This window comes from Microcaecilia unicolor, chromosome 8, assembly GCF_901765095.1.
Source record: "Microcaecilia unicolor chromosome 8, aMicUni1.1, whole genome shotgun sequence".
In the NCBI taxonomy this organism is placed as follows: domain Eukaryota; kingdom Metazoa; phylum Chordata; class Amphibia; order Gymnophiona; family Siphonopidae; genus Microcaecilia; species Microcaecilia unicolor.
The window spans coordinates 83,879,479-84,023,657 of NC_044038.1; the positions used below are offsets into that span (position 1 = coordinate 83,879,479).

At 44.3% G+C, this 144,179-nt stretch overlaps 2 protein-coding genes across 8 annotated transcripts in view; both read right to left on the reverse strand.

Annotated features, from left to right (window-relative positions):
* Positions 1 to 36,859: 36,859 nt before the first annotated feature.
* VSIG10L (V-set and immunoglobulin domain containing 10 like) lies at positions 36,860 to 109,504 on the reverse strand. 6 transcript variants are annotated; one of them, XM_030213224.1, is made up of 11 exons: positions 109,332 to 109,504; positions 68,407 to 68,730; positions 56,260 to 56,514; positions 54,571 to 54,849; positions 54,245 to 54,475; positions 53,607 to 53,879; positions 44,723 to 45,010; positions 43,011 to 43,130; positions 41,778 to 41,836; positions 39,180 to 39,305; positions 36,860 to 37,482 (listed from the first exon to the last, which is right to left on the reverse strand). In XM_030213224.1, the coding sequence occupies exons 1-11, from the start codon at positions 109,393 to 109,395 to the stop codon at positions 37,393 to 37,395; spliced, it is 2,109 nt and encodes a 702-aa protein (XP_030069084.1). In that variant the 5' UTR covers positions 109,396 to 109,504; the 3' UTR covers positions 36,860 to 37,392. The 6 variants fall into 6 exon arrangements, with proteins under 6 accessions (XP_030069084.1, XP_030069083.1, XP_030069088.1 ...); XM_030213223.1 differs by having other exon boundaries at positions 68,407 to 68,733; XM_030213228.1 differs by lacking the exon at positions 68,407 to 68,730.
* A 34,257-nt stretch (positions 109,505 to 143,761) lies between these two features.
* Positions 143,762 to 144,179, reverse strand: part of ETFB (electron transfer flavoprotein subunit beta) — an 83,986-nt gene continuing 83,568 nt past the window's right edge. For both annotated transcript variants that reach the window (XM_030212749.1, XM_030212750.1), the window contains exon 7: positions 143,762 to 144,013. The gene's annotated coding sequence lies outside the window, so the exon portion shown is untranslated. The remainder of the gene's footprint in view (positions 144,014 to 144,179) is intronic.

The following is a 144,179-nucleotide window of genomic DNA, read 5'->3' on the forward strand; positions in this document are numbered from 1 at the left end:
TGGGGTAGTAAGGGGAGGGTATCCCTGATTCCCTCCAGTGGTCATCTGGTCATTTAGGGCATGTTTTGTGGCTTATTCATTAATAAAATAGGTCTAGACCAAAATATCCAACTTATAGCCCTGGATATTTTTGTTTTGTTTCATATGGCAGAAAAACATCCAAGTGTTAGGAATGTCAAGATCCCGCCCTTAACACTCCCATAACATGCCCCCCTTGTGATTTGAACACACTTCTGATGGACTTCATGGAAAAAACATCTAAAAGTTGTTTTTGAAAATACCAATTTGGACATTTTTGTAAGAAAAATGTCCAAGTGCAGATTTATGACACATTTTGGACATTCTTCTTTTTTTTTTTAATGAGCCCTTGAGTATATTACACACTGGCTGAAACAATTATCTATAAACTTTAACCAAAAATAGGGGAAAAAGGATCCTCAGGGCCCCTTTTACTGAGCTGCGGCAAAAGGGGGCCTGCACTAGTGTCAGCTGTGAGCACTTTCCATGCCGCTTGGCTGTACTTTGTCCACTCCAGGCCAGGGCACAACTCCATGCCAGGTTCTCTAGGCAATACTTGATTACTTGGCAATTTAACAGCAGCAAACCAGTCAGATAAGTTCCTGTATTTTATTTCAAGCAGTCTCCTCCCTGGGCTATATGCCTCCCTGGGCTTGGTACCTAGCCCCAGCACGCTTACAGTTTCCACTTTACAACAGAAAAGAAACACAAAACAAACTCTTTCCACTGGGCCCAAACGTAGCTCTCAGCCCCACAGTCCAAGTCCTTTACCACCGGGCAAAAAGTTCCAACACTATGCCCGGCCAAACAAGAAAAAGTTCCCAAAGTTCATTCAGCAAAAAATACCGAGTTCTTTCACCAAAACGTTCCCTCAAAGTTCATGCACAAAAATATTCCGCTTCGTGCTACCCACTTAAACCAAGCAAACCCTCCCCTCAGAGCAACCTGAGGAAAGGGGACCCCCTCCCATTCATACCAGCCAATAACTCCTGGTATCCTACCCAAGGGTCACGCTTGAGTTCAAGGCCAGGGGGAAGCTACCTCTCCAGGGAACCCACTCAAATACTCCTCTGGGCCTTCCTCTCAATGTATTGCATTAAGTGGTGCATCAGGGTTGCTAGCAGGCCCCTAGACTGTCCCTTTTTTACATGGGCTAAAGCAGAAACGTCCAAGGGCTCTACCCCTTCCCTTCACCCACCTCTTGGGCCTCTGCAATCACCTCACCTGGCAACCACTCCATAGGTTCCACCCCACCCCTCTCCAGCTGCTCCCAATCTTTATCAGGAGCTCGCTCAAAGGCTTCCTGTCCCTCTCCCCTGGGAACCTGGGAGTTGTAGTCCAGTTCACCTTCTCTAAGGGAGTCTAGTGGCCTCCACTGAGAGTCTGGGGCATTGCAGCGCTAGTTAACCCTTCTAAAGGATTCAGGTGATCCTTCCCAAGGATATTGGGATTGGTAGTCCCTCCATTGTTCCCACCCACACCTGCATTTCCAGCACCCCGGTCTGGAGTTCTTGCTCCTGGATCTACCTGACTTCTCACATGTGTCACACAGTGCATGTTTTTGACGCACATGAGATCCTCTTTTACCGCAGCGGGTAATAGGTCTTTCTTGTCTTCAGGGAATGGCTGCATGGCAAGTGAAGTACTTGCCCCACAGCCATTTCGGGAGGAGCCCTTGCCACCGTGTTGGGCTTACTGCCACTTTGTAAAAGGGCCCCTCAGAGTTGAAATCCCCACACTTCTCAAGATGGCGACTAAGCAGGATGTGTGAGACGGACGCTCTATACATACTTTCTAAAGTTACCTTTTTCCTTATAAGAACATGCCGAAAAGGAAGGGTAAGCCAAAGGGACCACCCCTCCCGAACCAAGTACCCTCCTTACCTGGGCAACCATCAATATCCACATTTTTGGTATCGGCCCCGATTCCGGGCATTTCTGCTAACGGGGCAAGGAAGAGCTCTGTTCAGGAGGGCGAATTATCACTTAGCCTGTTAGGACCCGCAACCCCTCCACCTCCGCAACCAGATGGAATTGCTGTACCTAATCTTGGAGTTGAAACAGATTCGAAGGGGTGGTGGTCCCTGTCAGTGGAAGCGACACCCGAAAATATATCTGGGACGGTGGCGGGAGAACAACGACTACCAGAAATGGGAACTGGGGACACCATGGTGGATATGCCTCGAAATGCTGGCTTGCAAGAAGAAATTTCCTTTTGTGCAATGGCGATTCAGCCATTGGTTAGGCCCCAAGAGGTGTCGTTGGAATCAATCTGGACTGCCTTGGAGTCTTTGCATAAGGTCTGTACTTCTTTTATATCAGTATCTTTAAATAATGCTACTCAAATAAGAACTTTAAAAGAAAAAGTGGAGGGTGTTTTGACGAAGCAGACTAATTTGGAAACAGAAATGGCTAAAATATTAGATCAACAATCTCAAGTCTCTGGGGATCGTTTATTACTCCATCGGAAAATAGAAAACTTAGAGAACTTATCAAGAAACTTGAATTTACGCATATTAAATTTTCCAAAATCTCAATTTATTACTCCAAGAGACATGTTTGTTCAATTTCTAAGCGAGATTTATAAATACTCAGAGCAATCTTTTCCAACTTTAAAGAAAATATATTACTTGATTATGAAGCCAAATCAACAACAAAATGTTCCAATACCACTTGATAATTTAACCGAAACATTTGATATAACGGACGTTTTGGAACAATCGAAGGAGAATATTGAAACTAGAGCAACTTTAATTGTGTCATTTGTATGTCTTCAAGATAAAGAAGCTTTGTTAAGACTTTGCTTTAAAAATATTCATCCACAGTTTAAAGGCAGTAAAGTTTCAATATTCCCAGATATTTCCAGTTGGACACAATAGAGAAGAAATAAATTCCTGGATATGAAGCAAGACTCATTGGACATTAAGGCTTGTTTTCAATTATGATTTCCTTGCAAGTGTTTATTAACTTTGAAAGATAAGAGATATATATTCTTTGAACCGGAACAACTACGTACAATTCTTAATATGCAAAGTAACAAGGATCATGCTCAGATATGAAGCGGTCTTTTATTTAATAGGGGTAACCTCCTGTTTATTTTCTTTAGGAAATATTCTCATTGTTCAACCAACTTCCTTTGGTATATTGATTAAATCTTGAATCTCTCCCATAATAGTGGACTATTCAACTAATATAATTTTGATTGTGATAGAAAGAAAATGTGTTTTTCTTTTCTTCTGAATAATTGCTATATATTGGTGTATCTTTTCAAAGAGTGTCTTTTTGTATAATAATGACAATTAATACATATAAATTAAAAAAAAAAAAGAAATCCCCACACTTCAAAGGGAAAACAATTGAACCCTTATAACAATTCATACAAAATGGTGTAAAACTCAGGCAACTGGCACTAAAACAGTTTAAACAACGTCCAAAAGTTTAAACAGTAGTGTCCATTCTAATGTCCCGTAATATTCTTTAAATGCAAATTCCAGTCCCCCAAAAAAACATTTTCAATGAAAAAATCTGAATAGTCACATCTTAGAGCAAAGAAAAGAACTTACCCTTCGATGAAACAAGGATTCCTTGTAAGGATTTTCCTGTTCTGATAAGTGACTAATCTTCAGATTTTTTTCATTGAAAATGTTTTTTTCTTTTATTTGAGGCGAGGATTGTTTTCCCTTTGAAGTGGAGGGATTTGAACAATGAGGCTCTTTTCTCCACTTTTTTTAAGTTAAAGTTTATAGTTGATTGATGTGGCCAATATGTAATTTATGTAGCCAGCTGTGTGCTTTAAGACAGTAGTTACGAAACCTTTTTTGTTCAGGGTGCCCTTAGTGTCCAAGTAATTTTTCATGGCACCCCCCCCCCCTGATATTTCCTCTCACAACCAACCCCTCCCCCCAGCCACACATTTCCTCACAGTCCCCCCCCCCCCCCTTCCCGAAGCAGCATGCAATCCTACCTTGTCTGGGGACAGAGCATTATGTCCAACATTTCTCCCTCTCTCCCCCATGCACCATCTTTCCCTCCCCTCCACCCCTATGTCCAACTTTTCTACCTCTCTCAGTCCTCTCTGCTCTCCATACAGCATTTCTCCCTCCCCTCCACTCTCATATACAGGATATTTCCCTTTCTTGTTTCTTTCTTCCCCTTCACCCCAACAATTTTGACCCTTTCCCACCATGCAGCATCTCTCCTTCACTTCCCCAGCCCACCCACAACTCTCGCTCTCCTTGAACAGGTCCCTGGCAGCAGCAGTGATACTCACATGCTACCTGACACTAACCTGGAAGCCTCCCCTCTGCTACATCCTGCCCCCAGGTTAGCGGCAGGCAGCATGTGGCAATCGCTGCTGCTGCCAGGACCCCTTCTATCGCTGCTCCTCATCCTCCAGCGGCAATGGGGCCAGGGTTTGCTGCTCTTTCAGCCTTCTGCCGCTGCTCACCCTCTGGTGATGACAGGGCCTGGGATTCACTTCTGCTGCTTCTTCCAGGGCCGGATGCATGATGGCAGCATGCGTGTAGCACCAGCATCTCACATCTCCTTCCACAGCACTCCTGTGAGTTTGCACAGGACACCTCAGCACATAGTTTGGGAAATGCTTCTTGGGGGCTTTTTACTAAACTGCATTAGGTGCTAATGCGCACCTAACAGAGCAGAATGCATGTAACTGTGCAATCTGCATGTGCTAACTACATGCTAAAGATATTTCTTATTTTTTGAGAGGGAATGTCAAAGTTAGAGAATGGGAATATCTGTTCTAACCGGTTAGCACACGGATAACACAGGAGTCCTTACTACCTACAAAATAGGTGGAGGTAACTGTGCTACAGTAATTTTGAACAATGGCAACTTAGGGTTTCTATGGCTGTGGTAAGAATGGCCTTAGTATTCAGGGAAAATCTGCATAAGGATACACTAAGGCCTATTATTACTGCATCTTAGTAAGGACCCCTTTGTTTTTAGTATGGTTTTGAAACAGTGGCATAGCTAGGTGGGGCCACAGGGGCCTGGGCCCCCCAAATTTCATCTAGGCCCCTGGTTTTGCTGGCAGGGGTCCCAACCCCCGCCAACTGAAGCCTTCTTTCTTCCTCTTCACGTCCTGCATGCTCAGTTTCACTTAAAGGAGCATGCAGGATGTGAAGGGGAAGAAAGAGCAGGGCAGGGAATGCGGCAGCGCTGGAGACCGGCGCTGAAGAAGGCTTCAACTGGTGGGGGTTGGGGACTCCTGCCTGCAAAGGTATTTGCCGCTGTAGGGTGCAGAAGGGCAGCGGGGGGAGCGGCGAGGCAGCGGGGTAGCAGACTAAAATGTGCCATCCCACTTTGGGCTCTGGCCTCCTCCCACCACGTGGTCTGGCTATGCCGCTGTTTTGAAATAGTTCTGCCTGCTTTTTACTTTTTGATTGGCATCAATATTTGGTAGATTTTGATTTCAGTTACTCAAATATTGACTGGATAAATGTAACATAAGGGCAAGCTGGAGGGGGTGATAAAGTTCCTAGATGAGCTCGACTTCTTTATGGAGCTGCTGGTTCAGGAACAACAAGAGGGGGAGCAATTCTAGATACAGTCCTTAGTGGTCCACATGGTCTACAGAAAGAGGTAACAGTACTGGGGCTATTCACACCAATGATCATAACATTATCAAATTTAATTTAATAGCTGGATTAAGTACACATAGGAAATCCAATATGTTACTATTTAAATTTCAAAAAATAGGCTATGATAAAATGAGGAAAATGGTCAACAAACTTAGAGGAGCAGCCACAAAGGTCAAAAATTTTACATCAGGCATGGATGTTGCTTTAAATATACCATCCTGGAAGCCCAGACCAGATATATTACACATATTAAAAAGGCGGAAGAAAGGCCAAATGGCAGCTGACATAGTTGAAAAGTGAGGTGAAGGAGGCTATTATTAGAGCTAAAAGAACATCCTTCAAAAAATGGAAGAAAGATCCAACTGAAGATAATAGGAAACAGAATAAGGAATGGCAAGTCAAATGCAAAGGAATGATAAGGAATGCATAGAGAGACTTTGAAAAGAAACTTGCCTTGGAGACGAAAACATAATAAAAACCTTTTTAGGTATATTTGAAGCAAGAAGCTGGTAAAAAAACAATCGGTTGGACCACTAGATGACTGAAGGGTAAAAGAGGCACTCATGCAGGACAAGGCCATAGCAGAGAGACTTTAATTCTTTGCTACAATCTTCATGGAGGAAGATGTACCTATGCCAGAAATGGTATTTAAGGGTGACAATAAAGAAGGACTGAAAGAAATCTTGGTGAACCTTGAAGATATAATAGGGCAATTTGACAAACTAAAGAGCAGCAAATCACCTGGACCAGATGGTATACATCACAGAATATTGATAGAATTAGATAATGAAATTGAAGATCTTAGTAATCTGTAACTAATCTATATAATCAAGCATGGTACCTGAAGATTGGAGGGTGGCCAGTATAATGTCAATTTTAAAAAGGGTTCCAGAAGTGACCTGGGAAATTATAGAACAATTAATGGTGCCAGCAAAATGGTAGAGACTATTACAAAGAACAAAATTACTAAACATATATATATATAGGCATGGATTAATGGGGGAAAAGCCAACATGGATTTAGCCATGGGAAATCTTGTCTCATCAATCTGCTACATGCCTTTGAAGGAGTAAATAAACATGTGGATAAAAGTGAGCCAGTTGATATTGTGCATCTGGATTTCAGAAGGCATTTGACAAAGTACATTATGAACAGCTCCTGCAGAAATTAAAAAGTCATGGGACAGGAGGTAGTGCCCTATTGTGGATTAAGAAGTGGTAAAAGATGAAAACAGACTAGGGTTAAATCATCAGTATTCTTAATGCAGAAGGGTAAATAGTGGAATTCCCCAGGGATCTGTGCTTGGACTGATATTTTTAACATATTCCTGGAAACAAAAAAAAAAAGAGTGAGGTGATCAAATTTGAAGATGACAAAGAGGGGCATTTTCGAAAGGTCATCCAAGTATGAATTAGGATGCCCTCGCAAAGTTGGCCAAAATCAGGAGGTATAATCGAAAAATAGTATGGACGTCCTTAGACATTCCATTATCGCAGTTCAAAACGCCCAAATCAGGGACGCCCAAATTATAGTAAAAAGGACACCCATCTTCCAGAAATGCAAAAAGACGTCCCTAAAACATTCACTATACTGTCATATCAACGTCCTTCGGCGGTTCAACGAGAAAGACATCCTTATTACTATACTTTGGACTTCTCTGATGTACCTGGTTGTTCCGTAAGTACAGTGCATGTAGTTGCGGACATCCAGGTACGAGAAATATAAGAAACATTCATAAGTGTAAAATACAGTAACAAGGACGTGTTTCTCACAGAACTGCCGAAGGACATCCATCTTACAAGGCCCACCGAAGGACAGTGGGCCTGTAAGAGGGATGTCCTTCGGCAGTTCTATATAAAGAAGGTTCCGCACATATGAACACGTACCCATCCAAATAAGGCCCCGCAGGCGTGACGACGGTCCATGGACATCATGGACATCCATGTGTCATGGTCGTCCATGTGCCTGTGCCGACCCATCGTATATGGGGCAGGACGTCCACGTGCTGACTCATGGTCATCCATATATGGAACTGTGCATGTAAGAACGTCCATCACGCATGGGCGTCCATATAAGGCGATGCACGTTTTCCAACGGTTATTCACTGAGAAACATGGCATTCAGACGGGAGCCAAACTTTAGTGAGCAGGAAACTTTGTGCCTAATGCACCTGTGTTTGGAGCACAGGCGCATTCTTTTTCGCCACCACTACCACCACCTGCCCCCCAGGACTGTCTCCATTGAAGCCTGGTGTGAATAAGGAACAGGTTGGAAAGGTAAGTGTTTGCTCCCCGCCCCCCCCCCCCTCCCCGGGCTATCAGGGCCCCCTCCTGTAGCTACACATATAAGAGCTCCCTCAGCAGTGTAAGCACAAACTGTAGTCTGCATTCAAGGGTAATCAGTGATATGTTTTTTTTTTTTTGTTACATTTGTACCCTGCGCTTTCCCACTCATGGCAGGCTCAATGCGGCTTACATGGGGCAATGGAGGGTTAAGTGACTTGCCCAGAGTCACAAGGAGCTGCCTGTGCCTGAAGTGGGAATTGAACTCAGGTCCTCAGTTCCCCAGGACCAAAGTCCACCACCCTAACCACTAGGCCACTCCTCCACATTCATTAATAAAATCTATGTACTAGAAAGGAAAAACATTCCCACATCCTTACAATACTGCACACAAATGGTACTCTCAGTCCTCATGTCCACCTCAATGATATCACCTGTACCAATGTAATGTCCCCCCCCCCCCCCCCCCAATCAGTGTTGTGTGTCTGTACAATTTGGCTGCCAAATGTATTTGTGTTGTGAAAGCAAGAAGGGCCATCCCCTGATTCCTGGTGTACAAACTTGTATCTTGCAGACGTTTTGGAATTCAGAGGGACCTGGAGTTCCTGAGACGCCGGGACAGCCACAATCTCATTAGGAGCATGCGACAGCGCCTCAGGGCTTGACGTAAGTATTGTAAACTGGGCACCTGTACTGATTTGTAAATGTATTTATTTAATAATGCAAATGTTGTGTACAATATCAGTTTCCATGTGGCTAATAGGCAACTAGTAAGTCATAACACCTGTGTCCCAGATCAAGGCCTGAGGTTGCAGCTACCCTCCCATGAGTGTGGCTGCAACTTCCAACTAACCTCCTCTGAGATGAATGAGATGACATGCCTCACTTCTGTATCCCCCTTTCTGGGGTGGATACTGTTTCATGGTATTCTTGCCTGATGTTCTGCTCTTAGTGGATGTCATAGCATGATTTGAAAGTAATGTAAAGAAATAGTGCTTCCCCCCCTCCTCTTCCCCCCCCCCCCCCCAAATGGTCATCCTACCGTAATCACAACTCAAAATGCTAACATGCTGCCGAGGAATGAGTGTTCCCTGCCAACACATCTTATAGTGTACTCCTTTTTCACACCAGCTTCCAGGGTTCCCTGTCATGTCATCTCATGCATCTCACACCCCATGTGTCTAGCCCAGGGCTCACCACTGACCCCACCTTTCCCTATTCTTGTCTCATGCCAGCCAGCCAGCTCCTGCACTATGCAAGCCATGTTGAATGTGCTGATCTCAAGGACAATCCTTTTACATACACAGGGCGCCAGCAGCAGGAGGAGGAGCAGAAGGAGGAGGCAGGGCTGCCTGCTCCGGTGGTGGAGGAGGAGCAGGAGGCAGGACTGCCTGCAGCGGTGGTGAAGCAGGAGGAGGAGGAGGAGGACCCCTGGCATCAGGGCCGCTGAGAGGGGGGGCAGGGGAGACAAAATTCCCTGGGCCCGGGCCTCCGGGGGGGGGGGGGGCCCGGCGCCACCGCCGCAGTCCGGCCCGCCCACTCTCCGTCACTCCCTGGCATTGAACTTAAGCGCCTCACCTTCGAAAGCGCAGCAAGCAGCGGCAGACCACTCCCTTCCTTCCGTGTCCTGCCCTCGCCTGATGTAACTTCCACGAGGGCGGGACACGGAAGGGAGAAGTGGTCTGCCACTGCTTGTTGCTGCGCTTTCAAAGGTGAGGCGCTTAAGGTCAGTGCAGAGGGCCCGGGGGTGTAGGGGGGGCCTGGTGGTGGGTGGAGGGGGGCCCAGCGACTTCGGGTGGGGGGCCCTGGAGGCGGCCTTCTCCCGGGCCTTGCCCAGTCTCTCGGCGGCCCTGCCTGGCATGACATGCCTCCCCTCGAGGAGGAGGGCCCAACACCTCCAGCCCTCTCCACACCATCACCAGCCCCAGCACTGCGCCTCCTGCAGCAAACTGGTGAATAGCCAAAACCAGTTGCTGCAGGAGCTGTCAGCAATGAGGCTAGAGGTGTCGGCAATGCAGTAGGCTAACGAGCAGCACTTCAGGGCGCAGAGGTTGCTCCTGGTGCTGCTCGTTAGCCTGCTGCACAACGCCTTGCAGGGACAAGGACGTGGCCTCCCATGAAGGACTTGGGGGGGGGGGGAATTGTACATAGTTCTAATTTTGTTAAATACACGTTGGATATTTTTTCAAATAACAGGGTGTGTGTCTCTTCTTTGTGCACTACATATTATCAAATGCTGGCGTTGATGTGAGAGGAGTCAGCAAGTTGGGTTGCATGACAGATGAAGTGTGACAGAGAAACTTTGGTACATATGTGTCATAAGTATACAGAAGGCCACCTGTTCTTTTCAAACTGCATGGCTGAATGGTAAGGGGGGGAGGCTGGGTGGGCATTTCTGTTGAAGAACAGAAATGCCCATCCAGCCTCTCCCTCCTTACCATAGAGCCCCACAGCACAGAGTTGTGTAAATAATAGATATGTTGTCTAGCACTAGTGATCTGCCAAGTAGAAACTTGCAGATAACCATAGGTAGCGCATAAACGATGTTTGCTCTCTGATCACCAGACACCCTTACCCACATCCAAACCACATCGGTGAGGGCAAGGAAGAAGCTAAAAACAGCTGGGTCATCTTTTCACATTGAATGTATCAGCAATGGTATATAGTGCTGAGGAGAAAAGGGAAAACAATGGTAAAAGCATTAGATAGATGTTTACTTCATCACAATTGCAATATAATACATCAGGTACAGAAGGGCACAGGCTAGGCGAATTATATAGGCACCGGACTGTAGCTACCTGCAGGTAATTTAGAATAGGAACTGTAAACAGAACCCCTCTCCCTCACCATGACTTAAGGGCTCAAGGCCGTGGTAGGCACGCACCTTTGGCCACCTTGAAAATGGTTTGCAGGATAGAATTTAGAAATGTTGTTGTTGTTCCATAACTATGGAGGATTGTAGGACTGTCTGTGTTGAATAATGTGTAAAAGACATTCAGTGCATATATGCTTCCCCCCTCCCTCCCCACCCTCAGCAACTTTGAGAATGGGTGGGCACTTCATAAAAGGGGACTGGGGTTCACCACATAAAGAAGGATGGAACCTACCGGGGAGCGGTATAGGCCCAACAGGAAGTGGTACAGCAGCTCCAACGACTGGAGCATAGCATCGAGGGTCTACGGCATGACCTGCAAGCACACAGTACAGCCCTGATGCAGCAACAACTGGCGTCTCCTTCCACCACTGCACAGCAACCACTTGCAAACCTGGTGAAAATAGAGGTAAGATTTGAATGCAGAGAACATAGAGAATGGGGAGCCCTTGACCATGAGGGATGCACAAATCCATTCTCAGGGCCTCTTCCCCTCCCCCACCCCCACAGGCAGGCACAACTGAGTGTTGTTGGAATAATGTATTGTGTTTTACATGCATTGTCTGTCAGCAATGTTTTTTTTTCTTTCTCTGTGATTACTCTGTGACCTCTGATGTGAATTGCCTAGAGAGGTCACACCCATGCAACTTCCTGTGGGGGTTAGAAACAGCACAGCACATGGAGCTCTAATGGTCTCTCTCTAAGCTGAGGATCTATGGTGTGAGCATCCATTACCATCTAAGCACATGGAAAGAGCTGATAAACCAAATGTATTATATTATGTATATATAAGCCTGCTAAATATCAATCTGACTAAAACTGTGAGTAAACAGATGTTTTGTTACTTCAACTTTAAAGTGACTCAGCAGTGAATTATTCTGGGGTGTATGTGAGAGAGATGAAGAAAAGAAATTAACATTTCTAAAGCTGAAGCTGTGTGTATAAAATCTGCTAATTATTTACTACAAATAATCCAACAAAAGGGTTATGGGCCCAGGGCCAGGAATTGAAAAAGGAAGAAGAGAAATATTTTCTCTTAAGTTTTAAAAGAAAGATTCAGTCTGTCTCTCTCTCCCCCCACACACCAAACAGAAGGCTAAGAAAATGGCTGAGGGAGGAAATTCACCATTTTTCTACTCTCTCAAGGTGCCTAAATTAACTGAATTTAATTATCAGCAGTGGGAACTAAGATTCATATGTCTCCTTCAAGCAAAGAAATTAAATATATGTTTAGACCAAAACAGAACAGCTGAAAATATGGCTGAATGGGACAATGCAAACTATTATGTGAAGTGCATGTTTTTTGAAGCTCTCTCAGAGAAACAAGCCATATTGGTGGAGGCAAAAGATACAGCAAAGGAAATTTTAGATAAACTGAGAACTATGTATGCAACTACATATGCAAAACAGCAACCAATTTGGTTGGCAGAGTTGAATAAAACCAAATTAAGGGATAAAAGTAAGTGTAATGATCACATTATGCATCTTATGTCTTCATTTCAAAAGTTAGAACTTTCTGGAATTCCCATGTGTGATGCATTGAAAAGAGCATTTCTTTTTACCTCACTATCAAAGAAGTTTGATGTTTTTAGGTCTGTGAATGAAGCCATTGAAGGGCAATCTTTTGAACAGGCAGCATCAAAACTGAGGCAGGAATGCATAATTAATGATTCTGAGGAGATGTGTTCTCAAAGACAGTCAGAGAGAAATGAAACAAATTTCTTGGCAAAGAATAGAGGAAGGCGGAGCTATGGGAAAACTCCACCCAAGGGCAAGCTGATTTGCTACTCATGTGGAAAGGAGGGACATGTATCTAAATGGTGTAAAGAAACACAAAACACCCCCTCTAGCTCACCTAAGCCAATGGAACAAAAGAATTTTCCAAGCAGGACATGTACAAAGGACAATGATAAACATAAGAGCTTTCTAATGGCAGAAAAATCTTTGACTATGGTAAATAATAATTCAAATGAAAGTACTTGGATTTTGGATTCGGGGAGCACATGCCATTTAACCAATTGTAAGGATTTCTTTCAGGAAATGTGTCCAGAAGAAGGTATTCTTAATACTGCAAACGCAGGGACTGCTAAGATCCAAGCAAAAGGCATTGGATTCTTAAAATGCAAAGTGTCTAATGAAGTTAAAGAAATTCCTGTAAGTGATGTCTTGTATATTCCCCAAGCAGTTTGCAATATGCTTAGTGTATCTACATTAGATAAGAAGGGATTTGTGATTCATTTTGAAAACAGTAAGTGCACAATCTCTAAAAATGATGAAGTGTATGCTGAAGCTTTTATGCATAATGATATTTATAAACTGAGCATTTCAGGTGAAGCCTCACATATGGCGCAAGTAAGGAAGAATGATGGTAAATGTAGTCTGGAAATCTGGCACCGCCGCCTGGGACATCGTGATTTTAAGGTGATCCAGGATCTTCACAGTGGGCAACTAGCCACTGGCATTCAGATAAGTGCAGATACTGGTAAAATGGAGAAATGCATAGACTGTGTTACTCAAAAAGGTGTGAGACCCTCATTTCCTGCATACACAGGAAATAGGAGTAATAAAGTACTGGACTTAATACACAGTGACTTATGTGGACCGTTTAATATCCCATCATTGGGAAATAACAGATTTGTGCTAATATTCTTGGATGATTTCTCTAGATATTGTGTGGCCTATTTGCTGAAAGAAAAAAGTCAAGTCACAGACATGCTGAAGAAATACGTAGCCATGGTGAGCAATAAATTTGAAAGAAAACCAAAGGTTCTTCAGACCGACAATGGTGGTGAGTTCACTTCACAAAGCATGCGCACATTTCTAGAACAAGAAGGCATTCAGCATATCACAACAGTAGCTTATACACCAGAGCAAAATTCTGTTGCAGAGAGAAAATTTAGGTCACTTGTGGAAATGACCAGATGTATGCTGTCAGATAGCAATCTCCCTAAAAGACTATGGGGGGAAGCCATTCTCACAGCAGTGTACCTACAAAACAGAATGCCAACTAAAGGCGCTGAGCGCACACCACATGAGACATGGCATGGTAGGAAGCCAAACCTGTCACACATAAGAACATTTGGAAGTACAGCATATGCTCATATACCAAGCAAAGAAGGCATAAGCTGGATTCCACAACAGAAAGGGGCATTTTAGTTGGCTATGCTCCAGGACACAAAGGATATAGAATTTTGAATCTGAAAACTGGCATTGTTGGCATAAGACATGTTACATATTTTGATGAAAACAAAAGGGTTGATAAAGGCTGGATTATCCCAGATGAGCCTTATCATCCAGAATATGAAACTAGAACCATAATAGACATGCCAGTGTATATAAATGCCATACCAAGGCAGATGTCTGAAAGCAACTCATCTGTATCTAACGAGGAACAGGCAGAGGAAGCAGACACAGAAAGGATCATCGCAGGAGACAGTACAGTTGGAGAAGGGGAATCAATTGGAGAAGGACTCTCAGATTTAGAGGATGCAGAAAGGTCGGACCAACCTGTTGTCAGACGCTCATCCAGGGAAAACAAAGGTGTTCCACCCCCAAGACTGTCTTACCTAACAAAGTCAGCAGAAGCTCAAGAGCCCTTAACATGGGATGAGATTGAGAAAATGCCAGCAGAAGAAGCTGATGAATGGCGTAAAGCTGCACAAGAAGAAATTGATGCATTGCATAAAAATAAAACTTGGATTCTTACAAAATTACCTCCTGGCAAGAAAGCTATAGGATGCAAATGGGTATTCAAGTTAAAAGGGAATGCACAAGGAAAAGTGGAAAGGTATAAAGCCAGATTAGTCGCAAAGGGATATCTTCAAAAATATGGAGAAGATTTTGATGAAGTGTTTGCACCTGTAGTGAAACACACGACAATTAGAACACTTCTGAGCATTGCAGTCTCAAAAGGCATGCAAGTCAACCACATTGATGTGAAAACAGCATTTCTTCATGGAGATATAACTGAAGACTTGTACATGGAACAGCCAACAGGTTTCATAAATACAAAACAAAGACAGCTAGTGTGTAAATTAAACAAAGGTCTTTATGGATTAAAGCAAAGTGCAAAATGTTGGAATGACAAATTGCATGAAATATTAACAAATTTAGGATTTAAGCAAGGTGAAGCAGATAAATGCTTGTACACTAGGTGCAGAAATGGACAATATGCATACATTTTAGCTTTTGTTGATGATCTGCTCATTGCAAGCGAAAGTGAGCAAGAGTACAAGGACATTGTAAAATATTTAAACCTGAATGTTGAGATAAAAGAACTTGGTAATGTGTCATACTATCTTGGTATAGAAATTGAGAAACAAAATGATGGTTCTTATCTTCTAAGCCAGAAGCAGAAAATAAATGAGCTTATTGAAAGTTTAGGTATGCAAGATGCCCAAGTTGTAAGCACTCCCATGATCACTGATTTTCTGAAGGATGAAACAGTAAGAGAACCTTTACCAGATAACATCCAATATAGATCAGCCATAGGTAAGCTTTTATATCTAACTACCACATACAGGGCTGATATAGCAAATGCAGTAGGAATTTTGAGCAGAAGGGTCAGCTCACCTACCAAATCAGATTGGACTGCAGTTAAAAGGATGGTAAGGTATTTAAAAGGTACCATTGATTGTAAATTAAAGATTTCAGCCAATAGTAATCCAAAACTAATATGTTACTGTGATTCAGATTGGGCAGGGGATCATTCTGATTATAAATCCACAAGTGGATATGTGTTTATGTATGGAAATGTACAAATTTCTTGGGCCAGTCATAAACAAAGTATTGTGAGTCTGTCTTCTACAGAAGCTGAATATGTGGCTGTATCAGAAGCATGCAGAGAACTGATGTGGATTGAAAAACTTTTGCTGGATTTTGGAATAGCTGAACAGAGACCAATCCAGATAATGGAAGATAATCAGAGCTGCATCAGACTGTCACAGAATGACAAGGTTCAGTCACGCACCAAGCACATCGCAACGAAATACCACAACGTGCAAGAGCTGGCGAAAGAAGGGGTCATCAGTCTAGACTATTGTCACACCAGTGAGATGACAGCTGACATCATGACCAAACCGTTACCCAGAGAACGTTTTGAGAATCTGCGAATAAAGCTTGGACTTTGTATGAATTAATAATTGCATGACAGTTATGCATGAGAAGGGGTTTGTTGGAATAATGTATTGTGTTTTACATGCATTGTCTGTCAGCAATGTTTTTTTTCTTTCTCTGTGATTACTCTGTGACCTCTGATGTGAATTGCCTAGAGAGGTCACACCCATGCAACTTCCTGTGGGGGTTAGAAACAGCACAGCACATGGAGCTCTAATGGTCTCTCTCTAAGCTGAGGATCTATGGTGTGAGCATCCATTACCATCTAAGCACATGGAAAGAGCTGATAAACCAAATGTATTATATTATGTATATATAAGCCTGCTGAATATCAATCTGACTAAAACTGTGAGTAAACAGATGTTTTGTTACTTCAACTTTAAAGTGACTCAGCAGTGAATTATTCTGGGGTGTATGTGAGAGAGATGAAGAAAAGAAATTAACATTTCTAAAGCTGAAGCTGTGTGTATAAAATCTGCTAATTATTTACTACAAATAATCCAACAAGTGTGTCCAATAGAGAACAAGACATCTCTACAATGAACTAGGTAGACACAATCATCAGTGTATTAGAGTCCACTGCTGTCCCTTGCAATCCTGTTGACCAGCTGCAATGCAAGATGTGTTTGTTTAGCACCTACAAAGCAGAAGGAGAAGAGGTGGCTGAAAGGTATGAGCTTACCTTGAACTTGTGGTTCCAGAAATTGCCAAAAGGAACACCAATCTGTTTGCTCCAAGGGGCCAGAGGGTGGCTGCTTCAACTAAGGAGAGAGAATGGGGGTCAGTGAGGGACCGCATCAAACTAGCAAGCAGCTCCTGGAGGGTAGAGGATAGAGAGTTGGTCAGATGCAGAAAATGCAGAGTATACACTAAGCTGTCAGCTAACACCCAGTCAGAAACATTTTGAAAGGAAAGGTACACAGCCCACACACCAGTTATCTTTTAAGAATTGGCCAAAAGGTATCCCCACACCCAAAAACCAAAAAAAAAAAATTAGACCGAAAAAACCAAACAGGTCTACAAAAGCATATAGTGGCAAAAACAAGGTTTACTATAACTGAAGGTAAAACGCTTAAAAATACCACCCCATGATCTAAAGAAAAACCTCTAAAGTGCAAGCACAGAGAAAGCCGTTTTAAAGAGGCGCCAATAAAGGGAATGCAAACTTCCAAACTGGAAGAGCAGCTGGGGACGTTTATCATTTTCACCCATAATCGAAATTAGGGTGTCCAAAACCCAGAGCAGCTGGGGACGTCCATAGTTCCCCAACCATAATCGAAATGGGGACGCCCAAATCGCAGAGAACAGCTGGGGATGTTTAGGGATTTTGTCAATAATTGAAATTAGGACACCCATCTCAGGGACGCCTATCACGTTCTTACATGGGCATCCCTGGGATAGTATTTAAGCGCCTTTCTCAATATTTTCAATTCTATTTATTTATTTATTTATTTATAAGTTTTAATATTACATTCATATAACATAAATGCATTAGAAATATCCGCAACAACAAAAATAGGAAATAATTTTTAACCCTTGAATTAGGGTAAAAAGGAAATTACTCTCAAACTTAGTCCCACTTATAGTGGGACAAGATACAAGGAAAAAGTAAAAAGAAAGGAACTTATAAATCAAATCAAATTAGAGCAGTGGAGTGCCGACACTCACAGCCAATTAACCAGCATATAATTAACATGTGGGAGCATTCAGGGAAGCATCTCTTACACCTTCCTTGGATATTACAAATTCCTGCAATTTCTTTGGGTCTAAAAACACATTAGTCAGATTAAGGGACACCAAGCATCTGCAAGCAAATTTTAGTACAAATGTTCCACCTAAAGTGAGTACTCTTGGTTTTAAACCCAGGAATTTGCGCTTTCTTTTTTGCATGTCTCTAGCTAGATCAGGGAAAAGCTGAACCTTACACCCAAAGAAAGATGCATCCATATGCCTAAAGTATAAACAAAACATATTGTTTCTGTCTGGTTCTAAGGCAAAAGTTACTAGAAGAGTTGTTTGTTCAGTAACGACTTCTAGAGAGCTCTCCAAGAATTCAGCAGATTTAGTTCAGGTTGAGGGTTCAGGGTTGGAGTTCTGAATCAACTTACATATTGGGCTCTGACTATGGGTGGAAAACCCTCAGCCGGAATTCCCAATATTTCTCCAAAATACCTTTCAACATTTCTAAAACAGGAATTAATGGTGATTTAGGAAAATTTAAACATCTAAAATTATTCCTCCTCCCATGATTATCTAAATATTCAAGCTTCCGAGCTAGAATATCTCTCTCCCTGATGACTGTCATTGCAAAGCTGTGCAATTTTTTAAGTTCACCTTCTATATTTCAGTTTTAGCTTCTTGAAGATCTATTTTCCCAGACATATTTTATGTAATTGTTTTAAATCAGAAACTAGTCACCACAGCCAGTTTTCTACTTCCCCCAATACCGATGAAGGCAGCTCCCAGGTCGAAGGAAAAGGAAGGCTTAACTGCCCTTATATCCTTACTTGTTGAGTCTCCTGGGGTTGAGGCAGTGGTGGGTCCTCCTCTAGCAGCTTGGGAGAACAACTTCTCTCCGGACTTCTCGCAACTCTGTTCCTCAGCCGACGCCAAACTGCTTCCGGGATGTGGGGAAGCTGCATTGGAGGGAGGGCTAAGCAAGACTCCCTCTATGCTGTGATCCGCCGATGACATTGCAGATCCAACTGAAGTGGGTGCCGGCATTTCCAACATCTGGACGCCAAACCTCTCCAGAGTCGTCTGTCACAAAGTAGGGTTATCTCCAGGGTTGGAGGAGGGCTGACCCCTGGTTTTTCCTTTTCTTTTCCCCATGAATAATACGGGGAAAAGCTCCAGTACGTCAGGCAGAGTCATGGGGGGTCAGGAGCTCAGAAACGCGTGACTGCTCAAAACGCCATCTTGTCCACCAGTAGTATTTTCGATTCTTTGCATCGCATTGGCACAATGGCACCAAAACAGTCACCCACTTGCAAAGGTAATTTCACTGTGACCTCTACACTCCTTACACAGTTCTATGTCTACCCCACCTGCCTGTGTGGCTCTCTTGCACATCAATCTCTAAAGTGCACTCTACTCCTCCTCTCCATCTGTGATTACCTGCTAATGCCATTCTTCATCATCTGTTTCCTGGGTCTTCACATGTGGAGCTATGTATATGAATGCTGCAAAACAAAACTGGGTTATTTTAAGCAACACACTTCTGCCCCTTTTGATGTGCAGGTGATGACACCAGTCAGACACAGAAGCTGGTCTTAGTGGCCACCAGCCCCAGCATACTGAAGGGCAGATAGAGCAGCAAACCAGGGACACAGACAAAGGTAACAATAAAGACTTCTCATAAATTTTTTTAAAAAAAAAGGTAACAGGGCATCGAACAACTCTCAACTTTCTCTCCCAACAACGATCTCGCCACTCTCCAACTCCACAAAATCGCTAATAGGTCTAAAGACGACTTCCCCCTTAGCCTGGTCGCTTTTATTTCAGGTCTAACTAAGGACGCCCATGTTCCCGCCTATGCGAACCCATTTCGCTAGCCGTTATACGGTGGAGGCGCCCATCTCGTAACGTCACCCATAACACGCTCCCCGTGGGGATGACCATAAATGGGCGTCCTCGTGCTGAGGACGTCCTTACGGTCCTGTTTTGATTATTGGATTTGGGTGACCTTCTTTCATGGGGAGGCCCATGTACCTTTTGTGTTGCTTTTTGGACGCCGTTCTCTTTTGAAAATGAGCCTGATAGTTATTCAAAGTTGTTAAATCACAAAAGGATTGTGAAAAATTGCAAGAGGACCATATGAAACTGGGAGACGTGGAGGGGCATAATCAAAAGGGGCGCCCAAGTTTTCCTGAGGATGTCCTCGCAGGATGTCCCGGTGAAGGGGCGGGGAAACCCATATTATCGAAACAAGATGGGTGTCCATCTTTTGTTTTGATAATACGGTCGGGGACGCCCAAATCGCAAAATTTAGGTCGACCTTAGAGATGGTCGTCCTTAGAGATGGTTGTCCCTGATTTTCGGCGATAATGGAAACTGAGGATGCCCATCTCAGAAACGACCAAATGCAAGCCATTTAGTCATGGAAGGAGCCAGCATTCGTAGTGCACTGGTCCCCCTGACATGCCAAGACACCAACCGGGCACCCTAGGGGGCACTGCAGTGGACTTCATAAATTGCTCCCAGGTGCATAGCTCCCTTACCTTTGGTGCTGAGCCCCCCAACCCTCCCCCCCAAAAACCCACTACCCACAACTGTACAGCACTACCATAGCCCTAAGGGGTGAAGGAGGGCACCTACATGTGGGTACAGTGGGTTTCTGGTGGGTTTTGAAGGGCTCACATTTACCACCACAAGTGTAACAGGTAGGGGGGATGGGCCTGGGTCCGCCTGCCTGAAGTGTACTGGACCCACTAAAACTGCTCCAGGGAGCTGGGTATGACATTTGAGGCTGGCAAAAAATATTTTTAAAGTCTTTTTTATGGTGGGAGGGGGGACCACTGGGGGAGTAAGGGGAGGCCAATCCTGATTCTCTCTGGTGGTCATCTGGTCAGTTCAGGCACCTTTTTGAGGCTTGGTCATAAGAAAAAAATGGACCAAGTAAAGTCGCCCAAGGGCTCGTCAGGGACGCCCTTTTTTTTCCATTATCGGTCGAGGACGCCCATGTGTTAGGCACACCCCAGTCCCGCCTTCACTATGCTTCTGACACACCCCCATGAACTTTGGTCATCCCTGCAACGGAAAGCAGTTGAGGACGCCCAAAATCGGCTTTCGATTATGCCGATTTGGGCGACCCTGGGAGAAGGACGCCCATCTCCCGATTTGTGTCAAAAGATGGACGCCCTTCCCTTTCGAAAATAATCCTGCAAGTGCAAAGTGATGCATGTAGGGAACAGGAACCCAAACTACAGCTACCTGATGCAAGGTTTCACATTAGGAGTCACTACACAGAAAAACAATCTAGGTGCCATTGTTGATGATACCCTCTGCTCAGTGTGCAGCAGCGGCTAAGAAAGCAAATAGAATGTTAGGTATTATTAGGAAATAAATGAAGAACAAAACTGAGAATATTATAATGCCTTTATAACTGATCGAACCTTGAATATTATGTGCAATTCTGGATGCTGCATCTCAACAAAATATAGTGGAAGTAGAAAAAGTACAGAGAAGGGCAACAAAAGTGATAAAGGGGATGGGATGACTTCCCTATGAGGAAAGTAAGCTAGGGCTCTTCAGCTTGGATGAGAGATGGCTGAGGGGAGATATAATAGAGGTGAAATGAGAAGATATGAATCGCTTGTTTACTCTTTTCAAAAACACAAGGATTAGGGGACACGCAATAAAGTTACTAAGTAGTACATTTAAATCAAATCAGAGAAAATATTTTTTCACTCAATATGTAATTAAGCTTTGGAATTTGTTGGCAGAGAATGTAGTAAAAGCAGTTAGCTTAGCGGAGTTAAAAAAAAAGGTTTGGACAAGTTCCTAAATGAAAAGTCCATAATCTATTATTAAGGTGGACTTGGAAAATCCATTGCTTATTCCTGGGATATGAAGCATAAAATCTATTTTACTCTTTTGGGATCTTGGCAGGTACTTGTGACCTGGATAGGCCACTGTTGGGAAACAAGATACTGGGATTAATGGACCTTCAGTTTGCCCTAGTATGGTGATGTTTATGTTCTTATGTACTTATAAGCGCCCTGTCTCTGAGATGTGCAGACACACCACTGCAGGCTCTGATACTGGGAATGGTGTGTTAATGAGAGAGAAGTTCCCCACCTCCAAGGTGTGCAGATATCTTTCAGTAGGCTTTCACACGTGTAGTGTTTTTTTTTTTTTAGTGGCTCTGGCTTAAATGTACTTAATTATGTTACCTCCATAAAAGAATAATCATTTTGTTTTCAGTCACCCTCCTGTACTCTTTTCACATTCTTTTTTGCAAAGATAGTGTTAATCTTAAGGCAGGTGCTATTAATTGTGCTCAGTTACACCCCTGGCACTAGACCGTCAGTTGCCTTGGAGACAGCACGGCTTCTGGTCTCTACAGCTGGTAGTGTAGTGTAACTGGGCACGAAGTTCATCCTTTCACTCACGGATTCTGCTTAGTCCAGATCACACTTTCCAGATTCCTGGCATCAGTAATGGGAAGAGCTTACTGGAAGCAGTCACTGGCTGTGCTCTCTGACAGCTAAGACAGCAGGAAGGCACTAGAAGCATTTTGTGACAGCTAAGATAATGGGAAATCTCTGTGTCAGTTGAGCTAAGGAAGGAAGAATCACAGCCCTTCCTCTCCCGTAGCAGTTGTTTCAAGATTCTGTGGCAAAATTTGGAAAATTCTGCAGCAAATATGTAGCAAATTTGTAGAAATTTGCCTTTGATTTTTTTTTTTTGTCTTGTTAAAAAAAAAAAGTTATTTTGTCTTTTAGTGTGTGTGTGTGTGTCTGTCTGTTTGCTTTATTTGACCCTGTTTGTTTTTTTTCTTTTTTAAAGGAAAGGGATCTTACTTATCTTACTGATCAATGCTGGGAAAGGAGAAGGGATCCAGGGATATTGAGAATCTCAGAAAGGGGAGATTGCATCTCAGAGGAGGGACATGGGAATCACAGACAAAAGGAGTAGATCTTAGTAACATTCATGCAAATAGTGATACATGCAGCACCACAGTTTAATAGCACACCATGAGTGAAGATGCCATTAAATCACAAAACCAGCACCTCCCCCAAACAATATTAAATCCAGTGATGGGTTTCAGTCCATCTTATTCATAAACATTTTATAAGGTGCTGAGTCCACAGAACTAGCAGAAAGGAGATTATCTGAAAGTGTTCAAACAGTGCCTATCTGACTACTAAAAAAAAATGTACTATAGCTCAGAAGAAAAGCTGATGGCACTGGGGAGAAAGCAGGATCCTTTTTGGTGGATGGGGGAGGGTGATCATTTTTTTAAAAAGAAGTCAGATTAGTAGTGGAATATTACCAGATGTTCTCATCGATGACTTACTATAGGGACATTTATGGATGGGTCAATCTGAGGCCACCAAGGTGTAGCCCCAACCCTCCCCCCACCACCCCTTTCTGAGGATGGATGCAGGGCAGGCATGGCCTCGACAGCAAGTGGCTATGTTTTTTTGCCCATGGCCCTGCTTTTCAGCCCCTATTGACTTAACTATTGACTTATGAAAATGCGGCCCTATAATAAGTCTCTGCACATGCCCCACATCCCCCAGGGGCTGTCCCTGGTGGAGGGGTACAGGAAGGGGAAGAAATGGAGAATCAGGGTGGTATATCAAGAAACCAAATAAAGAATAAGGAAGAAAAAAGGATATGGGGGAAACAAAATGGAAAGGAACTGGGGATTGGAGGAGCAAGTGGGGGGGGGGGGGGAATTCAAGATCATGATAGGTGTGAGTCACAGCACATATTATACTGGTGCTGTGTGGGGTTTGGGCTTTCGCTCCTGCAAGGGAACTGTACCTCAGCCAGATCATGGTGGGGTTTATGTATCTTTTATTCTGATTGGCTCAGCAGGGGTCACCCAAGTGGGGGGGGGGGGGGCTGGGCGTTATTTTCTTCTACCTTTGCATTTGCTCTCTGCAGAGTCATTATATAATGTCTTGCCTGCCCAGTTTCTGTGGTTGCTCATGTGTTCAGTTTTGGCGCCTTGTTACCATTCGAGGAGGGTTTCCCAGTAAAAGAAAACCTCTCCAAGGGTTTCCATTTTCCATAGCTGTCTACATTGCATCTAGGGTTGTCTTGACAATGTGGATAATCTGCTCACAGCCTTCCTCTTTTCACTGATCCCTTTTCTCGCTCACAATCCACATCCCAGACAATCCCCCACTTTCTCCCTACACAACTCCTCCAATCTCTTCATTCTATCTCCTCTTTCTCCTCATCCCCTCACTTTCTCTTCTTTGTTCCCTATCCCCTCATTCTTTCCATTGCAGGCCTCCCTCCCCATCTCACTGTAGCTTGTTATCCCATCCCCTGAAAAGTTATTTATTCTACCCTTTGCCCTCTACCCACCTCCAGCACAAACTCACCCTCTTGGCCACAGAACCATATGTGAAGTGCCAGATTTTGTGGCCCTTCTCTTGTCAATGGAATTGCAAGAGGCTGAAGGGCCTGGGTCTCATAAAAGAGATCTGTGATAACTGAGACATAAAGGAGTCTGGTGGGGGAGTTCTAAGGCAGCCTGGATAGTAAGATACAGTATATAGCGAAAGAGGTCTGTGACAATTAATCAATCAGGGATTCTACTGGAAGAATTCTATGACAAATAGAGGGGCATTTTCGAAAGAAACGTCTAAGTTGGAATTTGGATGTCTTTTTAAAATGTCCACGTTCGGAGGCGGGGAGAAGGTCATTTTCGAAAAAATATGGACATCCATCTTTGTGTTCGAAAATACCATGGACATCCTTGGATTTGGAAATCTTTGATTTTCGGCCATTTTCAAAACCCAAACCGTCCAAGTCTAAAATGTCCAAATTCAAGCTATTTGGACGTGGGAGGAGTCAGTATTTTTAGTACATTGGTCCCCCTGACATGCCAGGACAGCAATCGGGCACCCTAGTGGGCACTGTAGTGGACTTCATAAAATGCTCCCAGGTACACAGCTCCCTTACCATGTGTGTTGAGCCCCTCAACCCCCCCCCAAAAAAAACCTCACTACCCCCAACTGTACACCACTATCATAGCCCTTAGGGGTGAAGGGGGCACCTATATGTGGGTACAGAGGGTTTCTGGTGGGTTTTGGAGGGCTCGCTGATTCCTCCACAAATGTAACAGGTAGGAGGGGTATGGGCCTGAGTCCACCTGTCTGAAGTGCACTGCACATACCACTAAACTACTCCAGGGACCTGCATATGCTGTCATGGACCTGAGTATGACATCTGAGGCTGGCATAGAGACTGGCAAGTAATATTTTAAATCATATTTTTTGAGGGTGGTAAGGGATTATTGACCACTAGGGGAGTAATGGGAGGTCATCCCCGATTCCCCCCAGTGGTCATCTGGTCATTTCAGGCACCTTTTTGTGCCTTATTCGTAATAAAAACAGGTCCGGGTGAAAACGTCCAAGTTTTAGTCCTGGACATCTTTGCTTTGTTATAGCTCAAAGATGTCAAAGTCTTAGGAACGCCCAAGTCTACTACTACTACTATTTAGCATTTCTATAGCGCTACAAGGCGTACACAGCGCTGCACAAACATAGAAGAAAGACAGTCCCTGCTCAAAGAGCTTACAATCTAATAGACAAAAAATAAAGTAAGCAAATCAAATCAATTAATGTGTACAGGAAGGAGGAGAGGGGGGTAGGTGGAGGCGAGTGGTTACAAGTGGTTACGAGTCAAAAGCAATGTTAAAGAGGTGGGCTTTCAGTCTAGATTTAAAGGTGGCCAAGGATGGGGCAAGACGTAGGGGCTCAGGAAGTTTATTCCAGGCGTAGGGTGTAGCGAGACAGAAGGCATGAAGTCTGGAGTTGGCAATAGTGGAGAAGGGAACAGATAAGAAGGATTTATCCATGGAGCGGAGTGCACGGGAAGGGGTGTAGGGAAGGACGAGTGTGGAGAGATACTGGGGAGCAGCAGAGTGAGTAGATTTATAGGTTAGTAGAAGAAGTTTGAACAGGATGCGAAAACGGATAGGGAGCCAGTGAAGCGACTTGAGAAGAGGGGTAGTATGAGTAAAGCGACCCTGGCGGAAGATGAGACGGGCAGCAGAGTTTTGAACAGATTGAAGAGGGGAGAGGTGACTAAGTGGGAGGCCAGCAAGAAGCAGATTGCAGTAGTCTAAACGAGAGGTGACAAGGGTGTGGATGAGGGTTTTGGTAGAGTGCTCGGAAAGAAAGGGGCGGATTTTACGGATGTTGTAAAGAAAGAAACGACAGGTCTTGGCGATCTGCTGGATATGAGCAGAGAAGGAGAGAGAAGAGTCAAAGATGACCCCAAGGTTTCGAGCTGAGGAGACAGGGAGAATGAGAGAGCCATCAACAGAAATAGAAAACGGGGGGAGTGGGGAGGTGGGTTTGGGGGGGAAAATGAGAAGCTCGGTTTTGGTCATATTTAATTTCAGGTGGCGTTGAGACATCCAGACAGCAATGTCAGACAAGCACGCTGAAACTTTGGTTTGGATGCAAGGTGAGATATCAGGGGTAGAAAGGTAGATTTGGGAGTCATCAGCATAGAGATGGTAGGAAAAGCCATGGGATGGGATTAATGAACCAAGGGAAGAAGTGTAGATAAAAAAGAGGAGAGGACCAAGAACAGAACCCTGAGGTACGCCGACAGGCAGAGGGATAGAAGTAGAAGAGGATCCACCAGAGTGAACACTAAGGGTGCGGAGGGAGAGGTAGGAAGAGAACCAGGAAAGGACAGAGCCCTGGAATCCAAGTGAGGACAGGGTATCGAGAAGTATGCTGTGATCGACAGTGTCAAAAGCAGCGGAAAGATCAAGAAGAATGAGGATGGAATATTGACCTCTGGATTTAGCCAGTAATTGGTCATTGGAGACTTTAGTAAGCGCAGTTTCGGTTGAGTGGAGAGGGCGAAAACCAGATTGTAGTGGGTCAAGAATAGCATATGAGGAGAGAAAATCAAAGCAGCGGTGGTGAACAGCACGCTCAAGTAATTTGGAGAGAAAAGGGAGGAGGGAGATGGGTCGGTAATTAGAGGGACAAGTAGGGTCGAGTGAAAGCTTCTTAAGGAGAGGTGTGACCACAGCATGTTTAAAGACAGTAGGGACAGTTGCAGTGGAAAGTGAGAGGTTGAGAATGTGACAGATAAAAGGAATAAGAGCAGGTGAGATGGCATTAAGAAGGTGGGTGGGAATGGGATCAGAGGAGCAGGTGGTACATTTTGAGGAAGAAAGGAGAAGTGTAGTTTCCTCTATAGTAACTTCAGGAAAAGAGGAAAAGGAATGAGGGGAAGGAGAGAGAGGGGAACGGACTAGTGGAGGGAGAGGTGGCGAGGTAGAGAATTCAAGGTTTATCTTTTAACCTTGTCATGAAAGAATTCAGAAAGGGTCTGAGGAGATAATGAAGGGGGAGTTGGGGGAGGGGGCACCTTGAGGAGAGAGTTCAATGTGGTAAAGAGAAGTCGAGGGTTAGAGCCAAGAGAGTTGGTCAGTTGGATATAATAATCCTGTTTGGCGCGTAAAAGAGCAGATTGGAATGAGGTCAGCATGAACTTAAAGTGTAAGAAATCAGCAAGGGCCCGAGATTTCCACCAGAGGCATTCGGCGGAGCGGGTACAGGAACGTAGGTAGCGGATATTAGAAGTCAGCCAAGGTTGGGGTTTTGTACGTCTTATAGGGCAGGTCATCAAAGGTGCAAGTGTGTCTAAGGCAGAGGATAGAGTATTGTTGTAAGAAGAAACAGCCTCGTTGACAGACGTGGATGGTGCCACAGTAGAGAGGAGGTTTAAAACATGGGAGCATAGAGATGAAGGGTCAATATCGTGAAGATTCCTAGATAAATTAGATAAGATAGGATGGAACTGGGAGGGAGGAGATTTAAGTGTGAAAGTTATAAGATGGTGATCAGAGAGGGGAAGATCAGAGGCAAGGAAACTAGAGGGTGAACAGTTGGAGGAGAAGATGAGATCAAGACAGTGACCATTTTGATGAGTGGGGGAGGTGGAGCATAGTTGGAGATTAAAGGAGGATGTTAAAGCGAGTAACTTGGAAATATAAGAGTTGGAAGGATCATTAGCAGGAATATTAAAGTCACCAAGTATGAGAGAGGGGGGAGGATGGATCATGGAAGAAGGCAAGCCAGGCATCAAAGTCACTGAGAAAGGATGAAAGGGACTTATCAGGGGGACGATAAATGACCGCTATTCGAAGAGGCAGAGGAGAGAAAAGGCAGATAGAGTGGACTTCAAAGGAGGAAAAACAGTGAGATTGAGGTGGAAGAAGGGGTTGAAATCTGGAGGAGGGAGAGAGAAGTAGTCCAACACCGCCCCCGCAACCAGCAGGGCGAGGAGTATGTGAAAAAAGATAACCGCCATGGCAGAGGGCTGCAACTGAAGCAGAGTCATCAGGGCAGAGCCAGGTTTTTGTTATGGCGAGCAGATGGAGGTGACGCGAGATAAAGAGGTCCTGGATATAGGCGAGTTTGTTACAGATAGAGCGGGCATTCCATAGGGCACAAGAGAAGGGCAGAGAAGAGGAGGGGAGTAGAGGAATAGAGATGAGGTTAAAGAGGTCGCAGTGAGATCTGTAGAGTTGGGATAATAGTTGATGAGGAGGGCCAGGATTGGGATTGATGTCACCGGCTGAGAGTAATAGACGGAGTAAAAGAGAGAGGAGGAGAGTAGGAGAGGTGTGGCCACGAAGGCGTCGAAGGTGAGAGGTATTTAGGTGGAATGGGGAAGGCAAAATGGAGGGAAGAAAGAGACGGAGATTAAAAGCCAAGAGGGAGGAAGAGGGTAGGAGAGAAGGTGAGGTGATGAAGTCGATGGATGGGCAGTGAGTTCCTGTAGCGGAGAGAGGTAGGGGGTGAGGGAAAAGATTAGGAAGGGACAGGGACTAGGAAGAGAATGTGAATAGGGGCCATAAACGACTGAGGTACTTTAGCAACTGGGAAGATTAGATGTAAAGAGAAAAATGCCCCGGCGCGCAGCACCTAGAGCAGAGGCCCTGAGTGGATCAGAGTGGACCTGGGTGTCACCCCGGAGAAGGCTGTAAGGATATGCAGATGAGCTGCAAGTCCTCCACAGCACCTGAAAGGCAGCCGGTGGTAGAGCTGGGCACCTCTCAGCTGAGGAAAGGCTTACCAGGGTTTAGGTGAAGCCAGCATTCCTCCCCCTGAGGGTCGCCTGATCCTAGCCAAAAAGCACCTGGAAACTCTGTGTACTTGGAGCGAGGGCCCTGGGAAGATCGGGTGGACCTGGAGTCACCCCGGATACAGCTGTGAGGAAATGCAGAAGGGCTGCAAGTCCTCCACAGCACCTGGTGGGTGCGCTGGGCACCTAGAGCGGAGGCCCTGAGTGGATCGGAGTGGACCTGGGTGTCACCCCGGAGAAGGCTGTAAGGATATGCAGATGAGCTGCAAGTCCTCCACAGCACCTGAAAGGCAGCCGGTGGTAGAGCTGGGCACCTTTCAGCTGAGGAAAGGCTTACCAGGGGTTAGGCCGAAGCCAGCATTCCTCCCCCTGAGGGTCGCCTTGACCACACCTCCTATACGCCCTCGAGATTTGGACGTCCTTGTGACGGACTTCTGAGAAAGACGTCCAAAATCGGGTTTCGATTATACCGATTTGGACGTCTCTGCGAGAAGGACGTCCACGTGCCGATTTATGTCACTTTTTGGGCATCCATCTCTTTCGAAAATGAGCCTGATAGTGAACTAATGAGATCTCCTGAAATAGCTCTTTTAGAAGACTTTTCACCCCTTTATCACTCTAGTTTCAGCCACTGGATCATGCCCAAGGATAACCAAAACACTTGCCCAATTTGATACTTTACTGTGCTGGTCTTCCTCCAAACCCCATCCCAACTACAGCTGCTCCTCTCCTTCCCACCCCAAGTTGACAGTAGGAGAAATATTTAATTGGATATTATCTCATGCTGCCATGGGATCAGGCTTGCAATAAGAGCCATAGCTCCTTTGTAGGGACTTGCAGCGGTCTCACGTGTTCTATTTGCCATGTACTGGATGCACTTGTGCTCTAGGGCCTGTTGTAACATTTATGGTGCTCTCTTTTCATACGTATGTTTATGTTTATTGCACTACAAGGCAATGTACAAAACAAATCCAATCTAAGAGCAATACATGAACAAGGAAATCAGGAACAAGGGGAAAGCTACTGCTAGCATGCTTGATCGCAAATCAGGAAATTAAGCAATTTGAGTCCTGGGAGTTAGGGCTGTTGCAGTCTGGCACTGGAAGGAGAGTGTATTGATGTTCCTGAGGTGACACCACAATCTGAATTATTTTTTGTTTTTGTATGGTGAGTTGTAAAGAGAAACTTACCAGCTGGGGAATGTGGCGTATGTCTTACAGAACTGGAGGTGTTACATTTATACTGAGGTTCTATTTAAAAGCCAGGCATCACTCCCATATGGAAAACTTTGTTGAGTGTTGCTAACAATGTTCATGGTAATATTATATTGGGTGGCTGAAACAAGATGAGGGGTTTTTCTTTATAAACAGAAGATTTTCTAATGTTTCTTAGAGCTAATTTAAAGGTGGGCTCAATGTGGTATTTAGCATTTTAATAAAAACAGTCACTCCTTTGCCATACTGGGGCTTTGCCATCTATTTGTACCACTATTATAGCACCTGATTTCACCTGACCAGGTTACTTTTTAAAAAAATCTCCTACTGAGTGAAAAAAGACAGGACACCACACCTAGTTCCATGGGGATTTCCACAGGTGTCCAGGCCTTGCAGTGAAGAACACTGCAGTAAGGGGTCTGTTGGGAGAGTTTGATGACAATTGAGCTGGTAAGGAGTTGATGATTTTTAACACTATTAGTTCTTGACTTGCACAGGGCACAGTAGCTGCAGCAGACCCTGTCTATTGACAAAGCTATTAGTAACTTTTAAGTTTATTTTGTAAAAGCAAAAATAAAATAAAATGCTGTTCTTCAAAAATGTATACGATTTGTACAGTTCTATTTCAGCATTGATTTAGTTCTCAGGGAATTCCAGAACAAACTACAGATGGACACAGTGACCAGGGTCCTGGGACATAACCATCTAAGGCAGTGCTTCTCAACCCCTCTGCTGGAGGCACACCCACCCAGTTGAGTTTTCAGGATTGCCTCAATGAATATGCATGAGATAAAACTGCAGATTTAGTTGACTGATACATGCAGATCTATCTCATGAATATTCCTTGTGGTGATCCTGAAAGCCCGACTGTCTAGGCCTGCAGAAGAGGGTAGAGAAAAGCCCTGATCTAAGGTAACGGGAGATGGGGTGACTTGCTCCAGGTTGCTGGTTCTGTGTACATGTAGGATTTCAACACAGAACTCCTGGCCCCCAGCCTATTGTGCTAACAACTAGGTCACCCACTCTCATAGATATAAAAGACATTTGCTAGTGCTTCCATCTCTCCAGTAAAACAAGAAGAGATTTAGAGGTAGTCTGCGTTTTATCCAATAACTGAGAACATGCCTTACCAACGAGCTGCCTTTCTTTACAAATAAAATTAGAACTTCAGGTGTGTAGATGTAATGGTCATATTTTGAAAAGTCATCTGTTCCACAATGACTTTCACCTACCACACAGGGAGAGTGCCCTGTGAACCCTGCTAGAAACTAAAAAAAACACTGATTTCTGAATGGAGGACCTGGGTTCAGTTTCCAGGTCACATCTTCTGGTTTCCCAGGTCATCTGGAGCTGGCAATGCCACAGAGGCTGTACTCACAGCTGCTTGGGGGGAAGTTGGCTATCGCTCACCCACAACACACAGTGAGTCAGACTTAGGGTCAACATTAACCAGGTTCTGGAGAGAGCACAGGCCATGTCATCTGGCTCAGACCCCCATTGATAGACTATATAGAGAGCTAAAAACAGGAGAGACACGCAGGATAGCTGGCTCCAACTAACCTGGAAGCTCAAAGGATTCAAAGGAAACTTTCAACCCATAAACTGTGAGTGGGGTTCACTATGCACCCACTCCAGACATAAAGGTGCAGGTATTAGGCACCTTTGGGCCAGACATACCAACAGTAGGTATAACTTGGAGTGTTCAACCCAAATGTACATATAAGATGTATAGGCAGCTAATATTTGTGCCTACATGACTAGGGTAAGTGCATATGTATGTGTAGAGTAGATGCTTATTTTCAGCAGTGCACGTTATGGAGGTGATTCTATAAGTCAGCACCTTCATTTAGGCAACAATGCGTGGTGAGAGCCTAGTCTATAACAGCATCTGGGCATACAGAATCTGTTACCAAATGCTAGCATAACCCAGTAAAGGTATGTCTTACACAAAGTTGCTAATTCCACGATTTTACCACGGAATTCGGCAAGTTGTTAGCAAGAACCACTGTGATAAAAACACAGACATGGGTCGTGATTTTTGGGCTGCTCCACCATTGTTGTGTGACCCACAGCCCCGCCCCTGACAGTGTTGATTGGTTCATTGGAGGAGGCAGCCTGAGCCTGCACTGAGTGATGTCACTGGCCAAGTTGCCTCACTATTGAAGGGCTCACATGATGAGCCCTCCAATAGTGAGGCAACTTGGCCAGTGACATCACTCAGTGCAGGTAGGCACAAAGAGGAGGGAGGGGGGGGGGGTGCAGAAGAACAAAAGCCGGCCAGCTGAGCAGCACACATGGAGAACTGAGGACTCAGCAAATAGATGAGCAGGCTGGGGGGGGGGCGGGGGGAGATAGATGGGTGGGCAGCTTCTTCTCCCCCCCCCCCCCCCCCCCCCAACCTTGGGTTGATATTTTTGTCGCTGGTTTTGGTATTGGTTTGGCTGGAAATTTTTATGCCACCTGGCAACCCTGGCCTTACATTTACATGCCTGCAGTTACACCAGCCATAGACCTGGCAGAAATGTGGTCAAGTAAATGCAGCAGGGATATGCAAAACTTACAGTATTCTGTGAGTTACACCCATTAATTGGCAGCCCTGCCCATGCATATGCCCCCTTGCATTTATGCACTCTGCCACCTATGCATACCCTTTCAGAATGGCGCTTAAGCAGAGCTGCCAAAGGGTCCCGATTTTTGAGAGGCAGATTATAGTACATGCCCCAGCCCCGCACACTCTGCCTTGGCTCCACTCGCTCTACCTCATACCATCTTTTTCTTTTGATGTAAGCATAGGAAAAAAAAAAGATTTTAAATGCTCACAGGTTTCAACCTAATACGTGTTTAATATGGGATATAAATGACATAAGTAAATAAATAGATAGAAACTCTGAATGTTGAGCACCTGATTCTCATAACATGATGTCTGTTTTAGTGGCTCTTTACAAGGAGAAAGAAATCTCTCCACAAATATAACCCATTCTAGGGTGTCCCTACAACCAGCCCCTCCAATGACACTACTCTACCTATGAAAAGTTGTTCCATTATTATACTTCCTCTGTGTACATCCGTATGCTGCACAAGCTGGCATGTTTGAAAATATAATTGAGATTAAATAAAAATGCTACCAACAATAAAAGGAAATGGGACTTGATATACTGCCTTTCTGAGGTTTTTGCAACTACATTCAAAGTGGTTTACATAAATTCAGGTACTTATTTTGTACCAGGGGCAATGGATGGTTAAGTGACTTGCCAAGAGTCACAAGGAGCTACAATGGGAATTGAACTCAATTCTCCAAGATCAAAGTCCACTGCACTAACCACTAGGCTACTCCTCCACTACAACGTGGATGCAGCATCTCATAGGTTTGCTTGCTTTGTTTTGAATGGGAAGGGGAAACAGAGAACAACCTATTGGCTTCAACTTTTTGACTTTATCCCGCCTCCTGTTTTCATCCAACCTCCTTGGTAGTAGCTGCTACAAAAAAAAAAAAAAAAGCAAGCACGGGGCCGCAGCAGCCTTCAGGCATGCGCTGTCAGCTCTGCTGGTCCTCTGCCCCCACTGGCGTCAATTTCCAGTTCTGGGAGCAGAGGACCGGCAGAACTGACAGCATATGCCTGAAGGATGCTGCAGCTCTATGCTTGCTTTTTGTTGTTGTTTTGCCACCGCTGCTGCTCATTGGGAAAAGCAGCATAGGTGTGGTAGAGTGAGAAAAAAAACGATTCCCTGTCTCAGCAATAGACTTTTCCGCTTTGTGGGAGACTTGGCAGGTCTGCTTATGCTGGTAGGTGTACACTTACAGTGATAAGCAAGGGGGTTGGCCTCAGAAAACTGAACCAGACAGCAAGGACCTTTTCTTTCCCAGGGCAGGCACAGAACCCACAGGAAAGGGAAAACCTGGCACGGCCTCTGGAGGGGACTCAAGGAGGAGCAGGAGTCCTCTAGCTCCTTCCCGGAAGTATAGGAGTCAGTTCTTGGGGAGGTGGAGGGAGGGAGCTGGAAAAAAGATTGGGAAAGTAGGTGGGAGGGGGTTGTAAAATAAAGTGGGTGGATGGATGGATGGGGGGGGGGGGCTGGAAAAGAGATAAGTAGGAGGGTGCTGTAAAAAAGGTGGATGGAGTGTGGGTGCAGGGAGGGAAGTTGGAAAAAGAGTGGTTGTTCTGTCCTCCGACAGCCTCGCACTAGTTTATAACGTGATCCTAAAATGTGTATAATGCCTTTACTGTTATTCTCATTTCTAAGGACTTTCGCTGCTGCAGTCTCTCATTGCAAAGATACATGAGCAAGGCACTGTGGGTAATGTAGTTCACAGGCAGTGCAACCACACTTGCTTGGTTGTGCAAGAATTGTTACCATTGGTTGTGAGGCTGCCCAGACCTCCTTTCTCTCTCTGCCGAGCTTGGCTCTTTTGTCTTCCTGCTATCACTTCCTGTTCAGTCTTACTATCTCTGTCCTGAGAGGTCAGCCAGGTATGACCTTTCCCTCCTATCTCTAGGACCACCCCTTGCTACCTGATGGCCGGCTCTGTTCCCATTGGCCTCTATCTGCTCCTCCCTGAGCCTGAGTAAAGCCCCAACACCTCTTTGTCCTTTCAGCTACGAGGCTTTCTAATACCATCTAGCCAGAGACATGGAGCATGCATCATCCTATGCCAGATAGCTCTGTCCGGCTGAAACTCCCTGTAATTAACCTGGATTTTTTACCCTGTAAATATCTCCTTCCAAATGAGATATTGCACATTGCAGTCACCCAGCTTTGGACTATTTCTACCTGTTCAATTATCTTCCCCCTCCCTGCAATACAACTACCTCTCCTCAGATCTCCACCTCCCACAGCCTTCAGATTAAGAAGTCTCTGCATCCTGAAGCAGCATCTCTGAACATCTATCTGTGAGTAAATTATCTGTGATTTATTCAATAAAAGAGACTTCATAAAAATAAGAGACTTCAGGTGATTAGTGTGCCAGGGTTATACTCCATGATATTGGGGCTTCTAGTTACCAAGCTCCAAGAGTCATGACAGTGGTAAGGGGGATGTGTATGGAGGGAGAAAGGGGGGGGGGGGGAAGAGCACATGGGATAGAAGGGGATGGGAGGGAAAGGAAAGGGGGATATACTGTTCATGGATGTCTGCTTTTTTGAAAATGTACATCTTTTTAAATATTGTATTTAGCAGAGTATAGAAAATACATTTATGTTACTTTTATCAGTATTTTCACCGCTTACAGAATCTGGATTTCTTTGAGGAGGGGGTCAAGTGACTGTGCGGCAGGGTGCGATGCAGTGCAGTGGGGCTGGGTGGGCCCAGGAATGAAGGAGATTACTTGTGGTGGGGACGGGTTACATTTCTGTCCCCGTGCAACTCTCTAGTTTAAACCCTTCCTGGTTTTCTTTTTGATGAACTTTTAATACTAAACTTTAGTTTCAGAAAGCTCTGCTGTGTTATAAGTGAGCAGTTATGAACTTTTTCCCATAAACTTCGGAGTTTTGCCCTGAGCCTGGTGACAGCGACCTTGTTTTCTTTTAAAGACTGCTCATTAGCCCTGACCAGCTGGGGAGAAAGGGGAATGTTGTAACCTAACAAGGCTGCAAAGTGTGTACCCTGGAATGTGACTACTGAACTGTATTTTGCTCTTGAGGAGTAAGAGCCTGTTATATTTTGAACTTTACTGAGGGGTTGCTGTGTTTGGAACAGGGGCGTAGCCAGACACCCAATTTTGGGTGGGCCTGGGCCCAAGATGGGTGGGCAGAAGAACCTTGCCCCGTCCCACAGGTGATTTGGTCTCTCCTGTCACCTGCATGCCATATGGTCTCTCAAACATCCCCCCTCTCCCGTATACCTTTTAAATAGCAGATTTTCACCAGCAGCAAACAGCAACTAATACACACTGCTCATGTTGGCCCCACACCCTTCCCTCTGATGCAGCTTCCTGTGTCCGCCTAGGCAGAAATACATCAGAGGGAAGGCTGTGGGGCCAGTGCGAGCAGTATGTATGTCACTGCTCACTGCAGGCGAAGATCTGCTACTTACAAGGTATGCAGGAGGGACACTTGTTGGGAGTTTTCAGCTGGTGGGGCTTGGGGATCCCTGCCAGCCACATCATAGGTATGCTGCTACTGGGTGGGCCTGAACCCAAAGTGGGTGGGCCTGGGCCCACCCAAGCCCACCCTTGGCTACGCCACTGGTTTGGAACTTTAATACTTTGGGTTGGAAAACGGGAAACACCGGACTGGATTCAGATCCAGGTTTTTTATCTTTGTTTATTTTTGATTTCCAAAAGGGAGTTAAGAAGTATGCAGACCAGGTGTCCCGGGTGGTGCAACAGCCTAGCAGGATGTTACAATATGTAGGTAACAATATTCCATACATGTACGTGCTCAAGTGGTACATAAAAGTGGGTGCCCTTTATCCCCTGACTTCTATAAAATTTGATAAAAATTGCATACACAAACAAGCAATTATTGGCACTAATTAGATTTAATTGGAATATATGTATGTAAATCTAGGCGCAGAATCCACTCCTACATTTTACACGAGTTCAAAAAGGAGTTGCAGAAATGGGAGGGTCATCGGCAGAACGGGAGCATTTCTAAAATTAGTATGCATAGTTATACAGTAAGGGGGAAACGCGCCTCATTTTGTTGTGAAGATTTGCACCACATTTCAGTTGGTGCAAATAATTCCCGGGCATAAGAGCTATTCTATAAACCGCGCCTAACTTTAAGACTGGTATACAGAAGAGTACTTTTTTGGGAACTGATTTTTTTCGGCACCATATATAGAATTCACCTCTATATGTGCAGTGCTGTTGAAAATGTGCCTAATCCAGTGATTCCCAAGCCTGTCCCGAGGCCTCTTCAGCCAGTCTGGTCTTCAGGATATCCACAATGAATATTCAAGAGAAAGATTTGCATGCAGTGGAGGCAGTGCATGTAAATTTCTCTCATGAATATTCATTGTGGATGTCCTGAAAACCTGACTGGATGAAGAGCCTCCAGGACAGGCTTGGGAACCACTGGCCTAATCTACGCATGAATTAATAGTCACTGGACACCCTGTTTGAAAACTGACCAAACAATAATTTACAAACATTTTTTTGAAATAGTCTGAAATTTAGTTTACCAAAGCTTAGCTGAAAACCTTTGGCATATCATTATGTAAAAATTCTATACTGATGCATAAATGACAGTGGGCTCTCAATCCTCCTTCATTGATGTCTTCCTTTCAAAAGCAGACTTTTCCAGCCTGAAAGGTCATTTTCACAGCTGTTTTGGATTCTTATTCCATTTTTTTAAAGACCATAAATACCACGGTTCCTCTTCTGCTTGTAAAATCACCATTTAAAATGTGGTGGCAGAATGCACGGTTCTCTTGAAACCTGGGGTTATTCAGAGCACCCGGAAGATGAATCCTTCAATCAGGTTATCCTCCTTTCATGACACCTGTTTGTAAAGATAACATGTCCTTTGGTTGCGCTTGACTTTGTCACACATGTGTGACACTTCTGTATTTAGTGGGATGGTAGGGCTCATTGAAAGTCCAGTGGTTGTCATTTCCAGTGCTGCCATTGGATGGCTAAAAAGAGAATGTGGAGAATGGCAGAGTAAGATGCACTCCCATTGGTTCTGTTTTCATATATAATATAGGCATGAACATGTAAATGTTGATTTTACAGTGTTGCTATGTACATACATATGTAATGCTGCAGGATGCACTGACTCAAAGGGATGCATGGTTTGGGTGATCCATAAAATCATGCCAATAACTAGGTAAAAGAGGCTCCTGACTGGTTAAATGGCACTTAGCACTGATATTCAGTGGCACTTATCTTGACAGTGCTGCTAAATATTGGTTCTGACCACTGCAGCACTGTCTGGTTAGTACTGGGGTGGTCTGTGATCCGAGCCAATACTTTCTGGTTAGCAGCGATATTCAGTCCACTAACTGGTTAAGAAAGTAAGTTAGGACAGCAAAAAGGCCGTCCTAACTTTATTCACCGAGCTAACTGTGCACCAGACTGAATATCAACCATTAAGCAGTTAACTTCTGGGTGACTGCTGTGACTTGGATATTCAATGCCTGTGCCGGAACACAGGCCAGCACTGAGTATCTGAGCCCATGGCGGCCAGCGGCTTCAGGACCTCTGACCACCATGAGCTGAATATCACTCCCCATACGTATATTCCTGATTTTGGATCTGAATGCATGTATATTTTTTAAAATTTACCTGTTGGCTTTTTTTTTTTAATCTCCTCTGAGTTTCAAACATGGCTTTAGAGGAGTGACTGAGCAGACAATTTAGCTTAAGCTTCTGGTATTAAAAAGTGTAAAAATGTGACTCGTCAGGAGCTTAGCTACTGTTCTATATGTGTCGTTTTCTGAAACACAGTACTTAAATGTGCAAATTCCATTACTTACAGCTGTAGGTTGCAAAAGTCTGAACCTACACATGTGAACACCAGGGTTTGCACATAGAATCTACAGTGATACTGCTCTGTTTTTTTTAAGTGTACTTTTCCACAATACTTGCTCCCACTGCAAATTTACAGAAATATATGTTTCTTTCCCACATTTTACAAAAGGCTCCACATTCAGCCATCCTTTGTAAAATAGCTGTGGAATTGTGAACATCACTACTTGCAAAACAGGACTTCCTTGAGTAAGCAACAATTTTGTTGATGACTCATCACCATGATCATTACTGCCATCACTACCAAAATCATCATTCATGTCACAACCATTAATGCTGTTATTTGTTGGCCCCATCACCACCATGACTGGGATGCCACCATATCTTCTTCCTCACAATTGCCTCTACCACAGTCACCACTGCTAAGGTAATCACCACTTCCACCACCAATTTCCTCTTCAGAACCAACATCTTTTCTATCCCTATCATCACCACATGACTAGGACAGCCCATCTTCTATATCATGCTCACCATTTCCACCACCACCACCACTACCAAGGTTACCACAGTCACCACTACTAAGGTTATCATCACCAATTTCCTCTGCAGAACAAACACCTTTCCCATCACTATCATCACCATATGACTGGGACTACCATCTTCCATGTCATTCTCACTACTGCCACCACATCCTCTTCTTCCTCACCACTGCCGGCATCATTGCCACCACCTTCATTACAATCACCACTACCAAAGTTAACACAACTCCCACCACCAAGGTACTCTCTAGTACCAACATCTTTCTCATTATTGCCATCACCATAAAAGATCAGCTGGGTATTCAGTTGCCAGAGGTACTTACCAGACTAACAGAGCCCAGAGACATGGAAGACTTTCTGTAAGTATAGTAGCCGGAGCCAAACTCAGGTCCATCTGGGAAGTCAGAACCACCCATGGGACTCCTCTGTGCCTGTCTGCTATTTGGGTTCTGGACAACAAATACAAGATACCATGATAATATATAAATGTTGATAAGCTACAAATGATAAGGTGATGTCAGTCAGGTGACTGGAAAATTAGTTCTGACCTGCTACTTATCCCATTTTGAATGACCTCTTCCCTGACCTCTCATAGCTCACTGGTATGTGAGACAGCTCTGATCCTCACTGATTTTCAAATTTTTCAATTTAGGGGCCTTTTACTAAAGTGCAATAGGCACTTAACACGTGGTTAACATACATAAAAAGGCTTCCACACAAACGCATTAAAGCATTTTGAGGTATTTTCCCTGTGTAAGGGCCAAGCTGCGGCAAAAGGAGGCCTGCACTTTCATCGGCATGTGTTTTGACGCGTGCCGAGGCCCCGTTTTACCACAGCAGGTAATAGGTAAGTCTTTCTTTTCGGCAGGAAATGGTCATGCGGCTAGTGAAGCACTTGCCGCGCAGCCATTTCTGGGAGGAGCCCTTACCACCACCCATTGAGGTGGTGGTAAGGGCTCCCACAATAACCCAGCGGTAACCGGGCAGCATGCAGTACTGCCTGATTACTGATGGGTACACATCGGCACTACAAAAATAAATATATTTTTGTAGCGTCAGAGTAACAGTGTGCGTCCCCAACTGCTTTCTGTCACGGGGTTGACCAAAGTTTGTGGAGGAAACAGCGAGCCCTCCTAAACCCACCACAAACCCACTGTACCCACATCTAGGTGCCCCCATTCACCCATAAGGGCTATGGTAGTGGTGTACAGTTGTGGGGAGTGGGTTTTGGGGTCTCAGCACACAAGGTAAGGGAGCTATTTACCTGGGAGGTTTTTCTGAAGTACACTGCAGTGCCCCCTAGGGTGCCCAGTTGGTGTCCTGGCATGTCAGGGGACCAGTGCACTACGAATGTTGGCTCCTCCCACGACCAAAGGGCTTGCATTTGGTCATTTTTGAGATGGGCATTCTTAGTTTCCATTATCGCTGAAAATCAGAAACGACCAAGTCTAAGGACGACCATCTCTAAGGACGGCCTAAATGTTAAGATTTGGGCGTCCCCGACCGTATTATCAAAATGAAAGATGGACGCCCATCTTGTTTCGATAATACGGGTTTCCCCGCCCCTTCGCCGGGATGTCCTGCGAGGACGTCCTCAGGAAAACCTGGGCGCCCCTTTCGATTATGCCCCTCTATATGTGCTAAAACCCATGTTATTGAATTTTTAAGAATTCTGTATCTGGGGGCATGGCATGGGTAGAGAGTGCACATGGAAGCATTAGCTTTCTAGTACGTTATACTTATCAGACACTACCTGGCTAATTGCAGGGTTAACATTCAGCAGGTAACGCACACTGATGTGAACATTACTGCTGACCTGCAAAAAACAAAAAAAAGTGGAAAAGCCCTCAAAAGCTGTGGAAAATTTGCAGTTATTGTTCAGTAAATCTCACCTTAAAATGCATTAACTGCAAATGTTAGTGCACTTTAATAAAAGGGCCCCTTAATTTGTAATATTTTCTTCTAGTTTTGGATACAGCAGTTGTCTCTGAGATTCTGGTACCATGACAATTCATTTGCAAGAACCTAGGGATGATTTCCTCAGTTTTATATTCTTCATGCCCCCAATGTACCTACTCTGGATCGAGGGCAATGCACCAGGGTTCCTTCTGAATCCAGCCACCAGATGCCACCCTTGAGCAATGACTACAGCATCCTCTCCCTGAGGACTGTTGTTTGCAATGACATGGGAAATGTCATATCCCATGTTGCATGTCATTCGCAAATGAAAACAAGTACAAAAAACGTGTTTTGTGTTTTTTTCTTTCACCAATAATAGTGCACACTATCGTAAAGAGGGCACACTCTTAATGACATTGCCCTCAAACAAAAAAGAAGGTTAACCAAAACAAAATGAATAACATTGCAAACCACATGGGAAATAAAACACAACAAAAATTTGGAGGCTGGCCATCCCTAGTGAACACTTCCTGGGGAGCAGAAGGCCCACTTGAAGATCAGATCAAGGATCTTACACACGGCAGTGCTGAGCCACTGGGCCAACCTATTTGTAAACTTTCTTAAATATATATCCTCTCTCTATTTGTTTGATCTTTTTTGTTTTTAATCTACATACTTGGCATTATTTACTGGCTTCAAATATTTCCAAGTGTGTTCCCTCCTTATTGTACTTTAATTTCAACCCCCTACCCCAGATGGAATTTCTGGGTATTTCAAGAGCCCTCACTGGTCCCACTGGTTTCCGGAAAACTGCTTATGAAACAGGGGCAGCAGCCTTCTCTCTTCCCTCACTGAAATCAAGTCTTTTGCCCCAAACCCTGAATCTTCTATGGTCCCCACCCCCTATCCAATATTGACCTGATTTGACAAGCTCACCCCAGATCCATACAGAACCAGACTCATCCCACTGACCCAATAATCATACATCTCTCCAAATTAGGTGCTTTTCTGGAAACACTCACCAGTTCAGACTGTGTGTGTCTTACAGCCTGAGGGTTAGGCGGGACTTTTTTGCTTTCATCTACAAAAAAACAACAAAAAAACAAAACAAGCAAACATCATGACTTTATTCATTTTTGCATATAGGACAGTCATGAAGTTTCAGCTTCTCAGGGACAGGTTGAGCCAGTCTTGGGTTTAACGCACTGCAGTTGAGGAAAGCGGAGATAGACAGCTAGTGCACACAAGAGATTGGTTTCCAATTTCGGTTTTGAAAATTTATGCACATAAAGAACATGCACTGAACTGACTTTACAGGTCTGAAACCTCCAAATTAATGCCCTCAACAATCATGAACCTGTGTTTAAAAAAATAGGGGCATTAATTACATTTTACATGCATTTATTTCTAAAACAAATTGAAATGTTTGGGGGGAAAAGCTTAATAAATCAGGCCCAGGATGACTTGCCAAAGGTCACCATGGGTTAATGGGGAAATCAAAATTCTTAGGCAGATATTGCATCAGCCTTGAAAGACATACCAAGAGGGTAATTCCATAACAGGGCAGTGATGCTATATGATGAGAGCTTGTTTTATAATGATGTCCAGACACCCAGATTCTATTAAAGAATGCTAGGTTAATTAGGTACCAGAGCACTTAAAATTTAGGTGCCCCCAGTTACACCAGCCATAGACCTAGCTAATGGCACCTAAACATGTAACTGGCAGCCCTGCCTATGCTCCACCCATGTGAACCCGCCCCCTGCATTTGCACACTATGCCACTTATGTGAGCCCTTATAGAGTAGCACTTCGTGTGCTGCCACAGATATACGTAAGTGTACATTTACCTGCAAAAGTGATGGTATTCTGTATATTTAGGGGTGTGAGAAGCACATAAATGCGGGCATCCAGGTATAGAATTGCCCTTCATATGAGTGCTTATTTTGCAGGCACTAACACGTACAGTATACCAGCCAGAGACCTGGTATAAATGCTCATGCCTAGATATCTACATGTGCAAATGCATGTCCTGCTCACACTCCACCCAAATTCTGCCCACCTGCAAAGTACACACCATCACATTTTGGCATGCACTTACAGAATACCGTGTAGCTGCAAAATGCTCATTTATGGGCCTATGTGTCTACATACATGTGTAAATGACTAGAATATTGGGATTTAGGCACATTCTTGCTGCCTATAACTAGAGGGTGCCTTACAGGATGACCCCCTAAGTGTCAGTGCCAAACTTACTTTTTTGTTTCCAAATGCAGCAGATGAGAAGGATTAGAATAAAAATCAGCAGAAGAGACCCAGCGATGGAGCCGACTACGATCCCAGCGATGGCACCAGCACTGAGGCCCTGGGAAGAAACTGCCACAGAGGAGAGAGTTCAACATGACCTTGCGAAACGTGTCTAAGGAATAGGCTATAATGAACAAGAAATGCAAGCACAAGGAGAGTACTCACTCGTTCAGTAATTCCTAAGAGCTCTGTGAGACCACATATGTAAGACAGGAGGGGCAACATATGTAAGCAAGATCCTCCATTAATCTTTCATGGGTAGTGGCAGTGCAACTTTTCCCAAATGGCACTCAGTCAATGTGCCTCAGCCCTATGCAGATAATCACACACCTAATTCTGTGCTCTAGCCACTGAACCTCCCCTCTTTCCTTAATTGTGACGGTGGCCTTTGAGGACACCAATTCGCTTCTGGGTTGTTCAAAACTTGAATGAATTCTCACCAGCGAAAGGTTCATTTCTGCTCTGGTAGGCACTAGGCTGTTTATTTGTTAGCATGCCTTAAAAGAGTAGTGCATGCAAAATCAATTTAACACACATTAACATGCAAATTAATGTGTGTAAAATCGATTTGTGTTTGCTAAAAAGTTCTAACATCCATTAAGAAGCTTTTCTTAACACAATAGTTTGAAACAAATTTTAAAATACTTGAAAATCAGGAAAAATTCCAAAACAGTGGCCCAAAAACAAATTTAATTTTTTTTCTCTTCATATCCCTAGCAGGTACAAACCGAACCCATTTGGTGACAGTAACCCTGAGAAAGTAAAGTGAAAGGATCTGGACCCCGGAGCATGTAGTTTGTATATTTTGATGTGAATATGCAGGGGACTAGTGCCCAGGCAAAGGATTATTATCAGAGTCTTGTGGCTTTCAGCTCTATATCCCATAGAGGCCAGTACTAGGGATGCTGTGGGTACTTCAGCAGTCCCAGTACTGAAAGGTAATGACTGTTCTCCCCCTCCCACACTCATCTCCCTTGGATCTCCAATTTTCCCTTTCAGCTCTACTGCCACCACTGTCACTTGAAGGGAAACAGCAGTGGTGGGTCAGGCTGCATATTTCACCTTTGCTGCCTGGAAGCAGAGTGTTACATTTTAAATCACACAGCACTCTTAGTGTTCCTTGTGGTTCAAAGTACCATGACAACTCCTGCAACAGAGGAGGAAGAAGTAGTGTGAGGCCCTGCTGATTTCCCCTTTCTACTTTCAACTCTGAGTGGGGGAGGAGGGAAGAAGGAATAGAGGATGAAAGAGGCATTGTTAACTAAGAGTGGCTGGAGTGGTAAGAAGAGTTATTGCTGAGGGCTGTGATACAGGGGCTGAAGCAGCCTAGGAGGGTCTGAAAGGGGATTGATTTGGGAGTGAGAGATGGTGTCAGCTAGACAGAATGTAAGAGAAGGGCTGGAGGGGTTAATTTCTGGTAGAAGGGGTCAGAGAGGAGGGTCATGTGGGAGACAGTGAGTGAAAGAATCTGCACAGGAGTAGGAGGGTTATGATGGAAGACATGCAAGTGTTTTTTGGTTAGGAGATCATTTGTATTATTAGTAGGCCATTTTGAAAAAGAGTTCTATGTGATGTAGAAATACATCAAAAATGGTCTTCTGCACTATGTTTTTTTCGACCGTTCTACCTTCAGGGGCTAGAATTCAAAGCCATCCACTCACCTGGAGTCAGAGTCTGCAATTCTGAGGGTAACCCAGAGGTTCTGCCCATCTTTGGCACCACCCTGAAGGTGTACATTCTTGTGGGCTGAAGACCAGACACCGTGTAAGAGTGGTCAGCACTGCTCACATTTTGCAGAAGCTGCCAGTCATCTGCAGCCCGGCTCAGCAGCGGGCCCTGCATCTGGACCTGAAATCTAGTGATGACAGCGCCCTCTGGCACGGTCCAGTAGAGGTTAGCTGACATTGAGTCCGTGCTACGGGTCACACTAAGGCTGGAGACCGAGGGAGCTGGGAAAAGAAAAGGTTGTAAAAAATCAGTGTGCTTTGTGGAACTCTGCACTCGTTGTATCTTGTGTGGTTGGAGTGAAAACCAGATGTGACATTCTCTGAGAAAAGCAGTTTCCTATTAATAACATTTATGTCCAGGGCAGGAATAAAGCATTAACAAACTAGGCATGTACCTAGGATCTTAATGTTTAGCAGGTTAGAGGGCCTCTTTCAGATGTGCTAGTTCTGAAAGAAGAGTTTTGCTCTGGTAAGTCTGCGCCTGGTAGAAAGATGAGGGGGGGGGGGGGGGGTAGGGGAGGGGAAGGGAGGACCAGAATCATCACTGACATGGAAGTCTGTCTGTTGGTTCTCCAGTACATTGTCATCCAATCAACAGGGAGTGAGTACAGCTTCTTATCTGCTGCTTCTTCCTCTAATGGTTTTAATCTGCACATTATTTTCAATGCAGAGTAAAACCATAAGAGGAAGTTTTGGACACAGCAGTTGAGAGAGAGGAATAGGTGTGGGGAGGGGGAGGGGAACAGAAAGAGAGAGATGCCTCTGGGCAGAGGAGAATAGCAGCAGTGAATAAGAAATCTGGGGGAGAAGCCCTCTAAACACCCCCCCTCCTTATGCCCATGGGGGCACCTAGGAACATGGGCATAAGGAGGGGGGGGTATAAGAGGGCTTCTCCCCTAGATTTCTTATTCACTGCTGCTATTCTCCTCTGCCCAGAGGCATCTCTCTCTTTCTGTTCTCCTCCCCCTCCCCACACCTATTCCTCTCTCTCAATCCTCCATCTACTTTAAAATTTGCCTTTCTGGCCTTTAGATGTCTCTGGCTGTGACAGCATTTCACTTTTGGTACAAACCTACCAAGTCTCCCGCTTTGGCAGGTCATCTCCCACATTCGTGCTGAGCCACTGCCATCTCCAAATCTGCCACTGCTGCTTCTCCCAACGAGCAGCAGGGGTGGAAAAACAATAACAGTTGACATCAGAGGGAGCGGGGAGCTAACAGAGCATGACTGAAGACTGCGGGGGGGGGGGGGGGGGGGGGCATGCATCACCTGGTGCAGTAGGATGTACTCCTGTAGCCAGGACCTGCCCACCAGAGGATGTCTCCAAGTGCTGCCCGGGAGGGAAGGGTTAGGACAGCTGTTGTAGTTGGTGGTTCGATCATTAGGCATATGGATAGCTGGGTTGCTGGTGGACCTGAGGATTGCCTGGTGACTTGCCTGCCTGGTGCGAAGGTGGCAGACCTCACACGTCACCTAAATAGGATTTTAGATAGTGCTCTGGAGGAGCTGGCTGTCTAGGTACATGTGGGTACCAATGACATAGGAAAATGTGGGAGAGAGGTTCTGGAAGCCAAATTTAGGCTCTTAGGTAGAAAGCTCAAATCCAGATCCTCTAGGGTAGCATTTTCTGAAATACTACCTGTTCCACGTGTGGGGCCCAAGAGACAGGCAGAGCTCCGGAGTCTCAACGCGTGGATGAGACAATGGTGTAGGAGGAGGGTTTTAGATTTGTTAGGAACTGGGCAACATTCTGGGGAAGGGGGAGCCTATTCTGAAAGGATGGGCTCCACCTTAACCAGGGTGGGACCCGGCTGCCGGAATCGGCATTTAAAAAGGAGATAGAGCAGCTTTTAAACTAGAAACGGGGGGAAGGCTGACAGTCGCTCAAAAGCGCATGGTTTGGGATAAGGTATCTTTCAAAGATATCACCAAAACAGGGAAGATAGGGTATCCTGATAGTGAGGTTGCAAAAGAGACTGTAGTAGATCAGGTGTCCTTAAATAAAAATAAAAATCAGACAAAAGATTGCACATTAATACTGTCAAGTACTAAGCATGATGTAAATAGGAACAACAAACATAGTTTGAAATATCTATATGTGAATGCCAGGATCCTAAAAAATAAGATGGGAGAGTTAGAATATATTGCACTAGATGAAAAATTAGATATAATAGGCATCTCTGAGATCTGGTGGAAGGAGGATAACCAGTGGGACACTGTCATACCGGGGTACAAATTATATCGTAGTGATAGGGTGGATCGAATTGGTGGAGGGGTAGCATTGTATTAACAAGAGCATTGAATCAAATAGATTGAAAATTCTGCAGGAAACAAAACACTTCTTGGAATCACTGTGGATTGAAATTCCATGTGTAAAGGGGAAAAGGATAGTGATAGGAGTATACTACTGTCCGCCTGGCCAGGATGAACAGACGGATGCAGAAATGTTAAAGGAAATTAGGGACACAAACAAACTGGGTAACACAATAATAATGGGTGATTTCATTTACCCCGATATTCACTGGTTAAATGTAACATCGGGGCACGCTAGGGAGGTAAAATTCCTTGATGAAATCAAGGACAGCTTTATGGAGCAGCTGGTACAGGAGCCGACGAGAGAAGGAAAAATTCTAGACCTAGTCCTTAGTGGAGCGCATGATCTGGTGCGGGAAGGTAATGGTACTGGGGCGCTTGATAACAGTAATCATAATATGATCGCATTTGATATTAGCTTTGGAGTAAGTATACATAGGAAATCAAATACGTTAGCGTTTAACTTTAAAAAGGAGACTATGATAAAATGAGAATAATGGTGAAAAGAAAACTTAGAGGAGCGGCTGCGAGGGTCAAAAATGTACATCAGGCGTGGATGCTGTTCAAAAGCACCATCCTGGAAACCCAGGCCAAATATATTCCGCGTATTAAAAAAGAAGGATGGAAGACCAAACGACAGCTGGCCTGGTTAAAAAGTGAGGTGAAGGAAACTATTATAGCTAAAAGAAAATCCTTCAGAAAATAGAAGAAGGAACCGACTGAAAATAATAAGAAACAGCATTAGGAATGTCAAGTCAAATGCAAAGCGCTGATAAGGAAGACTAAGAGGGACTTCGAAAAAAAGATTGCAATGGAGGCAAAAACACATAGTAAAATTATTTTTAGGTATACAGTGGCATTCCTAGGGGGGCGGACACCTGGGGCGACGCCCTGCCCCCCGGGTGCAGCACCCCCCCTCCCGATGCAGCGCGGACCCCCCCCCCGCGAAAGAGCCCCCCCCCCGGGTGCATGCCGCTGGGGGGGGGGGGGTGCCGCAGCGCGCGCCTGCTTCGAGTTTACTAACTTTGCTCGTTCGCTGCAGCTCCCTCTGACCCGGAACAGGAAGTAACCTGTTCCGGGGCAGAGGGAGCTGCAGCGAACGAGAGAAGTTAGCGAACTCTCGCAGCAGGCGCGCGCCGCGGCACCCCCCAGTGGCGTGCACCCGGGGCGGACCGCTCCCACCGCCCCCCCTTGGTACGCCTCTGTAGGTATATTAAAAGCAGGAAGCCGGCAAAAGATTTGGTTGGACCGCTAGATGACCGAGGAGTAAAAGGGGCGATCAAGGAAGACAAAACCGTAGCAAAGAGATTAAATGAATTCTTTGCTTCGGTCTTCACTGAGGAAGATTTGGGTGGGATACCAGTGCCGGAAATGGTATTCGAAGCTGACAAATCGGAGAAACTTAATGAATTCTCTGTAAACCTGGAGGATGTAATGGGGTAGTTCTACAAACTGAAGAGTAGCAAATCTGGACTGGATGGTATTCCCAGAGTACTGATAGAACTGAAAAATGAGCTTGCAGAGCTATTGTTAGTAATATGTAATTTATCCTTAAAATCGAGCGTGGTACCGGAAGATTGGAGGATGGTCAGTGTAGCGCCAGTTTTTTTAAATGGTTCCAGAGGAGATCCGGGAAATTATAGACCGGTGAGTCTGACGTCGGTGCCGGGCAAAATGGTAGAGACTATTATTACAGAGCATATGCAAAAGCATGGATTAATGAGACAAAGTCAACATGGATTTAGTGAAGGGAAATCTTGCCTCACCAATCTACTACATTTCTTTGAAGGGGTGAACAAACATGTGGATAAAGGTGAGCCGGTTGATATTGCGTATCTGGATTTTCAGAAGACGTTTGACAAAGTACCTCATGAAAGACTCCAGAGGAAATTGGAGAGTCATGGGATAGGAGGTAGTGTTCTATTTTATTTATTTATTTTATTTTTGCTACATTTGTACCCCGCGCTTTCCCACTCATGGCAGGCTCAATGCGGCTTACATATACAGGTACTTATTTGTACCTGAGGCAATGGAGGGTTAAAAACTGGTTAAAAGATAGAAAACAGAGAGTAGGGTTAAATGGTCAGTATTCTCAATGGAGAAAGGTAGATAGTGGGGTTCCCCAGGGGTCTGTGCTGGGACCGCTGCTTTTTAACATTGTAAGAATCAGAGAAGCCACAGAGCCCAGAATGCAGGGGGGAAGAGAGAAAAGCCAGAGTGGAAAAACTACAGATCCCAGAATGCATTGCGGAAGGGGCAGAGGCAGGAGCGTAGAGAACACAGATTTCAGACTGCCTGGAAGAATAGGAGAGAGGAGGACAAACGAGTACCTGAGCCACATGAGAGGAAAGGCGATGGGGCTGATTGGGAGATGGAATCAGCTGAGGAGAGGGTGGAACACCTGAGGGAGGGGGTGGAGAATGGGGGGATGGAATGGGAGGAGTTGGAGCAGGTAGGAGGAGAAGGTGTGGAAGAGGAAATGGAGGTGGGAGAGGAGGTGGCTGGAGAAGAAGAGTGACTTCTAGAGGAGCCCAAAAGTATCAGAAAAGAGTAATAGTCAGGAGAGATCCGGCGGGTGGTTGTCAAGAGGTAAAGTGTTGACAAGTGAGGGTGGTGGATCTTTAAAAGCCTGGCTAAGCTGTGCTGGGGAAAAAAGCCTAGCTAAGCTGAACGATTTTGAGGCCTTGCTGAAGAGGGCGTTGTTGGGAAGCCTGGCTAGCAGAACTGTGTTTAAAGCCTGACTAGCTGAACTTTGTGGGAAGTCTGGCTAGCCGAGCTGTGTTTGAAGCCTGGCTAGCAGAACGGTGTTTAAAGTCTAACTAGCTGAACTTTGTTTAAAAGACCGGCCAGCTGAACTGTGTTGCATCTCCATGCTAGCGGAACAGTGTGGCAGTGAGAGCGAACTGCACGGACGAGTGTGGAGTCAGAAGCAGACAGCACGGATAAGTGAGAGAGACAATTACGTGGCCGGGAGGAGCGGCTGACAACATATTTATGAATGACCTAGAGATGGGAGTAACTAGTGAGGTAATTAAATTTGCTGATGACACAAAGTAAATCAAAGTTGTTAAATCGCAAGAGGATTGTTTAATGTGAGCAAGTGCAAAGTGATGCATGTGGGAAAGAGGAACCTGAATTATTGCTACGTCATGCAAGGTTCCATGTTAGGAGTCACAGACCAAGAAAGGGATCTAGGTGACGTCGTTGATGATACGTTGAAACCTTCTGCTCAGTGTGCTGCTGCGGCTAAGAAAGCAAATACAATGTTAGGTATTATTAGGAAAGGAATGGAAAACAAAAAGGAGGATGTTATAATGCCTTTGTATCGCTCCATGGTGCGACCACACCTCGAATATCGTGTTCAATTCTGGTTGCCGCATCTCAAAAAAGATATAGTGGGATTAGAAAAGGTGCAAAGAAGGGCGACGAAAATGATAAAGGGGATGGGGACGACTTCCCTATGAGGAAAGGCTAATTCGGCTAGGGCTCTTCAGCTTGGAGAAAATGCGGCTGAGGGGAGATATGATAGAGATCTATAAAATAATGAGTGGAGTTGAATGGGTAGATGTGAATCATCTGTTTACGCTTTCCAAAAATACTAGTACTAGGGGGCATGCAATGAAATTACAATGTAGTAAATTTAAAACGAACCGGAGAAAATTTTTCTTCACTCAACGTGTAATTAAACTCTGGAATTCATTGCCAGAGAATGTGGTAAAGGCGGTTAGCTTAGCGGAGTTTTAAAAAGGTTTGGACAGCTTCCTAAAGGAAAAGTCCATAGACCATTATTAAATTGGCTTGGGGAAAATCCACTATTTATGGGATAAGCAGTATAAAATGTTTTGTACTTTTTGGGGATCTTGCCAGGTATTTGTGACCTGGCCACTGTTGGAAACAGGATGCTGGGCTTGATGGACCTTTGGTCTTTCCCATTATGGCAATACATATATACTTATGCACTTAAGATGAAGGAAAGATGAAAGGCTGTAGGTAGACAAAGTGAAAAGAGGGAAATTAAAAAATGAATTAAATCTGAACAGATTGGCAGAAAAATAAATTGAAGGAAACTACAAGAAAAAGGAGAAGAAAAAATGACAAATGCATAGGAAACCCTGGCATGAGAGTTAATTGAAGACGAAAGTAAGCAGAAACCTGCAACTGGGACCAACACAATTAGAAAAAGAAAATCACCGCCATCAGTAGAAAAAATAATTTTATTTTTAATTTAGGACAAAGTAATGTGGTAGCTGTGTTAATAAAGGTTGATAAACATATATCAAACACAAAATTGTCATAATAAAACTATGTAAGCCACATTGAGCCTGCAAATAGGTGGGATAATGTGGGATACAAATGCTATAAATAAATAAACAAAATGAAAAATAAGATGATACCTTTATATTGGACTAATTTTAATACATTTTTGACTAGCTTTCAAAGACCAACACTTCCTTAGGTCAGGAGACAATACCATAACAGCAGTATACTGTGCTAACCTGACCTAAACCAGGAGGTTTTGGCCTCTGAAAGCTAATCAAACATGTGTTAGCTAGTCCAATAAAAAAGTATCCTCTTATATTCCAAGTGCCTGAACTGAGCTGCACAGGAGTGCCAGCACTGCCGATTTCCGCAATGCTCAAACAGCACGGTAGGAGGCGGAGCCATGAGGTAGAGTGGGTATGGCCAGGGCAGAGTGGGCAGGGCAGAGCGTATAGTAAAATCTACCTCTCAAAAATCGGGCCTCCTTGGCAGCTCTGCATACGCTGCCTGCAGCCTGCTCTGGGGCCTTCCTGCTGACCCGTTCCACCCCTGTGGAAACTGGAATTTGCATCAGAGGGAGCAGGATGGGTCAGAGCAGTAGCCTAAAATACTTAGTGCAGCAGACGGCAACGTGGGTTCAATTCCCACTTACACTCCTTGTGACCTTGGGCAAGTCACTTAATCCTTCATTGCTCCAGTTACAAAAACTTAGATTGTGAGTCTTCTAGGGACAGAGAAAGTGCCTGCATATAATGTGTACAGCACTGTGTACATCTAGTAGTGCTAAAGAAATGATTAGTAGTTTAGTTTAGGCTGCAGGCAGCATATGTTGATTGCTGCCACTGCCAGCAACAACTAACAATGGAGAGAGACAAATTTTAAGATACACAGGGGATTGAGAGAGAGGAGATGCCAAATTGTATGGTTGGAGGAGGGACCCACCAAACTGGTCTGAAAGGACCCCGCAAATGCTAAGGCCAGCCCTGTGTATAAGTTATGTATTTATATTACAATGGGAGGGCCCAACATGCTTGTTTGCATATGCCCCCCCCCCCCCAAAGGGTTTATCCTGTTCTGCTTAAGGCCTAATTCATCAATGTCTTATCTCATAGACACACATAAAGAGAAGCCTTAACAAATCAGGCTTTTTGATGTAATATAAGTCATAGCATCAAATTATGTTTAAATTTCTAATTATTGTATCACTTCCTGAATCCAAAAAGTCAAAGTGTACTGTCACACCACGGTCAGTCATTCCCACCCTTGGATGATTATAATACAGCAGGGATCTCTAAATGCAAATCACCAAGACAGCTAGAGTAAGCAGGGCGCCCCTCAGAGAAGAGTTTGCTGGGGGGGGGGAGGGGTGGAGGGGACAGAGACTATATCTAACCTGTATTTTTTTACCCTCTCCCCCATGTCCTCAGCCCTGGAGCAGGCCACATCTCCAAAGGCAAGGAGCCCCAAAACCCATCTACTGGTTCTGCAGCCCCCTAGTGGGGCATACCTGCACATATATACACCCCAGTAATGTAGCCCTAGAGCAGGGTGCAGCTCCAGAAATCAAAAGTAGCGCACCTGCATGCACTCCTGGTGATAGGGGAGAGCACAAATGAACAGTCTGCATCCTGCAGGCTTGGAGCGGGCAGACAAAAGAGCAACCCTGGCTCTGCATCATCAAGTGGGCAGCAAAGTCACCCACCCCCTGCTAATGTAGGTGCCCAGTCCGTAACAGGTATGACTGGGGCTGGGCTGGTATCACAGGGATCAGAGGCAGCAGTGGAAATTCACCTTAGGAATGGTTCAGGAAACCCAGGTTCACACAGCACACCATCACTCTCTCATCCTGTTCCTGGGGCCTTTGCACCTTTTCCAGCACAGAGGAGGAGGATCCCAGTAGCAGGAAAGCTTAGCAGAGACAGAAAAAAAGGGGAAAGACAGCTCAGGCAGACAGCTGGGTTCCTCACAGCAAGCAGGCTGAAACTCCTGAACTACAGGAAGAAGTGAAGGGGGAAGAGGAAGAGATAGTGTTCATGGCATTAAAAGAGCACAGAGCTTGCTCTGCTGGCTGAATCTAACCTGTGAACAGTGAAAGCACAGCAGGACAGAAAAATGTACTACACGGCACATCCAGCCCACTGGAGATACTTCTGGGGACCTTTGCACTCCAGTTAAAAAGTGAGTCTGCACCATACATTAAGGGATGAGGAGTTTTGGAGAACAAATTTAGTTCTGAACAACTCACCAATGACTTCCAAGGTCTTGTTCTGCTTCCCCAGTGGATTACTGCACAGGAAGGTATAATTCCCAAGATCCTGCTCCAAAGTGAAGTTGGAGATGGTAAGCTGGGTGGAGTCATCATTGAGCTGGTATCTCCCTCCACTCATGAGCTGGCTGGTACCTTTCAACCACTGAGCAGCTACAGGATTGAACTTGCCCCGGCCCAGGATGTGAATAGTGAGAGAGCCAGAGACTTCCTCAAAAGCTGTTATAGAAGTGCTCAAGTTAGAAGGAGCTTCTGTAAGAAACAGCAAGAGACAAAGAATTGGAGTGAGCTCTTTAGCTTTAGAAGACAAACGGAATTCTAGTCCCCCCCTGAGCAACGGTCCATTAAAACATTTCTTGTAGGAATAGCTGCTAGGTGAAAGAGGCTAGTACTGTTACTTCTAGGCACAGGTCAGAGAAAATTCCCGCCTCTGAGGTGTGCAAACACATTGCACTGGGCTCCGATATTTGGAATGCTGTGTGAGTGAGAGAGAAGCTCCCTGCTTTTGAGGTGCTGATATATGGAGTGGATTATTTAAGTTATATATTTATTATAAATATTTGTAATTAGACCATATTACAAGCCCAGAATTTGAAGGAATGGGACACACACTGTACCAGGTGTGATACTGCAGTTCTGAGAAACAAAGGGGTTGCCCCCCACACAGGTCATCATTTTCCCACTGAGACCCGCCAGAGCCGTCACATTCTGCTCCAGGTAAGATTCAACCTCAGCCCCTGACAGTTCCAGAAAATGCAGCCTGACTGGAACAGGTCCCCCAGGCCAGGAGCAGCGGAAACGCAGGGCTGAATTGTCTCTGATGGCATCCAAAGAGCAGGCAAGATCACCTACAACGCAGACATAGACAGTTAGCAGCCCAAATGGATGAGGAAGAGAGAAAGGGTGGGAGTCTCGAAGTCTTGTATGTGTTGCCAGAACTCACCATAAATGGCGATATTGATGGGTTGGCTCAGTCTTATGCCAGTTTTGCTGTTAGATACAATACAGAAATACTGGCCTGCCTGGGTTAGCTGTATATTAGGTTTTGTCAGGATGGACCCCACAGGGAGATTGCCACCATTGTTCTCAACCCAGGAATAAGTTGCCGGAGGCTTCGAGTCAGTAGAACATGTGAGGTTGACATTGCTGTTCAAGTGTACATAGTGATAGGTGTTCGGGTCTCTGTCTGAGGTTATTGTTATACTGGGGGGGTCTGGCCCATCTAGAAAGGAAGAAAAGATACAAACATGGAAATAAATGTACTCAATCTTGGCTGGACAAAGCAAGACATCAAGGAGAATCCTTAATCTACCAATCCTAGAGGCCTAATCTATCATGGAAAGAAATCCAACATTCCAGACACTCTCATTAACCCAATCAAAGAGGAACCCTTTGGCAAACAAGAGGCTTTTTCCTAGACAATCTAATTTAGTCTATCTGGAGATGAAAACATTATTTCCTACATTACTTAGGCTACCAGGACAAGTAGTGAAACTAATCTAATAACCACACCAAACTTTTCCCTTCCCATTGCTGACACTTTGAAAATTCTTGGAGTTACCATTGATCGCAATCTCACATTGGAAAATCAAGTGAAGAATACAACTAAGAAGATGTTCCATTCAATGTGGAAACTTAAAAGAGTAAAACCCTTCTTCCCAAAGGCTATTTTCCGCAACCTGATGCAGTCATTGGTGCTGAGTCACCTAGACTACTGCAACGCACTCTATGCTGGCTGTAAAGAATATATTCTCAAAAAACTTCAGACAGCCCAGAACACTGCAGCCAGACTCATATATGGAAAAACAAAATACGAAAGTGCAAAACCCCTAAGAGAAAAACTACACTGTCTTCCAATTAAAGAACGAATCGCGTTCAAGGTCTGCACTCTAGTTCATAAAATCATTCACGGAGATGCCCCGACATACATGATAGACATTGTTGACTTACCACCCATGAATGCTAAAAGATCGACCCGCACATTCCTTAATCTACACTTCCCCAGCTGCAAGGGACTAAAATACAGACTAACACACACATCCAGCTTTTCCTACATGAGCACGCAACTCTGGAATGCATTACCACTTAACTTAAAAACAAATTACGAATTAATCAACTTCCGTAAATCTCTGAAGACCTATCTATTCAACAAGGCTTACCACAACGAGCAATAATGTAATAAAAACGCAATACCACTCCAACTACACACTCTCTCGCTATACCTGTATGCTTAATTCTATATTGCTATCCATGTACTCCATGCAACTCCAATGTATCACTTACTCCAGAATGGCGATTGCCATAACGGAACTTTGTAAGTTAATTCAATATTGTCATCCATGTATTTCATGTGACACCAATTGTTTCACTCTGGAATGGTGAATGCCATAACGGAATATTGTAAGCCACATTGAGCCTGCAAATAGGTGGGAAAATGTGGGATACAAATACAACAAATAAATAAATAAAAATATTATTTCCTACATTACTTAGGCTACCAGGACAAGTGGTGAAACTAATCTAATCTTATTTATTTTGAGCCCGTGCTTCACTTGACCAAAGTATAAGTGAGGTAGAGTAGACGAGACAGCCAAGAGGAGAGAGGGAGTGCCAATAGTTGAGCTTCACTCACAGTAGACAGTAAGCGTCTTGTTCCCGCAGCCACTGCTCAGTGGGTTGGTCATGGTGCAAGTGTAGATCCCAGCATCACTCCTTACTGGGCTCCTTATCTGGATTTGACTGCCTGTCTGTGGAAGGGTCTGGCCATCTTTAGTCCATGTTACTTGCCCAGTGCCACTTCCCACAACACAATCCAGATTTACCAGGTTACTGGCCAATTCCAGCACCTCCTCTGGAGAAATCTCAACTCTTACCGATTCCACTTTCTCTGAGGAATAGAAAAAAGGGAGAGACACACTAGAAAACTGTGCACGTGAGTAGATAAGGAGCTTTCACCCAATTCATTCTGCCCAGTTGCCCCTGCCTACACTACTCAAGTAACAGTTATTTAAAATGTAATATAACCATTTATATTCCACATTACTTTTTAAATGTTCAAGGCAGATTACAATCAAGAATTATTACCATTTATATCTCAATCCTATAATACATAAAAGTATATAAAATGAACATCAATAATTAGCAGTCAAATTCAATTAAAAATGTTGGAATAACCATGTATTTAAGGCATATCTAAATTCCTTATAGGCAAACTTCTCAATTCAGGGCATTCCAGATCTAGTTTCCTGTAATCTAAAATCCTTTGCAAGAAGCAAAATTAAATTCCCTCAACTGCCTGCTCAGGAGTAGCCCCTACACTCTGCAACTTACTTCCAGAGGAGATATATCTAACTTGAGACAATCTCAACTTTAGAAAGCAGGTATAAGCCTGGCTCTTCTCCCAAGCCTTTAATACATATGGAGGGGAATAATCGAACGGCGCTGGGGAAATACATGGCCGGCGATGTATTTTGGCGGCGCTGCAAACAGCTGGCCAGACCCGTATTTTCGAAAAAGATGGCCAGCCATCTTTTGTTTCGATAATACGGTTCCGGCCAGCCAAATGCATTGGATTTGGCCAGGGTTTGAGATGGCCGGCTTCATTTTTTAGCGATAATGGAAAGTTATGTCGGCCATCTCAAACCCCGGCCAAATTCAAGGCATTTGGTCATGGGAGGAGCCAGCATTTTTAGTGCACTGGCCCCCCTGACATGCCAGGACACCAACCGGGCTCCCTAGGGGTCACTGCGGTGGACTTCAGTAAAGCTCCCACGTGCATAGCTCCCTTACTTTGGGAGCTGAGCCCCCCACCACCCTCCCCCCAAAACCCACTACCCACAAATGTTCTGCACCCACTAAAACTGCTCCAGGGACCTGCATACAGCCTCTAGGACTTATTGCTGCTGTATAACTTTGGCACAGCAGTTCACACCTGAAGACTAATCTCTCTGAAAAAGTCCTTTCTTGAAATAACCACGTTTACTCACAGTTAACTGCAGATCAGAGGTTGTGCCCCACTGGCAAAGAGTCCCCTGGTATTAAGACTAGCAGTAGGTCAGAGCTAGCACAATGGTGTACACCGCCCTCTTTCAGCACCATTCAAGGTAAGAACTACGTTCTCTGACATGGATAACACAGGAAAGGGATCTAAAACTGTCTTACAAAAATGGCCACTACCGCATGGACTACAACAGGAAACAAAACAGGGCACACTCTGACCCAGTAAGCAGGGGGAAAAGCAGAGCCTACCAACTACCAATACCTATACCCACCACAATGCATTGCTGATGTGACTCTGCAGTGCAAATAACAGAAAAGGTGCCACACTCACCCCAGAGCCACATCACAAGCAGGCAAAGGCTGTCGGAGGACAGAACACATTCTGCTGTCATGGAGGTGGGTACGGCATTTGAGGCTGGCATAGAGACTGGCCAAAAAATATTTGTAACCTGTTTTTTTATGCTGAGAGGGGGTTGGTGACCACTGGGGGAGTACGGGGAGGTCATCCCCGATTCCTTCCGGTGGTCATGTGGTCAGTTCGGCCACCTTTTTGAAGCTTGGACCTGAAAAAAAAAGGGACCAAGTAAAAGCGGCCAAATGTTCTTCATCGCCGGGGTTTTTTTTCCATTATGGGCTAAAGCCGGCCATTTCGTAACCCCGCCCATGCCCGCCCATGTCCCGCCTTCGCGTCGCTGCCAACACACCCCCTTGAACTTTCGCCTGCTCTGCGATGGGAAAGCAGCGATGGTGTCAAAATAGCAGCTTTCGATTATACCGATTTGGCCGCCTTTGCGAGATCGCCAGCCATCTCCCGATTTGTTTCGGAAGATGGCCGGCGATCACTTTCGAAAATGAGCTGGATAGTGACTGACTGTCCATTCACTCTACACCTGGACTAGCTTGCTGCACACTCTGTAACTTAGACCAGTTCCTCATATCTTATTTAACTGTACAAAGAACTGGCCTTGAGTTTAGCCAACATGTAAACAAACCAGAGAAAATATTTCTTCACTCAACATGTAATTAAATACTGGAATTCATTGCCAGAGAATTTGGTAAAAGCAATTAGCTTAGTAGGGTTTAAAAAAGGTTTGGATAATTTCCTAAAAGAAAAGTCCATAAGCTATTATTAAGTTGGAATTGGGAAAGTCCACTGCTTATTTCTAGGATAAGCAGCATAAATCTATTGTACTGTTTTGGAATCTTGCCAGGTACTTGTGTCCTGGATTGGCCACTATTGGAAACAGGATATTCAGTTTGATGGACCTTTGGTCTGTCCCGGTACGGCAACGCATATGTTCTTATCTGTTCATCCTAATTGACTCTGTACTATCCATCTTTGTATTTTAAATTTGCACTTGGCCCCTCAGCTACACAGAAAGCTGTATTGTAGGAAAAACATTAGCATAATATCTATGTTATTTGGATATTCGAATGCGTGCTTATTAGGTGTTTCATTGGTATTATACTGACATTGTATTACATTTATGTTATTTGAATTTCTTTCCGTTCTGTCTATTATGGTATTGTTTGTATTGTACTGACATTTATCATATTTCTCTTAAATAATTGTTCTGCAGTGCTGTTAAATGTGTATATCTCTGATATTGTGTATCGGGATTTTCAGAAGGCATTTGACAAAGTACCTCATGAAAGACTCCAGAGGAAATTGGAGAGTCATGGGATAGGAGGTAGTGTTCTATTGTGGATTAAAAACTGGTTAAAAGATAGAAAACAGAGAGTAGGGTTAAATGGTCAGTATTCTCAATGGAGAAGAGTAGTTAGTGGGGTTCCCCAGGGCTCTGTGCTGGGATCGCTGCTTTTTAACATATTTATAAATGACCTAGAGATGGGAGTAACTAGTGAGGTAATTAAATTTGCTGATGACACAAAGTTATTCAAAGTCATTAAATCGTGGGAGGATTGTGAAAAATTACACGAGGACCTTACGAGACTGGGCGTCTAAATGGCAGATGATGTTTAATGTGAGCAAGTGCAAAGTGATGCATGTGGGAAAGAGGAACCCGAATTATAGCTATGTCATGCAAGGTTCCACATTTCGTGCCAGCCTCAAATGTTATACTCAGGTCCATGACAATGCATGCAGGTCCCAGGAGCAGTTTTAGTGGGTATTGCAGTGCACTTCAGACAGGCGGATCCAGGCCCATACCCCACCTAGCTGTAACATTTGTGGAGGAAACAGCGAGCCCTTCAAAACCCACCACAAACCCACTGTACCCACATCTAGGTGCTCCCCTTCATCTGTAAGGGCTATGGTAGTGGTGTACAGGGGGGGGGGGGGTAGTGGTTTTTTTTTGGGGGGGGGGGGCTCAGCACACAAGGTAAGGTAGCTATGTACCTAGAAGCAATTTATGAAGTCCACTGAAGTGCCCCCTAGGGTGCCCGGTTGGTGTCCTGGCATGTCAGGGGGACCAGTGCACTACAAATGCTGGCTCCTCCCATGACCAAATGGCTTGCATTAGGACGTTTTTGACATGGACGTCTTTGGTTTCAAAAATCGCCAAAAGTCAGAAACGTCTATGTCTAGTTACGACCAAATCTATGGACGTCCAAATTTAAGGATCTGGACATCTCTGACAGTATTTTTGAAACGAAAGATGGACGTCCATCTTGTTTCGAAAATACGGGTTTCCCCACCCCTGGATTTTGCCGTTTTGCAAGGATGTCCAAATCGCAACTTGGACGTCCCTTTCGAAAATGCCCCTCCACGTTTCTCACTTAGGACTTTTTTTCTCAACATCATGTCAAATGTCAATATAGTATTTCTAAACCATTGTTATCCCTAAAATAGGGTTCAACGTGGTGTACAAAAATATACAAAATAGAATACATTTAAATAACCTTAAATTTCCGGCTATAAATTTGCATTTCAGATCATCCAAACAAATAAGTGTTTAACATTTTTTGACATTTTAGATAGTTTTGTTCAACCCTAATATATAATGGAAAGGAGTTCCATAAAGATACAGCAGAAACAGAAAAAATGGTATATTATTATATAGGATGTTCTTACATACCTTCATAGCCAAGGAGAATTGTTTCTAAAATTACCCACATTCAGAGAACAAACAGTTCTCCGAGCACAAGCAGGCCATATTATTCTCACATATGGGTGACATCATCCATGTCACCCAGTGCAGAACGCTTTTACAGCATAGTATAACTTTAAGAGCATGTGACAATGTCCCCACTGCGCATGCACGAGTGCCTTTCCGCCTGCCATGGGAGCATGAGATCCTCAGTCTCTCTTCATCTGCCGTGAGGAGAGAATGCACTATTTGCAGCTGTTCACAGTGTGTGGTGCATGTTTGGCTTCTTGAGCTATTTTGTGCCTTCCCTGCGGGTTTCTTTTTGTTTTTCTTTTTTCTTTTATTTTATATTTATTGATTTTAAATTCTTTTAACAAGAGTATACTTGTCAATTGAAATACAACAAGGTAAGTAATACAAGAAAACTTTTAAACCACAATTTTTCCGCTTAGACCACAGTGAGTGAGGGAGTTAATGAATTAGAGAAGATTACAAGGAAAAATTGTTGTAACTTAATTAAGGCTACGTGCAATCCTCCAGCTCAGTTTAAACAGATGCTATTTTAGTTGTTTTAAATCTAGAAAGGATTTCAGCTAATCAGGAGAAAAGAAAACGTATTTTGTCTGACCCAACCGAACAATAAATTTACAAGGGTAGGCGAGAAAAAAGGATCCCCCCACTTCCACCGTCCTCTGTTTCATAGCCAAAAAGGCTTTCCTCTTCTGCTGGGTCAATTTTGTTACATCAGGGTATATCCATATTTTCCCACCTCCAAAATGAGAATTGGTGTTCTTGAAATAAAGTCTCAAGATAGAGTTAAGATCCTGTTCAAAAACAAAGGAGACTAAAAGTGTAGCCCTCTCTGTTACATTTTCCAAAGACTGTTCGAGTATGGCAGATATATTGTTCACATCAAAGTTCACATTTTCTGCGCCCCTTATTTCTCCTTCTTCCCCCCTGGGGCTACTAGGTAGACAGAAAATCTTATTTATTGGAGGTATAGCTTCTTGTGGTATCTTTAAGTTTTCTGTTAGGTATCTTCTGAATAGTTGCAGTGGACTAGACCCAGGGAGTTTAGGAAAATTCAGAAGGCGCAAATTTAAACATCTGTTGAAATTTTCTATCTGCTCAATTTTTCTATGAATATCCAAATTATCTTTAGCTACAGTAGCTTTAAATTCTTGAAACTGTTCAACATCTTTTTGCAGCTGTGAAACTTGCATGGCTAATTCCTCTTTAACTGAGTCCACTGTATTTTTTTAAATCTTCAAATTTTGTATAAAGAGCATTTACTTCACCTGAAGATTTCTGCAGGGTTGAGTCCATTTTGATTAACATCAGCCAAATCCTTTCTAGATTAACCTCCGGGATTTTCCCTGAAGCTCCAAGCGATTCCTGGGCCTCAGACCTCAGCGACCTCTGCAGCGACGCCAGTCCCCTGCTGGGTTCCACCTCCGTCACACTTCCAGTGGCGTTCCGGGTTCCCTCTAACGAAGCTGTTAACGCTGGGCAGGAGGAATCAGCGACATCAAAGGAGGGGAGAGGGATGTCTCGTCTCCCCGTAAGGGCTCCGCTGCTTCAGATTCCATTACTACGTGATCCGCTCCCCTCGATACCTGGGAGGTCCCAGCGAAGAAGCGCTCCAAACCCGGCTGGATCTGGGATGAGGTTGAGGAAGGCAGGAGCACTAACCTCACCGTCCCCTTCCGTTTGGTATGAGGCATAATTTTAAGAGGCAAAAAATTATTTTTTGATTCCCGCTGAATAGCAGCATCTCACAAACTGTCCGGTCACACCACCATCTTGACACGTCCCGAAAGCTTCCCTGTGGGTTTCATCCTGCCTTATTTTGTTCTTTCCCCTTTGGGGCCTATTTTCTACCTTCTCTTTATGGTTTTACTTAGGTTTTTCCCACTGTTCTTATTTTTTTCTCACACTCTGTAGGCTCTCTTAGGCCTGAGCTTTGATCGGATTTTCCTTTCTTTTTCTTGGTGCTTTGCCCCTTTTTGAAGTCACCATCGAGTCGTTTGATTTAACCACAGCTGTTTTCCTTCCCTGTCATCGAAGGTTCCTAGTGACTTCAAGCGCTGTGCTCAGTGCAATCAGACCATCTCTGGGGCTGACATCCATTCTTGATATATTCCCACATGTGAGAATAACATGGCCTGCTTGTCCTCGGGGGGAAAAAGCATAGATACTTACCTGTAGTTGGTATTTTCTGAGGACAGCAGGCCATTAATTGTCACATACCCTCCCATCTCCCATTGGAGTTGTCTTCTGTACCAATAGCTATTGTACTGTACTGATGGTCCTGTGGTCTTACAGCGCTCAGGAAGGCACTTGTGCATGCGCAGTGGGAACACTGTCATGTGTTCTTAAAGCTATACTATGCTGAAAAAGCGCTCCACACCAGGCGACATGGATGACTTCATAAGTACATAAGTATTGCCACACTGGGACAAACCAAAGGTCCATCAAGCCCAGCATCCTGTTTCCAACAGTGGCCAATCCAGGTCACAAATACCTGGCAAGATCCCAAAAAAAGTTCAATACATTTTATGCTGCTTATCCCAGAAATAAGCAGTGGATCTTCCCCAAGTCAATTTAATAATGGTCTATGGACTTTTCCTTTAGGAAGCTGTCCAAACCTTTTTTTAAACCCCGTTAAGCTAACCACCTTTACCACATTCTCTGAAACAAATTCCAGAGTTTAATTACATGTTGAGTGAAGAAATATTTTCTCCAATTCGGATTAAATTTACTACTTTGTAGCTTCATCACATGCCCCCACATGTGTGAATTAATGACCTGTTGTCCTTGATGAATACCTGCCTAAGGTAAGTATTTTCGCTTTACGTGCCAATTACATGCATATGACAACATTCCACCTAAGTGCTATTCTGTGAATACCTGTGCATTAGAGTGTGTATTACAGGTAGGTCTACATATAGGCAGAGCATAGGTGGAACTCACACTTATAGAATAAGTTACGTGTGTAACTTGAGCAATTAAGCACACTCTTATGCCAGCTCTATGGTCGGTGTAAAAGGCCTTGCCTAACTCACAGGTGCATATTTTCACTGTTACACTAGTATTCTTTTTTTTTTATTTTTTTTTTTTATTTAACTTTATTATAATTTCAAATGTATACACTTATCCAAAAAGTATACAAATACATTAAAAAACAAAACCCAAATTATTATTTTGAGACATTTGTCTCATTTTAGGTAATAAATCATACATTTTTAACCCCCATATGGGAAATACATAAATGGAACCAAGATATATGTTTAACATAGTTACCAATTAAAGTAATTAACAATCAGAACATTACAAACTCGAGTGACATTCTCAGCCTATCTTACAGCGACCGTATGGACAGCTAAACTTTCACAATAACATTCTGTACTTCCTTAGAACAAACAAAATCCTCAAACTGTTTTGGATCAAAGAACTGGTAATTATTCTGTTGGTATACAAACCGACATACACAAGGAAATTTAAGAGTATAAATTACCCCTATATTTGAAGCTCTTTGACGCAATGCCAAAAAGGCCTTGCGTCTACTTTGGGTCTCTCTTGCGAGATCCGGAAAAATTCTAACTTTAGATCCAAAAAACAATGAGTCTAAATGTTTGAAAAATAATTTTAAAACCACTTCTCTGTCCATCTCAAGTGCAAATGTTACCACAGCTGTTGTCCTTTGGGTAACCACCTCCAAGGAAGACTCCAAGAAGGACGTCAAGTTCATTCCTCCATCCACAACGGCCTGATTACTTCCAGATTTAGGTGTTAAAGTCTGAAGGTAAATTACCCTTGTTATGGGTGGTAGAGACTCACCCGGCATCCCTAGGACTTCCATCAAATACTTTTTAACCATGTCAATAGCCGAAATAATAGGAGATCTGGGGAAGTTGATAAGCCGCAAATTAAGCCGTCGCTGTTGATTCTCTAAATATTCCATTTTCCGTTTGGTGAAATTACTATCCTTAATTGTAGCTTTATTCAGTTTCTCCAGTCTCTGAAATTTTTCTTGAAATTCTTGAGTCATAGACAACTGGTGGGCATTTATCTGCTCTTGGACTGACAGAGCTTCAGCTAATAACTTAATTTCTCCTACATTTTTAACCAAAACAGCTTGTAGTGAAGAATGCATTGAAAAAGTTAGGTCCCATAGTGACTCCATTGTCACAACGGCTGGTTTTGCAACTCCTACACTCAAATCAGGAAGGGGGGCATTGGTTATCTGTTTCAAACCATCACTCAGCACAGAAGAAAAATTTTTAAATCTCTGTCCTACCAGACAACCCTCGCTTCCATCGCGTTCGGTTGGGCTCCCTTCCTTGTGGGTCCTCTCCACTTCGGGCATGGGAACCGCCAAGGCACAACCCTCTCACTCACTTCCTGGTTGAGGAGGCGCCGTACGGACGTCGGGGCTGAGAGAAGCCCCGTCTACGCTGCTGACCGAGTCGATTGAAGCCGGTCTGATAGCGGGAGATGAAGTCATCCGAGGTCCCAGCGTTACTCCAAAATTCTCCAGCTTCGTCTGCCTCGAGAGGGGGATTTCGGCGGGGGTAACAGGAGCTTCCCTCACCTTTCCTCTCCGCTTCCCCATATCTTGGGTATTCGGATGCCACTCGGGATTCTCTGCTGGAGCGTTTGCTGGTAAGTCAGGGGTAACGTCTCACATCAGCGCCATCTTGGTTCGTTACACTAGTATTCTATAGAGGAAAGTAGGAATCTATGTTCCTTCAAGGAATAGGCTCCTATCAGGTGCCCAGTTATATGGCTGCCCCCATTCAGGACAATACTGAATGTAGCTGTAAGTGATCCTGACTAGAGAATGACACGGGAACGGGGACCTACGGTAACCTAATAGACGGGGACCCAAGATAACTGCATGGACGGGGACAGAGCCCGCGGGGACAGGGCAGGGACAGAGACTGCGGTGATGGAGCGGGAACAGAGCCTGCAGGGATCAGGACAAAATCAGTTTCTACTTTGAAGCCTGTTAATGAGTTCATTGATCTGTTGTTTATGTTTGATGCAGACGATGATATTTTGATTTTTTGGAAAAACAAGCAAACATGCTGGCCACAACAAGCAAAATTTGCAAGGGGGATCCTGTACATTCCTGCTACCAGTACATCTTCTAAGAAGACATCTTCTATTGCAGGAAGGACTGTGGAAGCTAGATTGAATCCTGAAATTGTTGATGATTTATTCATCCAGATTAAAAAATCATAACAGAGCTTCATAAGGCGTATTTCTCCCCCACTAGGGCATACAGAATGGGTTGTATTTTATACCCCTGGCTATTTTAACAGGGTGGATTGGATTCCTTGTGGTAATAGAAGTCAGCTATTGTTGGGGTTGGAAGGGTGGTGGTAGTGGGGGGGGGGGGGGTTATTATAGTTGCTCATTGTTATTGTTTTCTATTGGTAATTTTATAAACAACAGTTGCACAGCATATTGTTCCTTTTTATACTTTAATAAAAAGATTTAAATACAAAATCATAAGTGTTCGAGGCTTCTACAGATGAGGACAGAGCCCATGGGGATGTGATGGGGACAGAACCTACGGGGACGGGCAGAGACAGAGACAGGGCTTGCGGGGGTAGGACAGAGATAGAGACAGAACCCATGAGGATGGGGTGGGGACGGAGACAGAACCCACGAGGACGGGGCAGGGACAAACTTAGTCCCAGTGTCATTCTTTAATCCTGATGTTCCATATTGTGTGCACTTTTAGTTGCATTTAGAAGAGGTGATTGGTCAGAAAAAGAAAATATGTAATCACCTCTGGGAAAAGGTGACTAAAGTCACCAGCAGTGGCGTTCCTAGGGTAGGGGCGGTGGGTGCAGTCCGTCCCGGGTGCATGCCGCTGGGGGGGTGCCGCGCGCACCTGTCCTCTGTTGTTCCATGCTTCTTCTCTGCCCCGGAACAGGTTACTTCCTGTTCCGGGGCAGAGAAGAAGCATGGAACAACGGAGGACAGGTGCGTGTGGCACCCCCCCAGCGGCGTGCACCCGGCGGGGGGGGGGGGGTTCCTTCGCGGGGGTGTCCTTTTGCCGGGGGGGGTCCGTGCTGCATTGGGGGGGCGCTGCAACCGGGGGGGCGGGGCGCATCGGCGATCCGCCCCGGGTGCCAACCCCCTAAGGAACGCCACTGGTCACCAGAAACAGAAAATAAGGTTTTAATGAGGAAACAATTTGTAATGCAACAGTACAAACTCTATCCTTTTATGTGAAAAAAAACAGTTACAAAAGTTGAAACATGCAACTTTTGCAGACTGCTTATGGACCCATGATAAGAAAAATCAATATTTTGTATCTGTTACTTTAGTCGCCTTTTCCCAGAGAGGGTCACATATTGCACACAGAAGACTAGATTCTGTAAATGGCGCCCAAATTTGGATGCCAAGAAAAACGAGCACTGAGCATCATTCTATAAATAGCGCCATTTATAGAATAGCATGTAATGCCAGGATCCGGGCCCAACTTTGGAGCGAGGATTTACACCAACTGAAACCTGCTATAAATCATCATGTGTAAATTAGGTGCAGATCCCCTAAATATTATAATACTGCACACATCTTTACTGAATGCCCTAGACCCCTCATGCTCTTCCCATGACCACACCCCCTTTTCAGTTACACACTGAAAGATTTATGCATGCATCTTTATAGAATAGCGCTTAACAAGATGTGAATGTAAATCCAAATTATTGCAATTAACACCAATTGAATTGTTAGTGCCCAATTATCAGAACTAATTGGCTTATTAATTAATTGGGCAGGTGCCCAAATTTGCACGCACAATTTTGAGCACCATATGTAGAATTCAGTTGAGATTGTATTAAAGTCAGTGCCTGTTATCTTCCATTTAAACAGTATCCACATAAAATGCAGGTGCAAATGACTGTGAGAACTTTGTACTTGTGACACTTTCACAGGAAAAATACAGCAGACTTTTCAAATGTGGAGCAATATGCATGGCTGAAAAGTACCAGTGAACTATGTTCCAGAGCAAACACTTTGAAAATTGCCCCATTGATTCTAGCCTGAAGGAAAAGGCAGGTCTCCTTTATCCCTACACAGACGGACTCCAGCCTAAGGGAAAGGGCAGGTCTCCTTTAACACTATATATTATTATTCCAGACTGAGGGGAAAACAGGTCTCCTTTAATACTGCACACACTGATTCCAGTCTGACAAGAAAAGAACGTCTCATTTAACACTACACACACTGACTCCAGATTGAAGGGAGAGGCAGGTCTCTTTTAATGCTACACACACTGATAATAACCTATGAGCTTAAAAAAAACAGGTCTCCTTTAATACTATGCATGTTGACTCCACCTGAAGGGAAAAGCAGGTATCCTTTAATAGTACATACAGTGACTCCAATCTGAAGGGAAAGGACAGGTCTCTTTTAATACTACACACAGTGACTCCAGCTTGTAGAGAAAGGCAGGTCTGCTTTAATACTACACAGAGTAACTCCAGCCTGACAAGAAAGGCAGGTCTCCTTTATCACTGCACACACTGACTCCAGATTGAAGAGAGAAGCGGGTCTCTTTTAATGCCACACATACTGATAATAATCTATGATTTAAAAAAAACAGGTCTCCTTTAATACTATGTATGTTGACTCCAACCAGAAGGGAAAGACAGGTCTTCTTTAATAATACATAGCCTGAGGAGAAAAGTACTCTCACTGTACTAACTCACCAAAGACGTGGACTGTAAAGTTCTGTTCTGCTGTGGTTTCCCCCATGGCATCCACTCTCACCCTGTAGGTGGCAGAATCTGAAATCAAGGCATTGGAGATGTTGATGGATCCACTCTCAAAGATGCTCAGTCTGTCCTTATACAGATCGTCTATGTCTGTAGCATTTTTCCTCCAGAAGACGATGGTTTTCAGGTCCTTTGTCCAGAGGATGCTAAGTAGGGCTGATGCAGTTGAAACTGTGATGTTTATGGTGATAGTGTCTCCTGTCAGGAAGTTCAGTGGCTGGTCCTGAACTGTAATTGTAACTCCATCTGCTTTATGTACTGCTGGGAGTAGATGTAAGAGCAGGGAAAGGGGAGAAAAGAGGGATGGAAAGAGAGTACCAGATAGAAAGGAAGAGGCATTTGTGTAAGAGACAAATGGGGGGGGGGGGGGGGGGGGAGCAGGGGGGAAAAGAACAAAACTATTGAATGAATCAGCGTTTTATGTTTTGTGCTTAATGACTATAAAAATTACATTAACAAAACTGGTATTATAATTAAGACACAGGGAAAAGTGGAAGGGCATTTTAGATAGGATGTCCAACTCAGAATATGGACATCCAAGTCTGTTCATCTGCCTGTTTTGTTTTGGCTTTTTTTATTCATTAAATTTTCAAATTACATATCTCAACAATATCAGAGATAATCAGAAAAAACATACAAATATAATAGGAAATCTTCCAAACATTTTAAAGAAAATATATATCAATCTTCAAATTTAAAGAAGTTTTTATTAAATAAATAGAGACAATACAAAGCAACAAATACAACTTCAAAAAACAGACAAGAAGAAACAGCTTAAAAGTATGATAAACCTCTAAATATCAGTAAATTGTACACTAAATTATAACTTCTATTTTTATAACAATATTCTTAAAAGGAAACCACAAAACTGATGAGCATACTAAAGGGAAGGGAGGAAAGAGAAAAAAGGAAAAATTAATTAAAAAAAAAACCCCACTACTTTAAAAGATTATGCTTAAAAGGAACAATGTGAAACAAAAGGCTCCCAAATCACCTCCCATTTAGAGAAAGTTTTACAACGAATAGCCTTCAATCTTTCCATTTCACAAATATACCACAGCTTATTCAACCACTTAATCAAAGAAGGGACCTGAGGGGTCTTCCAATAGGTGGCTAGTGTAACTCTAGCTGCTGACAAAGCATGACAAAAAAAGCAGTGACTGAGATGTGGTCAGACCTGGAGGCCTACCCAGAAATAGAAAATATTCAGGAGACTACCTAAGAGGTCTAGAAAGTCAACACTGAAGCCTTGAGTGAATTGCTTTCCAGAAAGCTTGCACCATAACACAGGTCCACCATATATGCCCCATAGTACCCTGCTGACCATAACCCCTCCAACATAAAGGTGATAGTGCAGGAAACATACGATGCAAACGAGCAGGGGTCAAATACCACCTTACAGCATTTTCTAGGAAAGGTACAGAAACAGAAAGTTTAGATAATGCATGTTCCATAGTTGTCCAATCGCCCACCAGTTTAGAAATCAGAAACCCAAGATTTAAGAAAATACATTAATCAAGAAAAAAGTAATAATACACAGGCAAATGCCCCCTATAAATTCTGTCTCCACCCTGCCATACGTTCAGGATTTAATCATGACATTTATTTCCTCTTTAGCATCTAGAAAATCAGTTAGCTGTTTTGAGTCGAAAAATTGAAACTGTTTACCTTCATGCAATACATAACACAAACAAGGAAAACGTAACACAAAATGAGCCCCTAAGGCTAACACTCTGGGGCGCAAGGCCAAAAAAGCCTTACGTCTCATCTGTGTTGCCTTAGAAAGGTCAGGAAATATACAGACTTTTGAACCCCCCAAAAAGTGTCTCCAAATGTCTGAAGGAAAGTCTCAAAATTGCATTTCGATCAGGTTCCAAAACAAAAGTAACCAGCATAGTAATTCTCTGTGTAATCACTTCTAAAGAGGTTTCCAAAAAGGAGGTAAGATTCATTTTATCCACTTCTCGCTTATGAGAGAAATCTTCCATAGATTTTCCTGAGTTCCAGATATATTGAGTTCATGTAATAGGTGGCAATGAGTCTCCAGCCATCCCCAGGACCTCTATCAAATATTTTTTTTACCATGTCCAAAGGAGCAATCAGTGGTGACCAGGGAAAGTTGAGGAATCTCAAATTAAGCCTTCTAGCTTGATTTTCCAAATACTCTAAATGACGATGTAGAAAATTCTTATCCTTAATTGAGATAGCCTCTATATTTTCCAAGATTTGCATTTTAGATTCCAAACTTTCAACCTTCGAGGACTGCTGAGCAGTTACCTGTGCTTGAATCAAGACCGCATCTGAAATAGCTTTTATATTTTTACAATTTACTCTTATCACAGTCAGCAAAGAAGATTGAGTGTCATGAATCGTGTCCCAAAGTGCTCTAAAGTCACCACGGCTGGTTTAACTTTGCCACAAGATGGTAAAGGGAAGAGAGATTGGCTTTCTACCTGGGATACAGTACTGACAATCTCTGGAGGTAATATGTTTAACGCAGATTGAACAATAGTCTCTTGCCCAGGGGCCATGATCTCTTTTGCTGGGGAAGCCTTCCCTCCTTGCGAACCAGGCTCCATGGCGTTAGCTTCCCTGGCTGCAAAAGCCTCGACAGCGTTCTCCCTCCCCGGCTGTGGTGGAGCCATATGTTCAACGGGGCTCAAGGAAGCCCCCCGTTCGCTCTACTCACTGACGCCGAGGCGTCAGTTCGTGCAGAAGGAGATGAAGTCTTCAAAGTGACTGCAAAAGCTCCAAGAGAATCCAGCGTTATCTGTCTCATCGATGGAACCGTTTTGGGAGTCGAGGGAGGCTCCCTAACTTTTCCCTCTCTGCTTGCCCATCGAAAACCACGGGCTGGGAGGTACTCTGTGAGAGGCATGCTGGAGTTTGGCAGGAGCGTTTGCAGGTGCGTCTGCCTCAAATCGCCATCTTGGACCTCCTCCTATCTACGTTGCCTGTTCTAAAATACATGAGAAATGGACATCCAACTTCTGGCTATGTCCAGCATGAACATCCATTTTACAAACTGAAACATCCAAACTATAAACAGGGCAAAACTATGGACATGGATGACTTTGTGGCAGCATAGAAACATCCATAATATAAAATGGTCACAGACATCCATGCAGAGGAGTAGCCTAATGGATAGAACCAGCCCAAAGAACCAGAGGCTACTGGTTAAAATCCCACTTTAGCTGTTCCTAATTTTATTTTCCCTTTTTTTTTTTGTTTTTAATTGTGAGCCTCCAGGATCAGAAAAATAGAACTTAGACTTCCCTTACTCCATCCAGCAGAGCACCTTTCTGTAACTTGGATGTGCCAAGTACCAGGTCTACATACAGATGTCCATATTTTTGGACATAGAAGACCCTTCCCCAAAAGGCGTTGAACATCCATATGTTGGCCCCTCCCTAGTCCCGCTTTGCCATATAGACATACTGCAGTTGTAGCCATCCATATCCTGGCTTTATAAAATTGAGATCTGTACATCCATGCAATATGGACATCTAAATGCTGGTTTTCAAATATCCAAAACAAAAATAGCCTCAGTGTGTTGTCCAGGTCACATAGGGATAGTCAGAGACAGACTTGAGATTAGAATTAGATACAAGGAGGTAAGGCAATTTGTCCAGGTCTCACAAGGACAGTCGGAACAGGAACAGGATTAGAACTCACAGCTCTGAATGTTTGAGTGGTCAAATTGTTGCTCCAGTCCCATAATGAGATGGTTATCTGGTCATTTTTACCAGACATTTTAATATGGTATCTATCCCTGAATTAGAAATTTCCCTCCAGGAAGACATGTTAAAAAAGCAGCAGTTCTTTTAAGAAAGTTAGATCTCATAGACATCTGAATAATTATCCATCCTACAGAAGATTAATCGATTTTTTTTCTCTCATGTTCATGGTACATGTTCTAGAATGTATTATTTCTTGCTCTCTACAAATGTATGTAATAACACTATCTGCTGACATGGGAACTTATCCAACGTCAGACCATTCTCCTGAAATAATGGAACTTTGACTGGCCATGAAAGGGAGCTCATTATGGATTAGTTTCAGTAAATGGAACCCAAACTTGGCTCTGAAAAAAAAAAGTGCTGTTATTTTATAAACGGTGCTCCGAGTTGGGCACTGTTTATAGAATAGTGTGCTTAGTGCTGGGATCTATGCCCAATTCTGGGCACGAGAATTTACACCAATTGAAACCAGGTGTAAATCCTGGCATGCAAGTTGGGCATGGATCCTCTGAATTCTACAACACTGCGCACATTTTAAGGGAACGCCCCTACCCCCCCATGTCTCTCCCATACGCCCCCCTTTTCAGATCCATGTGGAAACAGGCGCTATTCTGTAATAGAGTGCAGAAGTGTAGTGTTGTGCTGATCTGCTATTTTTGGGCTATTTTGGCCCCTTGCTTCTGTTATAATGCTTTTTCATGCCAAAATAGCATGTAACGCCAAGAATAAAATTGCAGAGCATATACAAAAACATGGACTGATGAGACAAAGTCAGCACGGATTTAGTGAAGGGAAGTCTTGCCTCACCAATCTAATGCATTTTTTTGAGGGGGTAAGCAAACATGTGGACAATGGGGAGCCGGTTGATATTGTATATCTGGATTTTCAGAAGGCGTTTGACAAAGTGCCGCACGAAAGACTCCTGAAGAAATTGCAGAGCCATGGAATCGGAGGTAGGGTATTATTATGGATTAAGAACTGGTTGAAAGATAGGAAGCAGAGAGTAGGATTGCGTGGCCAGTATTCTCAGTGGAGGAGGGTAGTTAGTGGGGTCCCGCAGGGGTCTGTGCTGGGTCCGTTGCTTTTTAATGTATTTATAAATGACCTAGAGATGGGAATAACTAGTGAGGTAATTAAATTCGCCGATGACACAAAATTATTCAGGGTCGTCAAGTCGCAGGAGGAATGTGAACGATTACAGGAGGACCTTGCGAGACTGGGAGAATGGGCGTGCAAGTGGCAGATGAAGTTCAATGTTGACAAGTGCAAAGTGATGCATGTGGGTAAGAGGAACCCGAATTATAGCTACGTCTTGCAAGGTTCCGCGTTAGGAGTTACGGATCAAGAAAGGGATCTGGGTGTCGTCGTCGATGATACGCTGAAACCTTCTGCTCAGTGTGCTGCTGCGGCTAGGAAAGCGAATAGAATGTTGGGTGTTATTAGGAAGGGTATGGAGTCCAGGTGTGCGGATGTTATAATGCCGTTGTATCGCTCCATGGTGCGACCGCACCTGGAGTATTGTGTTCAGTACTGGTCTCCGTATCTCAAAAAAGATATAGTAGAATTGGAAAAGGTACAGCGAAGGGCGACAAAAATGATAGTGGGGATGGGACGACTTTCCTATGAAGAGAGGCTGAGAAGACTAGGGCTTTTCAGCTTGGAGAAGAGACGGCTGAGGGGAGATATGATAGAAGTGTATAAAATAATGAGTGGAATGGATCGGGTGGATGTGAAGCGACTGTTCACGCTATCCAAAAATACTAGGACTAGAGGGCATGAGTTGAAGCTACAGTGTGGTAAATTTAAAACGAATCGGAGAAAATTTTTCTTCACCCAACGTGTAATTAGACTCTGGAATTCGTTGCCGGAGAACGTGGTACGGGCGGTTAGCTTGACGGAGTTTAAAAAGGGGTTAGATAGATTCCTAAAGGACAAGTCCATAGACCGCTATTAAATGGACTTGGAAAAATTCCGCATTTTTAGGTATAACTTGTCTGGAATGTTTTTACGTTTGGGGAGCGTGCCAGGTGCCCTTGACCTGGATTGGCCACTGTCGGTGACAGGATGCTGGGCTAGATGGACCTTTGGTCTTTCCCAGTATGGCACTACTTATGTACTTAAGCGCCATATATAGAATTCCCTAGCATTTGCCTGGAAGATTAATCCTGTCTGGCTCCAAAATCCAGACTTAGTGGAACATTTAAATATATGCTGGAAAAATTACACGTATTCAAATAGCTCTCGGGATAGAATCCATGCCTATGCTGAGATACCACTAAATCAATATTCAGGGACAAACAGCGTTAGCATCTTATCAATATTATCTGAATGTTCTGTGTGCCCGTTATTGTTTGTATTGTACTGACATTTATCATATTTCTGTTAAATGATTGCTCTGCAGTGCCGTTAATTGCACATATTTCTAGTACTGTTTCACGTTAGTCCTATTATTTCAATTTGCAAAATTGCAAGTTTTATTTTAAACTGTAAAACAAAGAGGAGGAACATAATTCCACAAAAGACCAGCAACAATCGACCAACTACTACTACTACTACTTATCATTTCTATAGCGCTACTAGACTTATGCAGCACTGTACACTTGAACATGAAGAGACAGCCCCTGCTCGACAGAGCTTACAATCTAATTAGGACAGACAAACAGGACAAACAAGAGATAAGGGACATTAAAGTGAGGATGATAAAATAAGGGTTCTGAACAAGTGAATAAGGGTTAGTTAAAAGCAGCATCAAAAAGGTGGGCTTTTAGCTTAGATTTGAAGACGGCCAGAGATGGAGCTTGATGTACCAGCTCAGGAAGTCTATTCCAGGCATATGGTGCAACAAGATAAAAGGAACGGAGTCTGGAGTTAGCGGTGGAGAAGAGAGATTTACCCAGTGCACAGAGTTCCTGGGGAGAAATGTAGGGAGAGATGAGAGTGGAGAGGTACTGAGGAGCTGCAGAGTGAATGCACATAGATCAATAAGAGGAGTTTGAACTGTATGCGGAAACGGATAGGAAGCCAGTGAAGTGACTTGAGGAGAGGGCTAATATGAGCATAACGACACTGGCAGAATATTAGTCGTGCAGCAGAATTTTGAACAGATTGAAGAGGAGAGAGATGGCTAAGTGGGAGACCTGTGAGAAGCAAGTTACAATAGTCTAAGCGAGAGGTGATAAGAGTGTGGATGAGGGTTCTGGTAGTGTGCTCAGAAAGGAAGGACGAATTTTGGTGATATTATAGAGAAAGAAACGACAGGTTTTAGCAGTGGCGTTCCTAGGGGGGCTGACACCCGGGGCGGATCGCCGATGTGCCCTGCCCCCCAGGTGCAGCGCCCCCCCTGGATGCAGCGTGACCCCCCCGCGAAAGAACCCCCCCCCCAGGTGCACGCCACTGGGGGGGTACCACACGCGCCTGTCCTTCGTTCGTTCCATGCTCCCTCTGCCCCGGAACAGGAACTGTTCCGGGGCAGAGGGAGCATGGAACAAACGATGGACAGGCATGCGCAGCACCCCCCCAGCGGCATGCACCCGGGGCGGACCGCACCCACCGCACCCCCCCTAGGAACGCCACTGGGTTTTAGCAGTCTCCTGAATATGTGCAGAGAAGGAGAGGGAGGAGTCGAAGATGACTCCATGGTTACGAGCTGATGAGATAGGAAGAATGAGAGTGTTATCCACAGAAATAGAGATTGGGGGAGGAGGAGAGGTTGGTTTAGGGGGAAAGATAAGAAGCTCAGTCTTGGTCATGTTTAGTTTCAGATGGCACTGAGACATCCAGGCAGGCTGATACTTTGGCCTGGATTTCGGCTGAGATTTGAGGTGTGGAGAGGTAGATCTGGGAGTCATCAGCGTAAAGATGATACTGAAAATCATGGGATGAGATCAGAGTACCAAAGGAAGAAGTATAGATGGAGAAAAGAAGAGGTCCCAGGACAGATCCCTGAGGTACACCAACTGACATGGGATAGAAGCAGAGGAGGATCCACTAGAGTATACACTAAAGGTATGCTGGGAGAGATAAGAAGAAAACCAAGAAAGAACAGAGCCCTGAAATCCAAGTGAGAACAGCGTATCAAGGAGTAGGCTGTGATCAACAGTGTCAAAAGCAGCAGATAGATCGAGAAAGACCTTTGGATCTGGCCTGTGGAGACTTTAGCAAGCGCTGTTTCAGTTGAATGAAGGGGGCGAAAGCCAGATTGAAGTGGATCAAGAATAGCTTGAGATGAAAGAAAGTCAAGGCAACGGCGGTGAACAGCACGTTCAAGTATCTTGGATAGGAAAGGGAGGAGGAAGATGGGGTGGTAGTTGGAAGGACAGGTAGGGTCCAAAGAAGGTTTTTTTTAAGGAGTGGTGTGACTACGGCATGTTTGAAGGCATCAGGAACAGTCACAGTGGAAAGTGAAAGATTGAGGATGTGGCAGATAAAAGGGATGACAGTAGGAGAGATAGTGTTAAGTAGATGGGTGGGAATAGGATCAGAGGAGCAGGTACTTAGTTTAGAGGAGGAAAGAAGATGTGTAGTTTCCTATTCAGTGATTTCAGAACAGGAAGAAAAGAAGGCAGGGGTTGGAGGGTTGAGAAAATGGACTAAGGGAAGGAGAGGTGGAGGTGACCTGGTTGAGAATTCAAGTTTAATCTTGTGAACCTTATCATGAAAGTACTCAGACAGAGTCTGGGGGGAAAGTGAAGGGGGAGTTGGAGGTGAAGGCACTTTGAGGAGAGAGTTCAGTGTGGCAAAGAGAAGTCGAGAGTTTGAGCCAAGAGAATTTGTCAACTGGATGTAATAGTCCTGTTTGGCAAGTAAAAGAGCAGACTGGAAGGAGGTCAGCAAGAATTTGAAATGTATGAAGTCAGCATGGGCACGGGATTTCAGCCAAAGGTGTTTGGCAGAGCGTGCAGAGGAACGTAGGTAGCGGATTCTAGAGGTCAGCCAAGGCTGGGGTTTGGTACATTTTACAGAATGGGGAATGGGAGGAGCAAGAGTATCCAGAGCAGAGGAGAGACTAGTATTATAGGAAGAGACAGCCTCATTGACAGACTTAGATAACATAGCAGTAGAGAAGAGATTTGAAACACTGGAGGGCAGAGTAGAAGGATCAATAGCCTGAAGATTCCTAAATGTATTGGTTAAGATTGGATGGGACTGGGGAGGAGGGTGTTTAAGTGTGACCAAGGGTGGAGTAAAACCACTGTGATACCCCGTGCGAGAGTAAAGGGTGGGCCTGTGAAATAACACATCTAGACAAAGGGATATAAATGAAAACAAGTGTTTATTTAATTGAATCCTGAGGTCTGTTGTGTCACAGGACCGGTAACACAAGGTAAAACGCCTCTGTAGTTGAAGAAGCACAGTCCTAAGCACAAACGTTTTTCACTCCCTAAAATTTACCATTCCCTCAGGTTTTTGCAGCCCAAAAGCATGACACTGCATTTTTTAGTATTAAATTGTAGCTGCCAGAGGGGGCGTGTGAAAATGGCGTGGAAAACGGGTGAAGTGTAAGTCGCTCTGGCCAGGCTGATCGAAAAAGAAGAAAATTATAGACAAGTATCCAAATTCGAACTATATATATATATATATATATATATATATATATATATATATATATATATATATATATATATATATTGTCACATCTGTGGCCATGACCACCCTCAGCCTTATCTTCTTTCTGGGGGTCAGCAGCTCTGCTGGCTTCTGTCTGTCTTTGTGTTAGTCTTGTCTCTGTCTAGGTGTGCTGATTGCTTCACTAGACCTCACCTGTGTGGGCTATGCCTCTCTAGGGAGCCAGCATCTAAGATGGCTGCCACTGGCTCTGTGCCAGCTTCCAAGATGGCTCCTGCTTGTCTTTCCTGTGGGCTCACTTCCTATGTGTGTCAAGCCTCTCTTTGGGGTCAGTGTACTTCCTGCTTCTGGCCTGCTGCTGTTGACTCATCAGTGAGAGCCTTCATAAGGAAGTGCTGTGCTTGCAGTCAGGGCCTTTGCACAAGTGTTATGCTCTTAGGCCAGGTCAGGTTAGTAAGTGTCTGCTGCATGTCTGCTTAGCCTCTCTCTGGGTTCCAGCCCAGTTTCTTTCTGTGTCTGTGTCTCTGTTGTCCTTCCGTGGGGGGTCTTCCCTGCCACTGTCTGTCTGTCTGTGGACTGCGGGTCCTTCCTGGCTTACCCTGTGTTTGGGGTGAAGCCTCTGTTCCTGGCTTACCCTGTGTTTGGGGTGAAGCCTCTGTTCCTGACTTACCCTGTGTTGGGGTGAAGCCTCTGTCCCTGGTTTACCCTGGGTTGGGGTGAAGCCTTTGTCCTGGGTTACTCTGTTTGCTCTGCTGCCAGCCCATGACCCCTGGCCTGTTCTTCCTGGTTTTCTCTCTTTACCCTGAACCCTGCCTTGCCTAGCCTGTGTGCCTACCCTGCTTGTATAGCCTGAGGGTATATCCTGAATCCTGTATCTGTCTGGCTAGTGTGTTTTCCTGGGTGATTATTCCTGTATCCTGTCTCCACCTAGCTAGAGGGTTTACCCTGTGGGTATTCCCAGATCCCCGTTCTGCCTAGTGTGTTGCTGTCCTAGTCCTTGCTCCTGCTAGCTTCTGTACGCCTTATGTTTCTTGGTCTGTCTTCTGGGTCTTGCTAGTGGCTGTGCAGCAGCACACTGTCTGAGTCTAGTTCCGTGCCCTGTCGCCCTCGTGTATCCCAGACCCAGGGTAGGTCCTCTGGATCTTCCGTTCCTGCCTTATCCTGCAAGTCCTGCCGGCCGCCTGCACTTCGGAGCTCAACTCCGGAGGAACGGTGGCTAGGTGCAGGTGAAGCTGTTTCTGTCTCATCTGTTCTAGTTGCCTGCCTTGTACTACTCCAGTCCAGAGTTCCAGTACTGCTCTTCTGTGTTTCCAGTCCCGAGGTGGTCTTGCCTGCTGCTGCCGCTCCTCAGCAGTGGCCCAAGGGCTCACGAATTCCAGTCCTGCCTCGAGGACCTGACAGAATGCCAAGGCCCTCGAGAACGCAACAGAATGCAAAGGCCATGAGTCCGGCAAGATCATCGGTCTAGGTGGGTTGCCTGCCCATGACTTCGTTCCCTATGGACAATCCGGGTTCCGACCCCGGTGTAGCTCCTGATTCCAGTTCAGATCCCAGTTCCGACCTGATATTTTCTTTGGATTCGTTAATGACCCTCCAGGATTACCGGGTACAACTTTTGTCTGATCCAGCCCTGAAAGATACTCCTGAGGCAGCAGCGGAGAGAGAGCGCGTTTCTGGGCGAGGGTTTTTTGAAGACCCAGTTTCTGCTATGGATCCCTCTACGAAGCTCTTCCTTTACTGCTTCCAACGTTTCTCGGATCTGGCTCTGCGGAATACTCCTGAGGCCCATGCAGCAAGGAGGTGGATGAGTGGTCCCGGTCTAGCTCCGGGTCAGAGTTCCAGTTCCAGTCCAGCTCCTGAGGCTAAGGCCGAAAGAAGGCGCTGTGGGATTTCTCCGCTCAGGGCTCCTCAGCAGTCTCGGAGGTCAGGCCGAGTGAGATGTCGGACCAAGCCTCTGATTCCAGTCCAAGTAGTGCTGCCACCTTGGCGCCTGAGTCCAGTCCAGGGGGTGCTTCATACTGAGTCCCCGCTTCCAGTTCAAGTAACGCTTCCACTTAAGCCTCCGAGTCCAGTTCGAGGGAAGCTTTCGATTGAGCCTCTGATTCCTGCTCGAGTGGCGCTCCGGCCGAGCCTCCAGTCCTCATTCAAGTGGCACGCCCTTTGAAACCCCTGAGTCCAGTCCGAGGGGTGCTTCTGACGGAGTCTCCGAGGCCTATGCAAGTGGCACTCCGGGTCGAGCCTCCGGTTCTTGTCCAAGTGACCCGTCCAGTCAAGCCACTGAGTCCAGTTCGAGGGGGGCTTCTAACCAAGCCTCCGGTGCAGTCCGAAGGGTGGTTCAGGTGGATCCTCCGCTTCCAGTCCAGAGGGCACCTCCAATCAAGCTCCTAAGGCCAGTTCGAGTGGTGCTTCAGATCGAGCCTCAGATTCCTGTCCAAAGGGTTTTTACTACCAAGCCTCAGTTAAAGTTCTGTCCCTGCCAGGAGGCAGAGGGTGCCTCAAGTTCCTGTTCCAGTCAAGACTCCGATTCCAGTCCGGGTCCCAGCCCCGGTTCAACTCCTGTTCAGAGTTCCAGTTCCAGTCACGACTTTGATTCCAGTCCGGGTCCCAGTCCCGGTTCAGCTCCTGTTCAGAGTTCCAGTTCCAGCCAAGATGCGGAGTTCGCTCTGAGTTCCAGTGCTAGCCAAGATGCTGAGTCCGTTCCAAGTTCCAGTTCCAGCCAAGATGTTGAGTCCGTTCCAAGTTCCAGTTCCAGCCAAGCTGCTGAGCCTGCTCCGAGTTCCGGTTCCAGCCAAGATGTGGAGTCAGTTCCAAGTTCCAGTTCCAGCCAAGATGCTGAGGCCGTGCTGAGTTCCAGTTCCAGTCAAGCTCCTGACGCCAGCCCCGGTTTGATTCCTGACACCCGTCCGGTTCCCAGTCCCAGTTTGCTATTTGACTCCAGTCCGGGTCCCAGTCCCGGTTTGCTTCCTGAGTTCCATCTGGGGTCCCTCAGAGAAGGGTTCCTCTTCCTGCATCCAAGTTCCTGAGTTGGTCCAGCAGTGAGTTGAAGGAGCCTCCTGTTTACAAGCTCCGTTCCTGCCTGCCAGTGCTGGACTTCTTTGTTGCTTCCAGTCCAGTGATCCATGTCTGGGTTTTGAAACCCATCAGGAGGTTTCACCACAGTTACCCCTGGACACCTGAACCCCCCATGGAGACCGGGAGGGGGGTCTTGAGGAGGTATTGTCACGTCTGTGGCTGTGACCACCCTCAGCCTTACCTTCTTTCTGGGGGTCAGCAGCTCTGCTGGCTTCTGTCTGTCTTTGTATTAGTCTTATCTCTGTCTGGGTGTGCTGATTGCTTCACTAGACCTCACCTGTGTGGGCTATGCCTCTCTAGGGAGCCAGCATCTAAGATGGCTGCCACTGGCTCTGTGCCAGCTTCCAAGATGGCTCCTGCTTGTCTTTCCTGTGGGCTTACTTCCTATGTGTGTCAAGCCTCTCTTTGGGGTCAGTGTACTTCCTGCTTCTGGCCTGCTGCTGGGGACTCATCAGTGAGAGCCTTCATAAGGAAATGTTGTGCTTGCAGTCAGGGCCTTTGCATAAGTGTTATGCTCTTAGGCCAGGTCAGGTTAGTAAGTGTCTGCTGCACTTCTGCTTAGCCTCTCTCTGGGTTCCAGCCCAGTTTCTTTCTGTGTCTGTGTCTCTGTTGTCCTTCCGTGGGGGGTCTTCCCTGCCACTGTCTGTCTGTGGACTGCGGGTCCTTCCTGGCTTACCCTGTGTTTGGGGTGAAGCCTCTGCTCCAGGCTTACCCTGTGTTGGGGTGAAGCCTCTGTTCCTGGCTTACCCTGTGTTGGGGTGAAGCCTCTGTCCCTGGCTTACCCTGGGTTGGGATGAAGCCTTTGTCCTGGGTTACTCTGTTTGCTCTGCTGCCAGCCCATGACCCCTGGCCTGTTCTTCCTGGTTTTCTCTCTTTACCCTGAACCCTGCCTTGCCTAGCCTGTGTGCCTACCCTGCTTGTATATCCTGAGGGTATATCCTGAATCCTGTATCTGTCTGGCTAGTGTGTTTTCCTGGGTGATTATTCCTGTATCCTGTCTCCACCTAGCTAGAGGGTTTACCCTGTGGGTATTCCCGGATCCCCGTTCTGCCTAGTGTGTTGCTGCCCTAGTCCTTGCTCCTGCTAGCTTCTGTACGCCTTGTGTTCCTTGGTCTGTCTTCTGGGTCTTGCTAGTGGCTGTGCAGCAGCACACTGTCTGAGTCTAGTTCTGTGCCCTGTCGCCCTCGTGTATCCCAGACCCAGGGTGGGTCCTCTGGATCTTCCGTTCCTGCCTTATCCTGCAAGTCCTGCCGGCCACCTGCACTTCGGAGCTCAACTCCGGAGGAACGGTGGCTAGGTGCAGGTGAAGCTGTTCCTGTCTCATCTGTTCTAGTTGCCTGCCTTGTACTACTCCAGTCCAGAGTTCCAGTATTGCTCTTCTGTGTTTCCAGTCCCGAGGTGGTCTTGCCTGCTGCTGCCGCTCCTCAGCAGTGGCCCAAGGGCTCATGAACTCCAGTCCTGCCTCGAGGACCTGACAGAATGCCAAGGCCCTCGAGAACGCAACATATATACATGCACACACATATATGTATATATATATATAGAGAGAGAGAGATACACATGTGTGTATTCTCTATTAAACTAACCTGATTCAAAGATTAGATATATAAATTATTAAATGAATAAATCATATGCAAATTAAAATGAATAAATGACTAATTACAATTGGTGATAAGTAAAATACAATAATGTAGGTTACCTATCTGTTGAACTCGCAATTTGACAGATGGCACTTCACGAAAATAAATCCTACAACGGACATGAAACAATGTATCACAGATATAATGAATGATTCTAACAACGAATGTGAAACAATGTATCAGGGAATGGTGAGAAGAACAAATAAAAGCTTATTACTGATGAGAGTTAAAAACAGTAGAAATATATTCAAAATGAATGTAAACAATTTTAAAACGAAAGCTAAGTTTATAGCTGATTTAAGACAGTTAGAAAATCGTGCCTGACTAAGCTCAGCACGACAAATGTACCATATCAGCAAACAAAAAAGCTAAAAACCTATGATTAGTAGAAATAACGTTTCCGAGCTGACAATACTTATTTCTAAAGCGGAAGCTGAATAAAAAAATATATATTATATATCTAAAACAACAAACCTGCTTACTTTCAGAAGCCGTGAACCTACATATACCACCATAAGAATGTAAATAAAAGAGAAACACCAACTGACTGTGACGTTTTATAACCAATGCAAAAGGTCAAAGTGTGTGTTTAAACAAAATACATTTTCTAACCCATTTAAAATGAAATTGATTATGAAAGTTAGACGGTACTCTCCTATCAATATAAATTTAATATATATAAAATTAAAATAAATGTATAAAAATAGTTTAAGTCGTTACCTGTCAATCAATGACATCAATGTTGTCTTCCTGACGTGAACAATATTGCTCAAATTTGAATTTATAAACAAATATCTCAATTCTAGGGACTCAAATTAATTGTCTGCCTATATATTAAAATTATTATTGTGAATGAAAAAATTATTATTGTGATTAAAAAAGAAATAGTAATTAAAAAAACAAACAATTAATTTACTAAAAGGGGCATAATCGAACAGAAACGTCTATCTCCATGGGCGTTTATCTCCGAGAACGGGTCCGTGAAGGGGCGGACCGAACTGTATTTTCGCAAAAAATAGACGTCCATGTTTTATTCGACAATTTGTGAGGTGGGCGTTTTTGTTTTTCAGCGATAACGGAAAATGAAAGCGCCCAGCTCAAAAACGAATAACTCCAAGACATTTATTCATGGGAGGGGCCAGGATTCGTAGTGCACTGGTCCCCCTCACATGCCAGGACACCAACCGGGCACCCTAGGGGGCACTTCTACAAAAACAAAAAAAAAGGTAAAAGAGCTCCCAGGTGCATAGCACCCTTCCCTTGTGTGTTGAGCCCCCCAAATCCCCCTCAAAACCCACTGCCCACAAGTCTACACCATTACTATAGCCATAAGGGGTGAAGGGGGGCACCTACATATGGGTACAGTGGGTTTGGGGGGGCGGTTTGGAGGGCTCCCATTTACCAGCACAAGTGTAACAGGTGGGGGGGGGATGGGCCTGGGTCCACCTGCCTGAAGTCCACTGCACCCCCTAATAACTGCTCCAGTGACCTAGATACTGCTGCCAGGGAGGTGGGTATGACATGTGAGGGTGAAAATAAAAAGTTGTGAAACGGCATATTTTGTGGTGGGAGGGGGTTTGTGACCACTGGGGGAGTCAGGGGAGGTCATCCCCGATTCCCTCCAGTGGTCATTTGGTCATTTAGGGCACTTATTGGGGCCTTATTCGTGGAAAAACAGGGTCCAGGAAAAGTGCCCTAAATTCTCGATACAAACGCATATTTTTTTTTCCATTATCGGCGAAAGGCGCCCATCTCTGATCGGCCGATAACCACGCCCCAGTTCCAGCTTCACCACGCCTTCGACACGCCCCCATCAACTTTGTCCGCATCCACGACGGAGTGCAGTTGAAAACGTCCAAATTCGGCTTCCGATTATACCACTTTATTCGTTTTTGTGGGATAAACGTCTATCTCCCGATTTGGGTCACAATATAGGCGTTTTTCTATTTCGATTATAAGCAGGTATATATCATATATTGTATTATTATTATTTTACTATATATCAGCTCGGAAACGCTATTTCTACTAATCATAGGTTTTTAGCTTTTTTGTTTGCTGATATGGTACATTTATTTGTAGTGCTGAGCTTAAACAGGAACGATTTTCTAACTGTCTTAAATCAGCTATAATTTACATTCATTTTGAATATATTTCTACTGTTTTTAACTCTCATCAGTCATAAGCTTTTATTTTTTCTTCTCACCTTTCCATGATACATTGTTACACATTCGTTGTTAGAATCATTCATTACATCTCTGATACATTGTTACATGTCCGTTGTAGGATTTGTTTTCATGAAGTGCCATCTGTCAAATAGCGAGTTCAACAGATAGGTAACCTACATTATTGTATTTTACTTATCACCAATTGTAATTAGTCATTTATTCATTTTAATTTGCATATGATTTATTTATGTAATAATTTATGTATCTAATCTTTGAATCAGGTTAGTTTAATATCAGGTTAGTTTAATAGAGAATACACACATGTGTATGTATGTATGTATGTAAGTATATATATATATATATATATATATATATATATATATATATATATATATATATATATTCGAATTTGGATACTTGTCTATAATTGTCTTTATTTATGATTTTTATAATCCTTAGCATTTTTGTTTCAATAATTTTTTTAATAATAATTTTTTCAAATTTTTAAATTTTAATCTTATTTCTTATTATTATTTTTATTTTTTTCACATCTTTTCTACTATTTATTATTTATTTAATATTCTTTAGATACTCAAGTGGAGACTATATGATCATACAGATATTTATTAGGTATGTGCCAAATCTATTTCAAATATAAACACAGCATATATTTCATTGGTTTTTAACTTATCTAATTTATTTTTTTGTATGTGTAACATATTATGTAATTTTTGATTAATATTTATTATAATATATATTTCATTTGATCTTTGTTTATTAATATACATACATACACACACACACATATATATATATATATATATATTGTTTGTTTGTTTGTTTGTTTGTTTGTGAATGGTATGTTATTGATATTGTTTAATTCATGTCTATCATTTAATTTGTGTAATTAAGTACGTCATAATATCATTTGGATATTTTAATTAATTTATTTTTTTATATATCGAATTATATTATCATGCTGTTCTATGACTATCAGCCGAGCATGTAATTATAACAATTAAAACAAGTATAAAAACAAATGAAAATAAAATAATAATTTCATTCTATTATCATATGATTGTTTGTTTTGTAGCCCCTGATGCAGCCCAGTGGGGCGAAACACGGCCTGTGTCGGGCTTGCTAATTTTATTGACTTGTATCTATTAAATATTGTTTTCCACATATATATCTGCTTTATTTGGTTTCCATCTTGGAGTTTGCAGATTGATTACCCTGCTGTTTTCTTGGACTATACCACAAGAGGCCAAATTGACCCATTAATATTTTGGCAATATTTTTATAATAATGAATGGTCAGCACAAGCAGAATCAAACCAGTTCCTATTAGAATGGGATAACAGATGTGAAAATATATTAAATAACATAGCTCCCTCAACATTCAATGCTTGGAAACAACTGCAGAGAAAATACAAATATTCCATTACCAAACCAAACGAACATATTACAGAACCAAAATCGGGTCAGACTACAAGGATACGCATAAACTTTTCCAGCTTGTGAACAAATTACTAGATACTGCACCGGTTAACTCAAACAGTGTTGATGCACCTTCAGCAGATAATCTGGCGAAGTACTTCAAAGAGAAAATTGTAAAATTACGACTTACGTTAACAATTAACATCAACTATGTCAAATTCCTCGACTGCCTAGACCCACGCCCTGATGAACATCCAGCTGATCGAACCTGGACTAACTTTGACACCCTCTCGGATGATACCATCTTTTGTGCAGTTAATAGATTCGCCAAATCCCATTGCAAACTAGACATATGTCCAAATTACCTTATAAAATCTGCCCCTCAACAATTTATATCAGAACTTACAATAAATCTAAATTTTATGCTGCAAAATGGATTTTTCCCTAGTGATAAAGGAAATATCTTACTCACCCCCATATCTAAGGACTCAAAGAAAAATACCAGTGACCTGACTAACTATCGCCCAGTGGCATCGATCCCTCTTGTAACCAAATTAATGAAAGGCATGGTTACAAAACAACTAACTGATTACTTAAATAAAATTTCCATTCTCCATGACTCTCAAACAGGATTCCGTTCCAATCACAGTTCTGAAACAGTACTAATTACTCTCATAAATAAATTTAAACAAGCAATTGCCACTGGGAACAACATACTCCTCCTGCAATTTGATATGTCTAGTGCATTTGACATGGTAAGTCATAAAATTTTACTATACATGCTAGAATACTTCGGAATTGGAGGTAACGTTTTAAACTGGTTCAAAGGCTTCATAACTACAAGAACTTACCAAGTGATATCTAAGTCGAGTATGTCAGCTTCATGGACACCCGGGTGCGGCGTTCCCCAAGGGTCCCCACCCTCGCCAACCCTCTTCAACCTAATGATGACACCGCTGGCCAAGTCGTTAGCTAATCAAGGCCTAAACCCATATATATATATGCAGATGATGTCACAATTTATATCCTGTTTAAACGGGATTTAAAAGAAATCACCAACAACATTAATCATAGCATCCAAATTATGCACTCTTGAGCGGATGCATTTCAATTGAAACTAAATGCAGAGAAAACTCAGTGTCTTGTACTTACATCACAATATACTAATAACTTCACCACTATATCCACACCAAACTTTACCCTTCCCATTTCAGATACCCTGAAAATTCTCGGAGTCACCATTGATCGGAATCTTACACTGGAAAGCCATGTGAAGAATACAACAAGGAAGATGTTTCACTCAATGTGGAAACTTAAAAGAATTAAACCTTTCTTCCTCAGGGGAATCTTTCGAAATCTAGTACAATCAATGGTACTGAGTCATTTAGACTACTGTAATGGTCTTCTTGCTAGCTGTAAAGAACAAAACATCAGAAAACTTCAAACTGCCCAAAACACTGCAGCCAGACTTATATTTGGAAAAACAAAATACGAAAGTGCTAAGCCCCTAAGAGAAAACTTACACTGGCTTCCTCTTAAAGAATGTATAACTTTCAAAATATGCACTCTGGTGTATAAAATAATTCACGGTGATGCTCCGACCTACATGTTAGACCTTATTGACCTACCACCCAGGAATGCTAAAAGATCGGCATGCACATTCCTAAATCTTCACTTCCCCAGCTGTAAAGGTCTAAAATATAGACTAATACATGCATCCACCTTTTCATACTTGAGTTCACAAATGTGGAATGCTCTACCATTGAACCTGAAAATAATTCACAACCTAATTAACTTCCGTAAGGCACTGAAGACACATCTCTTTAATATGACATACCATAATGACTTATAATTGGAACTGTAATTCACCATCATTTACTTAACTATAGGTTTTCTCTCTTCCTATACCGTATTGTTTAATTTTAATATGCAATCCATGTTCAACATGTGATACCATTTGTATATTTTCCCTTTTTTACCCGACTGTTCATTTAGCATTCATGTTCTATATATATTACCAATTGTATATGTATTCTGAAATGACATAAGTCATGATGGAAAAATTGTAAGCCACATTGAGCCTGCAAATAGGTGGGAAAATGTGGGATACAAATGCAACAAATAAATATATAAATAAATATAATAGTATGCTTGGATGAATAAGAAGAGGTATCTCCAGCAAGAACAAGGAGGTAGCATCGCTCTGCACGTCACTAGCAAGATCCACAGCTTGAGAACTGGGTTCAGTTCTGGAAGCCGGACCTTCATAAAGACATTGAGAAGGTGAGAGTGGTTCAGATAAGAACTAATAAAGGTACAGGGTTGCAACACAATGCAAAGAGGCTTAAGATATTCAAAAGGGGCTCGCTAGAGGAAAGAAGGGAGAGGTTTTAGATAGTGCTGGGGAGGAGCCGGCCGTCTTGGTACACGTGGGTAACAACGACATAGGAAAATGTGGGAGAGAGGATCTGGAAGCTAAATTTAGGTTTTTAGGAAGGAAGCTCAAATCCAGATCCTCTAGGGTAGCATTTTCTGAAATACTACCTGTTTCATGCGCAGGGCCCAAGCGACAGGCAGAGATCCGGAGTCTCAATGCGTGGATGAGACGATGGTGTGGGGAAGAGGGTTTTGGATTTGTCAGGAACTGGTCAGCATTCTGGGGAAGGGAGAGCCTATTTAAATCTGATGGGCTTTACCTTAACCAGGGTGGGACCAGGCTGCTGGCATCAACTTTTAAAAAGGAAATAGAGCAGCTTTTAAACTAGAAACGGGGGGGAAGGCTGATTGAGGATATCACCCAGACAGGGAAGAAAAGGTTACTTGTAAGTAAGGATGTCAAAGAAATCGTAGTAGATCAGATGGTCTTAAATAAAATTAATAATGACCAGACAGAAGATAACATATTAATAATGCCATGTATTAAACGGGATATAAAACGGAACAACAAGCATGCATTGAAATGTCTATACGCAAATGCCAGGAGCCTGAGACATAAGATGGGAGAGCTGGAGTACATTGCACACAATGAAAAATTGGATATTATAGGCATCTCTGAGACCTGGTGAAAGGAAGATAACCAATGGGACACAGTCATTCCGGGCTACACATTATATCGTAGCGATAGGGTGGATAGGATTGGAGGAGGGGTAGCACTGTATATTAATGAGAACCTTGACTCGGATAGGCTGCAAATATTGCAGGAGACAAAATCCCTATTGGAATCTTTGTGGATTGAAATTCCACGTGAAAAGGGGAAAAGGACAGTGATAGGAGTGTACTACCGTCCGCCTGGCCAGGACGAGCGGATGGACACAGCAATGTCAAAGGAAATTAGGGAAGTGAATAAATTGGGCAATGTAATATTAATGGGTGATTTCAATTATCCACATATAGACTGGGTTAATGTAACATCGGTACATGCTAGGGAGGTGAAATTTCTTGATGAAATCAAGGACAGCTTCATGGAACAGCTGGTTCAGGAGCACACAAGAGAAGGAGCTCATGATCTGCTGCGGGGGGTAACGGTGCGAGGGCCGCTTGATAACAGTGATCATAATATGATCAGTTTTGATATTGGCATTGAAGTAAGTGAACTTAGGAAATCAAATACACTAGCGTTTAACTTTAGAAAAGTTAAATAAAATGAGAAAAACGGTAAAAAAAGACTGAAAGGAGCAGCTCGCAGGGTAAAAAACTTGCATCAGGCATGGATGCTGTTTAAAAACACCATCCTAGAGGTACAGGACAAATATATTCCATGTATTAGAAAAAAGTGAAAAAAGAACAAACGTCAACTGGCATGGCTAAACAGTAAGGTAAAGGAAGTCATTAGAACAAAAAAACAATCCTTCAGAAAGTGGAGAAGAGAACCGACTGAAAGTATCAAGATGAAACATAAGGAATGCCAGGCCAATGCAAAGCAGAGATAAGGAGGGCAAAAAGGACTTTGAAAAAAAGTTAGCGTTAGAAGTGAAAATACATAGTAAAAGTTTTTTACATACATTAAAAGCAGGAAGCTGGCTAAAGAATCGATTGGGCCGCTGGACGAAAATGGTGTTAAAGGGGCAATCAGGGAAGACCAAGCCGTAGCGGAGAAATTAAATTAATTCTTTGCTTCAGTCTTCACAGAGGAGGATTTGAGAGGGACACCGGTGCTGGAAAGGGTATTTGAAGCAGGCGAGTCGGACAAACTAAACGAATTCTCTGTAAACTTGGAGGATGTAATGGGTCAGTTCTGCAAACTGAAGAGTAGTAAATCACCAGGACCTGATGGTATTCATCCCAGAGTATTAATAGAACTGAAAAATGAACTTGTAGAGCTACTGTTAGTAATATGCAATCTATCTCTAAAATCGAGTGTGGTACCGGAAGACTGGAGGGTAGCCAATGTTACACTGATTTTTTAAAAAGGTTCCAGAGGATATCCGGGAAATTATAGACTGGTGAGTCTGACGTTGGTACCGGGCAAAATGGTAGAGGCTATTATTAAGAATAAAATTACAGAGCACATACAAAAACATGGGCTGATGAGACAAAGTCAGCACGGATTTAGTGAAGGGAAGTCGTGCCTCACCAATCTACTGTAATTTTTTGAGGGAGTGAACAAACATGGACAATGGGGAGCCGGTGAATACTGTGTATCTGTATTTTCAAAAGGCGTTTGACAAAGTGCCTCATGAAAGACTCCTGAGGAAACTGGAGAGTCATGGGGTCGGAGGTAGGACATTACTATGGATTAAGAACTGGTTGAAAGATAGGAAGCAAAGAGTAGGGTTGAATGGTCAGTATTCTCAGTGGAGAAGGGTAGTTAGTGGGGTCCTGCAGGGGTCTGTGCTGGGACCGCTGCTTTATAACATATTTATAAATGACCTAGAGATGGGAGTAACTAGTGAGGTAATTAAATTCGCAGATGACACAAAGTTATTCAGGGTCGTCAAGTCGCAGGAGGAGTGTGAAAGATTACAGGAGGACCTTGCGAGACTGGGGGATTGGGTGTGCAAGTGGTAGATGAAGTTCATTGTTGACAAGTGCAAAGTGATGCATGTGGGTAAGAGGAACCCGAATTACAGCTATGTCATGCAAGGTTCCGCGTTAGGAGTCACGGACCTAGAAAGGGATCTGGGAGTCATCGTTGATAAGACGTTAAAAACATCTGCTCAGTGTGCTGCGGCGGCTAAGAAAGCGCACAGAATGTTGAGTATTATTAGGAAAGGGATGGAAAACAAACACGGGGATGTTATAATGCCGTTGTATCGCTCCATGGTACAACTGCACCTCGAGTACTGTGTCCAATTCTGGTAACCGCATCTCAAAAAAGATATAAAGGAATTAGAGAAGCTGCAGAGAAGGGCGACGAAAATGATAAAGGGAATGGAACGACTTCCCTATGAGGAAAGGCTGAGAAGGTTAAGGCTCTTCAGCTTGGAGGAAAAGGCGGCTGAGGGGTAATATGATAGAAGTCTACACGATAATGAGAGGATTAGAGCGGACAGATGTGAAGTGTTTGTTTACACTTTCAAACAACAACAAAACCAGGGGACACAAGATGAAGCTAGAATATGGTAGATTTAAAACAAATAGGAGAAAGATTTTCTTTACTCAGCGTGTAGTTAGACTCTGGAACTCATTGCCGGACAATGTAGTGACAGCAGCTGGCCTTACGGAATTTAAAGGGGGTTTGGACAGATTCCTGAGGGAAAAGTCCATTGAACATTATTACATTTTTTTTTGGGGGGGGGGGGGGTTGCCGGGTTCTTGAAGCCTGGATTGGCCGCTGTCAGAGACAGGATGCTGGGCTTGATGGACCCTTGGTCTTTTCCCAGTATGGTGGTGCTTATGTACTTATGTACTTGAGGTGGAATATGACAGAACATTAAAATCTTTGGCCAGACTTCAATAAAGTACATGAGGATGAAATTTCCCAAAGGAACGGAAATTTAAGGCAAGTCTGGTGGCTGTGCACTAAAGGATCTGGGTTTGATTCCCATATCAGGCCTCGCTGGGACTGGAGACACAGTGGAGCTGGTGTTCAGAGCCCCTGGTGGAAGGAAGTTCAGCGCCCCTGAGGGAAGGATGTCCAGGTCATTGGGCAATGGTAACACCTAGTGGTCAGATTTAAGGTCTCTAGCTGTTGGGTTCTAGAAGGAGTCCTGGCGTGAAGTTCCCAGCTGAGGACTGGGAATGAAGGGAGCGATTTGTGAAAAATATAAAATGAAGGGAAAAAAATAAACAGAGGTTACTTGTGCCTGGAGGCTTATTCACCAGATTCCAACCCTGGTTCAGTCCGAGCTGATGATAAACTAAAGCAGCAGACGGAAAACTGCTAGACCAGAAAAGAGAAAAAAGGCCATTCAAGGACAAGTACAGATCAAAAGAAACTTGAGAACATGCTTCTTCACAAAGAGGGTGCTCAATGCCTGGAATGGCAGCAGAGCCAGTGCAACCAAACAGTGACAGACATGAAAAATACTTGAAACAGATTCAGAGCACCATAATAAAATAGAGGGTACAAGGAATGGTGGGGATGGGGGATGGAATTGCAGTGCATATCCATATTTCATAAAATACACATACATGCATAAAGTACAAACACATTTTCACCTTCTTCAGAATATGAGTAAACTTGTGCAAGAGAATCTGTGCATTATTAAAGTAGGTTCTGAGAACCTGTTTTAAACAGGCACATAAATACCTAAGTATCTAAAAATGTTATTATGGTACATAAAATAGGCATAAAATAAGCACTTTTTAGAAATTTTACATAAGCACCCTGATATGAAAGTACCTTGAGTGCAGAAGGGCAGAAAGGGCAGAAACTTCTGAAGGGTCCTGGGCTCCTAGGAACTCGCCCTCTTGCCTTCGCTCCATAAGTGGCCTCCCCCAAGCCTCTACCTATGGCCCCTTCCTAGGTGTTTCCCTTCTTCCCCTTCCCATTATGGCCCCTTCTTGGACATATATCCTTCTTTCCACCTCCTCTGGATCCTTCCTCCATGATTTTCCTCCTGCTCCCATCCACCACTGTCCCTTCCTGGGTGCTTTTCTCCTGCCCCAACCCATGGCTCTTTCCTGGGTGTTTTCCCTCCTCTCTGGCTCTCCCCTCCTCCCATAGGTCATTCCTGGGTACTTTTCTTCCTGCCCCCCCCCCCCATGGCTTTTTCCTAGGTGCTTTACCTCCTGCCCTCCCCCACCTTGACTCTTTCCTGGGTGCTTTCTCTACCCCCCTCCCACCATGGCTCTTTCCTAGGTGCTTTCCCTCCTGCCCTCCCTCCATGGCTCTTTTCCGTCCAGCCCTCCCCCCATGGCTCTTTCCAGGGTGCTCTCCCTCCTGCCCTTCCTCCATGGCTCCTTCCTAGGTGCCTTCCTTCCTGTCCTTCCCCTACCCATGACTCTTTCCTGGGTGCTTTCCCTCCTGCCCTCCCCTATCCATGGCTCTTTCCTGGGTGCTTTCCCTCCTGCCCTCCCCCTACCCATGGCTCTTTCCTGGGTGCTTTCCCTTTACTTCTTGAATTACACTGGCTCCCAATGTGAGAACATGGGATTTTTAAACTATGTGTTATAATTTTTAAACCTTTACATGTTTAGGCACCAATGTATATGCTTCATTTACTGCTACTATTGTTAGGTGGTCAGGGTAGATCCACTTGCAATCTTTACAAATTTCATTTCCCAGTCTCTAAAGGGATTATGTATAAAAAGTTATTTGAACAGTCTATTCCATTTCAAATAGCGAACTCTCTTCCACCTGGTTTAAGAGCCCATAGGAATTATATGTTTTTTCAGTGACAGCTGAAAATGTTTTTATTTCAGAAGGCTTGTTGATGATGGGTTTATTTTACTATGCTGATATTGTAATTCCTTCCTAGTGATAATTAGCTCTTTTTATGTTAATCTGCAGTGAACTGAAAGGTATCTAGTGGAATATAAGTTTACTGTTGTATTGTATTGTATTCCCTCCTTTCCTAGGTGATTTCCCTCCTACCCCCTCCCTTGGCTCTTTCCTAGGTGCTTTCTCTTCTGCCCCCTCATGGCTTTTTCCTGGTGTGCCCACTCCCTCTCAATGGCTCTTTTCTGAGTGTTTTCCCTCCTGCACCCTTCTGTGTTTTTTTATCCAGCACCCCCCCCCCCCCCCCCATATCCTTCCTAGGTGCTTTCTCGCCTGCCCCCTACCATGGCTATGTCCTATGTGCTTTCCCTCCATTCACCACTCCCATGGCTGTTTCCTGGGTGTTTTTACTCCTGTGTCCCCTCCCCCCCCCCCCCCCCCCCCCCACCATTGCTCTTTCCTAGGTGCTTTCCCTCCTGCCCTTCCCCGCCATAATTCTTTCATGGGTGCTTCCTCCTGCTCCCCCATGGTTCTTTCCTAGATGCTTTCCTCCTGTGATCCCCCCCCCACCCCATGGCTTTTTCCTGGGTGTTTCCCTCCTGCTGTCCCCACTGTCCCTTCCCCATTCTTGTCCCATTCCTCCTTTCTCAGTATTGAGAGGGTAAATAAGTGATCCCTATACCTATTTCATCATTTCACCCCACGCATGATTTGATAGACGTCTATCACATCTCCCTTTCGTTGTCTTTTCTCCAGGTAGAAAAACCCTAACCTCTTTAACCTTTCCTTATAGTTGACTCATTCCATTCCTTTATCGTTTCTGTTACTCCTCTCTGAATCTTTTCTAGTTTCACAATATTCTTTTGAGATGGGGTGATTAGAACTGCATAAAATACTCAGAGCATAGTTGCACCAGGAACCAGTACAGAGACATTATCATATTCTCAGTTTTGTTTTTCATTCCTTTTCGAATAATTGCTAACATTCTAGCTATGGCACACTGGGCTGAAAATTTCAATGAACTATCCATATTAGCATTAAATTATCTGCCATTTGGATGCCCAGTCTCCTAGCCTCATTAGATCTTTCTGCAGATCCTTACAGTTTTCTAACATCTTTGAATAATTTTGTGTCATCCATAAATTTGATCTCTTCTCTTATCACTCCCATTTCCAGATCATTTATAAACATGTTAAACAGCTCAGGCCTGGGGCTCACCACTATATGCCTATTTCCACTGGGACAGGTGACCATTTAGTGAGCAAATTCATAACAGGATGCATGTTAGGAGCCTGTTCTATATGGGAATGTAGGCACCTCTATTCCTGTGTAGGATACTAGTGTAATTTAGGGCCGCCGAGAGACAGAGCCAGGCCTGGAGCAGGACCATGACAGCCACCTTCCCCCTCACTCAGGACACAGCTGCCACCCCCCACTCAGGACACAGCTGCTGCTGCCGCCACCGCCTATCACTCACTTCATTCAGGCCCCCTGCCCCCTACCTTCCTGCGTCAGTGTGTCTCCTCCTCCCCAACCTCCAACAGGGGCTCAGCGCTGGGGTCTGTCTCTCCCCTGCACCTGTGTGCGTACCCACGTGTGGCAGCTACACACGCAACTTACAGTAAGTGGGAGCCCCACCTGTGACCCACCTATGCCCCATCCCTGTGTATGTCCCCTTTGCAAAAATATGCTAACTTTAGCAGGTATTTGCAGTTATAGCACTAGGGTCCCTTTTTACTAAGCCATGGAAGGCACTAGCACATGACTACTGCATAGTAAAAAGCACTGCTGTGGGACGCGCTGAGGTGTCACGCCAGTAGTGTGCTCATCAGTGCACACTAAAAATCATTTTTATTGGGGATGTCTATGGGGTTCTTTTATTAAGCCACGCTAAGAAGTGCCTGGCGCTACTTTTAGCGCGTGGGTTTTCCACACAGTGTGCCCACTTTTTGCACACCAGTAGAATGGCTGCTTTTCAATCTTTTCCATTAATGGCCACACACTAATTTCCCAATTAGTGCATGACCATTACCATGTGAGCCCTTCCCACCACCTATTTATTAGGCACTAAGGGCTCCCGCGCTAATCAGGCAGTGCGCCGGTAATACACCCATGTTACCTGACTATAGCAGGGCACGCCTACTCTCCACCCATAGACATGCCTCCCGCACCAAAAAATAAAATGATTTTTTTAGCATGGGATTAACACATGTTGTTGGGCACACTATTGTAGCATACCTCAGCGTGTCCTCTGGCAGTGCCTACCGTGGCTTAGTAAAAAGGCCCATAGGTGGAGAGTAGGTGTGTCCTGTGCTAATCGGGTAATGTAGGTACATTACCGCACGCTGCCTGATTAGCGCAGGGTTAGCACCTACTAAATAGGTGGCAATAAGGGCTCCTGCGGTAATGGCCCTCTGCTAATTGGGAAATTAGTGTGTGGTCATTAAAGGAAAAGATTGAAAAGCGGCCATTTTACCACCATGCTAAGAGTGGCCGCAGTGTGCAGAAAACAAACACACTAATAGTAGCGACGACCACTTTTTAGCACGGCTTAGTACAAGGACCCCTAAGAAAGGAAGTTATCAATGTGGGCTATGGTTAAGACGTATTATTTTAACACTAACCTGCGCTATTTTAGAACAGATCCCATTCTATGCAATTAAACCTAGTTACTAATAACTGGGGTTAACAGTAAAATAACATGTCTTATCGGTAACCTGTGTTGATAAATTTCCCCCCTTAAGCAGCAAGTTAAAATTTACATAGGTAATGCTAGTATTCTAAATATTTACACATTTTTGTTACCTGCAAAAGCTAAGGTGAATCCGTAAATATTTTTGATTGGAACAATTTAGAGTATTTGTCTAAGCCTCATTACTGTTACAACTAAACTATTTTAACATCATCGATCTAGTTTGTCCCAAATATATGCAATAGAAGCTACAGACAATATAAAACACCTCTATTTGCTTAATATTTTCTATGAACAAATATGAAAGGGTAGCTTCATCTTCAAATATATTGGTTGCCAAAAAGGAAAGGGTCCTGTTTAATCTTTACTGTATATTTAAGATCATTCATAAGAACATAAGCTGGGACAGACCAAAAGTCATCAAACCCATCCTGTTTCCAACAGTGGCCCAAACCAGCTCATGAGTACCTGGCAAGATCCCCAAAGAGTAAAACAGATTTTATGCTGCTTATCCACCTATGACCACACATACACCTTCTTATATGTATAATGAATCCAATTTCCATCTCCCAATAATAGACATTTCCCAAATCGTAAGGGAATGAAATCCATGAAATTTTCATGTCTTCTTTGTGTATCAGGCTGCAAAGGCCTGGAATACACTGCCAGTTAATCTAAGACTTTCTTCTAATTATAGGGTTTTTAGAAAGTCTATATAAACTGTTCTGTTTCACAAATATATATTACTTAAATGAAACTGTATGATGGATGGTGACTGATCTCTAGGTATTAGAAGAATATAAGAAGCATAATGTAATGTAATGTAATCTGCACATAAACGTTAGTGCTGAGATTCCCAGAATTGCTTCCTTAGTGCTGTTTCCTGACTTAGTCACTTCCTGATCCAGAAAAGGGCAGGGCTTCCTATCCAATTGAGTGCCAGATGCACAAAGGTCCCGTTAAGGATCCGTCTGTGTTTCCAAATCGGTAAAAATTTACTGATTTAATAACACAGAGGGATTCACTAAGAAAATCGCATGCAAATGAGCTGCTCGTTGCTTTGCAACCCAGCTCATTTGCATGCGATATGGGGGAAGCAAGTTGGTGAGCTGGGCATGCACAGAGCAGCCATGTTGCTATGCGTGGCTGCTCTGCGCATGCTACAAACGGTCTCATACATGCAGACAAGCTGCGTCTATGATAGATTTACCCTTTTTTTTTTGGCAGACACAAAAGCGCTTTTTTTTTGGATGGGCATACCTGTATTGCAGCTCCCTGCCTCCGGCTGCTGGGAAAAAGTGAGAAAAAACCTCGCTCTGCTGCTCTCCGCTCTTCTGTGCGGAACCAGCAGCATTAGGGCTTGGTTCCACCCCCAGCTGTTCCTGATGCTTCCTTCTATTGACGGCTGACATCCAAGAATGCCTATCTCCCTGAAGATGGACTCTTCATTGGCTGGCTGCTGTCCCAACTCCTCCTCCCTGTAGGACTTCCTTGATGACATCACTTAGAGCTATGAACTGATTGATCCGAACTACCTGGTGTCCCCTCCAGTAATAAGTGAGTGGGATATCCCAGGCTGATGCTGGTCCAATTGGTTTTAGCCCCTCTCTGTGGATGGGGACACCAGGAAGTTCGGATCCAATCAGTTCACAGCTCTAAAGTGATGTCATCAGGGAAGCCCTGCAGGGAGGAGGAGTTGGGACAGCAAGCCAGCCAATGAGAGACCATCTTGAGGGAGATGGGTGTATTAGGATGTCAGCCGGCCGATAGAAGGAAGCAGCAGGAACAGCTGGCGGTGGAACCAAACCCGTGTCCCACAGACGCTGTTTCTTTGATGGACCCTTAACTTCCTTGCAATTTTTGGTAAGTCACCATTAGTTTATGCTTTACATTTCAGTACTCCTCCTCCCCCCCCCCCCCCAATTTCTTGCCAGTAAATGTAAATTGAAAAAGAAAACATATCTGGCACCAGTGTGCAGGTGGGCCGGTTTACCGCCCAATTGGGCGGTTTTCCGCGACCCGCCGCGGGAAAATTTTTGCCCCTCGGCGGGTTGCGGTTTTTTGGGCTGGTTTTTGTGCTTCGGGCGGTTTTTTTAGGTGGCTTTTTCGGCCGCGGTGGGCGGGGTTTAGTGACGTGGGAGGCGGGTTAGTGACGTAGGAGGCGGGGTTAGAGACGTGTTGAGGCGGGGTTAGTGACGTGGGAGGCGGGGTTTACGTAGGAGGCGGGGTTAGAGACGTGGGAGGCGGGGTTAGTGACGGGGAAGGCGGGGCCGTGACGGCGGGGGGCGGGTTGATTACGGCGGGGGCGGGCGGTGATGAGCGGGGGGCGGGGGTTTTGTCAGGGCGGGGGTTTGCGTTTGGGCGGGTTTTGGGCTGGATTTTGGGCTCCTTAGGCTGGAAAAATATTTTCCACCTGGCAACCCTGTCTGGCACGGCTTTCATACACACAAAGAAGCTGCATGTAAGCTGTTATACTATTTTTTTTTGTGTTCCATCTTCCCTGCCTTGTTTCTCCCCTTCTCCTACTTGCAATAATGAAGAACCATCAGGTCCACACCTCACGTTAAAATTTCCACGGTAAAGGCAGGGACTGCTTTTGTGCATGGGGTCGGAAACAGTAGTGCATCGCATCGCATTCATATTATAATAAAAATTAGCTCATTTGTATTCCGTTTTCATTAGCTGCTACCGGGACAGGAAAATGGCTCAGAGAACCCTTTAGTGCATGTCCCGATTTACTACTTGTGCGCTAAACTGGCTAGAACCAGTTTAAAAACCATGTTGCTGGCTCGTTAAGTTTAGTGCATCTGGCCCCGAGTCTTTAATTTCCTAAGGAGTCTCTCATAAGGATATGTTGTCAAATACCTTCTGAAAATGCAAATACGCCAGCTCACTATTGTCCACTGGTCTGCTTATATCTTTTAAAAAAATCTCGTAAACTTGTAATGCAAGACTTGCCCTTGCTGAACCCAGGCTGACTCATGCCTATTAAATCTTGTCTATTTATATGGTCAGTAATTTTATTTTTTTTAAACAGCTTCTACCAGTTTCCCTGTAACTGATTTTTTTTTTAAGTTCTTTGCTGCTCCTTTGAGATTCCAATTCAGTCAGAACCAGGACTCGGATCTACCATAATGTGCTTTAATTTGCAGCTTCCCTAGAGACCGACTGAATTTTGGTTTTGGTGCCAAAACTAGCCCTTTTTCTGCCTGGTTTCGTTTTCATCCAAAACTGGCCATGTGTTTTTAGAGGAAGCTGAACATGTATGCTTTGTCCTGTTTGTCTCCCTCCATCCCTCCCTCTTCCCCCCTCCTACCACACCCCGCCTACCAGTAGATGTCCCCCCTGGGCCTATCATAAAATCCCTGGCAGTCTAGGTGATACCCAATCACTCCTGCCTATACTGGCTCTGCTCTCACAATGGCTGTCATGACCTCTAATGGCAATTTCGTGAGACTGACTGTCACAAGAGATCATGGCAGCCATTTTGAGAGTAGCGCTGACATGGGCAAGAGCGACTGGAGATCATTCCTGCCATGACTACACCACTAGACCACCAGGGATTATAAGGTAGTCTGGGGAGGGGGGCTACTCTTTGCATTCTTTTTTTTTGTAGTGTGTAATACAATTGTAAGTAATGCAGTTATGATCTTGCATAGTAGTTTATATGGTAAACAGAATGCTCCAAATAAATGCTTTTGATACAGTTGTTAACAAGAATTTAAGTCTGTAAATTTGGGATGATAAACTCCTTAGGAATTAGCCTCTCTGTGTTGATAGGACATCAGCTGTCACTCCAAATGTGGCACAAAGTTAGCCATTGTCAGTGCATTTTTTTCTAGCGAAAAAGGTACTGGTACTCAAATGCCAGGTCACCCTTAAGGGGTGGGATGATCACTGAGGGACCCACCCCACAATAGCCAGGCTCCTTGCAACCAGTCACAGAATCTATGACGAGGCAGAATTGTTGTGTAGAGCCTGAGCTTTTTTATTAAAACTTGGGGACCATGGGTTAATTTTAGCAAACAATGGAAAAGGTGTCGGTACTCAGTACCCCCAAGTACCCCCTCAAAAAAAGCCCTGGCCATAGTAAAGCACTGTGGCTTTTGGTTTCAGTTTTTATTTAGCTGAGGTCCATGTGTGCGGAGGCTATCATGCTTGGAGGTTAAATATGGTCTTTCATTATTTAAATTATTATATATTCTGGATTGGATACTGTTTAGGCAATTCTAAAGAATTTTCAGGCTCTGTTGGTTATGATGAAGTTAGATTCTATGAGAACCTGCAGTGATTGCTTTCAAGCACAAGTACTGGTCAGCTTATAGTGTTAGTAAAGAAATTATATTCCAATGAAGTTTATATATTAGAAAATAATTTAAGAGATGTGTTGCTCTTGATTGTAATTTTTCAGAGCATATATTTCTCACATTCAATAACATTGACGGGCCTTTTTATTCTGGATTGTGCATCAGGCTTGTAAAATGTCTGCAATGTAGACCAGTGTCTGTACTCCTTTACCCTATTTTAGTAAGAATCTATATCGTGCTTGTCCTTAATCAGTTTTATAACTAAATAAAATGGGAAATATCTCAATTCTACTTTCTCTCGTTTCTTGTGCACAGTTTAAGTAAGAATACAAAACTCGTAATCATGATTTTTTTGAAAAATACATTTTCACAAAGTTCCTGCCTCAGAGGATACTTAACTACATCTACATTGACTTGGGAACCTATACAAGCCAGACTTGTTGAGAAGTCCTTATTAAAATAGCTTTCCCAGTTTTCAGCTTGTGGTTGCAGTTCCTGGGACTGAAGGGTAATAATCTCCTGTGGGTTTAGCAGAGGGCTGCGGACTGCAAACTCAGACAATCCCCAGTGGGCCTCATTGGTTCACATTCACACAACCAAACATTAGGCGATAAGTTTCGGCTGCAGTTTTGATTTCAGCCAAAAGTGCTTAGACAGTCTCGGCAGCAGTTTCAGTTGTCCTCTAAGCTCCCCTGGGATTTTTCCTTCTGGTTCACACTCAGGGACTATGCGTCAGGACTCCCTCTATTCCCTTACAATCATGAGTCTTAACTTTGGTCTCATGTTGTTACCACTGGATGATAGAGCACCGGCCTAACACCTAGAGAAGCATGGTTAACATCCCACTGCTGCTCCTTGTGATCTGGAGCAAGTCCATTCCATCAGGCATGAAAATTATATTGTGAGTCGTCCTGGGACAGGGAAATACCTAGGGTCTCATTTTCAAAAGAGAAAAAAACATTTTAAAAGTGGCATAAAGCAGCATTTGGACATTTTGCTTGCCAAAACGTTCAAATCGCTATTTTCAAAACCTATTTTGCAGATGTTTATCTATGCAGTTTGTCTGCAGTGCATCCATATCACAAGGGGACGTGTTGGAGATGTGTTGGAGTGGAATTAGAGTGCTTCTAACACTTGGATGTTTTTCTGCCATAACGAAACAAAACCGAAACATCCAGGACTAAAACTAAGACGTTTTGAGCTAGACCTGTTTTAATAACAACTAAGCCATAAAAAAGTGCCCTAAATGACCAGTGGAAGAATAAAGGAATGACCCTCCCTTACTCTTCCAGTGGTCACTGACCCCCTCTCCCCCCAAAAAAAAATATGTGAAAGAAATAGTACATACCAGCCTCTAAGACAGCTTCAGCTGTTATGACCAGTCTCATTAGAGCAGCAAGCAGGTCCCTGGAGTAGCCTAGTGGTCAATGCAGTATACTGTGGAGAAGGGGACCCAGGCCCAGAATCCACTCTGCTACACTTGTGGTAGAAAGTGTCAGCCCCCCCCCCCCCAAATCCACCAAACACCCACTGTATCCACATATAGGTGACACCTGCAGGCATAAGGGCTATTGTAGTGGTGTATAGTTAAGTACAGTAGTTTTTTGATGGGTTTTGGAGGGATCACCATACAATATAAAGGGGTAACGGTGAAATGTGTACCTGGGAGCTTTTATGTGAAGTCCACTGCAGTGCCCCCTAAGCTGCTCCACTGCTCTGCTGGGATATTTGTATGGCCAGACTACTAAGAATGCTGGCTCCTCCTATATTCTGATTCCTTGATTTTGTGCATTTTTCACTTGGACAGATTTTATATTTTAATGGACCAAAAAAATAAATGCACAGAGCACAAAAACATCTAGCAAATGGCCATTTTCAAAAACTAAGATAGACATTTTGCTGTTTTGGCAATCGCTATGTTCACCGCTTAGATTCTGGACGTTTTAAGCAAAAGATCCAAAGTCGGACTTATACCTCATATCAAAACTGTCACCTCTAGTGTATCTGAATGTAACATACCGTGATCTAGTACTGAAAAAGGTCTGAGCTGAATCCAAATAATAACTATGTCTTCTCTGGGAACACAGCCTCCGTATCATCTGCCTATATCATTATGTACATCCATCTTCTGCAAATCTAACTATTTAAAACATTATTATTCTGATACTCCCTTCAGTGATACATTATTACAGCCCAAGCCAAAAGGCAGGTCTCATTTACTCACTGCACAGTGCTATAACCCAAAACTTGTTATGGGTTGTGCTGAAGAAAAACAAAGAGTCCAATATCTATGTAGGTGCAATCTATAGACCACCATCACCAGGAGCGGAGGTAGGTATGGATAGGACAGAAACCATGCCAAGGCAAGGTATTCCAGGGCTAGCTAAAAGTAGAGGGATCCTGGAATCTTTGCGAGAAGTCTTTCTTGGACAGCTACTTAAGAGCCTACTCATGACAAGGTGATACTGGGCCTGGTTCTGACAAATGGAGACAATATCACTATGATTATAAGAGAAGAGGAGCTGAGATCTTTTGCATCAGAACCAAACTATCCTGTATCAAGGGCTCTACATTTCAGAAGAGTTGGCTTTAAAGAAATGAATGAATACATTAAAAAAAACAGGGGATCCAAGAGAAAGAGGGACAAAATGAAGTAGGAAAGAACACTGAAATGCAAGAAATCCTTGTACTCAAGCACATTAACAAAGAGAAGAGAAGATCCAGTAACATAGAAGAAAAAGAGCACAAAGAATCATCCAAGAAATGCAAAACACAAGAGAATGAAGAGACTTGGAAAGAGGTAGAAGAGAAATATAAGAGCACAAAGCATATTGACCAAGAAAACACAAAACAGACAAAGGAGGAAGTGAATTCAGTAAAAAGGAATATAAGAGCTCAAAGGATATCATCCAAGAAAAACATAGTGAAAAAGTGACGTGAAAAGTAGGAGAGAAAGTATGAGCACAAAGAGTATCATCCAAGAAACACAAAACACAGCAGGAAGTGAATGAAGAGGTTCAGTAAAGAGGTAGGAAGGAAGAGTAAGGGCACAGAGAGTAGGGTTAAATGGTCCATATTCTCAATGGAGATGGATATTTAATGGGAAAAAGCAGCAGTCACAGAGGTCTGTTCTGGGATCTCTGCTTTTTAACATATTTATCTGGAACAGGAATTATGAGCAAGGTGATCAAATTTACTGATGACCATACCATACCATCAATGATCTTATATTCTGCATATTTCACAGGATTCTACATGGATTACAAAAAATAAACCTCAACAACAGAGGGAAATTACAGAATACAACAAACTTAATTTCATTTAGAATACAAGTATGTCTTAAGAGATTTTTGAAATAAAAGATAGGTAGGTAATTCTCTAATCTGCTTAGGGAGACTGTTCCATAACCTAACTCCTTGAAAGGAAAAAGATTGGGGGGGGGGGGGTGGGTAGGTTACCATATGGCTCCAGAAAAAGGAGGACGGATTGAGCCAGCCAGGTTTTACTTCCATTGCTTTCAATGGAAGTAATTGAACCAGCCGGGTTTTACTTCCATTGCTTTCAATGGAAAGCAATGGAAGTAAAACCCGGTTGGCTCAATCCGTCCTCCTTTTTCTGGAGCCATATGGTAACCCTAGGGGGGGGGGGATAGAAGAAGAGATGCCGAGATAGTGAAGAGGGGGGGGGGAGAAGAGAAAGAAATGTTTTTAACTCCCTTCAAAGATGGAAAATTAAGTTTCATCTTATGAATCTCACACACTACTGCCTGATTCTTAGGAAAATGTAAAATCTTATTAACCCCTTCGGAGTTCAACCGATGAAGTCATTGCAAAATCAAATAACCAATTTTAAAAACTATTCACGCATTAATTGGTAGCCAATGTAAAGAGTCTAACAAGGCTGAAGATCTTTCAAATCTTACCAGGCTAAAAATAAACCTAGCAGCCATGTCCTGCAGGACCTGGAGCTTTCTCTGCAACTTAGATGACACAGTACAATACACAATCCTATATAATAATTTGTACCTCCGACGTTCTCTGGCTGGCTGGGTTCGTAACATCTGACGTCAGCAAGCCTCCAGCGTTCCCTTCCCTCTCACTGTCCAGCCCTCGCGTAAGGACGTAATGACGTCAGAGGAGGGCGGAACAGTGAGAGGGAAGGGAATGCTGGAGGCGAGCTGACGTCAGGATGTTATGAATGGAACAGAAGCCAGCCAGCAGAGAACGTTCAGGTACAAATCGCTGGACATGGAGGGGAGGAGAGAATCGTGGAACATCGAGGGGAGGGCAGGGCAGAGGAGAATCGATGGATATGGATGGGATGGGAGGAGAGGAGAGAATTGCGGGACACAGATGGGAGGGCAGGGAAGAGGAGAATCGCTAGACATGGAGGGGAGGGCAGGGGACAGAGAAAAAACGCTTACATGAGATCCTTCTTAGGGCCCGTTTCATTGTTGACGAAACGGGCTTGGTTCCATTAGTGTTACAATAATCCAGCTGTAGGAGAAGTAGAGATTGTGCTATAACCCCGAAAAATTTCCTTAATCAGGGATGATCTAATAGTTCTAAGTTGGTGCAATTTAAAAATAAAAAAAACGTCTTTTGTTAATTCTCTGGTTGGCAATGAATCAAATTTACCAAACCATAACATTTCGATTTTCATTTTATTCAATTTTTAAAAATTTAGACAGGACCATTTGTCAACCAAAGAAATACTTTCTCTATACAAAGTGTCTTCAAAACAACTTCTGGGCATAACAAAAAAATATCATCAGTATATGATAAACAAACAATCCTAAATCAGATAACAGTCTACCCAGAGGGCTGAGAAAAATATTGAATAGCAAGGGAGAAGCGGTGAGCCCTGGGGAACTTCACATATAGAGCGCCAAGGCAAAGAAGTAGCACTGTTTTTCTTAACACAATAAATCCACTTAGTTAGAATTTCTCTAAACCAATTTAACATGATGCCTGACACACCCAGTTCACTAAAGGTCCCTTTTACTAAAGGGCGGTAGGGCTACCACTGCATTGGCACACGGCAAATCGGACCTACCTCCAGGCTGCTGTGGAGGCTGGTGGTAGTCCCAGCTTTTGCCGCACGCCAACTCCAACGCTAGAAAATGCATTTTCATTTTCTAGTGCTGGGGGCTTACCCAGCAGTAATTGGGCAGCCCGGTTACCACTGGGGTAGCATGGGAGCCCTTACCACCTCCTCAATGGGTGGCAGTAAGGGCTTCCCCTGGGAAAGGCCGCATGGCAAGTGGCTTACTTACCACAGGGTCATTTCCCTTTTTTTTTAAAAAGGCCTTTTACCACTGGGTATAAGAGCGCCACAGCGCGTTACAAATCCACATGCTGATGCTACCGCAGGGCTCCTTTTACTGCAGCTTAGTAAAAGGGGCCCTAAGTCTGTATAGTAACTTTGGGTGATCTATAGCATCAAACCCAGCAGAAGTATCAAACTGAAGGAGTGCCACCTGTTTCCCTTTGCTTAGGTAGCTCCTAACCTCAGATGTTAAAATTAGTAATGTTTCAGTGCTATGTTGGAATCTAAAACCATGTTGGGTAAAATAAGCTATTAGTTAAACAGAAAAATTAGTTAATTGTTCATTCACCACAAATTCTAAAAGCTTAGCCATCCAAGGAATACAGGCAATAGGCCTAAAATTCTCCAACTTGTATAGACCTCCCAAGGACTTTCACTAACCACACCCTCTCCAAAAGACATTACACAATGTGATACCCGCAAGGGAGCCTTCTCCAGAGTAGCCCCCACACTCTGGAATGCACTGCCTGAAAGGCTCCACTTAACACAACACTATACAAGACTTAATACAAGACTACCTCTACTTCAGGAAGCAGGTGAAAGCTTAGGTCTTCAAACAGGCCTTTAATGGAAGAAGTAACTAACTTGTTAGTCTCACCCACACATACAAGGAGTGACTCAGGCTGCACATACTGCAGCGGGACATATTTATCCACTCCCACCCTAGCTGAGATAACATTTAACCATCTCTCTGACCTCATGTGCAACTTCCTTCAAATCAGTCACCTTACTTTCTAACTCTTCCTACTTTCTTACCCATCTATATGTTACAACTTTGCCTTACCCTTCATTATCAATTATAATGTCCTATTACATATTGTGTTGGCATTGCAAGTAGTATACCATGCTGTACTTTGTATTGTTAGTGATGGGAAGGTGGTAGAACGAGAGGACATGAAATGAGATTGAAGGGGGCAGACTCAAGAAAAATGTCAGGAAGTATTTTTCACGAGAGAGTAGTGGATGCTTGGAATGCCCTCCCGCGGGAAGTGGTGGAAATGAAAACGGTAATGGAATTCAAACATGCGTGGGATAAGCATAAAGGAATCCTGTGCAGAAGGAATGGATCCTCAGGAGCTTAGTCAAGATCGGGAGGCGGGGTTGGTGGTTGGGAGGTGGGGATAGTGCTGGGTAGACTTATATGGTCTGTGCCAGAGCCGGTGGTGGGAAGCGGGACTGGTGATTGGGAGGCAGGGATAGTGCTGGGCAGACTTATACGGTCTGTGCCAGAGCTGGTGGTTGGGAGGCGGGGCTGGTGGTTGGGAGGCGAGATAGAGCTGGGCAGACTTATATGGTCTGTGCCAGAGCCAGTGGTTAGGAGGCGGGGCTGGTGGTTAGGAGGTGGGGCTGGTGGTGGGCAGACTTATACAGTATGTGCCCTGAAGAGCACAGGTACAAATCAAAGTAGGGTATACACAAAAAGTAGCACATATGAGTTATCTTGTTGGGCAGACTGGATGGACCGTGCAGGTCTTTTTCTGCCGTCATCTACTATGTTACTATGTTACTAATGCACTGCCTATTGCTCATGTTTGATCTATTCTTACTGTACACCGCCTTGAGTGAATTCCTTCAAAAAGGTGGTAAATAAATCCTAATAAATAAATAAATACATTTATCAGGCAATAGATTAATTAGTCAAGTTATCCAAAGCAAAACTTCTACAGGAACTGATTTCAGTATTAAAAAAAAAAAAGAGGGACAGGTATCCAGAGAACAAGATTTACTTGAAAGCTTTACCAGTAATTTAATCTGCTGTTATCTGAGAAAATGAGGGCCAAAGTCTATCTCCTGGTATGCCTATTGCTTGATCACTCATAGATAATGGTGAGGAGAGAGTTCTATTTCTAAACGTTTGCTAGAATTTACCTGCTGTTATGATTGAAACACTTGCCTCATTTCACTAACCTTTAACTGGAAAAATGCAGGGGGGAGGGGAGAAGGATATCATCTGTTCTAGTCAGCAAAGATCTTAAATGCTTCTTTCATAAGATTCTCTGATTTCTTTATCTTATCCTTACCTTGATTTGTACCTGTCTTTTCAGGGCACAGACCGTATAAGTCTGCCCAGCACTATCCCCTCCTCCCAACCACCAGCCCCACCTCCCACCACCGGCTCTGGCACAGACCGTATAAGTCTGCCCAGCAGTATTCCCTGCCTCCCACCACTGGCTCTGGCACAGACCGCACAAGCCTGCCCACCACCAACCCCTCCCCGCCCCCCGGCTCCCCACCTATCCTCATAGTACAACCTCTTTAACTCTTGAACCACTAATATATAATTTTTAATCTCCAATTAGCAAAACTCAATCTCTATTTTTCCTCCAAATCCTTTCTAGTTTCCAACAATTTACCTTCAAAGAACTCAACTTTTTTGTATACCATGGATTGATAACTTGCTTAACTGATGGGAAAGTCACTTAACCCTCCATTGCCTCAGGTACCAAATTAGATTGTTAGCCCTCCAGGGACAGGGAAATATTCAGCGTACCTGAATGTAACTCACCTGAGCTACTACTGAAAAAGATGTGAACGAAGTCCAAATAAAATAATAATAATTCTATTATGGGAAGTAGGTGCCCTCTTTCCTTTATAGAACATGCACCAATCAAGTACCCTCTAGTGTCTAGATATTTTTATAGCATTACAGAGGAAAGAAAGATTAAGGTCACAGATCAACAGCAGAAATGGATGGACTCAGTGATCATTTTGTGCCAGCACTGACTATGAGTTGAGGACTAGTCTCCTTTGCTCAGCAAGGCAAAGCAATGTCACTTTACACAGTGCAGAAGGATTAATGTCTGAATGAAAACAGATCTCCTTTATTCAACACATAGAAAGCCCTCTTGTACAGCAACTAATATCTATATTCTCTAAGATAACGACTGCTCCTGCAACCCCTCCTAAGGCAGTATCTATTCGATTTGCAAACAAGGGAGTACAGTGGAGGCAGGGATAATTTGCATTTCCCCTGAAAAAACAACAGAAACCAGATCCTTTCTGTATCTGGGAGATGCAGGTAAGAGTGAAGGTTCTCCCTGTCCCACATACCCTATAAAGACACAGAATGATAAAGACTGACAGAGACTCACCTGCCAAAAGCAGAGTCCACAGGAAGACAGCTGAACCTGTAGCAACATTGAATACAATCAGCATTCTGAAAAGGAACAAACTCTGTTAGAGGAAATGTGTGTTTGTAGGTGGAAAGGCAAGGAAAGTAGAAAGAGAGAAATGCAAGGTGCAGCCCAGCAGCATATCTGCACCAGGTGTTGTTCTGAGACTGTGGGAGGTGTCACCTGTATGAAACTAGCTTTCCTGTTGTGATGTCAGTGCCAGACCCGAGAGTGGCGTCTCAGGTATGCAGTCAAGTAGGAGGATACAGCTGCGCCAGCTAGTGCCAGACCAGGGAGAAGGTTGGTCAGAGGAGACTTGGAAAGAGAAATACTGTATTTATTCAATTACAGGGTGACTCTGAATATAAAACAACCTCTGTATTTAGTGGTGGGGGAGGTGCTTCTCACCCAGGAGGCACATCTAGCAAATTGGAATTTCAGGATTACCACAATAAGTAGAGGAGTGTGGTAGCCGTGTTAGTCCACGCTTAAGGTTATCAATAGAAATCAACAAAATAATATGGAAAAGAAAATAAGATGATACCTTTTTTATTGGACATAACTTAATACATTTCTTGATTAGCTTTCGAAGGTTGCCCTTCTTCCTCAGATCGGAAATAAGCAAATGTGCTAGCTGACAGTGTATATAAGTGAAAACATTCAAGCATTACTATGACTGACAGGGTGGGAGGATGGGGGTGGTAGGGGTATGCATGGGGACATCAAAGCATATCATTGATATTCTAACAGGATGGGTGTGGATAGGTGAGGGGAGGGTGATCAACAGAGACAAACAGCTTTATGGTTTATAATGGGCTAGGAACCCCAGATCCTTGTTAAGTCCTTTTTTGGGTGTTAAAATATTCAATCATTCTGACTTCAAAGGTCTTACGTTCTTGTATGGTTTTAAAGTTACCTTTCAGGATTCTCACTGTGAAGTCACTGGTACAGTGTCCTGGTCCTGTAAAATGTTGACCAACAGGTGTGGGAACCCTACTGGCACCAGTATTGTTCATGTGATGTCTATGTAAATTGAATCTTGTCTTAAGCATCTGGCCGGGGGGGGGGGGGGGGGGGGGGGGGGGGGGGGGGGGGGGGGGTTTTTTGTTCTCCAATATAGCATCCTTCGTTACATTTTTTACACTGAATGATATATACCACATTGGAAGATGAGCAAGTGAAAGATCCCTTTATGTTGAATATCTTTCCTTTGTGGATGACTTTGGGGTCCTGTGAAATATTTTGGCATAGTTTGCAACTGGATAAATTACAGGGAAGTGTGCCCTTCTGTTCCTTTTCAGTCTGTGATGGAAGTTTACTTCTGATTAGCTTGTGTTTTAAGTTGGGTGGCTGTCGGAAGGCCAGTACTGGTGGGGATGGGAATATCTCTTTCAGTAATTCATCCTCCTGGAGTATAGGTTGTAGATCTCTTATGATTTTCCTCAGCTTTTCCAGCTCTGGATTGTATGTCACTACAAGGGGGATTCTGTCTGTGGATTTTTTCTCCTTGTACTGTAGCAGATTCTCCCTGGGTGTTTTGAGGGAGGAGGCAATATTCTTGGAGATTATTTTGGGGTTGTAGCCTTTCTGTTTGAAGGATGCAGTCAGGCTTTTAAGGTGTCTGTCTCTGTCCCCTGGGTCAGAGCAGATACGGTGGTATCTTGTGGCTTGGCTGTAAATGATGGCTCTTTTTGTATGTGAAGGATGGAAGCTGGAGTTGTGGAGGTAGCTGCATCTGTCTGTGGGTTTCTTGTATATAGATGTTTGTATACAGCCATCACTGATAGAGACCGTGGTGTCCAAAAAATTGACTTTTTCTGGGAAGTAGTCAATTTTGAATCTGATTGTAGGATGGTATGTATTGTAGGATGGTATGCAGATTACCACAATGAATCTGCATGAGACAGAGGGTGAGAACCCTGGTTAAGGGGTCATGTATGGAAATCTCTCAAGCATATTGATTGTGGTAATCCTGAAAGCCTGACTGGCTGGGTGTGATTCCAGGAAAAGCATCAACCCAGTCCTCAGGGCACACCCAGCCAGTCGGGTTTTCAGGATATCCACAATGAATATGCATGAGAGAGATTTGCACAGCAAGGAGGTAGTGCGTGCAAATCTCTCTCATGCATATTCATTGTGAATATCCTAAAAGCCTGACTAGCAAACATGCATGGGATAAACATAAAGGAATCCTCCTCAGAAGGAAGGGATCCCCAGAAGCTTAGTCAGCGGTGGGAGGCAGGGCTGGTGGTTGGGAGGTGGGGATAGTGCTGAGCAGACTTATACAGTCTGTGCCAGAGCCGGTGGCGGGGTGGGTGGTTGGGAGGTGGGGATAGTGCTGGGCACACTTATACGGTCTGTGCCCTGAAAAAGACAGGTACAAATCAAAGTAAGGTATACACAAAAAATGGCACATGTGAGTTTATCTTGTTGGGCAGACTGGGTAGACCGTGCAGGTCTTTTTCTGCCGTCATCTACTGTTACTATGTTAGCTGAGTGTGGCCAGTCTCTAGGAGAAAGAGAAGCATTCAATTAGAAGGCACGTATCCACTTTAGAACAAAAAATTAGGGAAGAAAACGTAGCCCTATAATCATGCAAATACTGTATATGTCTCTGCCTCGTCCCTTTATACTCTGGAGTTTTGTTTAAATGTGTTTCTCTTGCAAATGTAACACCTTGTGCACATTTGTGGGTTGTTGTTATAATAATTATTATTATTTGCGGGTTATGAATGATTATGTTTGTCATCACCTTTAGGATACTGTGGTTTGTTTTAATTATTTGACAGTTTAAATAAATATTTTATTGATTGATTTATTCATTAATTTATATTCCACCTAAATACTGGGTAGATCACAATAAAACATCCATAAAAACTTTACTCATACACAACAGTAAAAAGGCAACATAAAACAAAAAGTAAACTGAAAAACTGTCCCACACTATACCTGTACTCTCATTACACCAGAGGATAACATAAATGTGGCCCAGTTTAAGAAGCTGAAGACCTATTTAACAGGTGGCCAGACATAAGTACCCTGGCAAACTATTTCACAAACATAGTCCTGCAATAAAAAATGCAACTGTCCTTCTCTCTGTATAATGCACTTTCTCCAGACTTACAATTACCAAATATTTTGCTTCCACTGAACGCAAAGTTCGCACCGGTTGATACACTTCATAAGCTATGAAAAATACCAGGGAGCTGTCTCATTAATAGCCAGGTGAGAATCAACACTTCGAATTAAATCCTACTAGGCACTGGCAGCCAATGAAGTAGCTTCAAAATGCATGTACCTAGAGGCTCCAATAATCAAACATGCTGCAGAATTTTGATCGACTTGCAAAGCCTTGGAGTGAGCAGCAGAAACCCCCAGGTACAATGCATTGCAATAATCCAAGTTACTGAGCACTAAACTCTGAAGTACAATCCTAAAGTCACACCCTACCAGCATTGGTTTCAATCTTTAGCAGAAGGAGCTAGTAAAAATGGAACGTAATCACCTGTCCTATCTGTTCTTGCATACATAATCCTGAGTCCAATAGAACTCCCAAACACTTTATACATTTCTTCACCAGAAGCCATATACGGAAAGAGAAATGGGAAGTGTATCCTAAGCAATTCAATTTTTCTCCTACTGATGCAGAGTTAGTAAAACTGGAAATGTTATGTCCAAGTAGATTTAAGGCAAAGACAATTGTACCTTCATTAACATCCCCAGACTGCTTAATTAGAGCTGGGCAGGTGTTGGAAAGAAACAGGTCAGAGATCAGAGCTGTGATCTTTACAGAGCCAGGTTCAAATCCAAACACCCTGAATGGCCTTGAGAAAGTCAGTTAAATACCTGGTGCCTGGTTGCCAAACTCTAGCTCCCAAAGGATGCAAAGAAGCAAACTCTGACACAATGCAAATCAGCCTTACACTAATACAGGCCAATAAGTCTGATGATTCATGTACGGTCAGACCAAAAAACAGATGAGTTTTCAGCACTCAGGGACTGGAGCTTGACATAGGGGAAAAGGATGCAGTCAGTGTGAGATTTATTAATACTCATACTTGCATAGATGTACATCTACATACAGAAATTATCTTATCTTAATAAATTAAACTTTAACATAAAATCTAGATTCTACAAATGGGATCATTAATATGTCAGCGCCAGATATACTGCAGTTAAAACTTTGAGGAATATTTAACCATTATAACTGCACAAAGCATTTCCATATCAAAATATTTGAGCTAAAAAGTTAAATAACTGCTAATATTCAAAACTACAGTTAGCAGTTAAATTCTGGTGGTCCTTTTACAAAGCTGCAGCTAAAAGTGGGCTTAACGCACACTTACACAAGTTTTTCCCCACGTGTTAGGGCTATTTTTACCACAGCCATAAAACAGGTGATTTTCTATTTTTGGTATTAATGGCCATGTGTTAAGGGCTCACATGGTATTCCTGTGCAAACCAATTAGTGTGTGGTAATGTAGATATGCTAACCGGTGAGCGCAGGAATGCCCAATCTCCGTACATGACACGCCTCCTGAAAAACATACCTGAGCGCATCCTGTCGTATTCCATTTTCAGAGCTGCCAAGAAATCCACTCAGTGGGAGATTTGGGGTCTGCCCCAGCCCATCCCAGCTCTGCCCCACCCCTTGCTCCACCCAACTCCTCCCACAATTCTGCCCATTTCCCACCCCAGCACAGCTGATTCGTAGCCAGAAGCTACAGGCGTGGTCTCCCCGTCCAGCAGCAACAGGAAACACCTTCATAAAACATCATCTCCTGCTGCTGTGGGGCATGGGGTCAGCGGTAGCAGGAGATGATGCTTCTTGCTGTCACTGGACGGAGGCCACTCAGCAGATCCCGATTTCTCGGTGGGAAATGACCCGCGAAACAGGGAGGCTTGGAAAGTCTGCATTTTTAGCTGCATTAGATGCATGTTAGTGCCTAATGCAGCTTAGTAAAAGGGCCCCTTTGAAAAAATTCAAATTACACTTCTGTATGGCAGTACTTTAAAGCAGTTGTTTTAGCAAGATCAGGTACAATCAGTATCATCTTACCTTGAAACAGCAATTGTTTTTTATTTTTAGCCATTGTTAAAATCCTTAAAGCATGCTGGTAACACAGAATGTTTGCCACTACACAGGTCTTGGATGTTTATTTCCTGTAAGTAGCCTAAAGGGAACTTTATGTGCTCTATTTCCAATTCTTCAGGGTCAAACGAAAGTTCCAGAAATTGTGGTAGCCATGCAGTTAGAAATGCATCATCATTTCTCTCAGATAATTCTGGTAAACCCAGGATTTGATGTTATTTCTGTTCTATTTGAAAGATCTGCCAGGTCCAGTTGTAACTTTTGATCTCTTGTTTCGTTTTTCTTACAAAATTAAATGCTGGACTCTCTAGGTTGGTACTAGTTCTCTGTTCCAGATCTTCAGTTTGTGCTGAGAAATATTTAGCTGTGCATAAGGTTTTCCGGCTCTTTTTCATATCGCTGGTGAGCTCTAACTCTGTTTTAAGCATGTCCTTGTGTCTGTACTCCTTAAGAATTGGACCTTGTACTTTTGATTTGTCCTTTCACCATTTTGTCAGGGGTTAGAGGTGCTTGTTTTGTTTTGCTTTGTTTTTAGTCTAGACGAAACTGATAGTGCTGATTAGATTTTAGAATTCTTGGGACTCATTCATGACAGAAAAGAAGGGATATTATTTGTTGGTAAGTTGAACTCTCACACCATTCTTCTGTCCAGGTCAAGCTCCTTAATAGTTCCCCCCCATATGACAGTACTACAGACATAACAAGTTGTCACACAAATCAAGGCTCTCCTGCTCACATGCTTAAGGGGACCAATCCCATATATTGGCTCCCTCCCTGCACCCTGGCAATCTCGCATTATCTCACCTCTTTACATAAGAACATAAGAATAACCATACTGGGTCAGACCAATGGTCCATCTAGCTCAGTATCTTGTTTCCAGCTGTGGTCAATCTAGGTCACAAGTACCTGGTAGAAACCCAAATAGTAGTAACATTCCATGCTACCAATGATATCCCAGGGCAAGCAGTAGCTTCCCCATGTCTGTCTCAATAGCAGACTATGGACTTTTCCTACAGGAACTTATCCAAACCTTTTTTAAATCCAGATATGCTAACTGCATGTGAAAAGGGGGGAAAAACATCCAGAACTCTGGTGAAGAGCAGTAGAGGGAACAGTTGTATACATGCATACACTTTGTCATGTACCTCTTCTGTTCTGCCCTTTGACAGCCTTGCCTGGTTGGGATAGATTCCTGTAATGTGTTTAATGTAGTCACTGTAATGTTAATAAGCAAGGCATTATGTGAAATGAAGTTCACAGGTAGTGCAGACACACTTGTTTAGAAAACTGTTATTAGTGGTGTGCTGTTGCCTAGGCCTTTTTGTCCAGTTGCTCTCTCTGACTTGATGGCTGTTCCATCTTATTTTCTGTCAGCACTTGTCCTCATAGACTTACTGGAGAGAAAGCGAATGCTACATACCTGTAGAAGGTATTCTCCGAGGACAGCAGGCTGATTGTTCTCACTGATGGGTGACGTCCACGGCAGCCCCTCCAATCGGAACACTTTCTAGCAAGTCCTTTGCTAGTCCTCGCGCGCCCATGCGTACTGCGCATGCGCGGCCGTCTTCCCGCCCGAACCGGCTCGTGTTCGTCAGTCCCATATGTAGCAAGACAAATACAAGGGAAGACACAACTCCAAAGGGGAGGCGGGCGGGTTTGTGAGAACAATCAGCCTGCTGTCCTCGGAGAATACCTTCTACAGGTATGTAGCATTTGCTTTCTCCGAGGACAAGCAGGCTGCTTGTTCTCACTGATGGGTATCCCTAGCCCCCAGGCTCACTCAAAACACAACCATGGTCAATTGGGCCTCGCAACGGCGAGGACATAACTGAGATTGACCTAAAAAATTTACCAACTAACTGAGAGTGCAGCCTGGAACAGAACAAACAGGGCCCTCGGGGGGTGGAGTTGGATCCTAAAGCCCGAACAGGTTCTGAAGCACTGACTGCCCGAACCGACTGTCACGTCGGGTATCCTGCTGCAGGCAGTAATGAGATGTGAATGTGTGGACAGATGACCACGTCGCAGCTTTGCAAATTTCTTCAATAGAGGCTGACTTCAAGTGGGCTACCGACGCTGCCATGGCTCTAACATTATGAGCCGTGACATGACCCTCAAGAGCCAGCCCAGCCTGGGCATAAGTGAAGGAAATGCAATCTGCTAGCCAATTGGATATGGTGCGTTTCCCCACAGCCACTCCCCTCCTATTGGGATCAAAAGAAACAAACAATTGGGCGGACTGTCTGTTGGGCTGTGTCCGCTCCAGGTAGAAGGCCAATGCTCTCTTGCAGTCCAATGTGTGCAGCTGACGTTCAGCAGGGCAGGAATGAGGACGGGGAAAGAATGTTGGCAAGACAATTGACTGGTTCAGATGGAACTCCGACACAACCTTTGGCAAGAACTTAGGGTGAGTGCGGAGGACTACTCTGTTATGATGAAATTTGGTGTAAGGGGCCTGGGCTACCAGGGCCTGAAGCTCACTGACTCTACGAGCTGAAGTAACTGCCACCAAGAAAATGACCTTCCAGGTCAAGTACTTCAGATGGCAGGAATTCAGTGGCTCAAAAGGAGGTTTCATCAGCTGGGTGAGAACGACATTGAGATCCCATGACACTGTAGGAGGCTTGACAGGGGGCTTTGACAAAAGCAAACCTCTCATGAAGCGAACAACTAAAGGCTGTCCTGAGATCGGCTTACCTTCCACACGGTAATGGTATGCACTGATTGCACTAAGGTGAACCCTTACAGAGTTGGTCTTGAGACCAGACTCAGACAAGTGCAGAAGGTATTCAAGCAGGGTCTGTGTAGGACAAGAGCGAGGATCTAGGGCCTTGCTGTCACACCAGACGGCAAACCTCCTCCACAGAAAGAAGTAACTCCTCTTAGTGGAATCTTTCCTGGAAGCAAGCAAGATACGGGAGACACCCTCTGACAGACCCAAAGAGGCAAAGTCTACGCTCTCAACATCCAGTCCGTGAGAGCCAGGGACCGGAGGTTGGGATGCAGAAGCGCCCCTTCGTCCTGCGTGATGAGGGTCGGAAAACAGTCCAATCTCCACGGTTCTTCGGAGGACAACTCCAGAAGAAGAGGGAACCAGATCTGACGCGGCCAAAAAGGAGCAATCAGAATCATGGTGCCTCGGTCTTGCTTGAGTTTCAACAAAGTCTTCCCCACCAGAGGTATGGGAGGATAAGCATACAGCAGACCCTCCCCCCAGTCCAGGAGGAAGGCATCCGATGCCAGTCTGCCATGGGCCTGAAGCCTGGAACAGAACTGAGGGACTTTGTGGTTGGCTCGAGATGCGAAGAGATCTACCAAGGGGGTGCCCCACACCTGGAAGATCTGTCGCACTACACGGGAATTGAGCGACCACTCGTGAGGTTGCATAATCCTGCTCAACCTGTCAGCCAGACTGTTGTTTACGCCTGCCAGATATGTGGCTTGGAGCACCATGCCGTGACGGCGAGCCCAGAGCCACATGCTGACGGCTTCCTGACACAGGGGGCGAGATCCGGTGCCCCCCTGCTTGATGTAATACATGGCAACCTGGTTGTCTGTCTGAATTTGGATAATTTGGTGGGACAGCCAATCTCTGAAAGCCTTCAGAGCGTTCCAGATCGCTCGTAACTCCAGAAGATTGATCTGCAAATCGCGTTCCTGGAGGGACCAGCTTCCTTAGGTGTGAAGCCCCTCGACATGAGCTCCCTACCCCAGGAGAGACGCATCCGTGGTCAGCACTTTTTGTGGCTGAGAAATTTGGAAGGGACGTCCCAGAGTCAGATTGGACCAAATCGTCCACCAATACAGGGATTCGAGAAAACTCGTGGACAGGTGGATCACGTCTTCTAGATCCCCAGCAGCCTGAAACCACTGGGAAGCTAGGGTCCATTGAGCAGATCGCATGTGAAGGCGGGCCATGGGAGTCACATGAACTGTGGAGGCCATGTGGCCTAGCAATCTCAACATCTGCCGAGCTGTGATCTGCTGGGACGCTCGCACCCGCGAGACGAGGGACAACAAGTTGTTGGCTCTCGTCTCTGGGAGATAGGCGCGAGCCGTCCGAGAATCCAGCAGAGCTCCTATGAATTCGAGTCTCTGCACTGGGAGAAGATGGGACTTTGGATAATTTATCACAAACCCCAGTAGCTCCAGGAGGCGAATAGTCATCTGCATGGACTGCAGGGCTCCTGCCTCGGATGTGTTCTTCACCAGCCAATCGTCGAGATATGGGAACACGTGTACCCCCAGTCTGCGAAGTGCCGCTGCTACTACAGCCAAGCACTTCGTGAACACTCTGGGCGCAGAGGCGAGCCCAAAGGGTAGCACACAGTACTGGAAGTGACGTGTGCCCAGCTGAAATCGCAGATACTGTCTGTGAGCTGGCAGTATCGGGATGTGCGTATAGGCGTCCTTCAAGTCCAGAGAGCATAGCCAATCGTTTTGCTGAATCATGGGTAGAAGGGTGCCCAGGGAAAGCATCCTGAACTTTTCTTTGACCAGATATATGTTCAGGGCCCTTAGGTCTAGGATGGGACGCATCCCCCCTGTTTTCTTTTCCACAAGGAAGTACCTGGAATAGAATCCCAGCCCTTCTTGCCCGGATGGCACGGGCTCGACCGCATTGGCGCTGAGAAGGGCAGAGAGTTCCTCTGCAAGTACCTGCTTGTGCTGGAAGCTGTAGGATTGAGCTCCCGGTGGACAATTTGGAGGTTTTGAAGCCAAATTGAGGGTGTACCCGTGCCGGACTATTTGAAGAACCCACTGATCGGAGGTTATGAGAGGCCACCTTTGGTGAAAAGCTTTTAACCTCCCCCCGACTGGTAGGTCGCCCGGCACTGATACTTGGATGTCGGCTATGCTCTGCTGGAGCCAGTCAAAAGCTCGTCCCTTGCTTTTGCTGGGGAGCCAATGGGCCTTGCTGAGGCGCACGCTGCTGACGAGAGCGAGCGCGCTGGGGCTTAGCCTGGGCCGCAGGCTGTCAAGAAGGAGGATTGTACCTACGCTTGCCAGAAGAGTAGGGAACAGTCTTCCTTCCCCCGAAAAATCTTCTACCTGTAGAGGTAGATGCTGAAGGCTGCCGGCGGGAGAACTTGTCGAATGCGGTGTCCCGCTGGTGGAGCTGCTCTACCACCTGTTCGACTTTCTCTCCAAAAATATTATCCGCACGGCAAGGCGAGTCCGCAATCCGCTGCTGGATTCTATTCTCCACGCAGCCATGAGAGTCTGCGCATCACCACACCTTGAGCAGCGGCCCTGGACGCAACATCAAAGGTGTCATACACCCCTCTGGCCAGGAATTTTCTGCACGCCTTCAGCTGCCTGACCACCTCCTCAAAAAGGCTTGGCTTGCTCATGGGGGAGCGCATCCACCAAGCCCGCCAACTGCCGCACATTGTTCCGCATGTGTATGCTCGTGTAGAGCTGGTAGGACTGAATTTTGGCCACGAGCATAGAAGAATGGTAGGCCTTCCTCCCAAAGGAGTCTAAGGTTCTGGAGTCCTTGCCCGGGGGCGCCGAAGCATGCTCCCTAGAACTCTTAGCCTTCTTTAGGGCCAAATCCACAACTCCAGAGTCATGAGGCAACTGTGTGCGCATCAGCTCTGGGTCCCCATGGATCTGGTACTGGGACTCGATCTTCTTGGGAATGTGGGGATTAGTTAGAGGCTTGGTCCAGTTCGCCAGCAATGTCTTTTTTAGGACATGGTGCATGGGTACAGTGGACGCTTCCTTAGGTGGAGAAGGATAGTCCAGGAGCTCAAACATTTCAGCCCTGGGCTCGTCCTCCACAACCACCGGGAAGGGGATGGCCGTAGACATCTCCCGGACAAAGGAAGCGAAAGACAGACTCTCGGGGGAGAAAGCTGTCTCTCAGGAGAGGGAGTGGGATCGGAAGGAAGACCCTCAGACTCCTCGTCAGAGAAATATCTGGTGTCTCCTTCCTCTTCCCACGAGGCCTCACCCTCGGTGTCAGACACAAGTTCACGGACCTGTGTCTGCAACCGTGCCCGACTCGACTCTGTGGAGCCACGTCCACGATGGGGGCGTCGAGAGGTAGACTCCCTCGCCCGCATCGGCGAAGCTCCCTCTGCCGACGTAGTCGGGGAGCCCTCCTGGGAGGCGATGGGCAGCCGGTACCGCATGCGGCACCGACGCCGGAGACCTCACCCCGGGCGATGGACCAGCCGGCGCCACGCTCGACGGTACCGGTGGCGCAAGCACCGCCGGTACCGGAGGGGTAGGGCGCAACAGCTCTCCCAGAATCTCTGGGAGAACGGCCCGGAAGCTCTCGTTCAGAGCGGCTGCAGAGAAAGGCATGGAGGTCGATGCAGGCGTCGACGTCAGAACCTGTTCCGGGCGTGGAGGCTGTTCCGGGCTGTCCAGAGTGGAGCGCATCGACACCTCCTGAACAGAGGGTGAGCGGTCCTCTTGGTGCCGATGCCTACTGGGTGCCGACTCCCTCGACGACCCAGAGCTCTCGGTGCCGACACGGGAAGGAGACCGATGACGATGCTTCTTCGACTTCTTGGAACGAAGCATGTCACCGGAGCTTCCCGGCACCGAAGAGGAGGACGTAGAATCCAGCCGTCGCTTCCTCGGGGCCGAAGGAGGTCGGTCTCGGGGGGGCTGTACCGCAGGAGCCCTCAGGGTAGGAGGAGACCCACCCGAAGGCTCACCGCCACCAGCAGGGGAATGGACAGCCCTCACCTGCACTCCAGACGAAGCACCACCGTCCGACGACATCAGCAGACGAGGTCCCGGTACCACCGACGTCGACGCAGCTGTCCGATGTCTCAGCGCCGATGCAGAGGGCCGATGCCTCGATGCACTCGATGCACTGGCGGCCGAGGATGAAGGTCTGGACGCTGAAGACGTCGATGCACTCGATACCCCCGGTGCCGATGTCGACGAAGAGCCCGAGAACAAAACGTTCCACTGGGCCAATCTCGCTACCTGAGTCCGCTTTTGCAAAAGGGAACACAGACTACAGGCCTGCGGGCGGTGCCCAGCCCCCAAGCACTGAAGACACGACGCGTGCCTGTCAGTGAGCGAGATGACCCGGGCGCACTGGGTGCACTTTTTGAAGCCGCTAGGAGACTTCGATGTCATGGGCGGAAAAATCACACCGGCGAGATCAAAAGTCGAAATGGCGGAAAAGGCACCACAAAAACAAGGGGAAGAAAACTTCGACCCGAGGCCTAAAAGCGGCCTACCCGACGACGAAAGAAACTTACCGGGGCGAAAAAGCTGGAAATATCGGGAGAAAAGAGACCGAAGAGTCCTTTTCCACACACAGAATGGTTTTTTTTTTTTTTTTTTAACACGAAGAGAACGCGCGAGGTCGACTTTGCGGGGCACGACACGGCGAAAACACGACCGTACCGAGCGCGGACAAAAGAAGACTGACGAACACGAGCCGGTTCGGGCGGGAAGACGGCCGCGCATGCGCGGTACGCATGGGCGCGCGAGGACTAGCAAAGGACTTTGCTAGAAAGTGTTCCGATTGGAGGGGCTGCCGTGGACGTCACCCATCAGTGAGAACAAGCAGCCTGCTTGTCCTCGGAGAACTCGGTTTTTACCTCATAAATATCTCATACATATCTTGCCAATGAGATATTGCATCTTCAATCTCCCATCTGTGAGCTGCTCTAACTGTTTTCTACCTAAGCAGTAGAACTGCCCTCTTCCTCAGGTCTCTGATTCCATCTGAGGCAGCTTTCAGAACATGAAGGCTCTGTGCTAAGTAGCACCTCTTCTGATTTGTGAGTAAACTGTTTGTTATTCATTAAAGGATATTTCAGAAATACAAAGAGACTTCAGGGTGTATTGATGTGCTGAGGTTATACATCAAGATACTAAGATCTTACAGTGACAGATCTTAGGAGGCTTGAACATCTTCCACGTCTTTCTTTGCAGCGTCCTTTTTAGCAATTTCTTTGCTCTTTTTTCCTCTGCTAGGGTCCCCATTTTTTTGCACTCGGCATCTCTCTCCTACTACCGCTCTCTCTACCGCTCCTCACCAGAGCTCTGCAAGTCCTCCACAGCACCTGGTGGGAGCGCTGGGCACCTAGAGCGGAGGCCCTGAGTGGATCGGGGTGGACCTGGGTGTCACCCCGGAGAAGGCTGTAAGGATATGCAGATGAGCTGCAAGTCCTCCACAGCACCTGAAAGGCAGCCGGTGGTAGAGGTGGGCACCTCTCAGCTGAAGAAAGGCTTACCAGGGGTTAGGCCGAAGCCAGCATTCCTCCCCCTGAGGGTCGCCTGATCCAGCAAGCATTAGTGCATGACCTGAAAAAATAAATGTCTTAAATTGTGCCACATTCAATCTGAGCTTAGTGCATTGAAAGTCCTGCGCTAAGACTCAATAAGCTCAGTTTCTAACGCCCTTGAATAAAAGGACCCCTTGGATTGTGAGCCCTCTGGGGAAGGAAACATACCTACTGCATCTGAAGCTGCACAGTGGTTTGGGATGAAGCAGCTGGACTACATCAGCATATATGAATAAATTATTGTCTCATAGGGCTCAGGTATGGTACACATTCATCTTGATTTTTCATGGAGTTTATTTGCCATCTAATAAGGCTCAGAGAACTGAACGTTGCCAGAAACTACCTGGCTTTGAGCCTAAGAATCCTAACCGGTTTTATCATTTCCTTAAAGCTGACAAAGAGGTTACAGTGATCTAATAATACAGGAAGTTCCTAATTATGCTGGATGTAGGTAGCTTGAATCTCAAACCTCATTTAATATGCCCTCGAATTTGTGAGCTTCAGATTAAAATGAGTCCTTGTAAAGAAAAATAGATCTTACGTTTGTTTATAATTAGGAACAAATGTACTCAGTAGGTGGTTACTGGAATTTCTAGGACTGGCGGCTGCTGTCTCCTATAAAGTCAGTAATGGATTCTGCTAGGCTGGTCTAACCCCGACACTACATAGAAGGCAATTCTGTAACAGGTTGCCAAAATGTAGGCGCCAACAGAAATTACCTCTCCCTGGACAAGGTCAAAGAGTTTGTTCAATATTGAGGGCGCACAGGCACCCACAGCACCAATTCCTATGGGCTACACATGTAAGTGTTCTTATAAAACACAAGTGTAAACCAGCAGTAGCATGCCTATATATTGGAATGCACAATTACACCCTCTATGGCTGCTATAAATCGGTGTACCTAAATGCAACATTTACATCTGTAATTACAGTATCCTGTAAGTTAAGCATGTAAATGCCCTCCATGATGATCCTCTACACACCACCAAGGTCACTAAGGTCCTCCCAAGGACTATCATTAACCACACCCTCTCCAAAAGGCATTATATGATGTGATACCCACAAGCGAGCCTTTTCCGGAGTAGCCCCCACACTGGAATGCACTGCCTGAAAGATTCCGCTTAAGTACATAAGCACCGCCATACTGGGAAAAGACCAAGGGTCCATCAAGCCTAGCATCCTGTCTTCGACAGTGGCCAATCCAGGCTTCAAGAACCCGGCAACCTCCCCCCCACAAAAAAAAAAAAAAAAAAAACTTAATTCTTAATAATGTTCATTGGACTTTTCCCTCAGGAATCTGTCCAAACCCCCTTTAAATTCCATAAGGCCAGCTGCTGTCACTACATTTTCCGGCAACGAGTTCCAGAGCCTAACTACACGCTGAGTAAAGAAAAACTTTCTCCTATTTGTTTTAAATCTACCATATTCTAGCATCATCTTGTGTCCCTTGGTTTTGTTGTTGTTTGAAAGTGTAAACAAACGCTCTATTCTGCTCATTGTCTTGTAGACTTCTATCATATCACCCCTCAGCTGCCTTTTCTCCAACCTGAAGAGCCCTAACCTTCTCAGCCTTTCCCATAGGGAAGTCGTTCCATTCCCTTTATCATTTTCATCGCCCTTCTCTAATTCCTTTATATCTTTTTTGAGATGCGGCGACCACAATTGGACACAATATTCTAGGTGCGGTTGCACCATGGAGCGATACAACGGCATTATAACGTCCTTGTGTTTGTTTTCCATCCTTTTCCTAATAATACTCAACATTCTGTGCGCTTTCTTAGCCGCCGCAGCACAATGGGAAGACGTTTTTAACGTCTTATCAATGATGACTCCCAGATCCCTTTCTAGGTCTGTGACTCCTAACGCGGAACCTTGCATGACATAGCTGTAATTCGAGTTCCTTTTACCCACATGCATCACTTTGCACTTGTCAACATTGAACTTCATCTGCCACTTGCACGCCCAATCTCCCAGTCTCGCAAGGTCCTCCTGTAATCTTTCACACTCCTCCTGCGACTTGACGACCCTGAATAGTTTTGTGTCATCTGCGAATTTAATTACCTCACTAGTTACTCCCATCTCTAGGTAATTTATAAGTATGTTAAAAAGCAGCGGTCCCAGCACAGACCCCTGCGGGACCCCACTAACTACCCTTCTCCACTGAGAATACTGACCATTCAGTCCTACTCTCTGCATCCTATCTTTCAACCAGTTCTTAATCCATAGTAATACCCTACCTCCGATCCCATGACCCTCCAGTTTCCTTTGGAGTCTTTCATGAGACACTTTGTCAAACACCTTTTGAAAATCCAGATACACAACATCCACTGGCTCCCCATTGTCCATGTTTGTTCACCCTCTCAAAAAAATGCAGTAGATTGGTGAGGCAAGACTTCCCTTCACTAAATCCGTGCTGACTTTGTCTCATCAGCCCATGTTTTTGTATGTGCTCTGTAATTTTATTCTTAATAATAGCCTCTACCATTTTGCCCGGTACCGACGTCAGACTCACCGGTCTATAATTTTCCGGATCTCCTCTGGAACCCTTTTTAAAAATTGGCCTAACATTGGCTACCCTCCAGTCTTCTAGTACCACACCTGATTTTAGGGATAGATTGCATATTACTAACAGTAGCTCTACAAGTTCATTCTTTAGTTCTATTAATACTCTGGGATGAATACTATCAGGTCCTGGTGATTTACTACTCTTCAGTTTGCAGAACTGACCCATTACATCCTCCAAGTTTACAGTGAATTCGTTTAGTTTCTCTGACTCGCCTGCTTCAAATACCCTTTCCGGCACCGGTAAACCTCCCAAATCCTCCTCGGTGAAGACCGAAGCAAAGAATTCATTTAATTTCTCCGCTACGGCTTTGTCTTCCCTGAGCGACCCTTTAACACCACTTTCGTCCAGCGGCCCAACCAATTCTTTAGCCAGCTTCCTGCTTTTAATGTATCTAAAAAAATTTTTACTATGTATTTTCGCTTCTAACACTAACTTTTTTTCAAGTCCTTTTTAGCCCTCCTTATCTCCGCTTTGCATTTGGCTTGGTATTCCTTATGTTTTATCTTATTATTTTCAGTCGGTTCTCTTCTCCATTATTCTGAAGGATTGTTTTTTGGCTTTAATGGCTTCCTTAACCTTACTGCTTAGCCACGCCGGCTGACGTTTGGTCTTTTTTCCTCTTTTTCTAATACGTGGAATATATTTGTCCTGTACCTCTAGGATGGTGTTTTTGAACAGCATCCACGCCTGATGCAAGTTTTTTACCCTGCGAGCTGCTCCTTTTAGTCTTTTTTCACAGTTTTTCTCATTTTATCGTAATCACCTTTTCTAAAGTTAAATGATAGTGTATTTGATTTCCTAAGTTCACTTCTTTCAATGTCAGTTTCAAAATTGATCATATTGTGATCACTGTTATCCACTAAGGACTAAGTCTAGTATTTTTCCTTCTCTTGTCGGCTCCTGAACCAGCTGTTCCATGAAGCTGTCCTTGATTTCATCAAGAAATTTTATCTCCCTGGCATGTACCGATGTTACATTAACCCAGTCTATATCCGGATAATTGAAATCACCCATTATTATTACATTGCCCATTTTATTCGCTTCCCTAATTTCCTTTGACATTGCTGCGTCCGTCCATTCTTCCTGGCCAGGCGGACGGTAGTACACTCCTATCACTATTTTTTCCCCTTTTCACATGGAATTTTGATCCACAAAGATTCCAATAGGGGTTTTGTATCCTGCAATATTTGCAGCCTATCTGAGTCAATGTTCTCATTAATATACAGTGCTACCCCTCCTCCAATCCTATTTACCCTATCACTACGATATAATTTGTAGCCCGGTATGACTATGTGCCACTGGTTATCTTCCTTCCACGAGGTCTCCGTGATGCCTATAATATCTAATTTTTCATTGTGTGCAATGTATTCCAGCTTTCCCATCTTATGTCTCAGGCTCCTTGCATTTGTGTATAGACATTTCAATGCATGCCTGTTGCTCAGTTTTATATCCCGTTTAATACATGGCATTATTAATATGTTAAGAGTGGGGGAAAATAGGCTCTTTCCAATCAATAGGGGAGACGTATACTTGAAAAAAGTATAATATTTATTGTAACAGGTTGACTCAACACAGCCATGTTTCAGCGCCGTAGCACCTTCTTCAGGAGTCTTCCAACGTATATCGAGTGCTTGAATGATTAATACTCCAAGATAAACCAATTTCAAAGAAAATGCAGTTCCTTCTCTTCCAGAGCAGCGGCAGAGATGCATACAGCAAGTGTGGCCGTAGTAACACTCGATATACCTCCTGGAATCCTATCTGCAGTGGCGTTCCTAGAGGGGCTGACACCCGGGGCGGACCGCCGATGCGCCCCGCCCCCTGGGTGCAGCGCCCTCCCCCCGGGTGCAGCGCGACCCCCCCCCCCCCCCCCACCGAAAGGACACCCCCCCCGGGTGCACGCCGCTGGGGGGGGGAGGGTGCCGTGCGCCTGTCCGCTTCATTCGTTTCCATGCTCCCTCTGCCCCGGAACAGGAAGTAACCTGTTCCGGGGCAGAGGAGCACAGAACGAACATAGCGGACAGGTGCGCGGCACCCCCCCCCCCCAGCGGCGTGCACCCGGGGCCGACCGCATCCACCGCCCCCCCTTGGTACGCCACTGCCTATCTGTTAAGGTACATTACTCAGAGAACTCCTTCCAGTCAGCCCAGCCCCCAAACACAGGAATCACAGTTATTAGAGCAAAAGAAAAAAAGAAAAAAGTTCCCAGCAGAAATAGAGCACAGATTGCAGTTTTTAACAGACAAAGTTTTAAAGAGGACACACCCTAGTATAACAGCAGCATTTTTTTTTCTTTTTTTGTGAAAGTTTAGATAAATGAATTACAGATTCAGAAAAGATTTTAGATCACTTGGCAGCTTCTGCCAATAAACAAACCAAACCAGCTCAGAATCCTTTGCTCAGCCCACAGGTCAAGCAAGCCCCTCCCCCTTTCTCCTGTTTATGTAGTTTAGATCAGGAAGCAGGCAGTGTTGCCAGGTGGGCGGTTTTACCGCCCAATTGGGCGGTTTTCCGCGACCCGCCGCGGGAAATTTTTGCCCGCGGCGGGTTGCGGTTTTTTGGGCTGGTTTTTGTGCTTCGGGCGGTTTTTTTCGGCCGCGGGGGGGCGGGGTTAATGACGTTTTTGGGTGGGGTTAATGACGTTTTGGGCGGGGTTAGTGACGTGGGAGGCGGGCCGATGACGTGGGAGGCGGGGCCGATGACGGGGAGGCGGGGCCGATGACGTGAGAGGCGGGGCCGATGACGGGGAGGCGGGGCCGGTGACGTGGGAGGCGGGGCCGGTGACGGCGGGGGCGGGGGTGATGACGCGGGGGCGGGGGTGTCAGGGGCGGGGTTTGTGTTTGGGCGGTTTTTGGGCTGTTTTTTGGGCTCCAGTGGGCTGGAAAAAAATTTTCCACCTGGCAACCCTGGAAGCAGGTGAAAGCTTAGCTTTTCAACCAGGCCTTTGATGAAAAAGCAACTAACTTGTTAGTCTCCCTCACACACACAAGGAGTGACATGGGCTGCACATATTGCAGCAGGACATGTTTATCCACTCCTACCCTAGCTGAGATAATATTTAACCATCTCTCTGACCTCATGTGCAACTTTCTTTAGTCACCTTACTTTCTAAATCTTCTTACTCTCTTACCTATCTATATGTTCCATCTTTGCTTTACCCTTCACTATCAATTAAAATTTTCTATTATGTAATGTGTTGACATTGTAAGTAGTATACCATGTATTATTTGAATATTTTTACTGCTGTAATTGACTATTGCTCATGTTTGATCTATTCTTACTTTACACAGCCTTGAATGAATTCCTTCAAAAAGGCGGTAAATAAATCATAATAAATAAATGACTGACACACCCATGCCACTCCCCTGTTAACGCCTCCTAACAATTATGCACTGTCATTTTAGTGCATACAGAACAGCAGTTATACATGTAAAAGGCAGTAGCTTGCCTATGTGTACACTTGCCTGTGCCAATGGAAGTATTATACAAATGTAAGCATGCAAAATGCACTTAAACTTAGGTACCTGTTATAGAATGAGGAGGATAATGCATGAATAATTCTTAGGCTGGCTGAAGAAAATAGATCCAGCCTAGAAAGAAGTTTTCTTCCTGCCTACCAATCTAATATAATAAAACGCACCGTGAACGTTCTGAAGACAACGTTCTGAAGCCACTCAAACACTCCCTGTAGGGTTCGTGGATTCATGGTGTGAAGCCAGCCAGGCTGCCAGCCGTCTCTGCCCCGCCCTCGCGTCAAACGTCATGACGTCGAGGGCGGAAAAAAAAACCAAAAAAAGCGCAGCGTCAGGGAAGGAGGCGGCGCTCCCGACGTCTCTAGCCTTCCCTTCGCTGTGTTCCGCCTTCTTCTGACGTCAAGGATGACGTCAGAAGAAGGCAGAACACAGCGAAGGGAAGGCTAGACGTCGGGAGCGCCACCTCCTTCCCTGATGCTGCGCTGCCAGAACCGCCACCGAGGTAAATTTAAAAAAAAAAAAAAAAAAAAAGGGATGTTGGGGGGAGAGAAGAGGGTGGGCAGTAAAGTTGAACAATGGGAGCGGGAGGGCAGGGGAGAAACGACAGCATGGATGCGAAGGGGGGGGGCATGGATGCGAAGGGGGGGAGAAGAGGGCGGGCCAGGCTGGGACATGGGAGAGAGAGGAGCATGGATGCGAGGGGGGGTCATGGAAGGGAGAGAGGGGAATTGCTGGAAAAGGATGAATGGAGGGGGCAGGGGACAGAGGAGCATGGATGGGCATGGATTGGGAGGGCAGGGCTCAGGGAGAGAGGGGAATTGCTGGAAAGGGATGAATGGAGGGGGCAGGGGACAGAGGAGCATGGATGGCCATGGATTGGGAGGGCAGGGCTCAGGGAGAGAGGGGAATTGCTGGATAGGGATGAATGGAGGGGACAGATGGGCATGGATGGATATGGATTGCAGGACAGGGCTCAGGGAGAGAGGGGAATTGCTGGATAGGGATGAATGGAGGGGGCAGGTGACAGGAGCATGGATGGGCATGGATTGGGAGGGCAGGGCTCAGGGAGAGAGGGGAATTGCTGGATAGGGATGAATGGAGGGGACAGATGGGCATGGATGGATATGGATTGCAGGGCAGGGCTCAGGGAGAGAGGGGAATTGCTGGATAGGGATGAATGGAGGGGGCAGGTGACAGAGGAGTATGGATGGGCATGGATTGGGAGGGCAGGGCTCAGGGAGAGAGGGGAATTGCTGGAAAAGGATGAATGGAGGGGGCAGGGGACAGATGGACATGGATTGGGAGGGCAAGGCTCACACTCTCTCTCTCATATACAATGTCTTTCTGACTTTCACTCTCACACACTCTGTCTCACACTGTATCACATTCACTCTCTATGTGCCACACAGTCACTCACACACTCGCTTGGTCTCATACACTCACTCTCACAGAGAATCTGTGTCTCACACACACTCTCTCGCGCGCACACACACACACACACACACACACACTCTCTCTCTCACACTGTATCTCACATACACACTTGCACACACTCTCATTCTCACACACACACTCTCTCACAAACACACTCACACCCAGACTCACTCTCTCTCTCACACACACACACTCACACTTTCACTCTGACTCTCACACACACACACTCACACTTTCACTCTGTCTCTCACACAGTCACTCTCACATACACTCTCCCAAACATACACACTCCGAGGAAAACCTTGCTAGCGCCCGTTTCATTTGTGTCAGAAACGGGCCTTTTTTACTAGTAATCTATATTATTCACTGAAACACAGTGAGCCACTCATGAGCACCCTGCTACTTCTCAACACACCCTTCTCAGGAAACCACCTGGCACTTAAACTTAGGTACCTGTTACAGAATGAGGAGGATAATGCATGAATAATTCTTAGGCTGGCTGAAGAAAATAGATCCAGCCTAGAAAGAAGTTTTCTTCCTGCCTACCAATAATCTATATTATTACCTGAAACACAGTGAGCCACTCATGAGCACCCTGCTACTTCTCAACACACCCCTCTCAGGAAACCACCTGCTGCCCTTGCTGTTCTTTCTTTGCACCCATTGCACACTGTGCTCAAGACCTGTCAACTTTACCACACCCATCTTTCACTTTCAAGAAGAACCTGCCCTTAAGCAAAGAAGCATGAGAGCAAATAGAAACAATTAAACATTTCAAACAGCACAGCACTAGATAAAGAGAGATTTCACAAAAGCAGACATTGCTGTCTGCTGAGATCACATCGCAAGTTTGAGGGTGGTGATGAAGCATGCCTTACTAGGGATCACCCGAGTAAAGAAATATGGCACTGGCAGATCTGCCAAGTTACCCAATTGCAGGAAGAAAATTTTGAGCCACTTGTGGATTTCTGACAATCCTATCATGATATGTTAAGGGAGCAGCAGCACCGATTTCAATGGACTGAATCAAGGACTGCAAATACCATACTGCTTTAGGATATAACTTCAAAACCAGGATTGGCCAACAAATCTTTCTCCTAGAAGTGGCAGCTCTGCACTGGTCAGGGGTAATTCTGAAAGTGGAAAGGTGTGGTAGCCGTGTTAGTCCACTCTTAAAGGTTATCAATAGAAATCAAACAACTAAAACATGGAAAAGAAAATAAGATGATACCTTTTTTATTGGACATAACTTAATACATTTCTTGATTAGCTTTCGAAGGTTGCCCTTCTTCCTCAGATCGGAAATAAGCATTTGCTTATTTCCGATCTGAGGAAGAAGGGCAACCTTCGAAAGCTAATCAAGAAATGTATTAAGTTATGTCCAATAAAAAAGGTATCATCTTATTTCCTTTTCTTTTTTTTTTTTGTAATTTTAATGAATTTTACAAGAAACACTTGTACAGAAAAGGAGTATTACCATACCATACATGAAAATATTTTATAAAGAAAATCTATTAAATGATAATTACTGCTAAAGTCCACAATTATAGGCAAGGCACTATTCAAAAATTGGTTAACATAGGAAAAAATGAATAGAACATATTCCCACTTATCCTATCACAGAGTAGATTCTAATGGAGGAAGCACCAGAGAGTTTACGGCAGGTTCTTGTCTGGAGTCCAGGAATTTCGCTAACTGATCACTCTCATAGAAAACATATTTAATAGATTGAAATTTAACAACACATTTACAAGGAAAATTAAGCCAGAAAATTCCCCCCTGTAACAATACACGATCATGAAGTTTTAAAAAAGACTGACGTCTTTTCTGAGTTTGTCTAGCAATATCAGGAAATACTTTGACTTTGCAATTCAGAAAGACTTCATGTCTATGTTTAAAGAAAGTTTTCAAGATCCAGTCCCGATCCGGCTGTAGAACAAAGTCTATAATTAATGTAGCAGGTTGTACTCCACATAGTTCATCTTCAATTGTTTGTGATAAATTCAAATTTAGCTCCTCAAATGGGGTTTCCATAGATGGTATTATGCGCTCACTTGGTTTCTTAACATAGGGAGCCAAATAATAAATCCTTGCTACAGGTGGAAACAATTGTTCAGTAATTTTTAATACTTCAGAAAGATATCTTTTAAATGTTATTAAAGGAGCCACTGCTGGAACTTTAGGAAAATTTATAAATCTCAATGTTTTCATCCTTTGTAGATTTTCTAAAGTTTCTATTTTCCTATGTAAATATACATTTTCTTTTATTAAAGTTATTTGACTCTCTTTAATTTGATTTGTTTCAAGTATAATTGTTTGTTCAAAAGTTTTAGTTTGTTCCAACTGTTTTTCCAAGTCTACTATTTTTGCTTGATTTGATCGAGTAACTTTAACTATTGGAGATAATTTCTGGGTTAAAGAATCTTCTAAACATTCCAAAGCATCCCAAATTTTTTCTAGGGTTATTTTCTCCGTTTTTTTAATGAAATAATTTCAATGTTACCTCTTCCTGAGCTCCTTTCTTAGAGCCAGTCTTGCTCTCTTGTGATTCAACTCCTGCTCCTTCGGTATTCTCAGCAGTAACCACCAGCACTGCTGCACTCGGCGTTCTGCTAGCAGAGTCTGCCCCTGCTCCCAGATCAGACATCTCCTCATTGGGTCTAGTCAATCCAGGGCTCTGGTCTGCCAGCATTGCCGGCATCGAAGGAGGACTCGTTCCTCTGGGCTCAGAGTGGTCTCTCCCTCAGGCAGGTAGGTTGGTTCTCCTCTAATCGATCCCTCCTGCAGCAAGGGTTGTTGCCCAGTCAATTCTACTCTGGGAACAGTGAAACGGTCCATCGGTCCCAATTCCTGTCTTGCAGAGGGAGCAGGGCAAACCCTCTGTTTGCCCCTTCTCTTGGGCATGGAAATGTATTTTTTTAAGGAAAAAAAACCAGCAAGAGGGAGTTGAGCTGTTTCACACACGTCCTATTCAGACGCCATCTTGCCTCTTGCTCTTATTTTCTTTTCCATGTTTTATTTTGTTTGATTTCTATTGATAACCTGAAAGTGGAAACAAAGAGAAGACAAACAGATGAGAGAAACCGTGCCAAAAACAAGATGGGCGCATTCAGTACAGAACAAAGATATATAGTAGCCCCTAAATGTAGACAGTTGCACACCCAAATTTGCAACTAGCATGAAAAAAATGTATACACGCGAGTTATAGAATGTCTGTTGCGCATGTAAATTCCGTATTTACTCAAAACTTTAGGTAGAAAAATCTTTAAACTGGGGTCATTTTATTTATAACATTTGCAGAAGCTAACAGAAGTAGCGGTAATCAAGGATCAAACAAACTTGAAAGCTGTGCCTTGAAGATGGCCGCACGCTAACGCGACTAGCTGCTGCATTATCGTTTACTGCTTACCGCATTGATGCCAATGCGTCGGGGTAAGACGTCTGCTCGAGTCTCCCAGACCTCTCCCCAGATTCCTGGACCGATAGAACGGTTCCTTATGCAGCGGAGGGATGGTGTTGAAGCTGGGATCACTGCGAGACAGGACGCTGGCGGGAACGAGGAATTATCAGCGTCTCTTGCACTAGAAACATCCTTGAGTCCCGAGCAGAGGATTCCACCCCCGCAACCAATGGCGATGAGCTCCCTGTTTCCTGGTTCGTCAGCGTCCGCCCAGAGAGGTGAGGTAGCGACGGCGAAGGGGACTCAACTACAATCTCTGGCAGCAGGAGAAGGGAGGTTATTACCTCCAGTAGTGACTCACCAGCCTATAGAACCGGCGGGGGATTTACAAGCAGTTGGGGAGAGGAGATCTGATTTAGAACTGATATTTCCTGCTGAATTTACCACCAAGCCTAAGGAGGTAACATTGGATTCATTGTGGGACCTTATGTCTCGATTGGGACAAATATTTCTAACTGCTACAACTAAACACTCTGCATTAATAAATGAGTTTGATCAAAAGTTTGAAAAACAAAAAATTGAGACTGAAAAAATGACCTCTAGATTGGATACAATTGAACAAGCTGTAAAGAAATTAGAGAATATTCAATTCTCTCTTATAAAAGATGTATCCAGCCTAAGAATTAAATCTGAAAATTTGGAAAACTATACCAGGAATCAAAAATTTACGTTTTATTAATTTTCCCTATATAGCTATGATAAAACCTAGAGATATGCTGAAGAGATTTTTAATGGAGAATTTGTGTATACCTGAGAACAATCTACCACCATTCTCAAAGGTCTTTTATCTTCCTCAAAAAGTTCCGGAAAAAAATTTACAACAGACTCTGGATATCTCTGCCTTTCTTGAGACCTCGGATACTCAACAGGCCACACCAGCAACTTTGGTTGCAGCTGTGGCCTTAATTCCTGATAAGCAATGGCTCTTTCAGATGTTTTTTAAGCATCGAGAGAAGCCATTACTTGGTCTGAGGATTTCTTTGTTCCCAGATTTCTCAAGAGAGACACAAAAGAAAAGGAAACAATTTCTCATAATGAAACCAGCTGTTGTTCAAGCAGGGGGAACTTTTTTCTTGAGGTACCCCTGCAAGTGTATTGTTAGACTTGATAATGTTAAATATTCTTTTATTGATCCATCTCAGCTTTCCAAACTAATTGCTTCTAAATCAACAACTGGACCAACATAATATATTTCACCAGAATCCTTCGCGAATAGCAATTTTCCTCTGGATGTTTGCCTTATACAGATTCCTCTAGTTTAAGTTTTGGAATCCAATTGAGGACTTGAGTGAATTTCCTATTTTGATGATGGAATCATGAAATGTATGATTTTTCTTTCTTTTTTAAGATATATGTGTATCACTTTCTTTCAAGACTGTGTGCTTGAAAAATTAATGTAAAATATATAAATAAATAAATAAATAAATAAATAAATAAAAGAAAGCTGTGCCTTCACATAAAAAAAAAAAAGGAGGATGAGAAGCACTGCAATAGAACACAAGTTGGAGGGAGGGAATGATGAAACTGAAAAAGATATTAGATCTGGGGAGGAAAGAGAGAGATATGTTGGATTTAGAGAGAGAGAGAGGGTCCGGGAAGAGAGTAGGACAAGTTACTTACAATAATTTTCTTGAGATGCAGGAAAATGCTTCATATAAGGGTAGAAAAACACATGTATTTAAGTCTGAATGCCACAGTGTAAGATAAAGTTAGGGAAGACGCAGAGGACAACAATAATTCAGCTGCCAGTAGAAAGTGTTATGTTCTAAAATCACACCATTTCAAGTACTGGAGAACAAGAACGACTAATTAGGAATACAGACAAAGTGGCTACGTGGAGGGGCATAATTGAACGAAAACGTCTATCTCCATGGGCGTTTATCTCCGAGAACGGGTCCGTGAAGGGGCGGACCGAACCGTATTTTCGAAAAAAATAGACGTCCATGTTTTATTCGACAATTTGTGAGCTGGGCGTTTTTGTTTTTCAGTGATAATGGAAAATGAAAGCGCCCAGCTCAAAAACGAATAAATGCAAGGCATTTGTTCGTGGGAGGGGCCAGGAGTCATAGTGCACTGGTCCCCCTCACATGCCAGGACACCAACCGGGCACCCTAGGGGGCACTTTTACAAAAACAAAAAAAAAAGGTAAAAGAGCTCCCAGGTGCATAGCACCCTTCCCTTGTGTGTTGAGCCCCCCAAATCCCCCTCAAAACTACACCATTACTATAGCCCTAAGGGGTGAAGGGGGGCACCTACATGTGGGTACAGTGGGTTTGGACGACTAAGCATTAAGCAGCACAATTGTAACAGGTAGGGGGGGGATGGGCCTGGGCCCACCTGCCTGAAGTCCACTGCACCCCCTAACAACTGCTCCAGGGACCTGCATACTGCTGCCAGGGAGGTGGGTATGACATTTGAGGGTGAAAATAAAAAGTTGTGAAACATCATTTTTTGTGGTGGGAGGGGGTTAGTGACCACTGGGGGAGTCAGGGGAGGTCATCCCCGATTCCCTCTGGTGGTAATCTGGTCATTTAGGGCACTTTTTGGGGCCTTATTCGTGAAAAAACAGGGTCCAGGAAAAGTGCCCTAAATTCTAGCTACAAACGCATACTTTTTTTCCATTATCGGCGAAAGGCGCCCATCTCTGTTCGGGTGATAACCACACCCCAGTCCCGCCTTCACCACGCCTCCGACACGCCCCCGTCAACTTTGTACGCTTCTGCGATGGAGTGCAGTTGAAAACGTTCAAGTTTGGCTTTCGATTATACCGCGTTATTCGTTTTTGGGAGATAAACGCCTATCTCCCGATTTAGGTTGCAATATAGGCGTTTTTGTCTTTCGATTATAAGCTGGATAGTCACACGATCAAGCATTTGGATACAGGCCCTTCAAATGGCTTGTGCTTTCACTGGTGCAATGCCACAAAACCTTCCTAAAGAACTGGACCACAAAGTTACTTCCTTTCACAAATATATTATTAAACAGCGCAAGCGGCACAACTTTGATCTGTGTAATATCAACAATATCAATGAGACACCGATGACTTTCGATATGCCTGGTAACTGCAATGTTGCAGGTGTAGGGGATAAGACTGTGCTGATAAAAACAACCGGGTATGAGAACCTATTTTATAGTTGTTATGTCTTGCCTGGCTGATGGAACAAAGCTACAACTTGTCATTTTTAAAAGCAAAATGAGAACGTACACATCGTCCGCATATATCCAAAGGTCACTTCACTGGCTTCCGATCAGATACCGCATTCAATTCAAGCTTCTCCTTCTTACCTACAAATGCACTCAGTCTGCTGCCCCTCACTATCTTTCTACCCTCATCTCCCCTTACGTTCCCGCCCGTAACCTCCGTTCACAGGATAAATCCCTCCTCTCAGTACCCTTCTCCACCACCGCCAACTCCAGGCTCCGCTCATTCTGACTTGCCTCACCCTATGCTTGGAACAACCTTCCTGAGCCCTTACGCCAAGCCCCCTCCCTGCCCGCCTTCAAGTCTTTGCTTAAAGCCCACCTCTTCAATGCTGCGTTCGGCACCTAACCCTTACCGTTCAGTGAATCCAGACTGTCCCAATTTGACTGCCCCTATCGGACTGACCGTTCACTTGTCTATTAGATTGTAAGCTCTTTGAGCAGGGACTGTCTCTCTTTGTTAAATTATACAGCGCTGCGTAACCCTAGTAGCGCTCTAGAAATGTTAAGTAGTAGTAGTATATGGAAGGCACAAACCATGCCTGTATGACATATGGAATACATAGCTAGGTGCTGCAGTTGCAAGAGACTCTCACTACTGATTTGGGATATGTTTCATGTGCATATAGCAGATGTTAAAGATGAGGCAAAGGAAATGGTGAAGACTTTAGTGGATATACCAGGTGGATTGACATCAGTGCTTCAATTACTAGGTGTCTGCAAGCCTTTGAAGGATTGTTTGTGTAATATATATCAAGAATTGACCAAAGGAGGGAATTTGATGAAACCAGATGCAGACCAAGTGGCAAAATGGGTCAAACATGCATGGGATTCAATTCCATCAGAAACTGAAAAATCTTTCCTAAAGTGTGAAATAAACAATACTATGGATGCCTCAGAGGATTACATGAACTACGAAGATAACAGTAAAATCAACACAGAGATGACGAAAACGATGTTCATGTGGATGACATCACAAATGCTGATTTCCACCGTTTAGACAATAAGTACAATTTTGATGAGTTCTAATGACTATATTGTATATTGACAATAAGTTTGAAAGGATTGAAACATTAAAAGTTGCATGGTAGATTATCGGTTGTTGTAGGCCTTGCATGTTAGCTACCAGTAGTTATTAATTTACTGCTATTGTGTGCTTGTGTGTTATAATATTACCCTGTCTGAAAGTAGGGTCTTAAATGTTTAGTGATGTATCAAACTAAAATGGTAGTGCAACTTGGGACTGGAATGTAATACCAGCTACTGCTGAAACAAAAGAGGAAATGTGTAACCCGTTGTTTGAGCTAATAGAAGAGAATGTAAAGGGGATTGAAGGTACCTTTGACGTTGGAAGGAGTGGAGCCTTACCCCACTGTGTTAGCAAGCACGAAGAGTGCCGACCCCTGCTTGAGAGCGGGAAATGCTGAATCCATCTGGTGCAGCATAGACACCCCTCTGATGTCATCAAGGGGCCTTGTGTTACCATAAGAGCGCAGTAAACTGACTTGTTCCTGGGATTGAAGGTACCTTTGGTGTCGGAAGCAGTGGAGCGTTACCTTCAGGGTGCCGATCCCAGTTTGGGAGAGGGAAACCCCAAATCCATCTGGTGCAGTACGAACACCCCTCTGATGCCATCAAAGGGCCTTGTATACCATAAGAGCGAGGTTTGACTTTGAGCCTTTTTGTGTGAGTGATTTGCATCCTTTATTTAATCAATATTCCCCATCTTATTGTTTTTTTTTGGACACCCGTCCCCCAAATTTGATGAAGGCTGCTCCAGATCATTTTTTGCTGCATCTATCAGTATGGGTTAATTGATATTTGGCTTTGGGCAAATTTCCAAAATGACTGAAAATATTGTTCTGATCCTGATTGTTAAGAACAGTAAGCTCCGCATTGCAGATATTACATTAATGGAGGGTCTGGTGAAAAAAACAAATTTTTTGGATAATCACGATTTGCTTCATAGTTCACAATCTGGCTTTCGTAAGCATTTTAGCACACAAACTGTAGTGCATTGTTAGTAGAAGGTAGAATGCTTCTTGGAAAACGTCATAGGGCCATAATGTTACAATTTGACCTACCAAGTGCACTGATGGACTTGGAGGACCACCAATAGTTGTTAAACATCCCAGATAGCTTCGGTGTTGGAGGTAGGGTTTTATCCAGGTTTGAGGGTTTCCTCACCTGAAAGAACCTACGATGTTAAATTTAAGGGGACCCTGTATGAATCGTGGCAGACAAATTGTGGGGATCACACAGGGTTCCCCTTTGTCGCCATTGCTATTGAATGTATTGATGTCTTCCCTAGGCTAAGTCTTCATTTCTGCTGGCTTTAATGTTTTCAGTTATGCCGATGACATAATCTTGTTACCGGTAGCTCAGACTGTGGAAAAAACTGCAGCTAGGATAAAAGACTGTATTTCTGTTCTTGAACTGTGGATTAACTCCCACTCTCTGAAGCTAAATAAGGATAAAATGAAGTGGTCAGAATTTTGTTTTTAAAGAAAATATTAAGATATTAGGAGTTACCTTATCTGGTTCCCTTACTTAGAATCACAAGTTAACCTTCTTAAGAAGTATTTTCTTTTGTTAAAAAAAAATTAGAAAAATCCGCAATATGTTTGTCAGACTTGTTATGCAAAGTTTACTTCTTTCAACTCTGGACTATAGTAATAATGCATATGCAGGATGTCACAAAAAATCTTATGAGAAAAATTCATTCAAAATAAAGCAGCTCGTCTGATCTTTTAGTTTTCAAAAGTGTCAGAGCTACTCCTCTGTCGTTGGACCTCCACTAGTTGCCAGTGGAGGCCCGTGTTCAGTTTAAGGTGTGCACGTTAGTTTTTAAGATCTTATATGGGTTAGCTCCAGCCCACCTATCCCATTGGTTTCAAACTGCTATTAAAAATAAGGTTCTTTGAGACAATCTCGGTTAGCTTAGCAGAGTTTAAAAAGGGGTTGGACGGTTTCCTAAAGGACAAGTCCATAAACCGCTACTAAATGGACTTGGGAAACATCCACAACTTCAGGAATAACATGTATAGAATGTTTGTACATTTGGGAAGCTTGCCAGGTGCCCTTGGCCTGGATTGGCCGCTGTCGTGGACAGGATGCTGGGCCCGATGGACCCTTGGTCTTTTCCCAGTATGGCATTACTTATGTACTTATTATACTCCAACTGGGAATTTTCAGCCAGTCTTTCATATTAGGTGCCTGTTATTTGGAATTTTATTCCATCAAACATTAGAATTACTAACTATGCTGTTTTTAGGAAATTTTTAAAAACATTTCTTTGTAATACAATTTTAGCTTAGTAATTGTATATGTCGTATTTGATTTTGCAATGTTCACTCACAGGGTATGCCTGTTTTCTTTTAATGCAATTCGTGCTGAACCTTTTAGGGTAAGCTGCAGAATGTAATGTTAGAAGTGGCTATATCTCAGATATCTTTGTTTTCTAGTGAAGTTATGGATAAATTTGTTAATGTGGATTCCAATATATCTGTTTTGGATAAAAGGTTACAAACTGTTGAAATGCAAGTTACTAGTCTACAGGCAATGCCTGTCTCTTCTATTAAGAACTTTTATAGTCTACATTTGAAATTAGAAATGACTGAAATTGCAGATAGATCTAAGAACCTGCATTTCTTGAATTTTCATCTATATATTTCCTTTCACCCAAGACTCTTTTGAGGAAATATCTCAAGGAGGTCCTGGGTTTAGCAAACGCTGCACTAATACCTCCAGTGTTTTTTTTTCTAAAGAAAAAGGTTCCGGTACTCAAATGCGAGGCCACCCTTCAGGGGTGGGGTGATCACTGAGGGACCCACCCCATAACAGCCAGACCCCCTGCAACCAGTCACAGAATCTATGACAAGGCAGAATTGGTGTGTAGGGCCTTAGCTCTTTCATTAAAACTTGGGGACAATGGGTCAATTTTAGCAGGCAATGGAAAAGGTGCTGGTACTCAGTACCCCCAAGCACCCCCTCAAAAAAGCCCTGAATACCTCTAATTGTTATTATTTAACTAGTAAGAAGATTACTTGAAGTCAGGTAGCAGACCAGTTGGTACCTGCTAAGGTAGAGTTGACTGCTTTTCTTGAAGATTCACAAGATGTGATCCAAACAAGGTCTACCCTCCTCGTGACATTTACAAATGAAAGCGATAAGGCTCTCATTCTTTACTTTAAGAAAGATGAGAACTTGTGGAGCAAAAATAATGACTTTTCCAGATGTGACTAGGGCCATGCAGCTTAGACGGAAGGCCTTTTTGGCACTGAAGTTGAAGGTACTGTCCCTGGGTGCTACCTTTTTTCTTAAATTTCCATGCAAAAGTGTTTGATTTTGTTTCAAAGTAAAGATTATCCCCCCTGTTTACTAAGCCATGCAGCAATGCCAAAAAAACCCATGCAAAGTGGAATTAGTGCGCAGCTCAGTAAACAGAGGGGTATGTTTTTGGGAATCCGTTTCAACTTGAACATTTTCTTAAGGGTAATGAGAAGTAGACTGTGATATTTGAGTACATTATTAGTGAAACGCTGTTTAGTATTAGGCTTGTCCTAATTTGATTGCTTGTGTTGTTTGCTTTATAATTTGTATCTTCAACCCCCTTGACATGGGCTAGTTAGCTCTCTTATTTTATTATACATTTTCTTTTTCTGTAATAGTTACATGGAAGCTACTTGCTTGTCCTTGTTTTGTATTATAATATATTGCAATAAAGGGGTTAAAAAAAGGCTGTAATGTTGCTTGTGTTTCGCAATAAAAATATTACAACATACAGTAATATTACTCAGTTATTGTGCTGACATCTTCTATTACAGTGCCAGTAGTTTCATTCTTGCCTTTGTTTATGGCCTCGACTTATACACGGGTCACACCAATTTTGACCATTTTTAGTCCTAAAATTGCCCCCGACTTATCTATGAGGTGGACTTACAGTCGGTATCAATAAGCCGATAGTCGGTGTTAAGGAGCAGTAAACTATAATTGGTCTTAATTGGTACCAATGATCAGTTATGCATGTAACTGCCCTTGATTGGTATTCTATAAGTTGTGTGTTCAAATTCCAGAGTATGCAATATCAAGGGGCGTGGACCTGAAATGGGCATGGGCAGACTGGGGGTGTCCAAACAACAGCACAGAGGGTCCAAACTACAGAACAAAGTCCAAATAGCAAAAAAAGCACCAAGAGCCTTCAAAATCAGGACACAGTTCGTTTAATTGTATAACTTGAACATCAATCTTCCATAAGTGACCTGACACGGGCCGTGTTTCGGCGTACAGCGCCTGCGTCAGGGGTCTGTATTAAATATAGATAACAGTGTGGTTCAAAAATAGCAAATAAAAGTGTATTCCTTAAGAATGCTATTTTTGAACCGCATTGTTATCTATGTTTGATAAAGACTTTTCATGCAGGCACTGTGCACCAAAACATGGCCCATATTCAGTCATTTATGGAACACTGATATTCACGTCATACGATTAAAAGAACTGTGTCCTGATTTTAAAGGCTCTTGGTGCTTTGTTTGCTATTTAGATTGGGAGGGGGGGTGTCAGACATTACATCTATGGTCTACAGAACACTAACATTTACTTGTTTAACTGCCTATAGTTAAGCCCCAGCATTTATGCCAACCATTGAACAAAAATGCTCACGCCTAAATGTGAACTTAACGCTAGTATTCTGTAACTGCAGATATGCACACAACTGCTGTTACACAACTTGCGCTTAATACACATCATCCTGGTGCCTACCTTTAGGCAATCAACACAGAATTACCCCCTAGGTGCACATCTAGGAACTTATGAGCTGTGCTCACCCTGACATTTGGTGTGGAAAGGGTAAGAGAGAGTGGGAGGTGCACATCAACCTTTTCTGCTCCCATCCAGTGGGTTGCTGTGCTTACTCAAAATCTGCCTCTCTGTATGAGGGTTTGTTTAAGCTGGTGGTGAGGTGGTACAGTGGAGATGGTATGTGTATGCAGAAAGAGGAGGCAGTATGTGTAGAGGGGATAGGTAGTGGTGGGATATGCGTGCAGTGTGTACAGTCTTTCTATGTGGAGAGAAGCTGGGAGTGTATTTGGATGAGATGTGTATGGTGTTGGTAGGTGAAGTGTCCACAATAGATCATGATGACATTGTGTGCAATGGGTTGTTGTGTGATGGTATTGTGTGCAGGATGTTTGTAAGGGATGGGGAAGTGTGTGCACTGGGTGGAGAGGTGGGGTGTATATGAATAGGGAAGATGGTGAATAGGGATAGGAGGTAGCAAAATGATACGTGTAGGCCAGGGTGTACGAAAATAGGAAATAGGGATGCCTTGCAGGTGTGCTTGCAGTTTGTCGGTGGAAGAGGGGATGGATGGTGGTGGTGGTGATATAGAGTATGTCCACTGTGTGTGTGATCTGTGTATGAGGTATATGCTGTTTGTGTGTGTGGGGTGTAAATTAGTGATATGCATGCTTAGTGCATCCTGAGCTCACTGGCACACCTTTAAACTTTTAACATCCACAAATCTGAATTAGTACATTCATAAATCAGAAAAAAAAAAGGTTGGAAACTAAGCCAAAAGCACATCCATAGGATGCATGGATACTGATGGTGGTATGCAGTATGTATAAGATGTGTATAGTGTCCTCAAATGAGCAAATGTTGTGCCTGCTATGTAAGCATGGCAGAATTCCTTGAAAACCACCTCAGAATTTACTGCAAATGCTCATCTCAAAACTCTCACTAGAGTCTACTTTTGGAGTTCACATGTGTAATATGCACAGGTAACACTGTGCAGGGGAAAGTTGCAGCTCTGCAGAATGTGTGTGTTTCTCTCATCTCTCAGACAATGCCAGTGACAACTTCAGTGCACTCTTGAAACCCTCTACTCCAAAAATACAATAAAAATAGTACACATCAGTACTCCAAAGCATGACAGAACTAGTTCATTTATTTAAACAGATGATCATTTACAGATGTGTTGAAGCTTTTGTCATTTTGCCCAAAGGCAAAAAGATTTCTACAATCATCAAGGTGCAGGACATAGTCCCGCTCCCAGGAAGAATTCAAAAAATCTGAGGCAGCAGCAATACACTTCTGTGTTAACACAGAGCCCTTCCCTTGACCTTCCCTCTTCCACAAAGGATGAGACCAGCAGAATCCCAAAGGCCACCTGCAACAGGAGAAAGCAAACAAAATCACTCCTGAACTGCTTAACACTTAGAAACTGGTTCAACACAACGCACAGCGAGACCTAAAATACAAGCTTTTGGAACATGCAGCCTTTCTTTGGCTGTGTGAGAGAAAATCAGTGTTCTTCCCACTAACAAGCGATTTGC

What these genes read in the sequence shown, in the direction of transcription:
- VSIG10L (XM_030213223.1), bottom strand. Translation starts at nt 109,395, where the DNA reads ATGCTGATTGTATTCAATGTTGCTACAGGTTCAGCTGTCTTCCTGTGG. An exon ending in CAAGACGCTTACTGTCTACT is followed by an intron (nt 54,850 to 56,259) that starts GTGAGTGAAGCT and finishes CTTCCTTTCTAG; the next exon opens with ATGGGCCAGACCCCCCCAGT. An exon ending in CAAGACCTTGGAAGTCATTG is followed by an intron (nt 45,011 to 53,606) that starts GTGAGTTGTTCA and finishes TTCTTTTCCCAG; the next exon opens with CTCCCTCGGTCTCCAGCCTT.